This window comes from Rhinopithecus roxellana, chromosome 6 (genome assembly GCF_007565055.1).
Source record: "Rhinopithecus roxellana isolate Shanxi Qingling chromosome 6, ASM756505v1, whole genome shotgun sequence".
Taxonomy (NCBI): Eukaryota; Metazoa; Chordata; class Mammalia; order Primates; family Cercopithecidae; genus Rhinopithecus; species Rhinopithecus roxellana.
Genome location: NC_044554.1, coordinates 37,519,034 through 37,663,212, shown reverse-complemented (window position 1 = coordinate 37,663,212; position 144,179 = coordinate 37,519,034). Strand labels below are relative to the sequence as shown.

Here is a 144,179-nt window from a genome sequence, read left to right as displayed (position 1 = left end):
GGGCAGGCAGAAGCTGCCAGGAGGCCTGGGGTGACCCAGGGGCAGGCCAGCTGTGGAGGCTGGTGGTGCTCCAGAGGCCACAGTGCTCTGAGCTTAGAACAGCTGCACTGGGAGGCGGGCCCTGGGCGTGGGTCCAACTCTGCACCTTGGAGCTGGGAGACTCTGGACACACACCCCTTCATGGCCTTGGTGTCCTCCCTGTAGCTGGGATGGCTCTGAAAGGAGAGGGGAGAGAGGACTGGTTTGGGGGACCTCACCCAGGAGTGCTCATGATCTGTTCTGGACCTGCTACAGGGAGGGAGCCGAGTTGTGGGCCCAGGACATCCCATCTAGCTGGGAGGAAATGGTGGAGGGGCCTGCTGAGAGCCCTGATTTACAGCCCCAGTGCCTGCAGCCCCCCTCCTGCCCTGACAGTTCTTGTTGCAGCCTCCAGGGAGGAGGTGTTGGTGGGGCTGGGGCCGGGGTGGGTTTCCAGGTCCCCTTGACCCCTCCTGGGCTTAGTCCTGTGAGCTGAGTGGGTGAGCCTCATCTGCAGGGCCAGGACTCTGAGTGTGGGCTTCTGAGGAGTGGCCCCGGGCCCCTGTGAGTATCGGTTGTCCAGTCTGTGGAGTGGGGTGGTCTTGTTCTCTGATGTTGGCCAAGGGGGCTTCCTACAGTGTGGGGGCTGTGGCCTCCATGGGTCCACCTGCTCATCTGTCTGGCCAGACTGCCCTGCCGGAGGACTCAGTGCCTGAGGCCGGCTTCCCTGGTCACCAAAGGGAGAACAGAGCCACGCCTCCCTCCCAGCCCTGAGCAGGGCCTGTGTGGGAAGGTCCAGCTCCCCTGGCCTGGAGTCATCTCCCTGTCCCAGCCTGGCTGGAGGTGAGTGGGGTGCAGGGGTCCCCAGGGCAGGTGCCACCTGGTGAGGAGGGTGGCTTCTCCAAGGTTGCAGCGAAGGATGACCAGGTCTGGAGAGGATGTGGCCTGGCCAGTCCCAACACTGGAGGTGAGGTGGAGAGGGCTGGAGGTAACTCCTACTGGGAGGCTACCCCAGGACGGGGGCCTGGGCTGTGTGTGTTGGGCCTGGCCCACTCTCTGTGACCAGATGACACCCACCCCCACATCTGCTCAGAGCAGAGGGCAGGCCAACAGCTCATGCCAGGGTGGGCAAGGACTGCAGCCCTCAGGTCCTGCAGCAGGACAGGAGAGCATACCCAGTCCACCATTTCCCATGGATCCCTAGAGCCCCAGGACCCTCGAGATAGTCCCCAGACCTCAGTCCCCACTCCCTCCCCAGACACACACACACAGAGAGACACACACAGAGAGACACACACAGACACACACACACACAGACACACACACAGACACACACATACACAGAACTCTTGTTGTCCAGTCTAAGCCAGCTGACCCGGTGGGAGCACATTCCTGCAGGCCCCGAGAGAAGCCGGGTGTTTGAGGATTGTGTGCAGAGGGTTCCAGAAGAAGACCCGACAAGAGGCGGAGAGGGCGGGGCTGCACTTGTGGGGGGTGGGCACAGCCGTCCTGGGAGCAGGGGGCTTGGCTGAGATCCCTGGGCCCTTCCGATTTGAGCTGTGGGTCTGAGGGACCTCCATGCAGGGCTGACCCTGGGAACTGTGGTCACTTGAAGCCCACTCCTCCTGCTGATGTCCACCCAGGAACAGGTTGCCTCCAGCAGCTGGGCCTCAGTGAGACAGCCGTGTGCCCAGAACCACAAGCCATGTGCTTCTGCCCTATATAGCCTTCATGAGAGACCGGGGTCTCCCTAGTCAGGGCACCAACAAGCTCCCAGACCCATTCCTGGCCCTCATGTTCATAAAATCCTTGTAGCTTGAAACATTTTTCAGACTTTAGTAGTGGTGGTTGCTGGAAAGGGTCTCTCTGGCCAGCTTCCTGCTGCAATGATCCCTGAACCCTCTCCCCAAGCTCTCCAGGCCTGGACTGACAGTGTCACCCACAGGGGCACCCCCTTGAACTTAAGAGCAGGCTGCAGGCCAGGTGGGGTGGCTCATGTCTGTAATCCTAGCACTTTGGAAGGCCAAGGCAGGTGGATCACCTGAGGTCGGGAGTCTGAGACCAGCTTGGCCAACCTGGTGAAACCTTGTCTCTACTAAAAATACAAAACTTAGCCAGGCCTGATGTTAGGTGCCTGTAATCTCAGTTACTTGGGAGACTGAAGCAGGAGAATCTTGAACCCAGGAGGTGGAGGTTGCAGTGAGCCAAGATCGTGCCACTGCATTCCAGTCTGGGCAACAGAGCGAGACTCTGTCAAAAAAAAAAAAAAGAAAGAAACAGGCTGCAGAGGGCCCTGGGTTGGAAAGAGGGGACATGTGGTGGCCCCTGCAGGGGGAGACATCCTTGCGGGGGTGACATCTGCCTCCAAGGGAATAAGACCCTGAAGCAGGCAGGCAGGTAGGAGCGGGGGAGAGGCCTCACAGGCCTGGGAGCAAAGGCTCCAATCCCAGCCACTGAGGCGCTGGTCTGACGTCTGCCATGTATCAATTGGTGAACTTGGGCCTGCCTCAGTTTCCCCATCTATGTAGCCCTCCTCCTGCCTGGACCTTGTTGAGATTAGCCAAGTTGATACCTGACAAACACCTGGCCACACTCAGTGGAGTGAATCGTCAACAAATGGGACTCCACAGCCCACCATACTGTGGGTGTTTCCATCTTTGCTTTGCCCACCGGGAAGCTCTGTGAGGAGTGTGACCTGCCCTGGCACTGGACTGCCTCTCTTTAGGGTTCTGGGCACTCTCTGAACTTTGTAATTTCTTTGGCATTTTTTCTTTCCTTGTTTGTTTGTTATTAATTTTTTCATATTTTTTTTTCTTAGACATAATTCACATAAGATTCACCATTTAAAAATGTACAGCTCAATGATTTTAGCACACCCACTAAATGTACTGGAATTGTGTAACCATTATCACAATAGATTTTATTTCATTTTAAATTTTTGTGGATACATAGTAGGTATATATATTTAGGAAGCACATGAGATGTTTTGATGCCGGCATGCAGTGCGAACTAAGAATGATCCGTTTGAGAACATTTTACCACCTCCCAAAAGAAATCACATAACCTTTAACTATCGTTTCCGGAACCTCCCACTCCTGATTCACCCAGCCCTAGACAAACACCAATCTGTTTTCTGTCTCTACGGGTTTGTCTATTCGAGACATTTCACATCAATGGAATCACACGATGTGGAGCCTTTTGTTTCTGGCTTCTCCCACTGAACTCATGTTTTTAAGGTTCATCCATCCAGTAGCAAGGGTCAGAATCTCATTCCTCTGTGAGGCTACTGTTCCACTGCATGGGTGAACTACCCCATCTATCCATTCAATTGTTGGTGGATGTTTGGGTAGCTTTCACTTTTTTTTTTTTTTTTTTTTTTTTTTTGGCTATTGTGAATAGTCCTATGAATATCCCTATACACATTTGTGTGTGGACATATATTTTCAGTTATATTAGGTAGATGGCTAGGAATGGAATTGCCAGGTCATGTGCTAATTCAAGGTTCCAACTTTTGAGGAACTATTAGTTTTCCAAACCGGCTGCCTCATTCTCCATTCCTACTAGCAGTGCATAAGGACTTGTTTCTCCACATCCTCACCAACACCTACGTCCTAGTTTTCCTGACAATAAGCATCCTCATGGGTGTGACGCAACCTCTCATTGTGGCTTTGATTTGGGTTTCCCGGGTGGCTGGTGACACGGAGCATCTTTTTATGTGCTTGTTGGCCACGGGTGTATCTTCTTTGAGAAATGTCTGTTTCAATCCTTTGCTATTTTAAATTAGGTGATTTGTCTTTTTATTGATTTTTTTTTTCTTTTTTCTTTTTTTGAGACAGAGTTTCACTCTTGTCATCCAGGCTGGAGTGCAATGGAGCCATCTCAGCTCACTGCAACCTCTGCCTCCCAGGTTCAAGAGATTCTCCTGCTTCAGTCTCCCGAGTACCTGGGATTACAGGCATGCACCCCCACACCCGGCTAATTTTCATATTTTTAGTAGAGAAGTAGAGATATGGTTTCGCCATGTTCGAACTCCTGACCTCAGGCGATGCACCCGCCTCAGTCTCCCAAAGTGCTGGGATGACAGATGTGAGTCACCACAACTGGCTTTTATTGTTGAGTTGTAAGTGCTCTTTATGTGTTATGGATATTATATATACCCTTATCAGATAAATGACTGGCAAATATTCCCCTCATTTGGTGGGTTGTCTTTTTACTTTCTTGATGGTGGCCTGTGGGGCACAAAAAGTCTTTAACTTCAAAGAAATCCAAGTATCTCTTTATATTTTGTGTTGTCTTTTGTTGTTTTCGGTGTCCTTATTTATTTAATTTTTTTTTTTTTTTTTTTTTTGAGACAAGGTCTCCCTTTGTCACTCCCCCAGCTAGAGTGCAGTGGTGTTATCACCGCTCCCTGCAGCCCCGACCTCCCTGGGCTCAGCCATCCTCCTGCCCCAGCCAACTGGGTAGTCAGAGCTCCAGATGTATGCCACCACACCCAGCTAATGTTTGTATTTCTTGTAGTGATGTGGTCTTGCTATGTTGCCAAGGTTGGTCTCAAACTTCTGGCTTCAAACAACGCTGCCTTGGCCTCCCAAAGTGCTGGAATTACCAGCGTGAGCCACCGTGTCTGGCCTTTATTCATTTTTATGTGGCTAAACACATTTTGCAAGGAGCCCAGGTATTGGGGACCGTCCCGGGGGTGGTGGAGAATGACAGACACAAGAGACAAAGACAAACAGAGAACATGGCGGCCGCGCCTAGAGCCTCCGCCTCACTTTATTTATACTCCATAAATCCCACGTCAGCAAAAATAACACAATGCAAAACAAACTTTCTGCACCCAGATATAACCTTCTGCTTAGTTCCTTGTCTCTAAGTTCTTTCTTATTTTGTCTGCCTTCTTGGCGCCTACTAGAGTTCATTAAAAGTTCAACTAGAGATACTGTCCTTGACTACTGGAGTTCATTGAAAGTGCAACTTGCTAGAGATACTGTCCTTGAGCCTTATCTATTCTTAGCATATTATTTTCAATGACCCCTGCATTTCCCCCTTTTTGTTTTGCCTCAATCTTAGAAAGGTAGCCCATACTTGTTCCTGTTTTTTTCTTTGTTTTTGGATGCGATGGAGGGAGCATCGGATTACCATGAGAAGTAGACTCAATCCAAGTGCCCAAAGCAATATACTTCCAGAGATTGTAGAAATCCATGTTTTCATCTGGGTCCATGGATTAAGAGCAGCAAGGCATTGACCCAGCTCCTGCATAGTAGCTGCTCCGGACAATACATGTAATTGTTGTTGAAATGCTCCAGAAATGTTTTGAGTGAGTTCTTGGATGTCCAAACTAATATTTTTATGGCCTATTAATAATCTTTGGATTTCGGTCCAATTCTGAGAAACATTAAAAGGCACAGGTGTTACGCAAAATTAAGTGGAGTTCCAATCACATTGCAATGTTATTCGAGTACTGAGAACAGTGAGCTGATCTCCAAGCCACGTTAAGGCTTGTTCCACGTTGTCCAATCTTTCAGCAAGTTGGGAGTCAATGTTCCATTGTTGCAACCACAACCGGTGAGATTGTTCGAGCCAATGCTGTACAAATTCAGCATTTTGTATGCTTTGATGTAGCGCGAGCCCTGCCACAGCCACAGTGGAGGCAATGGCAACAAGGCTCATCACCAAGGCAATTATAAGTCCAAGGGCACGACGGGTCCGCTGAAGGGAAGTCCAAATATAAGTCTCAAGAGGTGATGCCCCCCACGGTCACGTAAGGTTGACAGGTAGCCAAATTTCCTTATGAGCCCTGAGGATATAAATATCCCCTGTAAAACTGCGCCACCAGGAATGATTGAGGCAAGACAAAAATGTACACGTATCTTTACAATTAACAATCCCCGTATCATTATCCCATGTTAAATGTCCTGCTAACAATAGGTAAGGCTTTCGGACACAAGCAATAATATATCGGGAGACATTCCGATGTAATTGAATATGAAAGAGGTTATTCGGGTTAGAAAGATTAAGGGACATATTCCCCACAAAAGTACTAATGGCATCATCTGGAGCTAATAACTTCCAAAGATGACTTTGTACTTGTAAAGAGTATCTAAGATGAGGCATAGGTGGCGACAAGCCTCCTTCATGCCATACCAAAGTTTCATTACCGTCAGCAGCAATACTTTTATTTACCCAGTGCCATTTCAAAGGTATGTGACTAAATTTTGTTTGAAAATCACCGTGCACACTCCAATCAATTACTTGCAGCCCATTATATTCTAATAAAATCCAGGGCTTAGTTCCCCAACAATGTTACCACTCCAATACCTCAATATTAGGGGAAACTTCTGGAATTGGACAAAAAGGTAAAGAACTAGGGATAGTCTCATTAATATATACAGTATGATTATAATGAAAACTTCTAGTTACAATAATAACAGTATTGGCAGCCACATGGCTATGATTATAGCAAACAGCCCAAGTTTCATGCGATTTCTGGAGACAATGAGGACTATTTCCCATGCAAATTGGAAGTCCTTCCACTCCAAATTGGTATGTGCTGTTTATTATTCGCGTTTCCCGTTCTATGTTGTCCTTGTCCATATAGGGGGACGGCATCCAAGTAGTGTCATTGGTGAAAACCTTAACTTCCGCCTCCCCCCAGGCGACTCCCTGATACAAGGGTGGAAAGGGAATATAAGTCCAATATTCATACAAAGCCTCACTAAGGGAAATAAGTCCCCTGCTGAGGCACATCCAACAAAGGAAGAGATGCATGCTGAGTCCAGTTTTCTTTTCAACAGGGTTTCAATCGCCTTGTAGGAAACCACTCAGGTCTGCTCCCTGTAAGGACAAGAGCATAGCCCCGTCCCTGTTTTAGAACTTGCCCCTGTGCATACTTACCTTCTTCATTAGGATACCAAACCTTTAAATTGTCGGTGGGGACTATTGCCGAGGGAGGTGAGGAAAGATGAGTTACGGCAGCGGAGTCCTGCAATTGTCTCCATTGATTCAAAAAATTTAAGGTAAACAAAACCTTTAAAATCTGATTTCTGGGGGACTCATTTCCCCCTTTTTGTTTTAGCAGTTGAGTTTTAAGGTTAAATTTGCACACTCAATGATGGCTTGACCTTGACTGTTGCCCAGGATACCGGTGAGTTGTTGAATATTGTATTGCTGTAAGAAAACTTGTAACTTATGAGAAACATAGGCAGGGGCATTATCAGTTTTAAGTACTAGAGGAATGCCTATGATGGCGAAACAAGCTAAGAGATGAGTAATAACAGAATCAGCTTTTTCAGATGGCAAAGGAGTTGCCCATTGAAAATGAGAGAAAGTATCAATGGTATGATGAACAGACTTTAATCGTCCAAAAGAAGGGACGTGTGTGACGTCCATTTGCCAAATCTGATTAACTTGAGTACCTCGTGGATTAACCCCAGGATGGAAAGATGGAATGCTCAAAGGAGCACAAGAAGGACAAGCTCAAATAAGAGAACGAGCTTGTTTATGAGTTAAATGAAATCGTCGTTGAAGGCCAGAACTATTAGTGTGATGTAGAGCATGTTCTTTTTCTGCAGCCTGTAGGTGGCCGATTAAAAGCGAATCAATCTGAGCATTACCATGAACTAACGGTCCAGGAAGTTGAGAATAAGAACGAAGATGAGTGATGAATAAAGGAGCTCGACGTTGGCTCAAAGTAGAAGACAACAAAGAAAAGAGTTTTTGAAGAGAAGAAGTAGCACAAAGAGGTAAAGTGGCTTGAGAAATATAAGAAGTAACATAGACGGCGTATTGAGAATCACTAACAATGTTACAACTGGTGGAAGGGAAATCAAGTAAGACCATGAGAATAGCAAACAGTTCTCCCTGTTGCACCGGGGGATAAGGGTAAACTGTAACTCGAGATTGATGAACACTCCAATATCCAGCTTTACCATTGCTACTAGCATCAGTAAAAAAGGTAGGGCCTTGAACAGGAAATAAAGATATTGGTGACAAAGGCAACACAGAATGCTGTCTAAAAAATGAAAAGATCGGAGACTTAGGATATTGGGTAGAAAATTGTCCGACAAATGAGGCACAAGCAACTTGCCAAGAATCAGAAGTGACAAGAAGATAAGTAATCTGACTATGAGTGAATTGAGAGATAATGAAGGAAGGATCTCCTCCCCAGAGTTGTCGACAGCAATGCCGTCCTTTGATGATCAATTCAGCTAAATGATCGATATAAGCAGTCAAGCGTTTAGATGTTTTGTTGGATAAAAAAATCCATTCTAGGCACTGTCTCATTGCAGATACTACTTAGCTCAGGGCCTGGTGGCTAGACAGGTTCTATCCTTTCCAGTCGGAGGCCTCTGCCGCAAACATGCTCCGCCAGATCCTCAGTCAGGCCAAGAAGCAGCCGAGCTTGATCCCCCTCTTTGTATTTCTTGGAACTGGAGCTACTGGAGCAACACTGTATCTCTTGCGTCTGGCATTGTTCAATCCAGATGTTTGTTGGGACAGATATAACCCAGAGCCCTGGAACAAACTGGGTCCCAATGATCAATACAAGTTCTACTCAGTGAATGTGGATTACAGCAAACTGAAGAAGGAACATCCAGATTTCTAAATGAAATGTTTCACTATAATGCTGCTTTAGAATGAAGGTCTTCCAGAAGCCACATCCGCACAATTTTCCACTTAACCAGGAAGTATTTCTCCTCTAAATGCATGAAATCATGTTGGAGATCCTATTGTAATCTCTATTGGAGATTACACTGATTAATAAATAACTGAAACTTGAAAAAAAAAAATCCATTCTAACGGCCGATTTGTTTGATGAATCATACCTGTAGGAGAATGTAAAGTATGAAATAAACAAAAGGAAAGGGGCACGTCGGGAAGGATATAATGTAGATGGGCCTTTTGAAGTTGTTCTTCTACAAGCTGGAGTTCCTGTAAAGCCAAAGGAGTTAAATGACGTGAGCTGTCCAAGTGACTGTCTCTTTCTAGAATAGAAAAAATATGTTGTAACTGATACGTTGGTATTCCTAAAACAGGACGCATCCAATTAATATCTCCTAAAAGCTTTTGAAAGTCATTTAATGTTTTTAAATGATCGCGTCGAATTTGAATCTTTTGGGGTCGAATATTGTGCGCTCCCAAGATATAATCTAAATATTGAATAGGAAAATCTATTTGAATTTTTTCTGGGGCAATATTAAGTGAGTATAAAGAGAGCTGCGTTTGTAAGGATGTAAAAGCATCTTGCTGCTCTTTTTTGGTGGGTGCGGCAAGAAGAATGTCATCCATATAATGATATAAAAGAACAGAAGGATGACATTTTCGAACAGGATTCAGAGCTCGATGGACAAATTCTTGACACAAGGTAGGGCTGTTTAACATACCTTGAGGTAAAACCTTCCACTGATATCGAGAAAGTGGCTGAGAATTATTAAAAACAGGGACAGAGAAGGCAAAACGCTCACAATCTTTTTGATCCAAAGGAATAGAAAAAAAAATCTTTTAAATCAATAACCATAAGTAACCAATCTTGAGGAATCATAGAAGGGTTAGGAAGGCCAGGTTGTAAGGATCCCATGGGTTGAATACATGCATTAATAGCATGAAGATCTGTCAATAGTCTCCATTTACCGTTTTTTTTTTCTTAATCACAAAGACAGGGGAATTCCATGGAGAAGTACTAGGTTCTATATGACCTAGGGATAATTGTTCCTGAACTAAGTTTTCCAAGGCCTCAAGCTTCTCACGTGTTAAAGGCCACTGTTCAACATATACAGGAATATTAGTTTTCCATGTCAAGGGAAGGGCTTGAGGCTGCTGAACAGTGGCTACATGTTTAAAGATTTTTCAAGGGGATTGTAGCTCATGTGGAACATCATATTCTTGGCAGAATTAGAGACATGAGGAATAGAAACAAAAGCTCCAAATTGTTGCAATAAATCTCACCCCCATAAATTTAGGGCAATAGGAACAATATAAAACTGAACTTGGGCCACTTGACCATCTGGCCCTCGGCAATTTAAGGATTGAGAACTTTGATACACCTCAGAGGCGGAACCTAATCCTGTAAGAGAAACAGCAACAGGCTGTTTAGGCCACTGCAAAGGCCATTGATCAGAGGCAATAATGGAAACATCAGCTCCAGTGTCGACCAAGCCCTGAAAAATTTGTCCCTCTACTTCGAGGGGAAACAAGGGTTTTTATTGAGTTACTAAAGTTTCCCAAAAAATATGTTTACCCGTGCTTCCAAAACCTCCGGTTCTTTCTTGCCTCCATGAAGGAAACTGAAAATAGGGTAGTACAAGGAGTTGTGCAATTTGCTGCCCCACTTTCAGGGATATAGGTTTATCAGCCTGAGCCATAATTTGAATTTCCCCTTTATAATCAGAATCTATAACACCCAAATGAACTTGTAAACCCTGTAAAATGCTACTACTGCGTCCTATAAGCAATCCAACAGTATGTGGAGGTAATGGCCCAAAAACACCTGTAGCCAATTTAACAACTCCCATTTCTGGGGTGAGTTTAACAGCCTGTAAAATCACCACATCAGCAGCGGCGCTACCAGAAGTAGCAGAGAAAAGCTGAGCTAATGAAAATTGAGTGTTAACATTGGCTGACTGGCCTGCTGATGCTGGACCCCTGAGCTGACTGGAAATTGCAAATGAAGAGGGCTTGTATTGTTGTTGGGGCCCCAAGCTGAAGGGCCCCTCTGCAAGTTTCCCGATCCGGAGGTGAGAGAATTACCGTTTTTGTCCACTTTAGAGTGACATTCATTAGTCCAGTGTCGCCCTTTGCTGCAACGACGACAGGGCTCAGTAGGAAGCTTTTTAAATTCTACTTTGGAGGAGTCACTCCTATTAGATAACTTATGGCACTCCTTTTTAAAATGACTGGTCTTTCCACATTGGAAGCAAACTCCCTTTTTTCCCATGAATGCCTTAGATAAATCTCCAGCAAACAACTGAGCGTTGTAGGCAGCCCCTCCCACTCCTGCACAGGCTCTAATAAAATCTTCTATTTGTAAGTTTCCAGCAGCCTTGAGAGGATACAACAACCTCTGACATTCCTGATTAGCATTCTCAAAAGCTAGTGTGCTTACCAGGATTTGGCTTGCAGCCCCACTACCTACAGTCTTTATTACAGCATCTTGGAGCTGAGCCACAAAGTCAGGATAAGGTTCGTTTGCGCCCTGCAAAATCTTAACAAAAGACAAGGCAGTTTTTCCTGATGGTTCTACTTTACACCAAGCCTTTAAAAAAAGTGCTTTAACTTGTGATAATGCCACGTCCTCAAGTCCAGATTGAGCCGCTACGGTAGCAAACTGACCAGTGCCTGTTAATTGCTCCTCTGTAGGTCCTGGAGGATTTCTAGCGGCATTGCGGCGGGCCTGCTCTTTGGCATCTTCCAGCCACCAACTGTGTAGCTGAAGCCACTGAGAGTGGTCCAAAACAGCCTTCCCCAAAGTCTCCCAATCAAGAGGCAAAAACAAATTCTCAGAGGAGAAAGAATCTAGAAGTCCCATGACAAAAGGAGATTGAGGGCCATAATTAGCAACAGCTGCCTTCATTTCTTTAAGAAATTTAAATTGAAGAACATTATACTGCACATTTATACCCCCTTGAGGAAATTGGTCATTAGGACCAAAAGTTGCCTAATAATGGGGAACAATTGTAGAGGATCCTCATCCTCTTGAGAATCCAATACCTTAATTACAGCTTTGGCAGTAGAAGCGGGAACAGCAAAAACTGTGCCTGAATGAGGCAGCATTTCCACCGGCGGTGGCGGTGGCGGTGGCGGTGGGGGAAAACTGTCCTCCTCCTCCACCTGAGGTACTGATGGGGGTGGATGAACCACAGGAAAAGTAAAAATAGGAGTGGGTGGAGGAGAAGGTTGAGGGGGAGATAACTGCAATTGTAAAATTTGTTGTAACAATTGAACAACCGGCTGAAGCTCCTTTTGAATTTCTGATTCCTTTTCATGAGACACATTATCACACAAAGGACCTTCTCCTTCAGTTACAGAATTATCTAAAGGAGGGGAAATGGCTATCGGAGACTTCAAAGACTCCTCATCCCCGCCTTCCCCCTTTTCAGAGTCTGTCTCTAAGAGATCCAAAGCCTGAGTAATAGAGGCACAAAGGGCCCACAAAGGTGCCGACATTACATCGCCGCGCTGATGCGCTTGACGAAGGGTCTTAACAACCTGTTGCCACTCTCGCTTATTTAATTGTACTTCAGTTTGATATCGAAACCAAGAGCAATGTTGTTCCACATGAGCAAACAATTTCTGCAAAGTTCTCTCTTTTGCATCAACCCCAATCGAAAGTAAAAGCTCTTGTAATAATCTTAAATATTCTGAGGCCAAGGAACTGGAATTCCCCATAATGAAAGCTTAAGAAGGTTCCCCTTAACAATTCCCGGGTTTTACCCGCTCCTAGGGGGTTCCCCTTCTTTTTCCCCACTACTCACCCTGTGCACCCTGCTCGCTGCGCCACTTATTGGAGACCATGCTGGGGGTGGTGGAGAATGACAGACACAAGAGACAAAGACAAACAGAGAACATGGCGGCCGCGCCTAGAGCCTCCGCCTCACTTTATTTATACTCCATAAATCCCACGTCAGCAAAAATAACACAATGCAAAACAAACTTTCTGCACCCAGATATAACCTTCTGCTTAGTTCCTTGTCTCTAAGTTCTTTCTTATTTTGTCTGCCTTCTTGGCGCCTACTAGAGTTCATTAAAAGTTCAACTAGAGATACTGTCCTTGACTACTGGAGTTCATTGAAAGTGCAACTTGCTAGAGATACTGTCCTTGAGCCTTATCTATTCTTAGCATATGATTTTCAATGGCCCCTGCACCCAGGCCCTTGGTGAGCTGGGTGGACGCAGACACACATGTGTGGATGTGGGCATGGGCAGGCACAGGTGTGTTGGGGAGAGCCTGCCCAGCGTTAGGTGTCAGGGGAGCTCAGAAAGATTGAGGCAGTCAGGGAGGACTTCCTGATGGAGGAGGCTGGTCCTTTGAAATGCTGGGTGGGGACCTAGCCCCCTTCAGTCTGGTTCGGGGGTGGGGCCCCACAGCCCCCCCTCACATTGGGGGTGTGTTCCCCTCCTCCTTTTGGAGCCCAGCCCCAGCCTGTAGGAACCATGACCCACGAGACCACAGGGCTGGAAGTACAGAGAATAATTAATTTTGACTTAGAGGAGCTGTCTTAAATTGGATAGAAACTGGCGAAAATAGGAATAAGAGGGAAGCTGAGCCAAGAGCAAACAGAAGGAAAACTCCCCAAGAGCCAGGCTCCTGGCGGGGCTCTTGGAGCAGCTGAGTGGGAAGAGGCGCAGGACATTGCTGGGCGATCATGTCATGTCCCAAGGCGGCCTCCCCGTGCTACCCCACGGGAGCGGCGGCCGCGCTGGTGGGGAAGATGGGAACGTGGCACTCTGACCTCCCTGCAACTGGCTTATCTGCGCTGAGCTCACTCGATTCCAAGGATTAATTTGAAAATAATTAAAATTCTGTGCAAAACAAGCAGTGGGCTGGGCTGGCCAGCAGGCTGGTACGCACGGAGCCCTTTCATCACCAGTGCAGAAATCTAATTAGTGCCGGATTAAGTAAGCCACAAATCAGCCAGTCAGGAAGGCTCCGCCAAGGGCAGATGAATTATTAATTAATTATATATTAATTGTATAATTAATTATATATTAATAAATAAATAAATTATTTTAGAGTTGGCATTTGGCTCTGTTGTCTAGACTGGAGGGCAGTGGTGTGATCATGGCTCACTGTGGCCTCGATCTCCTAGACATAAGCAATCCTCCCACCTCAACTTCCCCAGTCCTTTTGTTTTATTTCAAAAAAGGACCCTTCTGGCTGCTGAGCTAAAAATAGACTCTAGGCCGGGTGTGATGGCTCAGGCCTGTAATCCCAGCACTTTGGGAGGCCGAGGTGGGCAGATCACAAGGTCAGGATATCGAGACCACGCATCTACTGCACAGCCAAGCTGCGCACGTGCACGCTGAGCGAAGAGCGCGGCCAGGTGGCTCCTGACTGTGCGTCCCTGACCAAACTGAGAACTGGCTGAGCGCCGCGGCGGGAGCAGGCGAGAACGGGCACTGCGCGTCCCAGCGCGCGGTCGTAGAGCACCAGCAGAGCAGCGCGGCGGCAACTGGCGGTGGAGCGCGGGAGCCGAGGGGCGGCGCGGGAGTCGCCAACGGGCAGGGGGCAGGGCCAGTGGCAGCTGAGTCAGGGGCGCTGACCGCCTCCAGGTCCCGGGCTCCTGGGCTCCGGCGGCCGCCTGTCTCACGCCAGCTCACGCTCTGTGGAGTTCTTCAGGTGGCACCGGCGCCGGGCGCACAACAGCTGTGCCACCGCAAGGTGCGGCGCGAGAAGCACTTCACTTTAGTGCTGGCCGTGGTCATGGGCGTGTTTGTGCTCTGCTGGTTCCTCTTCTTCTTCAGCTACAGCCTGTACTGCATCAGCTGCCAGGCCTGCCAGGTGCCCGACCCGCTCTTCAAGTTCTTCTTCTGGAACGGCTACTGCAACAGCTCGCTCAGCCAGGTCATCTACACTGTATTCAGCCAGGGCATCCAGCGATCCTTCAAGCACACCCTCTTCTGACAGAGGAGAAGGGGCTTCAGGCAGTGACTCGCGCCCACCTGGGGATCCTGGACAGCTCCGCCCTGGGGCTGGGCAGAAGGGGTGGCCCGGACAGGGGAGCTTTCCTAGAGACCCGGGATGGATTGGCCTCCAAGGTGCAGGGGAGAGTGTGTCAGGGCAGGAGCTTGGCAGAGAGACAGCTGGGCTTTGGGGAGTGGGGAGAAGAGAGGCTGACACCCCTTCGGCTTCCCACCTCAGCAAGGGGCTGCTTCTGGGACTCCCTGCCTGAATCCAGCTCTGGGGGCCCTGCCGAGGTGTGGCTGTGAGGACGGGGTTTTAGAGAGCAGTAGCCCCCTAAATGGGCCGGCAAGGAACCGCCCCAAACACACCACCACTCCCCATCCCCTCTGACCAAGAGCTGACTTCTCCAGGACCTAGTCAGGGGGGTGGCTGCCAGGGGGCAAGGAGAAAGCACTGACGATCTTTGATTACTGAAAGTATTTCAATGTTTGCCAAAACCAACAGCCAAAACGAACTAGTTTTTAAATAAACCTTCATAATCTAAAAACAAAAAAAAAAAGAAGAAGATAATAGAGAAGACCATTTTCATGACCAAAGAGGAAAGGATTTCTTGTCATAAAAAGTACTAATTATTAATTTAAAGGTGGATAATACGAACTACATTAAAATTGAGGGTGTTTATGTAATAGAAATCATCATAAGGAGAATAAAAAAGTGAGCCTAAGTAGGCCAATATAGTGAAATCCCGTCTCTACTAAAAATACAAAAGAATTAGCTGAGTGTGAGGGCAGGCACCTGTAATCCCAGCTACTTGGGAGGCTGAGGCAGAAGAATCGCTTGAACTCAGGAGGCAGAGGTTGAAGTGAGCCAAGATCTTGCCACTGCACTGCAGCCTGGGCGACAGTGCAGACTCCATCTCAAAAAAAAAGAAAAGAAAAAAAGAAAAAAAGGGACTTACCTGTGAAAGAGATCAAATGAAATAATGAAATCCACAGGCAGACAGCCCGGGCGGCGCCTTGAGCCTAGCTAAAAGTTGACCCTAAAGGCAGACAGCCCGGGCGGCGCCTTGAGCCTAGTTAACAAGTTGACCCCGGACCCACCCGATAATGTTATCTATAGATTTCAGATGTTGTATAGGCAAGCATTGTGAAAGTCCCTGTCTTGTTCTTTTTCTGTTCTAAATTACTAGTGCTTGCCATATATCTCTCAAACTTCCTGAGCCCAGTATAAACATATCCCTCCATATATCTCTCAACTTACTGGGCTCATCCCACTACATGTCTCCCCACCATATATCTCTCAATTCAAAGACTACCATATATCTCAACTTTAGAAAGACACCACCTGGAAAGTCCCCGATAAGAGCACAGTCGTTTGTGAGAGCACGGGAACCAATAAAAAAACTGCTAAATGTATAGACTTAAAATGTTAACCAATTGTAATGCTGTAACCTAGAGAATTCCCTCGTTCCTCTGCAACTTTACAAGTCCTGTTTACATTAGGCTATAAAAGGCAAGCGCACGCATTGTTCAGGGCCCTCTTGTATGTTGTAAAACGGAGGGACCAAGTTCGAACTTGCATTAAAGATCCTTGCCGCTTGGCTTTGACTCTGGTCTCTGGTGGTCTTTTTCGGGGAATAAAAGGTCTGGGCATAACATCTGGGGGCTCGTCCGGGATTCCCCCAAGCCCACCAGACCCCCGGTCAACGGATCGACTAGAATCGATCTGCTGATAGGTGAGCCGGCTCGTCTATGTTTGTCTGTCTGTGTCCTGTCTGAATTCGCAGCTCTCTAAGTCCGCCTGAGGCTGTTAGCCTGTCTGAATTCACGGCTCTCTAAGTCCGCTCTGAATCAATCTGTGACTCGCGAGGTCTGAAGCTGAAAGCTGGCCTAGGTCCTGGTGGACGCGCTATAGGACAGCCAGCGGAGACCGGTGGGAGACGTCCCCTGGCTCTCATCTGGTTCTTGCCTGAACTCTGACCCAGATTTCTGGTGCGCGCCTGCGACTGACGTACACTTGCTGTTGATATTCCAGCAACTCACTTTTCCCTTGCAGGACCTGTTCCAGCAACTCACTTTTCCCTTGCAGGACCTGTTCCAGGCGCCACTCTGGGCGCTACTGTTCAAGATGGGTAATACCCAGAGCACTCCCCTATCTCTCCTTACAAGTAATTTCAAGGATGTTAGGGCAAGGGGCCATGATCTTGGTATGGACATCAGGAAGGGAAAGCTAATTACTCTGTGCTGCTCCGAGTGGCCCGCCCTTAACGTAGGGTGGCCACCCGAAGGGACATTCCGTCCCCCTGTCATCACTAAAGTAAAGTCCAAAGTTTTCCAGCCTGGGCGTGATAACCACCCGGATCATATCCCATATATCCTCATATGGCAGGATATAGCCAGGAACCCGCCCCCTTGGCTGTCCCCTTTCCAATTAGCCTCTGAACCCTGTAAGGCACTGGTTGCTCGGCCACTAAAATCCAAGCAACCGACTGCCCCCCCCATCCTGTTCTACCGGATAGCGAGGACCTTCTGTCCACAGAACCCCCTCCATACCCCTCCAGTCCTCGGGTCCCCGCCCCCCGGGAGGAACCGCAGGAGGGAGCAGGCGAACAGGAAGCGGCCGGTGTGCCTATACCCGCTGAAAGTGAAAGCAACTCCGAGGGGCCGGCGGGGCGGACGCGAGGGCGTACTTTGCGGGTTCCCCCTCCCCAGCTGCCCGACTCCACAGCGGCATTACCCCTTCGGGAGATAGGGCCCCCAGATGACACAGGAAGTCCTAGGCTCCAGTACTGGCCATTCTCCACCAGTGATCTATATAATTGGAAGACTCAGAGTGCTCGGTTTTCAGACAATCCCAAAGATTTAATGGCTTTACTGGATAGTATTATGTTCACCCACCAGCCCACTTGGGATGATTGTCAGCAGCTCCTCCGAATCTTGTTCACAACGGAGGAGCGAGAGAGAATACAGGTAGAAGCGAGAAAGCTGGTTCCGGGGGACGACGGTCAACCGACTGCCAACCCCGACCTTATAAATGCGACTTTTCTTCTCTCCAGACCGGCGTGGGACTACAACACGGCAGAAGGTAGGGGACGGCTACACCTTTATCGCCAGACTCTAATGGCAGGTCTCCGGGCGGCTGCTCGCAAGCCCACCAATTTGGCTAAAGTATACTCTGTTCTGCAGGGAAAGACAGAAAGCCCGGCTAGCTACTTAGAAAGATTAATGGAGGCCTTTAGGCAATATACCCCTATGAACCCAGAGGCCCCGGGAAGCCAAGCAGCTGTTGTAATGTCTTTTGTAAATCAGGCAACCCCAGATATTAGAAAGAAGCTCCAGAAATTAGAGGGCTTAGAGGGAAAACAGCTTCAGGACCTTCTTCAGATAGCCCAGTGGGTTTATAATAATAGAGATACTCCAGATGAAAAAATGACTAAAGTCCTGGCAGCGGTTGTACAAAAAGAGCATCTACAGCCAGAGAACACCCAACCTAAGCGGTCCCCCAGATATAACAACCTGAACAAAGACCAATGTGCCTACTGTAAAAAAGCTGGCCACTGGGCAAGAGACTGCCCCAAAAAGAAACAACAAGGACGGGGACCACCCCCTAGGTCTACACCCATACTAGTCACTCAAAACGAGGACTAGGGAAGACGGGGTTCGGTCCCCCTCCCCGAACCCAGGGTATCCTTGCAAGTGGAGGGGTCCCCAGTTCAGTTCTTGGTCGATATGGGAGCACAGCACTCAGTCCTAGTTGAAACTGAAGGAAAATTATCCCCCAAGTCCTCGTGGGTACAAGGGGCCACAGGAATTAAAAAGTACCCCTGGATGACACAAAGAACAGTAAATCTCAGAGCCAAGAATGTAACCCACTCCTTCTTGGTTATCCCTGAGAGCCCCTGTCCTCTACTGGGGAGAGACCTGCTGACTAAAATGGGAGCACAGATCCATTTCCTCCCTGAGGGGCCCATCATGACCGATTCCCAAAATCAGCCCGTGCCCGTCCTGACCATAACCTTAGAAGATGAGTACCGGCTCCACCAAGAGCAGGCGGCCCCTGACCAGGACATAGCAACCTGGCTTCAACAATATCCAGGAGCCTGGGCAGAAACGGGAGGTTTAGGACTAGCAAAGCACCATCCTGCCTTGTTTGTCGAACTCAAGCCTGGGGCAGACCCCGTTCGGGTGCGTCAATACCCAATGCCCCTAGAGGCCAAGGAAGGAATTACGCCCCACATCCGTCGGCTCCTCGACCAAGGGGTCTTTCGGCCCTGCCACTCACCCTGGAACACTCCCCTGTTGCCGATATGGAAACCTAATAGCGGGGAGTACAGACCTGTACAAGACTTAAGAGAAGTCAATAAGAGGGTTATGGACATACATCCAAATGTGCCTAACCCGTATACCCTCCTGAGTACTCTAAACCCTAAACACCAATGGTACACTGTTTTAGATTTGAAGGATGCCTTCTTCAGTCTGCCTTTAGCCCCTCAGAGCCAAAAGCTTTTCGCCTTCGAGTGGACTGACCCTGAAAGGGGCATAAGCGGCCAACTGACATGGACCAGACTGCCGCAGGGATTCAAAAACCCTCCTACCCTGTTCGATGAGGCCCTCCATGAAGACCTGGGTGAGTACCGACACAAACACCCTAACATAACCTTACTACAGTATGTTGATGACCTCCTGATTGCTGCCGAGACCTGAGAAGCTTGCCTCCAAGGGACCAAGAGTCTCTTACAAGCTCCAGGGAGTCTAGGCTATTGAGCCTCGGCAAAGAAAGCTCAAATCTGTAAACCAGAAGTAACATATTTGGGATACCTGCTAAAAGGAGGGCAGCGCTGGTTAACAGATGCCCTGGAAGCAAACAGTTCTGCAGATCCCCAGGCCACAATCCACCCGACAAGTAACGGAATTCCTGGGGTCAGCAGGATTCTGTAGACTATGGATACCTGGGTTTGCAGAGCTGGCTAAGCCCCTATATCAGGCAACACGGGGACAGCAGCCGTTTAATTGGACAGAAGAAGCCGAGTCGGCTTTCCAACAGATTAAAACCGCCCTACTCTCTGCGCCTGCACTGGGACTGCCTGACGTCACTAAGCCCTTCCACTTATACGTGGATGAGAGTAAGGGCGTTGCCAAGGTGGTGTTAACTCAGAACTTAGGCCCCTGGCAGAGGCCAGTCACCTACCTGTCAAAAGAGTTAGACCCAGTGGCTGCCGGGTGGCCCCCCTGCCTCCGAGTGATCGCAGCCACGGCCCTAATGGTACAAGATGCTGATAAACTTGTCTTGGGACAAGAATTACGGGTTGTTACCTCACACGCCATCGAAGGTGTACTCAAACAGCCGCCTAACCGATGGATAAGCAACGCCTGGCTTACCCACTACCAAGGACTACTATTAAATCCCCTTAGAATAACTTTCCTGCCCCCAACAACCTTAAACCCTGCCTCGCTGTTGCCCAACCCGGACCTGGACACGCCGCTCCATAATTGCACCAAGATATTAGCTCAGGTGCACTGGAGTTCGAGAGGACCTGCAGGACCGCCCACTTCCTGACACCGACCTCGTTTGGTTCACTGATGGGAGTAGCTTCGTACACCAAGGCCAGAGATATGCTGGAGCAGCGGTGACTTCAGAGACTGAGGTAATCTGGGCGGAACCCCTGCCCCCGGGGACATCGGCCCAGAAGGCCGAACTGATAGCACTCACCCAAGCTCTTACCTTGGGGGCAGGGAGGAAACTGACAGTATACACAGACAGCTGATACGCTTTTGCTACGGCACACATACATGGGGCCATTTACAGGGAGCGAGGGTTGCTAACGGCTAAAGAAAAAGAAATAAAAAATAAGCAAGAGATCCTAGCCCTGCTAACAGCCCTGTGGAAACCAGAAAAGTTGGCTATTGTACATTGCCCAGGGCACCAGAAGCCAACCACTCCAACTGCTCAAGGCAACTTTCTGGCAGACCAAACTGCAAGGAGTGTAGCGAAGGCTCCCAGTCAACTCCTTGCACTCCAGCTCCCTGATCCGGGCCCCCGGGACCTGCCGTATCACCCTGATTATTCAGAACAAGATCTCCAGTGGATCGACAAGCTTCCCCTGAAACAGATCCAGAATGGGTGGTGGACTGATACTAATGATCAAATTATCCTACCAGAAAAATTAGGACAGAAAGTGTTAGAACACATCCACCGATCCACCCATCTGGGTGCCCGGCGGATGATAGACCTGATCAGACGCTCCAAGCTCAAGACCAGACGCATAGCGGAGACGGCCAGCAACATCGTGATGAGTTGCAAAGTCTGCCAGCTTAGCAACGCCTATCCCCAACCCCAGGCTGCTGTGGGTACAAGGCTCAGGGGAACCAGGCCCGGTATCTACTGGGAAGTAGATTTCACTGAGGTAAAGCCAGGAAAATACGGATATCGGTACTTACTTGTCTTTGCAGATACCTTTTCAGGGTGGACTGAAGCATTTCCAACCAAAAGAGAAACTGCTCAGGTTGTAGCAAAGAAAATTCTGGAAGACATCCTCCCCAAGTATGGCTTTCCCATCCAGATAGGGTCAGATAATGGGCCGGCCTTCGTTGCTAAGGTGAGTCAGGATTTGGCTTCCATTCTTGGGGCTAATTGGAAATTACATTGCGCTTACAGGCCCCAGAGTTCAGGACAGGTAGAGAGGATGAATCGGACCTTAAAGGAGACCTTAACTAAATTAACTATGGAGACTGGCGCTAATTGGGTGGTCCTTCTCCCCTACGCTCTGTTCCGGGCCCGTAATACCCCCTACAGACTGGGCCTTACCCCTTATGAAATCATGTATGGCAGACCCCCACCCCTAGTTCCCAGCCTAAAAGATGATCTGCTCAAATCTGAAACAGAAAATGTCTCTGAACTCTTGTTTTCCCTACAAGCCTTGCAGAAAATTCATCAGGAGATCTGGCCTAAGCTGCAGGAATTATATGAGACCGGACCTCCACCGACACCCCACCCGTACCAGCCGGGAGACTGGGTCCTGGTCAAGCAACACCGGCAAGAGACCTTAGAGCCCCGGTGGAAAGGACCACTTCAAGTACTCCTAACCACACCCACTGCCCTGAAGGTAGAAGGCATCGCGTCGTGGATCCACTACACCCACGTCAAGCCGGTGGACCCAGCCTCCGACCTTCTCGGACCCGTCACAATAGCGACTGAAGCACCAACCACGTGGACTGTGGACAAAGCTAAGAACAACCCCTTAAAACTCACCCTGCGCCGGCAGCCTAGCTCACTGCAAACATGCAGCTAGGTAGTCTAACCCTAATGTTAGTCGCCCTAGTGGCCTTGGGGGCAAACACAAAACCAGTTTCTAATCCCTTTGTCTGGAGATTCTGGCTTTATGAAAACCGAACCCACCCTGGGCAACCTCATAAGCCTGGGAAATTATTGGCCAGTGCTGATTGTCCCTCCTCAGGGTGCAGCGCCCCAATTTTGCTGAATTTTACTGGTTTTCAGATAGCCAAACCAGTGGCACCAATGATATGTTTTGAGTTTGATCAGACTAAGTACAATTGTAAACACTATTGGTGGCACCAAAACGCAGGCTGCCCCTACAATTACTGTAAAATGCACTCAGTCAGAGGGTGGAACGAGCAATCCGGGTGGAACTTCTACCAGCAGGGTAGAGGCGATATCTATACTTGGATAGTTAAGGACCCTTGGGACCCCTGCTGGACCACGCCTCAACATGGGGCTGTATACTATTCCGCTTCCTCCACGTGGCCTAGTAGTCACCTCTATCTGTGGCGTGGCCTAGTTCAAGTACTGCCCCTGGTCCATGGGGATATCTGGCGACAGGAAGACAGACTAGCACAAGAATTATGCCCTTTCTCCTGGCTAGAAGTATTACAAGAAGGATTAGAACTTGCCAACCTTACAGGACTTCACAGCTTGTCTGGCTGCTTTCTGTGTGCCACCCTAGGGCATCCACCACTAACCGCTGTCCCTCTGCCCTGGGAATCCTCCACCCAAGCTAGGGACTTTCAGAATCTCACGGACGCCCCCATTCTTAATGTGCCACTGTACCTGAACCCTAGTCAGGAAAAGTTTCCCTACTGTTTTTCAGGCACTAACTCCAGCCTCTGTAGCATCACTGTAACACCCCCTAGTACCTCCCTAAGAGCCCCGCCGGGCATATTCTTTTGGTGCAATGGAACATTATCTAAGCATTTACCTGGCCCCTCTGTTACCAACCTACTGTGTCTTCCTGTCACATTAGTTCCCCGGCTAACTCTACTAACTGCTGGCGAGTTCCTGGGGTACACCGGTAACTGGACTAGTACTGCCAGTCACCCAGCCCCTGGACCGAGACTTACACGAGCAATATTTCTCCCCCTCATTGCGGGAATTTCCCTCACATCATCCCTTATTGCGGTCGGACTGGCAGGGGGAGCCCTAGGTCACACCCTCATAGAAAGTAACAAATTGTACCAACAATTTGCCGTAGCAATGGAGGAGTCAGCTGAGTCCCTTGCCTCCCTTCAATGACAGCTCACATCCCTAGCTCAGGTGACCTTGCAGAACCGAAGGGCCCTAGACCTACTCACTGCTGAAAAAGGTGGTACATGTATGTTCCTGAAAGAGGATTGTTGCTTCTATGTAAATGAATCAGGGATTGTAGAAAACCGGGTCCAACAGCTACGCAAGTTAAGCACAGAAATGAGAAAACAGCAGTTTGCCTCAGCTGCTAATCAATGGTGGAATTCCTATATGTTCTCTCTGCTGGCCCCCTTCCTTGGACCCCTACTAAGTCTGCTATTTCTGTTTACCGTAGGACCTTGTGTTGTTAACAGAATTTTGCAATTTGTCAGGGAAAGGTTTGACACCATACAGCTCATGGTCCTCAGAGCCCAATACCAACCTGTAGATGCTGAAACAGAATCAGACTTATAAGACCCAAGATTGGCTCCAGAGGTACTTGAGAAAGGGAGGAATGAAAGAGATCAAATGAAATAATGAAATCCACAGGCAGACAGCCCGGGCGGCGCCTTGAGCCTAGCTAAAAGTTGACCCTAAAGGCAGACAGCCCGGGCGGCGCCTTGAGCCTAGTTAACAAGTTGACCCCGGACCCACCCGATAATGTTATCTATAGATTTCAGATGTTGTATAGGCAAGCATTGTGAAAGTCCCTGTCTTGTTCTTTTTCTGTTCCAAATTACTAGTGCTTGCCATATATCTCTCAAACTTCCTGAGCCCAGTATAAACATATCCCTCCATATATCTCTCAACTTACTGGGCTCATCCCACTACATGTCTCCCCACCATATATCTCTCAATTCAAAGACTACCATATATCTCAACTTTAGAAAGACACCACCTGGAAAGTCCCCGATAAGAGCACAGTCGTTTGTGAGAGCGCGGGAACCAATAAAAAAAACTGCTAAATGTATAGACTTAAAATGTTAACCAATTGTAATGCTGTAACCTAGAGAATTCCCTCGTTCCTCTGCAACTTTACAAGTCCTGTTTACATTAGGCTATAAAAGGCAAGCGCACGCATTGTTCAGGGCCCTCTTGTATGTTGTAAAACGGAGGGACCAAGTTCGAACTTGCATTAAAGATCCTTGCCGCTTGGCTTTGACTCTGGTCTCTGGTGGTCTTTTTCGGGGAATAAAAGGTCTGGGCATAACACCTGTAGAATATAGATCATTCCTAATCATAAGAAAAATATTATTTTTAATTGGGCAAAAAGCCTGAGCAACATAGAAATACCCTATCTCTATCAAAAAAATTAGCTGTGCGGGGCCAGGCACCATGGCTTACACCTGTAATCCCAGCCCTTTGGGAGGCTGAGGCAGGCGGATCACTTCAGGTGAGGAGTTCAAGACCAGCCTGGCAAACATGGCAAAACCCTGTCTCTAAAAACAAATACCAAAAAATTTAGCTAGGCATGGCGACCTACACCTGAAATCCCAGCTGCTCCCAAGGCTGAGTCAGGAGAATATCTTGAACCTGGGAGGCAGAGGTTGCAGTGAAGTGAGACTGCACCACTGCACTCCAGCCTGGGTGACAGAGCAAGACTCCATCTCAAAACAAAAAAAAAAAAAAAAAAACAATCTGGGTGTGGTGGCATACTTGAGAAGTTGAGGCAGGAAGATCCGTTGAGCCCAGGCAGTGACCTGTGATTGTGTCACTGCACTCCAGCCTGGGTTACAGAGGGAAACCTTGTCTATTAAAAAATACAAAAAAATCATGCAGAAGCGCATGCACACATACACACACACACACACACACATACACAGAAAAGGGCCTATAAGGTCTTCAGTTTAACTTCTAATGAGAGTGAGCTGAAACTCATAGAACCTTCAGATTCAATAATTAGCTAGAATGGTTCATAAAACTCGGGAAAGTGCAGTACTTAACAATGATAGTTTTATAAAGGATGCAGATCAAGGACCAGTCATAAGATAGAAGTGGGCCCAGGAGGGTCATGAATGCAGAGCTTCTGTGCCTCCTCCCTATGAAATCAGGGCATGTCAGCCTTCCAGCACACCCATGTGTTCACCAACCTGGAAGTGTCACTGAACTTCCACACCCAGCGTTTTTATTGGGGTTTATTTATGCAGGCAAAATTGATCAAATCATTGGTCATGTGTTAGAACTCAATCTCCAGACAACCTCCCCTCCCCAGAGTTGAGGCGGGCTCCAAGTCCCAGCCCCCTGATCCCATGGTTGGTCTTTGTGGTGAGCAACCCCATCCTGAGTCATCTCATACCATAAACCCAGATGTGATCCAAGGGCCTCAGAAATAACAAAGACACTCTTATTACTCAGGGAATTCCAAGGATTCGGCATTTCCCTCCCAGGAGCCAGGGGGAAAGGCCAGTCAGATTCTTGAGCATACCACAGTAGTGTACTGAGTTCATCTGAAAGTGAACAGAGCCTGCGGGCCACCCCTGGTGTTTCAGTGGGGGCAGTCACTTCTCGTGCTGACCAACTTTAAGGACATTAAGACATTTTTTCTTTCCTTCAACAGACTGAGCAAGTGGAGTAGCAGAACCAGGAGCCTCTTCCATACATGAGGTGAGGGTTGGGGGACATTACTGGTTCTTTTTGTTTGCCACTCGGGCTCTTGCAGGAGGCTGGGTGGCTGAGGTGGAGAGCACAGCTCTGGAATCTGTCTGCCCGGGGTTGGAATCCTGGCTCTTCCCTTTCTGTGTGGCAGCAAGTGCATTACTTCACCTCTCTGTCTTCATTTATTCATCTGTAAAATGAGGATGATATTAACAAGAGCATGCTGGTGAGAATTAATCATCATCCAAGAGCCTGGCTGATAATAAGCGCACAATAGTTTTGTTATTTTCATTATAAACCGTGAAATATTTCAGCTGAAAGGGACCTGGAGGCCATCAATCCAACTCCCTGTTTGCTGATAAGAAAGCTGGTCCCAGAGGGAGCAGGTTGTTTGTCAAGACCATAGTCCAGAGACAGGGAAACCCAGAAAGCAGGAGTGACTGCTTACTTCTGGTTACCTGTTCAGCCAGGACCCCAGCTGCCCACCCCACCTCCAAAGGCTTTCTCTGTATGCTGGACTTGAAGATGTTTTTCCACTACTGCAATTTTTTTGTTTGTTTCTTGGTTGTTTTACCAAGTTTACCCTTGCTTGTTTTAATGTATTATGGATGGCTTATGTGAGTAACCAACATTGTCTCTTTGAACTAAGTGCTACATTGTGGACAAGGCCAGCCCTTACTTCTAAGCCCTTTTTCTGAGTATGTGGCCCTCATCAGGCACATGTCCGGGGATACCAGCTTATAGGTTTCTGAGCCCAGATCTTCAGATGCAGCTGCTCAGAGCTCATACCCTTCTCCCAGACTTTCAGTCTCTGCTTATCGACCCAAACTTTTTTAACATCAGTTTTGCTCCAAATGATATGGCAAAGCCTTTGATCAGCTGGAACTTGAACAGCCTTTTGAAAAAATCTGATATTGGCTGGGCGCAGTGGCTCATGCCTGTAATCCCAGCACTTTGGGAGGGTGAGGTGAGCAGATTACAAGGTCAGTAGTTCGAGACCAGCCTGGCCAACATGGTGAAACCCCGTTTCTACCAAAAATACAAAAATTAGCTGGGCATGGTGGCAGGGGCCTGTAATCCCAGCTACTCCAGAGGCTGAGACAGGAGACTCACTTGGTCCTGGGAGATGGAGGTTGCAGTGAGCCAAGATTGTGCCATTGCACTCTAGCCTGGGTGACAAAAGCAAGACTTCATCTGAAAAACAGAGCAAAACAAAAATACAAAAATTAGCTGGGCATGGTGGTGGGCACCTATAGTCCCAGCTACTTGAGAGGCTGAGGCAGGAGAATCACTTGAACCCAGGAGGCAGAGAGGTTTCAGTGAGCCGAGACTATGCCACTGCACTCCAGCCTAGGCGACAGAGCAAGACTTCGTCTCAAAAAAAAAAAAAAAAGTTTGATATTGTGGTTTTTTCTCATACTTGCTGATGTTTGTTTTTATTTTTACTTTATATAATAATGACGTATTGTGCATACTTCATACCAGGCATAAAATACCAAGCATTTTATTTGTATATATATAAGATGATAATTATATATACATCTATATATAAAATTGTATTCAGTTCTCAAACCACTCTAGCAAGCTGGTAGTATTCCTGTTTCACTAGTGAGAAAACAGGTTGAATGTGACTTGCAGTGCATTGATGGATTATGGACATAAGAAGCACATGGACACTGCTCTGTCATGTCAAAATCCCAGATGGCAGCAAGCTGCTAATATTGACAGGTTATAGGATTCAGGTTTCTTTTTTGCTGAGGAGCAAATGCTGAATATTAGACTTATGCCTTGTGGGTCTGCATATTTAACAGCAGTTATCAGGGCTTGGCTGATTTTGTTTATACAAAATGCTTTCCTATTTCATAGGTAATCTTCCTGCCCACCCCACCAAACACACACAAGACCTCATTTCTTGACCAGCGTGTTGTAGGATGGACCGCGTTGGCAGCTGCCTCCACAGCATTTCACCTTTGCTTGTGTGTGGAGGCCGAGAGGGGCCCACCTGTGGTGAGGAGGACTCTGGAGAACTGGGGACACAGCAAAGCCTTAGGACGGATACTATCTTATCTTTTGAGTCCCTTTGGCATTTCAATAACAGGCACTGTGTTCTCTGGAGCTTCCTTTAAAGAACCTTAGGACCCATTTCTTCACATGAGGAGGAATCAGGGTGTTGACCCCTGGACACCTGATGCCTCAACAGTGCCCCCACAGTAGGATCAATAACAGACGACAGTCACAGTCATTTAGACATGGGCAGGAGCAGCCCTGGCTTTGGCCACCATCTGCTTGTTTTGCTCCCAGCAGCTACTTGCATGCATCTGAAAGCACCAGTGAGCGTGTGTGTGCCTCTGAGGCAGCCCTCCTGAGGCACCTATTCTCAACATCCATCCTCCTGGCCCCTAACCTGCAGGAGCCTCCCATCCACCTGGCTTGTCCAGGTCCACAGCTGGGAAGGGAAAGGAGGAGGTGAAGGTGCAGGGAGAACACACCGGGACTCCACACCCATAACCACGTTCTGTTTGTTCGCTCTCGGAAAGACTGTTGCCATTTCTGCGGAAGGGAAATTCCTAGGACTGGCTGTCCCCTGCCAAGCTCGGTGGAGCATCTGCACCTTGGCTGTGTCTCCTCTGCTTTTGCCAGTTTCCTCTCACTGAGAGGATGGAGGTGCCCGCACAGCTTTGAGCCTCATGAGGGATCTGCCTCCTGAGCAAAGAGCTCTTGATCCTGATTCCATGCACAGCCCTGCAGTAAGGAGCCCAGAAGGAACATGTGTTTCTTGTTAAAACTGCTCTTGTCCTCTTTTCTTACCAGATTATGAAGTTTGTTTCCAAGGGGAGGGTTTAAAAATGGGATCCTGTAAGCAGACTGGGGCAGGCTCCTTTTGAAATAGGTTGTCTGTATATATTCTAATGTTTTGTACAACACATGTGCCTGTTTAAGTATATTTATGTGGATAATATTAAATATCTTGATTAATTCTTTGTATTGTTTCTGAGAAGTTGGGAAATTACCATTATATATTTACAACTTAATGACTTTTGTATTTTGTTTTTCAAAATAAAAGCTTTCAATGTGAAGCATTCTGGTAGTTACATGTTTACATTAATGTGATTTCAGAGAAGAACAGACCTTGTCAGATGGTGATGTGATAAACCAATGTTTCCTTGGTTGGCTGTATTGTAGATACTCCCCTGGAGCCATCACCTTTTGGGGGTATGGTGGATAGAGACAGGGTCTCGCTACATTCCCCAGCCTGGACTCAAATGATCATTCTGCCTCAGACTCCCAAAGTGCTGGGATTACAGGCTTGAGTCACTGCACCTGCCTTTGCTTTTTGTCTGATAGGCTCCTTCTCAATTCTCTGGTCTCAGTAAGCCTTGCTTCCTCAGAGAGATTTTTCCTAGCCTCTTAAACTAAAAGGTAACTTGCCTGATGCCTGCCTTCTTCATGGGACTTAACACACTTTGCAGTGTTTTATCTGTTGCCTTTTTTATTATCTGTCTCCTTCACCAGCCGGTAAGTTCCTGGAGTACCAAGACTATGTTTTTTCTTTTTTTTTTTTTTCTTTTTTTGAGGCGGAGTCTCGCTCTGTCGCCCAGGCTGGAGTGCAGTGGCTGGATCTCTGCTCACTGCAAACTCCGCCTCCTGGGTTCACGCCATTCTCCTGCCTCAGCCTCCCGAGTAGCTGGGACTACAGGTGCCCGCCACCTCGTCCGGCTAGTTTTTTGTATTTTTTAGTAGAGACGGGGTTTCACTGTGTTAGCCAGGATGGTTTCAATCTCCTGACCTCGTGATCCGCCCGTCTTGGCCTCCCAAAGTGCTGGGATTACAGGCTTGAGCCACCGCGCCCGGCCGTTTTTTCTTGTCTGTTGTACTTTTGGCACCTAGCAAACTGTCTGGCACTTTCTAGAAACCAAGTAAAATACTTGGTGAGTGACTGATTAATCCTCCAAACAGCCTTCTGACAAACATACTGTTTTACAGATCAGGAAACAGGCTCGGCCAGGTCAGGTCACTTACACAAGACCCCCAGCTACTGCCATGGGTGACCTGGCATCCAGCTGGGCCCAGGCACAAGCCTGACTCTAATGTTCTCTCCACTCCACTCCCCTAGCCCTGTCCCATTCCATTTAAATGAATATGTCTAGCCTGGGCAACATAGAGAGACCCTGTCTCTACAATAAAATTTTTTTAATTAGCCAGGCATGGTGGTGTGCACCTGTAATCCTAGTTACTTGGGAGGGTGAGGCAAGACAACTGCTTGAACTTAGGTAGTGGAGGTTGCAATGAGCCAAGATTGCGGCACTATATTCCAGCTTGGAGGACAGAGGGAGACTCAAAAAAATTTAAAATTAAAAGAATGCTGCTGTCAGACAAATCTTGTGTTTAACACTTGTTGTTAAGTTACTCGTTCGCTCCAAAACCTTTAATTTCCAAAACACCTCTTTTTCAAAGAGTGGATTTTATTTTCAAACCTGGGAAAAGAGGTGTTCAGGGTGGGAAGGAGATGGAAGCAGGAGGATGGCTTTAGATCAGGAGTTCAAGACGAGCCTGGTCAATATAGTGAGATCTTGTCTCTAGAAAATTTTTTTTTTTTACTTAGCTGGAAGTGGTGGTGCATGCCTGTGGTCCCAGATTCTCTCACATTAATCAATTTACTGTGAAATTTATCATGTGACCTCTATTTTCAGTGGGTTCTTATTTAAAATAAAATATTTTATATCTTTAATTCTTTATGCACAAAATGATAGAAAAGAAAATGGAAACTGAATTTCTAGGTTTCTGGTGCTATTGACACAATACTATACTCGGTGTCTAAGGAGCATAGTTTTTAAAAAATTGGAAAGAAAAAATTGATGTGAATATAATCAGTTTTCAAAGAAATTTCACTTCCACTGTGACTCTCATCTAGAGTTGTAATAACTGAATTGAAATACAAAGATAGAAAAACTGCTGAAAGATCAAGAGCTTATATATAGAATTTTAAATTTATTTATAATCAACTTTAGATGTTTAAGTAATCATTGAGCACATACTATTATAACACCAGTATGTTAAGATGTAATCTGAAGATTTAACAAAGGAAAACAGAATAAATTTTTTATATTTTTAAATAACAATGACTTTCTCTAGTGATATCTGGGAAGCTCAAATACTAATTCCATTTTCCCTAAGTACACGGGAATTATGATGTTTCTATTATTAGCAGCAGCCTTGCTAAACTCTTAAACTTCATTACTATTATAGATCAGGGTATCCTTCTTTTATTTGGCTTATGGCCTATTTGTTCTTTCCATTTAACCTAATGAATCAGAAAACAGTTTTCAGTAGAGTATTTAGGGAAGAGCTGGCAGGTACCAAAACCGCTTTGAGTATGAAAAACAGGCACCGTCTTATCTCCTGGTGGGAGTAGAAAGGTGTGTGACTTTTCTGGAAAGTCACTGAGGATTGATAACATCATCCATTTTGTTTGACCCAGGAATGTCAACACTGTACTGGAAATTCATGCTTACTAAATGTGTCAGTGTTCATTTCAGATATTTTTGTGACCTGAGAAAAATGGAAACAAGCTAAATGCCCATCAAGAGTACAAAGAAAGTGATGGCTTAGCTTTATTATTATGCAACTATTTAGGCTATGGCCAATATAAGTATTTAACAGCATAAATAGGTGTTCAAGTGATAAATAATGATACTTGGTATATAGATTATGATAACTTTTTTTCTAGTTTGTAGCTTTTTTCTAGGTAGTAGAGATAAAGAAAAATACAACAAGATTTAAATGGTAAATGTCTTCAGGTTGGGATTATATTCTTTTGTCATTATATGTATACATTATCCTTTATATTTACATGTTTCCTTAATCTTTACTATTAAAAATCAATATGTTGGTTTATTTCAGAAAGCCGTTTGAGGCTTAAGAATGGAATCTTCAACATAATTGTGATATTTAACTTCATAAATGACATAGACATCACTAAACATACTATGATGATTTCTTCATGGTTAAAGGAAAATCAGAAAATTTTCCACAAAATTGTTTTGTAAATAATATTTTAGCTTTTACAAAATGTTGTTTTAAAGATCTATTGATTAATTGTCACTGCTTTGGTGGATATAAGTTACATCTTTCTAAATTGTGGATGGTTTTTGAAGAATGAATTCAGAATTTTCTTGGTATTCTTTATTTTGTCCAGGAAGATATGCTTAAATTTGTTAGATTATTTCAGTTCAGTTTTTCCCTTTTACTAATTCTGAATAGGAACAATTTTATACTAACCTGTTTAATGAAAAAAGTTCAGGGGATGAGTTTAAAATATTAGAAAAACAACTGTCCTTTTGTGCATGCTGAGAAATTTACTGTATGCCTGTTGAATTTTTATAATATTGTTTAATTCAAATATCACCTACTTTAAGAGGTTTTTAACTGATATTTAAACTGATATTTTCAACTGGGCATGATCACTTTCTCTCTTTTTCAAAAATGACAACTTTAGTTTGTATTTATTGCAGCATTTTCCATGGTTTATCTTATAGTACTTACTTGAGGAATAGCTCTAGACTTCAGCAGATGGTAACTTTTAGTGTATGATCCATTCTTTCTTAGTAATTTTTGCCTCTTTCATCCTTTCCTGGGTTTTTGAATATTGTATATATTAATATTGTCTGTCTGTTGGCAGACTCTCGTGAATTAGTATTAGTCCATTTTCATGCTGCTAATAAAGATATACCTGATACTGGGTAATTTATAAAAGAAAGAAGTTAATGGATGCACCGTTCCACATGAACAGGGAGGCCTCACCATCATGACGGAAGGCTAATGAGAAGCAAACGCACATCTTACATGGCAGCAGGCAAGATGCCCAAGTTAATTCCACATTTTTGGGTGTCTTTATAGCAGCGTCCCACTCCCAGTACCAATTTACTGTATTAGTCCATTCTCTAATGAAGACACACCTGACACTGCAATTGATAAAGGAAAGAGGTTTAATGGATTCGCAGTTCCACATGGCTGGGAAGGCCTCACAATCATGGCAGAAGGCAAAGAAAGAGCAAAGGCACGTCTTATATGGCAGCAGGCAAGAGGGCATGTGCAGAGGAACTTCCCTTTAGAAAACCATCAGATCTCATGAGACTTACTCTCATAAGAACAGCATGTGATTAAAAAAACCCACTCCCATGATTCAATCACCTCCCACTGGGTCCCTCCCACAATACATAAGGATTATTATAAATCAAGGTTAGATTTGGGTGGGGACACAGGGACAAGCCGTATCACCTGGGTGTTTTTTGTTATTTCTGTTGTTTTTCATTTTTTATTCAATATAAGTGTCTTAGTGACTCTATAATTTAGATGGAAATTCAAGACCACTAAACCTGCAGAATGGCAAAGTTTACTGGCTGGTGATTTTGTCTGCTCCAAAAGATATTTTATCTAAAGCACATTTTGAGTTGCCTTTAATTTGTGACAAATGTATCATATATGGATCCAAAGGTAAAAATCTCTCTCAAATACAAATTAAAAGGCTTTATTCTGATCACATTCTTTATAATTTTACAGAGTATTTACCACCTCAGTCTGATATTTCCAGGATGAAAACCCTTAATCTTTTAAATTAGTTATCATATGACAGATACTTGAGCTTTTTATTCTTCTGAAATACAGCTACACTATCATATCTTTCCTAAGTTTTCAGGACCAAAAACATACCCGTTCTCTAGGTTTGAATGAAACATAAATAACTAGATTTATTTCTGATTTGCTTTTATCCTATATGTTTAGAAGCCAAGAGAACTGTTAGGCTTTTGAGATAGAGCAATTCATTAAAATGTGGCCTCAATTTTACCTAAGTAAAATTAAAAATACAGTTTCTTAATCATACTAGCCAGATTTCAAGGGTTCAAAAGTCACATGTGGTCATTGACTAACTTTTTGGATAGTGTAGATATGGAATGTTTCAGTGTAGATATGGAATGTTTCCACCGTCATAGAAAATTCTTTGGAACAACAGCAACAGTAGTTTACAGTTTATCTTTTATTTTACAGCAGCTTTCATAGATAGACACTTTACATGAGCTCCATCCAAACTTCTAAATTAAAAACAAAGAGACATTTTGCTTGCACTGAAAAATTCATTTTCCCATGTCATTTTTTAGTTCTAACATTTCTTTGACTGTTATAAAAAATTTTTGTGCCAAAATGTAGGTATTTTTTCCAATGCCTGACAGCTCCCTAATTTTTCTTTTTATTACTGGTTTTCAGTAATTTTATTATAATGTGTCTGGTGTGGTTTTATATATATCTATTCTGATTGAGGTTCATTGACATTCTTGGATCTGTGGGATTATCATTTTTATCAAATTTGGAATATTTTGACCATTAATTTTCTTGAATATTTTTCTACTAGCTCCACTGGGATTCCACATTTATATATGTTTAACAGCTTGACAGAGTTAAATATTAACTACTGAGGCTCTGTATATTTTCTCGATGTTATCTCTATACTACATTTTACATATTCTCTATTTCTGCAACTTCAAATTCACAAATTTGTTATTCTGCAGTTTCATCACCAGTGAGTTTTTAAAAAGTTTTAATATATTATAGTTTTTATCTTTAAAAGTTCCATTTTTAATATCTTTAATGTCTCTTCTGGTCATAGGTCATATTTTAATTCTTAAGATCTGTAGGAGTTTTTGATTGGATGGTGAAAATAGAGTATTTTATGTGATTGAATGTCTTGAGTTCTACTTTTTCTTTTTTTGAGATGGAGCCTCACTTTGTCACTAGAGGGCAGTGAGGTGCTTTCTGCTCACTGCAACCTCTGATTCCCAACTTCAAGTGATTCTCCTGTCTCAGCCTTCCAAGTAGCTGGGATTACAGGTGTGTGCCACCATGCCTGGCTAATTTTTTTGTATTTTTAGTAGAGACAGGGTTCATCATGTTGGCCAGACTGGTCTCAAACTCCTGACCTCAATCCATCCGCCCACCTCAGCCTCCCAAAGTGTAGGGATTACAAGCGTGAACTACCATACCTGGCCTAATTAGTGTTTTTAAAGAAGTGTTACACTTTTCTTTGATAGACAACTGGGTTGTTTCTGGTTTAGTCTGATCATCTTAAACCACGTTTTCAACTTTTGCTAGGGTGGTCACAGAATACCTTTACCTATAGGAATCCTTAATCCCCATTACTAAGGCCCACCCTTCTGATGCCTAAATTTAATTCTGCAGGTAGTCAATTTGGATTTTCCACTGCTGCAGGTAGGAACTTAAAGGATTCTTGGCCTTTTGCAGTTCTTGGAATCATTCAGTTCACAGCTTTGCAATAACTTTTTGCCCAGCCTCATTAAACTGTACCCTTTGCATACATGACTTAGATATCAGCATGGGCTCGAAGGATTTTAAAGCAGATTTCTAGAGTTCTTTTTCTGCATAGCTCTCTTGTCTCAAGAAACCTGTCACACAAATTCCAACTGCCCCAGATGCTCTGAACTCTTATCTGTATCTCCTCAACTCAGTAGGGTCACTGTCTCAGTTTGCAATATCCTCCCCACTTCACTGACACTGCTGTAGACCTAAAATATGTTTTCCAGGCAGAAAGCTCGGCTCTCCTAGGTTGCACTTTGTCTGTTCTCTCTCAGATGTAATGGCTCTGTACTGCCTGCAGTTTAATGTCTGAAAAACAGTTGTTTCATCTATGTTTCCCTGGTTTTCTATTTCTTCGAGTCAGGTGGGTTAATTCAGTCACTGTTACTCCATCATGGCTGAAAGTGGAAGTCTTTCTTCAACTGATTTAAAAGTTTATGCAATCGAAAATCTATTAAACTATAAATTGAGGCATAACTTTTAGAGAATGTTGAAATGACAGAATACAATACCACAACAAAACTTACTCTTATAAACAATGATAGAAACTGGCAAGTCAGTGCTTGTGGAAAAAATTAGATACATAGATACGTATAGATTTTAAGGTAAGTAAGAATTATTAATTAGAATTACACAGTTGTCAGTTTGGAGGTACCGGTATGAGTGTCATCCACATAGAGTAAAAGAACAGAGTCCAAGATAGCATGTCGATATTCACAGTGAGGATTCAAAGTACAGCTGTACCCTCAAATTAAATTTGATCAAGGGCTACTATCAACGGCAGACCACTGGGATCTGTGAACTACAGGTCTAATCTAATCTAGCAATTCTTGTGTTGCATTTCAACAAATGCATATCTGTCCAGGAAATAAAATGTCAACCATAATAATTGTTTACCCTTGAAAATAACTCTATAGTGTTTCTAAAAATATGTGTCATATGAGAGCACAAACAAAATAGTATGCTTTCTATGGATTGTATTACTGATGTTGGCCTGAAATGGTAAGAAACTGACTATAGATTACCTACCTTGATTTTTCTTGTTTCAATTAATTCTCAGATCATTTGTCTTGAGATATGCAATAGCTCAAATGGCAAGATTAAAAAATATATATATCAACTTTTCTTTCTTCAGTCCTACTTTGAATAATTCATAAAGGAACCACTTAAATTTAGCTAATCTGAATCAATACAAGGCAGTATTATGATCTTTCTAATGATGTTTTACTCTCAATTTTTACGTAAATAACTGAATGTTTTATTTATGAAATTGATCTTTATTATAAGGAGATATGTATAATGTTGGCTGTCTAATATGAAGTAAAGCTTTAAAAATCCCAGATGTAACATTGAACAACTTAATTTGAAACATTGAATGTTACTTGATTACTCTTGATTTCAGGAGTACTTGGTTTAAATGCATAATAAGTACATTTTCAAGCATATCCAATTTACATGCCTTAAAGACTTCCACCACCTTAATGCTTAATTTAGAAATGTCACTTTAAATGATTCTTAAAAATCAGATGCACTTATTTTTATAGCTGTAATATTTCAAGAGAGCCTTCATATAAAAATATAGTTGTCACTGACAAACGGTATCAATTAGCTAATGTTCAACAATGATCATCAATGTCAGAGACTGTAACCTTGTTGAAATTGCAGTTTAGCCATAATGGTGTCGATAAATTAATAGGTACTATAGATGATGCTTGACCAAAAATAGGTTGTTATTAATGTTGTGGAAGGAAGGAAGGAGTTTTCAAGGCCTTAAAAATAAATCTGTACGTGCTAGAATATTAGAAATAAAAGTTTTGTTGAGTTTAATTAAACACAAGTATTCTACCAAGCTCACAAAATGATTTTGAAAAATGCAATTGTCAGGCAACATAGCAGCCTTTAGCTAAGTGAATTAGAAAGTGAGGTTAAGAATAACATTTCAACAGTTACCTAATCTCCTAATTTGCTGATCATTGATAAACACTGGCTCATATGTTTTGTTTTGTGTTTTTATGAAACTGACATGTGCTGTTGGTTCAAATAAATAGCATATATAGTATTCTGGCTAAGTCGCTTATTTTTAAAATTGTGGTTTTCTTATGTTAAATTTTCAAATTGAATTTCTAATACCATTTTTTCTCTTCCACAGCCTTTAATGGAACAAATTGTTAGTTTCTGACAGAAGGGTTCTGATACTGAAATAGACAATGTGTCTACCTATTATAGAAATATAGAAATAAAAATGCATGTACTTAAACAGGAAATGGAGGTTACATTTCTATATTCCATCTATTATCAGACCTTAGCCATGTTGGATTTTTGGTTGCTGTTGATAGAATAAGTCAGATTTTCCTCAAACTTTCTTTTACAAAATAGATTTAATATAAAAACAACTACAAAATGTTCAGTCATTATTCAGAGCTGAATATTGAATAAACAAATCAAGAAGCTTTGTAACTGTATGTTAAGTGATTGTAAGTTTTTTCTATTGCATTTAGCAATGCAATGCTTACCTTTTATATTACTAAATATATTCATTTTCTTCTCAAGAAAATCATTAATACTTAGGGATTAGAGGTTTCCTGAGTGTGATATTGAAAAACTGTTAAAAAGCCAGTGATACCCATTCAATCTAATGATTTACCTTTTGATTATTTGTTTTGTTTGTTTGTTTGTTTAAGGATTAAAGCACGGAGAGCCAAACATGACTGACAAAACACAGACTGGCAATGTCACCATTAAGAATGACCCCAAGTCCATCAATTCCTGTGTTTTCATTGGCAATCTAAATATGGCAATTGTCAAGAAAGTTGATGTTGAAGCCATTTTTCCAAAGTATGGAAAAATAGTTGGATGCTCTGTTCACAAAGGTTATGCATTTGTATAGTACATGAGTGAGCAACATGCAAGCGCTGCAGCAGCTGGAGAAAATGCCAGAGTCATTGCCAACCAACCACTTGGTAAGTCATGCTCAGACATGGATCTCGTGTTATTGTTCATATATCGGAAATTGTTTTATTTCTCAAAACCCAACACCACTGTTGTTTCTACCTCTTCTTTAACCAATTAGAGTGATTGTATATTTATAATTTATATTTTTTCATCCTCATATTGTTTTATATATAGGTATCTTATTTTCTCTACAAATTTATAAATTTGAGATCAAGGCTACTTTGCAATACTTATTACCTCCACCAATCCTAACACAGCCAGGCAAATAATAAATATTCATCAGATTTGTCTTTATTTGACTGAGATAGCATATATCTTCCAGGAAACACTATCCTATGCAAAAAATAACTTCGCTTGTTATAGCACTTGATCTGAGAGCCTAATGCATTTTCCTCATTTCCTGTGGAGGAAAAGGGGTAGAAAATAGCAAAAGAAAGTAAATTTTTAGAACTGGGAAAGGAATACAATTCACATTTTAAAAAATCTAGTTAAGGATTTTGTATATTATGCCTATATAATCATGCATAATAATCAGATTACTGTCTAATGTTCAAGAAATAATATAGAATTTTTTCAAAGAAAGGAAAACAATGCAGTCTGAAATAAAATTCAAAGACTTGGAAAAATATTTTATAATTAATGTGTAGATAATAATAAAAATTAGATAATTATTTAGATGTTTTTCTACCTTAGGGAAAAAATACAATCAATATATTAATGATTCCTCAATTTGTGTTTCTTGTTCTGTCTAGATTCATATATCAAACTCATTGTACAGCATCTTCTCCTGGATACTCAAAAGGCATTTCAGCCTCATATGCCCAGAACAATACCCATGATTTTCCACACTCTCAACCTTCTCCACTCCCAAGGTTCCTCATCACAATAAAGGGAACCTCCATTTTATCCAGTTTTTTTTTTTTAAAGCTTTGATTCTTAACTTCCCTCATCATCAAGCTTGCTTGTCAATATATTGCAAATATATTCCAAACCCAATCTCCTTTTAAATGTGTGCTGAAGGCCATCTCATACAGCCCACGATTGTATTGCAGGGGCACTGAAATAACTCTGTAGTTAGTCTGCTTCTTTTTACCCTTGCCAGAGTGTTTTTTAAAAACATAGATCAGATTACATTCTTAACCTGCTTTTAAACCTCTAATGCCTTTCTCATACAGAATAAGATTCACATTCTATACCACACCTACAATGTCCTACACTTTCACATCTTCAATTCTGTCTCCTTATTCTCTCTCCCTTCTTTAATCACTCTAGTAATGCTGGCTGCCTTGCTAATGCCTCAAACATTCCAAGATTGTTCCTACTTCAGAGACTTTGTATTTGCTATTCCCTCTGCTCAGATGACAGGTCTTTGCTAATTATTTGCTCCCTGCTTTATTGAGTGTGCTGTGCTCAAAATTTACCTCTAATGAGAGGCTTTTACTGACCAGCCTATCTAAAATAGAATAATCATCTTCCTCCATCTTTCAGTATCTATTCCTTTACTCTGTGTTAATTTTTTTTCATAGCACCTATCAGCATCTGGATTACATACTTTAATTTATAATCTTACCTGTTTCATGACCACAAAGATAAAGCTGAAGAAGCACACAAAATAAGCAAGTTAAAAGTATAGAGAAATCAAGCTAGAAGAGTGTTAAGTATATTGTGAATATTATCAAGTGATACAACACAATTAAAACTATTTGGGAAGGTATGGAATTCATTAAAATGTAGGAGAAGTCAGAGGTAATAGTCTTGAGGGAAAAAAGCAAAAGATGTTTTGCGTAAGTGCCTGCTATTTAACTACAAAAAATAACTATCAGATAGGAATATAATTTTTATTTACATTGGTCCCATCCAACTTTCTATATTTTAAAGAAAAGAAGTGCTTTCCAACAGACATTGGTATATTTTCCACTTGTCTTTTTGTTTTCCTTAATGCCTCCATTCTGCTTGCCCACTTTGATATGGGAATTTTCTGACATTTTTGTTTTCCTTTTTAAGTTGAAAATCTTAATTCAGGGCCATATCCCAGAAGATTGCCGGGCAAGCTCTGTTTACTGTCTGTATCCTGATTGTTGGGAAACTAACAAATACTTGAGGAAATGCATTTAATTATTTTTGTTGTTTGAAAAGATTAATTATCAGTTTAAGATCAATTAAAAGCCTGATTCACTTTTTAATGAGCTGTTTGAAAAGATTAATTATCAATTTAAGATCAATTAAAAGCCTGATTCACTTTTTAATGAGCTACAGCTAATTTTCTGGAGTTGTTTCCAATCACTACTCAATTGATGGCTGTCTTTTTGAGAAGAATGCAATGAGCAAAGATAAATATCCACACTAATAATGTAGTGCCTTACCTGCACAAACCCAAGGAAGAAAATGACACCAAATTGTTTTGCTTTGAGAGGCACAACATTAAATTGTGCCTCTTCTAAGATACCATTTCTCATTCTCAGTCATTCCTCTTAGATCCTCTCTTAGTTTTGTCCTCAGGTAAATCTTTAGAGCATATGTCCTAATCATCTATAATCACACTTTGTGCCCGAAACCAAGTCTTAGACTTTACCTCTTTAGTTCAAATCTTGTCTTTCACTACTTCTGTCCAAGCTGAATGACTTCATACAAAGCAAGTACGTTACAATTTATCTAACAACTTTGCTTTTTAGGTCAAGTGCTTGAATAGATCCACCTTTTTTTTTTTAACCTATGTTGCTAGAAACTCAGGCAAAGGCATGTCTTCCAATTGTTCCCCAAAGAAGTTAGTTCCTCCATCATGTCCTGAAGAAGACCCTTAGTTTCTAGGATGTATACACATTTCTAGCTTTAGTATTATACCTTTGTTTTTGATGATTTGAGCAAAACTTAGGTTCAAGTGTATTAATCACTTGCTTCTCGAGTTTTTTGTTTCCAAATAAACTTTCTAATCTCTGCCCCAACAAACCCCAGCAAGTTCCTAATATGAAGCACATTTTTATGGATGAAATAATAGGCCATTATTATATGAAATTATTATTAGTGTCAGGTACCACAACCTATCCAAGCATTCTCCTTTAAGAGTGAGAAGGAAATTAATATTGATTAGATCTTGCACTGGATTAGTACTTTACCTATATTATCTTATTTGATCCCAAATAATGGATATTTGTATATCATTTTCTGGAAAGGAACAATCTTTTATTTACTATGTTTAAAATGTTTATATATAATTTAGAGATTAAAAATTAAACATCAGTAGTACCAGGAAAAATTAAACATCCTAATGTGAGTTCTTAAAGTTGAAGATTGGAGATAACTTGGCCATAATTTAATTTACTTCCTTATACATTTCCAGTTGTTTGGCACATGTTTTGCACCATGATAGAGAATATCCATTTTTATTCTTAGCTTCCTGTCTTTGATATCTAACAGAAGATTGCAAACCCTCTGTGAAAAAAAAAAAGATTGCATTTTGACTCATATTACTTGGAGATTCCTAAAAAGTCAGAATCTATCTATGAAATTATTCAGAACTTGTTTTTAATCACAATTCCTATAATGTAAAAGTCCTCATAAAAATGTATGTCTATATTTGGTTATTTAATTGATTTTAATACAATTTAAATATAAGCAGGTGAAATTTAACATATCCTCTTAATCTTTAATTGAGTTTGAACTCTAAGTTTGTTAATAGTGTAAATATTTATTGAATTTTTCAATCTAAGTGTAGTCATTAGAACTTTTAACTTCAAACACATTATATGCGAGATAAAAACTTTTTGAATGCTTAATGGAGACAATTTTTATGAGTAGTTACACACAAAGTGTCCTTTTACACAAAATGTTATGCAGAAGTTAGAGACTTAGACTAGACAGTGCCAATTTTATGTATCTACTGATTACACTGGATTCATTACAAACATGCGATAAACAAACATTTGCAATGTCTTTCTTTATATTCAGATTATTTTACTGTTACAATGCTTGTGAAAGATACAATTTATGAACTTGAGAAGTCAGCTGTTGATAGTAGGAGGAACCAAACACTGAAAAATAATTTATCTAGAGCAATCATTTTTGTTCTGAAACCCATATGCAGGCCCCTGTCCTTAAGAAGCAAAATTTGCTTTGGGAAAAGAATACATAAAGCAGAGAATTAAATTAATTTTATCACATTGTAAGTGTCTTGCAAATGCAGAAAGAATTCAAAGTGGGAACATGATGAATAGGGATTGTAAGTTTTAAAGTAAATATGGTGAATATACTTAACTAGATCCTGAAGGAAGTAATGGAATTGTGTAGTAGAGAGGAAGATGTTGGAGATAAATTGTGAGTAAGAACAAAGAAGAGAACATTCAAATGCTTGTAACAATTCCTGTCAAACATGTGCTGAGAACAATGGATTTCAAACGTCTTTTTATCCCCAACTGTTTTGCATCCAGAGTGATCTTTTCATAATGCAAATCTAATCATGTCACTGTCTTTTAAAACTTTCAGGGATTTCTCATTGTTCTCAGAAAAAAGACTGAAACCTTTGCTGTGGGCTACAAGTTTCCACCTCATTTGTTTCTTTGTCATCTGCAGACTCACATCATAGTCCTGTCCGCCTTTCTCAGAGCTCCAGCTAAATAGATTTCTTTCAGTTCTTTGAACAACTTGTGTTCTATTGCTCAGGAGGGCCTTTGCACATGCTATCTAAACTGCCCAGAATGTTCTTCCTTATGAAGCTCTGCACCACCTCACCCTACTTCCCCACTTTATTCCCTTTACTGGCTAATCATTCTTCAGCTCTCAAATCAAATGTCATTACTTTAGTGAAACCTACTTGTGTCCCTCAAAGCTAGTTGGAGTGTTTCACCACACTTTCTAGCAAGTATCTTCTTTTCAATTGTATTTTTATATTTATTATTTTGTAATTGATATCTGTCCCTTCTCCCTCTAAGCTGTAAGTTTCTTAGGGTATGGACTATATATGTTTTTACTCAACTTCTTAGCACCTAACAAAATGCTAACACTTCCATGGCAAATCCTCAGTGAGGACGTGCTGGATGAATGGCTGAATAGATGGTTAGTTTAAGGAATGGATGGGCTTGGCTAAAGGGGTCCCTCATATTGAAAAGAGCACCACAGGAAGAAGACAAAGAAGCAGGAGGAGGAATAAGAAGAGAACAGGGAGAAGAAGGAAGGAGAAAGGGCAATTCCAAGTTCCCCAGAAAGTGAGACGATGCAGTTGGGGTTGCTGTTAAGTGAAGGCAATGTGGTGGTGATCAGCCTGCTAAGGAGACTAGGTATTTAATCTTGAAATTATTCAACAGACATTCCAAAGGTAATTGTTCCATAGGCCTGATTTTGGTTTTTTATAAATATCATCCAATCTTTAATAAGCATAAAATATTAACACATATATACTTTACTCAAAGGTTAGAGTGAACGATATATTGGTTTGAAGAAAGATTTCTATTCATGAAAATCTTCCTACACATGCCTTAAAATGTCATCCTTTCATAGTTTTCTCTTATTAATAGCTGGATATTTGCATGGCACTTCATCATGGTCAAAGTTCTTTCATGCAAATATTATCTTCTTTGATTTTCACAACAACGCCAAGAAGTAATATTAGTATTTATGCCCATTCTGCTGGCTAGGAGCCAAAGCACAGAGAAATGAACTTAGTCTATGTCACACTAATGGTGGTACAAGATTTCTGGCTCACATTTTCTGACCCTAATTATTTTTACTATTTCTCTTTCCAGAAATTTATTCCATTTCAGCAGAGTGATCATAAACTCTGTCATCCAGACAATAATACTTTTGAGAGTGAAAAGGTTACTCTCATTGACTTTGCTTTGTTTGTGGGGCCTGTCCTGTGCATGGGAGGATGTTAGTAGCATCCCTGACTTCTACTTGCAAGATTCCTATAGTACCCCTTCCAAATAGTGACAGCCAAAAATTGTCTCCATGTTACCAAATGTCTCCTGGGAGGCAAAATCACTCCAGTTAAGAATTACTATTTTAGGGTAATCATACCAAAATAAACTTTATTAATTTTCAGAAATGTTCTAATGGTCTTAGGATAAACTACATTAAAACAATTCTTTGAGTTATTTTGACAGTAACTCATAATTTATAAAAAGAATATCTTTTCCAATTGCTGAGAAAATAAAACTTGCTAAGTACATTTCAGGGCAATTTTAATTTATTCATGACCATAGCTTACCCACTTATATCACCAGTTTGTTATAAAGTCCTTTGTCTCTTCACACCTTTAATACACTGCCTTTTAGAGGTGTTATTTTTCTCCATTAGATCCCTCCATTCAAACATGTCTAATCGCCACTAGAAATGATGAAGAAAAAGCAAGCATCATGGAAGTGTTAAGTGAAAAATACGGAGTACCAAGATTACTCAGAGGCTCAGGATGATCTTCAGATATATGTTATTCAACAACAACACTAAAACCTTGTTAAGATAAAGAAAGAATTGCAGCATCCTTAGTTGATGTTGTCTCTAACAAATACATTAGTTTTATCAAGTATCCATCCTGTTCCATTTGGTAAGTTTTATTCTTCTGCATATGCCTCCAGCTTCAAATTAGATGGAGTATCTGAGCATCTAGCAAGGACAGATTGACAGAGAACCTGGGGTGAAATAAGAGTATGGATAATTTTTGACAAAGTAGTCTATCGCAGAACCCCTAAAGAAGCACATGACCTTCTGAGTTATGAAAAAATCTTGTAGAAAACATCTAAAGAATGCTGTAGGTAATAAATAGGACTTTCAGCAAGGCACCATGATACAATTCTATTACCATTTGGACTGAGAAAAAAGAAGACAATTTTTAGCTTTTGCCTCAGTTCCTAAAGAAGATATTGTCATCATAATTTCTTAACTTGATAGGTTAAGAAAACTTCCACTTCCGAAGATACAAATCAAAAGTTAGTGCTTCAGCTACTTTAAATGTTAGCTGCAATAAGCATACAAAAATATTTGAATATGTAAATCTTGGAATTTTTTCTTAACAACCTTTGAAACTATTCACCATTCTAACTTTCTTTTTCCACTAACGAAACATTCAACTCATTCCTATAAACATCTAATTTTCCTAACAGATTTTATGTTATACAGATATGCAAAGTAGTTCATCAATTGCAGAATGCTATGTAGAGATGAATACTATATTTGTTTTAAAAACTCTATTCATGGGCAGTGGCTCACACCTATAATCTCAGCACTTTGGGAGGCTGAGGCAAGCAGATCACTTGAGCCCAGCAGTTTCAGACCTGCTCGGGTTCTGTGCTTCCTTTTAAGGGACTTTTATATTGGTTTTACTGTTCCCATTTAGACTTTAATACCTCTGGAATTGAATTTTTTGGTATGGCATTTGGTAGTGAAAAAGATTCACTCATTTCCATATGAATATCAAGTAATTCCACAGGATTTGTTGAAGAGACTCTTGTTTTCTAACTGCCTTGAAATGTCCCTCTGAACATATATTAAGTGATCAAATATATATATATGTGTGTGTGTGTGTGTGTGTGTGTGTATACATATATGTGCATGCACGGACACACACACGCACATTTTAATTTACATGGATTTAAATATATCCTGTAAATATTATATTGTAAATAATACTGATAAATACTGTAAATGATAACATTTTGGACATATTTCCTAATTGTTTATTCCTGGTCTATTTACTGATGTACTTATGACCTTCTAAAATCACTTATTAATTTTAAGCTTACTCTAGATTTTTAAACCAGTGTATGTGTACAACAATGTCTCTTGCAAAAAATGAGTTTCATTTATTATCTTCCAATACGTACACATTTCTTTCCTTGCTTATTCATAGGGTAGCACCTCCAGAATAATACTGAAGAGCAATCATGATGGTAGGTATCTTTATCTTATTACATGAGAAACCTGTCAATATTTTGATATTATTATCATGGGATTGTTTGTGTGTGTGTAAACTCTATATTAAATTAAGGATGTTATCTTCTATTTCTAGTTGGCTAACAATTTTTAGCAGGAAATCATGATGAATTTTATCAAGTATATTTCATGCACACATTAAAATGAATTTTTATTTTCCCTTTTACTTTGTTAGTGTGATGAACTAACAACAATTGATTTTTGATTGTGAAATCAGTCACACACTTCTGGAATCAACCCAACATGATTTTAAAAAGTGTTATCTTGTGTTTTTCTTTAACCTCTATATTCATGATAAAAGACTGGCTTATAAATTTTTTTCTTGTTACGTCCATGTCATTTTTACTGTCGAGTAGATGCTGGCATCATAGAACAAACTAGGGAGTATTCCCACTTTTCCTGGTATCTGGAAGAATCTGCATCTGGCTGGTAATATTTCGTAACATTTGTATAATCCATCAATGTGCCAATTGGGTCTGGAATATTTTTTGGAAATATCTTTAATACAGATCTAATTGCCTTCATTGAAAAGTACTATTGAGATTTTTAAAATACTTTCTTGTGTCAGTTATGGAAAGATAAGTTTTCAAAAACAGTGTTCATTTGATACACATTATCAAATATATTAGCATAAGATTGTTAAGAACTTTAAGTTATGTCTTTTCATTTTTTAATCTGAAGAGTGATCATTTTTTCCTTAACTCTTTCATTTTAAGTAAGATTAGTCATATATTCAAGTACTCAAATTATGGCTTTGTGTATTTTCTCTATGGCATGTTCGGTTTTACTTCATTACTCTGGAATAATATCCTTTTTTTTTTTCTTCTACTCTTTTTGGGTTTCATTTGCCACTCTTTTCCTAATTTCATGAATGAAGACATGGATAATTGATTTTTAGCTTCTCATGTTTTCTAAAACAGCATATAAGTCTGTAATTCTCTCTGAGCACAGCCTCAGCCTCATCCCACATGTTCTAGTATGTCATATTTTCAGAAACATTTAGTTAAAAAATACTTTCTAATTCATGTAGATATTTCTTCTTTGATCATGCATTATTGAGGTTACTGAAATTATAATTTTAAAAATTGATTTTAGCTTAATTTCACTGTAACCAGAGAATAATAAATAATAAAATTATTTAAAATTCAATGAGAACTTCTAAATAGCCCTACATATGGTCAGTTTGAGTTAATGTTCTATATGCAGCTGACATACAGTATACATATTCTATTGTTCTGGGCAGCATTCTTTATGTGTCATACAGGCAAAAATCACTAACTGAATTACACTGACCTTCTGCATCATTATTGATTTTTGTCTTCTTTTCCATCAGTTATTAATAGATGTGAATTATGGTTATAGATCTTTCTGTTTATCTTCTTAGTTCTTTATTTTGCTTTACATATTTGAAGCAATATTATTTAGTAAATACAAACTTGGAATTAGTGTATCTTCCTAATGTAGTCATCCTTTTATATAGTATATATATATATATCTATATCTTTAGCAATTATTTCTGTCTTAGGGAAAAGCTTTAATCTTAATATTCCTTAACTCATTTCCTCTCGATTTGTGTTTGTATGGTATATCGTTTTTCATCCATTTTAATTTCAGTGATTCTGTCTTAATAATTAAAGTGTTCTTGTAAGAAACACAGAATCTTCCAAATACAGTATGACAGCCTTTGTTTTTTTTTTTTTTTTGAGACGGAGTCTCGCTCTAGTCGCCCAGGCTGGAGTGCAGTGGCCGGATCTCAGCTCACTGCAAGCTCCGCCTCCCGGGTTTACGCCATTCTCCTGCCTCAGCCTCCCGAGTAGCTGGGACTACAGGCGCCAGCCGGGACTACAGGCGCCAGCCACCTCGCCCGGCTAGCTTTTTTTGTAGTTTTTTTAGTAGAGACGGGGTTTCACCGTGTTAGCCAGGATAGTCTCGAACTCCTGACCTCGTGATCCGCCCGTCTCGGCCTCCCAAAGTGCTGGGATTACAGGCTTGAGCCACCGCGCCCGGCCAGCCTTTGTTTTTTAATTCTAATAATCTGTTCACATTTAGGTATGGTTATATTTGAATTTATGTCTACAAGTTTGCTATTTTTTAAATTTGTTCCATGTACTGCATGTTAATTTGTGGCCATTTTTAGATTAATCTTTCTTTTATTGTTTTGCTGTTTAATTTGTTAGCTCCTAATTTCTATATACTTTACTGTTCTTGTGGTATTAACTTAGAGATTGCAACAGGTATCTTTGATTTATTAGTTTAATGTAAATTATACTTCATACTACTTCCCAGATAATCTTAAATCCACAGAACACTTCGAGTTCATTTTTCCACCTCCCACCTTTTATGTTATCGTTGTGATGAATTTTAATTTTACATACATTTTGCTTTAACTTTATTTTGGAGATTTTCAAACATACATAAAATTGGAGAGACCGTATGATGAACTAGGTGTACACACGACTCCATCTTATCAGCATATACCATTTTACTTTTTTTGTACATCATCCGTTTCCTCCTCAGTACCTGGATTGTTTCGAAGCAAATTCCAAATTTCAGATTACATCATTTAATCTGCAAATATTTCAGCATGCATGTGTGTATATGTATAATATATATTTCAGCATTTATGTATATATGTAAATATATAAATCATAATTTCTTAAATAACCACAATATTATTATCTGATAGGATTTGACTGTGTCCCCACCCAAATCTCATCTTGAATTGTAGTTCACATAATCCCCACGTGTTGTGGGAGAGATCATTTGGGAGGTAACTGAATCATGGGGGCAGTTACCCTCATTATGTTCTCGTGATAGTGAGTGAGTTCTCACAAGATCTGATGGTTTTGTAAGGGGCTTTTCCCCCTTTTGCTTGGCGCTTCTCCTTGCTGCCACCATGGGTCAAAGGCTGGGTTTGCTTTTCCTTCTGCCATGATTGTAAGTTTCCTGAGGTTTCCCCAGCCCTGAAGAACTGTGAATCAATTAAACCTCTTTCCTTTATAAATTACCCAGTCTTGGATATTTCTTCATAGCAGCATGAGAGTGGACTAATACATTATCTTACTGAATATAATTGCTGTAATTCCTTAGTGTAAATCTAGTACCAATCCTGTTTTCAATGAGAGTTCCTTCTCATAACTGTTTGTTTGAATTGAAATTCATAAAAGATACAGAGATTGAGACTGACACATCCCTTAAGTCCCTTAATTTTTAAGCTCTCCTAATGTATCGCCACATCCCCTTGTTTTATGTTGAAATGCATTTTGACTCTATTGAAGGAACAAAATCATTTGTCGTATGTAATTGTACAGGTGTGCAGTTTGATTATTGCATCCTTCTGGTATCATTTAACTTGCATCTCTTTTTCCTGTACTTCCTGGAAATTATTAGTTATATCTAGAGGCTTGATTAGATTCAGGTGGGTTTTTTTTAAAAAAGATTTATTCCTAGTGACTGTGAAATTCCATCAGAAGGTACATGTCTGATTTTCTCTCCTTTTGTGGTGCCAACAGCCAGTTAATATAAAATTCACTCCTATCTTTTTTATTTTTTTGATGGAATTATTCTAAAAAGAGAAACATTTTCATCACATATTACCATAAATTATGATTGTATAGAAAAATAGGGTAACTTACTATTTCCCCTTTACAGTAGTACTCAAAATAGTAAAGTGGTGGTGTATCACTTTACAAAATCTCACAAATCACCACTAAATAACTTATTTATGTAACCAAATACCACCTGTTCCCCAAAAATCTATGGAAATAAAAAATTTTAAAAAACAAGTTAGTAAAGTGGTTTCCTACTATTTTCTAAAGACTAAAAATGAGTTTTAAAATATTCTTAATAATTTTATGAGCTCAGGGATTAAACATAGTAGATATATTTCAGTTCCTTGCCATTATCTCAATTAATGGTCAAATTATTATGACTTTGGCTTCAGCACCATATTCATGTTGGTTTCTGGGTCATTTTGACATAACTCTAAGAGTCTTTGATAGTTTCCTTTATTTCTGATATGACAAAATGTTCCTGAATCATAATTTCCTGCCCCATGTTGGGAATCAACCAGTTCTCTAAAAAACTCTGGTATCATTTAGTGGGGAATACTATTTAGATCCAGTATTCTGGGTGCTAAGAAAGCTCATTAACCTCATCAATCTTACAGTGACATCTTCTATCAGCATTGTCAGAAATCTCACTTCTGAATGACAGTATTATGACTTCTCATTTAATTTATCCCACAATATACATATACATCTCAGAAAAACAGTACCACCAGCACCAACATCATTATGATGTCTGGAAGAGTTTAATAGTTTCTTATTTGAGGGCTGCATTTTTTCCATAGAGAATATTCTATTAGGTAAGAACAACAAAATTACTATGTTTTAAAATCACTTGAAGTGGTTCTTCTCTGTGAGATTATATCACCAAGTAAATACACATTTATAATGTTTGATTATTATACTTTAATTTTTTACAACCATGTATAATACACGATTCCAAAATCAAATTAAAAATATATATATTCAAAGAAATTTACCTTATTTTTTCCTCTACTCTCCTCTCTTCCCACTTGTAATTTTATTTTTTGAAAAATCTAATCTATTTTTCTGTCTACATACTCTCCATTTTTGATAGATCAAGATGTGTTAAACATACCTTTATCCATGTCAGAATTTTTGTCTATTCTTGTAAAAAATTCATATGTTTTTGAGATATTCTTTTTATCATTGCATAGTATTCTATTATGTAGATGCTCCATGTGCCATAGTTTATTAAACCAGATTACTGAGGTGATTACTGACATTCAAATGTTTCCAGTCTTTTCTTATCATTAGTTATACTGCAAAAAATAACCTGATGAATATGCTGTTTCATATTTTACATAGGGTACACTGAGATAGAGTCCTAGAAATGAATGTGGGATTAAATAGTAAGAACATACTACATTTTGCCAGATATTTTCAACTATCTATCATATTATTCAACTTCACATTTTATTTCACAATTTTTGGCAGCATCTGTTTTGCACATATTCCATATAACCATATATTTGGAATATATTTTGCAACATAAAATACATGTTTTAAGCTTGAATTTTTCCCCATCTGATGGATGATAAGTAGTATCTCATATAGTTTTAATTTGTATTTATCTTATTACAAGTGAAATCGGTTGTATTTTTCTTACACATTATTTTTGTTTTTATTTTGCTTGTGGCAATTAAGAAAACATTTAAATTCATTAACCTTTTCACTGTTGCTCCTTGAATCATATTTCTGAAAAAATTTCCCACTTCTAACATCTATTAAAAACTTGCTTTTTTTTCCTTCTCATGCAGTTTATGTCTCTTATCCATGTGGAATTTACCCTGATATGCAATATAAGAAATTGGTCAATTTTTTACCATATCCATACAGTTATCCAGCTACACCATCATCACTTATTTTAAAATCCATCTTTTCCTCTGTAGTTTAAAATCCCGCCTGTGTGGTATTTTAAATTTCCATAAGTAATTGATTCTATTTTTGGATTTTTCTGTTCCATTGATCTCTCTAACCCAAAACCTGTCAATACTAAATGGTTTTCATTGGAGAAGAGTAGTTTTATCATCTAACTGGACAGTCCTCTTCATGCTCTTCTCTTTCAAAACTGTCCTCTCTATACCTACTAGATTTTTCTTTTAAATAAAATTTTTATTCAAAATTTTTAGATACAGAACAATACTATATTCTAATTGGGCTTGCTTTAAATTTATAAATAAACATGGAGGACTGACAACTTTGTGATATTGGAACTCTGTAACTAAGTACATAATATGTATTTGTTTGTCCAGATCTACTTTTGTGTCTTTTGGAAGTATTTTATGGTTTACTTCATGTATGACCCTCATGTATATTTATTATGTTTCTGTTTTAATACATTCTTTTAAATTTGTTAGTGTAAATGGAGTCTTTTCTCACATTATATAATTTTTCTTTATATAACTGATTTTGTTTTCATATATGAATGCTACTGAGCTTTTGAGGAGTAATGTTATAATGATGTACTTTACGTATTATCTCTTTATTAAGTGGTCCTGTTAACATTTTCTGCTTGTCAAACTGTATAGTCATATCTGCAAATAAAGATATCTTACATTTTATTATCAAGTTATTACATTTTTCCTTGTCCAACTGTATTAACTCACAGCTCCAAAGGAACTTTGGTATTAGTAACAATGGTGAACATTTTTGTGTTGCTCCTGATTTTGCAGTAAATTTTCTAACATTTCCACATTAAGATTCTGACTTGGGAACTGAGTTTATGTGTGTGTGCTGTGTGTGAGAAGGAGGAAGTGGCAGGGCGGGATGAGACAGTGGAGAGAGAGAGAAAGAGAGAAGAAAAAAAGAATTTTTTTTTTTTTTTTTTTTAACAAGGTCTCACTCTGTTGCCCATGCTGGAGTGCAGTGACAAAATCTCCGCTCACTGCAGCCTCAACCTCCCAGGCTCAAGTGATCCTCCTACCTCAACCTCTGGAGTAGCTGTGACTACAGGCACATGCCACCACGCCCAGCTAATTTTGTACTTTTAATAGAGATAGGATTTTGCTATGTTGTCCATGCTGGTCTCAAACTCCTAGGCTCAACTGATCTGCCTAACCTTAGCCTCCCAAGATGTTGGGATTACAGACGTGAGCAACCATGCTCAGCCAAGAAAGAAGTCTTAATGTAAATATGTACTTATGTACTGAATTTTGTCAAACATCTTTTTAGCATCATGGAGATGACCACCTGACTTTTCTCCACAACTCTAACAATTTGATAGATGACTGTGAATTAATTAATTATTATTATTATTATTATTTTTTTTTTGAGACGGAGTCTCGCTCTGTCGCCCGGGCTGGAGTGCAGTGGCCGGATCTCAGCTCACTGCAAGCTCCGCCTCCCGGGTTTACGCCATTCTCCTGCCTCAGCCTCCCAAAGTAGCTGGGACTACAGGCGCCCGCCACCTCACCCGGCTAGTTTTTTTTGTATTTTTTAGTAGAGACGGGGTTTCACCGTGTAGGCCAGGATAGTCTCGATCTCCTGACCTCGTGATCCATCCGTCTCGGCCTCCCAAAGTGCTGGGATTACAGGCTTGAACCACCGCGCCCGGCCCAAATTAATGAATTTCTTAATAATAAATGCCACTTAGCTGTGATGTATTTGTTATCATGTCGCTGAATTCTGTTAGATAAATTTTAGAATTTAGAATTTGTGTTTATAAGTGAGTTGATTAGTTGTTTACTTTTTTGGAGAAATCTTATACTCTGGCACAATATGAATTCTGAACATTTCTTCTTTTACTGTGCTTGGGTTATCTGATCTTTAAAGATTTGATAGGATTCCCCTGGATAACCAAGTGTATCTAGGCATTTTAGCGGTGGGTAGGGCTCTTGAATAACTTTATTTCTTCAATAATAATTGTGCTTTCTTACTCTCCTCTCCCCCTTATTATTTTGGTTAGGATAGACAGTACTTTGTCTATTTTGTTGGAGTTGTCAAATAATAAGCTATTAGATTTATTTCCTAGTTCTAGTTTTATTTTAAATATTTTTTTTTATTTTGCTTTAAGTTCTGGGATACATGTGCAGAATGCATAGGTTTGTTCCAAAGGTATACCTGTGCCATGGTGGTTTGCTGCACCCATTAACCTGTCATCTAGGTTTTAAGCCCTATATGCATTACGTATTTGTCCTAATGCTCTCCCTCCTTTTGCCCCCGCAACAAGCCCCGGCGTGTGATATTCCCCACCCCCACCCCCCCCCCCCCCCCCGTATTCTCATTGTTCAACTCCCACTTATCCCACTTATTTTTAAACACTTTTTCCATCTTTTAAAGTGGGTGTTACTTTCTAAATTTGTATTTTCAAATTAACATAGGCATTTAGCATTATTTCTGGCATTTGATATATTATGCTATATTTTTTCTAAAATTCTGTAGTTTTATTTTTAGTTATTCTTTGAACCAAGAACTGTTTGTTTTTTCTGTTTCTTTTTTTTTTTTTTTTTTTTTTTTTTTTGAGACGGAGTCTCGCTCTGTTGCCAGGCTGGAGTACAGTGGCATGATCTTGGCTCACTGCAACCTCCACCTCCTGGGTTCAAGTGATTCTCCTGCCTCAGCCTCCCAAGTAGCTGGGACTACAGGCACGTGCCACCACTCCCAGATAATTTTTTATATTTTTAGTAGAGATGGGGCTTCATCATGTTGGCCAGGATGGCCTTGATCTCCTGACCTCATGATCCGCCCACCTTGGCCTCCCAAAGTGCTGGGATTACAGGTGTGAGCCACCGTGCCCGGCCAAGTTTTTTCTTTTCATCTCTAGGAATATCTTTTTATTGTCATTAATTTATTGTATTATTGAAGTTTTCTTTGTGGGATAATATGCTACAATTTGATGAATATTCATGTGAATGATATGGTACGTATCTAAAAGTTGGTATCATTTTTGAGAGTTGAGTTCTCTAGTAAATGTTTATCATGGTTCCTTACCCAGGTTTCCAGTGGTTTTCATTGTCTGAAGCTTGGCTTTTAGTATATTCCCCAGAAAGGTTAATGGGAATATTCCCTGAGTTACTGCTTTTATCCTCAAAGCTGTAGTCTTTATCCTTGAAGGTCACTTTCACTTGTTAGCTGTTCGGGGTCAATTTACTCAGGTTAAAAATGTGTTCCTTTAGTATATATTTTCAAATTAGATTTTTTTTCAGGAAAGTGTTCTCAACTTATAATTTATAGTAGTAAATTTATATCATTTAACATTTCTTTGCTAACTTCTATGTTTATCACTTTTTCTCAAATCCTTTTTATCTTTTTAAAGTTTATTTTTGATCTTTAAAATTTACCTCCTTTCCATCTCATATTTCTCTTAAGCATGATTTTCTGTTTTTTTCACATGTCTCTTTAGCATAGGCTTTTCTTTATGAAATTATTTTCTGTCATTTTCAAGTATTTCCTGAGTTCTATCACAAGTTTACAGATACCCTTTTCTCTACTCATGTCATTATAGGGATTTTCTTATTCTAATTGCTATACTTATTTAATAGTTACTACCATTTCCTTAAAAGTTTTAGCACATGTTGAAATTGTTACCATTTTGTTGTTTTGTGGACACGTATTTTCAGTGTTTTGTCATCTGTATGGATGTATTTCTAGTTCTTACTTTCATTTTCTCTTAAAACCTATAGATCACTTGAATGTGATCTATTCCTGTTGCACATCTTAAAAGGAAATTCACTTTTCAATGTTTTCAGAAGGGATAAAGTAAGGCAGAATAGGTTTTCTAGCTTTACATCATTAGAATTCTCACTTTTGTTGTTTTCTAAAGTGATTTTAAAACATGTCCTTTTATAACTTGAGTTCTTTTTATTGCTTTCTTTCTCAATTTTATTTGAGCTATTTCTTTTTTTCTTTTTCTTTTTGGACCTAATTTGCTTTCTGTTCAACTTGGAGTTTATTCTATGCAGTTTCTTTTCACTGCGATGTTTGGCTTTGCTTGGAAGGAAATTACTGGTTGTTAATTGAGAGTTTAAAAGTCAAAACCTCTCTAGCATGAAGAACCTTCCTCAAAATAGACTCTTTTTATGTACTCACAAACTGGATCATGAGAGCCCTCTCCAAGTTTTGGATGCTGTTTCTGTATGCATCTACTACATCCAAAGGGAGTAGCTGCTTGAACTGTCCTGTTCTCAGAGAGGCTGAGTTATTTTTATTCCTTTCTCCCACACAGATAACAGCTATGCTATGTAGATCTTGCAGCAGGTCATAATTTCTCTCCATGTACTTACTCATCTTTGAGGGTTCATGGCATATTTTTCTCAGGATCTCAGCTAAGCTGGAGAAAGTAGCCAAGTAAAATAAGCCAAAATGAAGATAAGAGTCAACCCTTTAATCACTTACTGTGATAGTGTGAGCTAGAAACGAAATGGAGGAACACAATGCCACCCTCTTCCAATCCATTTTCCCCATGGATTAGTGTGATGGTTGAGGTTAAGGTGGATCAAAACAGACTTGAGGGTCATCTTACTGCCGACAGAACTCTGAACAAAATGAGTTTGCCGTTTTATGGACCCAGAAGCTGGGAGAAGACAAGGGGCTAGGGCTAGAAGTGGAAAAATGGTGAGTACTGAGTCTGAACGGAGAAAACTGCCTTCAAAATGTCTTGCCTCTCCCCTGATAAGGAGGTCTTTGCAGAAGCTCTGAGGAAGACCTCTGGGAAACAGCTCAAATAAACAAACTACTGAATGGAAATACTTGGTCTAGAAATGCAGATATGCATAAGAGTATGACAGGCCGGGGAGCCTGTCTTTAACACTGCAACTCCCTTCAGAGACTGCAGTGCCCTGGCTGTGTATCCAGTCTAGGGTAGGGAGGGCAGCTTTCCCCCATGAGGCCTTTCTGTAAAGCTTTTGTAATTGCCCATGTTTGAGCCTAAAAAATTCACACATAGATTTTTTTCATCAGGAGTTAAACTCCTCAATCTTGTCACCAATATTTGTTGTATATATTGGGTTTGGATTTTTTTGATTTCATCATTGTAATTGTGGTATCTGTTTTTATGGGGAACATGTGTGGAGTACTGCCACCACAACCTATCCAGAACACTCTCTACATACACTTTAGCAACATGAGACCATATTGTCATTGTTTGGTGGGGCCAATACTCATTAACATTTCTCCAGATAGCTACCCTTTCTGCTACTCATTGTTCTTTCCTTCATTTCCATGTTTCTTCCCAAAGAACTTTTTAGTATTTCTTTAACATTGAGAGCAAACATTTCTCTCAATTTTGTGTTAATCTGGGTCTCTCTCTCTTTCTCCTTCTGTCTCCCCTGCTTTCTCCTTTTCCTTTAGCTTCACTTTCAACATTATCTTCACAAGTTATAAAAACTAGATTGGCAGTTATTTTCTTTCAGAATTTTAAAGATATCAAATAAGTTGCTACAATTAATAATAAAGATATTTTCTAAGAATTGAACAGCCTTGCTAACATAGTAGTTGAAATTTAATCAACACATGTGAGCAAACTTATGTCCCTCTCATATTGAAAATATTTATAAGTTCTAGACTTCAAATAGTACATTTTTTTAACTACTACTAATTAAAAGTGAAGCTGAAAAATTACCCACAGACTTAGTTAAAATGTTTAATAAAATATTAGATATTTGATTTATTATACACCTTTTAATCTTATTTTATAAAAGCAAAAGTAGGCTTATAACAGAAATATGTTTGTCCTTCACAAACTTATGACAGTCTCTTTATTTCAGAAATTATGAACGTGGTTTCTATAAATACTATTATTCTGACAGTTTTCTCCAATGTTGAAAGTAAATTAAGGCTCATTATAAAAAATAAAGGTTTTCCAAGTTTCTTTGTGAATTTTTACTTTTGATCACTATCTATAAAATAATCATAAAATCACCATGGAAAGAGAAACTGTTGTTTCAATATTAAGAAAACAACTATTTCATTGCAACAAAATTCACGTCTATGTCCATTACCCAAGGCATAAATATAAACTTATATTAAATAGAGAAACGAAGAACATGAAGCACAAAAAAGATTTATTTATTTATTTAGAGACAGAGTCTTCCTCTGTTGCCCAGGCTGGAGTACGGTGGCGCAATCTTGGATCACTGCAAGCTTCGCCTCCCGGGTTCACGCCATTCTCCTGCCTCAGCCTCTTGAGTAGCTGGGACTACAGGTGCCCGTCACCATGCCCAGCTAATTTTTTGTATTTTTAGTAGAGACAGGGTTTCACCATGTTAGCCAGGATGGTCTCGATCTCCTGACCTCGTGATCCACCCGCCTTGGCCTCCCAAAGTGCTAGGATTATAGGCGTGAGCCACTGCGACCAGTCACAAACAAGTTTTTTTTTTGAGGGTAATCACATTTACACACAAACTAAGGAGGCACCAGAAAAGAATATTGCAGGTTTTTTTCTATTTTTCCACTAAATAACTCTAGTTTTTAAAAATAGAATTTTTAGTGGTATTACATTTATTACATTGTAATTTTCTGTTTTATGTTGAAATTTAAATTTCTACCAGATAAAGGCTAGAGAAGAATATAAATGGTCAATATAAAAAATCAATCTTTTAAAGTAATTATAATGATTATGTCAAGTTTTTTTAACAACATTTCACTGTTTCCATTAACATGCATTTATTTTAAAATGATTTATTGACCAACATAATTGTTTCTGGTTTGAAGATGAGAATTGTATGACATAATTTCTAACTCAGAATCATTTAAATTCAAATCTGGCTACAGTCCTGTACAGTATACAAATTATTCCATATATATGTGCTAGATGAAGATGGTATAAATAAGAGAGGAAGTTTAAATGGAGTTAATTAGGTCAGGCTTTTCCTCTCTAAAAGATGACTTTTGAGTTGAAATATCAAGTAATTAGAGACTTGATAGAGTTGATAGGTAAGCACATTCTAGTTAAGAGGAATAGCTTGATTTAAAAAAAAAACTGAGGAAAGAAAGTCAGAAGTGGATAATAATATAAAGAGATATTTAATGGCAGTGAGGGATTATATTGGAGAGCAACAAAAGATAATTCTAGAAAGACAGTGGGAGTACATTGGGGGCAGAGAGCCACATATAATTTATTCTTTGCTGTATTTGTATCTCCTAGGCTGGTGCATGGTGCTGAATAAATATTCATTGAAATAAAGCTATACCGTTTTTACCCTGGTTTGGATGAAGTGAGTAACTGTACAAATGAAAAGGAATCATTTAATCATTCATTTATCCTAGACTGTGCTCTGAATGCCTATTGCAAAGGGAATAAAACATTGCCCCGGTATACAAATCCTTCCATTTTTCCAAAGGCTAAAGAATAACATGAAGAAGAAATACACATACATGTGCACATATACACACACACGGCGAGAGAGAGAGAGAGTTCAGCACATTTTGATAAGTTCAAAAGTAGAGTGATGAATAAAGTGGATGGAGTAACTCTGTCAGAAACTTTTAGGAGAGAAAGTTTTATTTTTTTGACTATCAGATTCAGAAAATGAAAAAGGAAACAGTGACAGGAAAGTTTTAAAATCTCCCCAAAGTTGTGCAGAACTGGGAGAAATACGGTTTCAGAAAAGTGTTGAGAAAATACAAATAAGATGATTATATTTCCAACTTTTCCAATTAAATTTAGCATTTTCTGTTTTACCTATTGTGCAAACTACAGTAGGATTTTTTTTTTTTTTTTTTTTTTTTTTTGAGAAAGCAGAGACAGCAAAGGTAGCTATGTCAAACTGCTGTCATTGTTGGTGATTAACTGGATGACTCTGTCTCCAAGATGAACTCACCTATATACACACTTTTTGCTTACAAGATAAGGCAAGCAAACCTGCCCAATTTTACAGAGGAGGACAGTTTCACTTATAAACTAAAGTTAACTGTCCTGATTCTCTTGGTCTGTGGTGATCCGATATTTGTCCCACCCTTCATGATTTGACCCCACTTGGTCTTAGACTCTTTGCTATTGATCTAACCTGGTACTCTGATTTTGGCTCTTTGACTTGAGGTTTTCTAATTAGACCCCCTTTGTTCTTCACATCCCAAAGTTTGATTTCTTGTTGCAACTTCATCTAATGTATGTTTATGTAAATTAAATTCACCAGTCTCATGTTTAAAATATCTCCATCAAATTTTTATAATAAGTAACATTCAAAGTGAGCAAATTATTATATTTAAAGAGTCCTCAACATAAGACAACATGATAAACAAAGAAGCGATTAGTCAATAACATGATTAAAGATCCTGGGGTAGGGGCTGAATGGGTGCAAGGAAGGAAAACTTCACTCACATACATACATAAATGAACTAGATGAGGGATAAAAGGAAATCTTATGTAATTATTTGGAAAAATATTTAAATATTGTATGTATACAAATTTTAAACTACTTTGAATTTACATAAAATAAAAACAATCAAATCTTTATCTTAAACAATTTGCTTAGGAAAGACTCCACTTCTTTTTCTTTTTCTTTCCTTTTTTTTTTTTTTAATAGAGACAGCATCTTGCTCTGTTGCCCAGGGGCCGGAGCAAAGTGGCATGATCATAGCTCACTGTAACCTCTAATTCCTAGGCTCAAAAGATCTTCCTGCTCCAACCTCCCAAGTAGCTTGGACTACAGGCACACATTGCCATGCCCAGCTAATTTTTAAATTCTTGGTAGGGATTGGGGTCTCATGATGTTGCCCAGGCAGGTCTCTTGGCCTTAGGTGATCCTCCCATCTCAGCCTCCCAAAGTGCAGGGATTACAGGTGTGAGCCACTGAGCCTGGCCAAGACGCCTCTTCTTATTGACAAGAGTGGAGGAAAGGTCAATGGCATGTACTGGTGCCGAGGAAATTGTTTCTTGCAGATTCCATCTGCCAGGCTCACAACACCCCTCAAATGAGACATGTGTTGGGGACTGAGATTTGTACCTCAAATTGTTTGTTTCGAGGTAAAAGCAGCACAATTAAGAATTGGAAGGCCGGGTGCGGTGGCTCATGCCTGTAATCCCAGCATTTTGGGAGGCCGAGGCGGGCAGATCGCATTTTGGGAGGCCGAGGCGGGCAGATCACAAGGTCAGGAGATTGAGACCATCCTGTCTAACATAGTGAAACCCTGTCTCTACTAAAAACACAAAAAAATTAGCCGGGTGTGGTGGCACACGCCTGTAGTCCCAGTTACTCGGGAGGCTGAGGGAGGAGAATCAGTTGAATCTGGGAGGCAGAGGTTGCAGTGAGCCAAGATTGCACCACTGCACTCCAACCTGGGTGACAGAGGGAGAATTTGTCTCAAAAAAAAAAAATCTCAAACAACCTAACTTTACTGCTCAAAAACAAACAAAAAAAAAACCCAAAAAAACAAAAATTAGCAGAAGGAAAGAAATAACAAAGATTGGAGCATAAGTAAATGAAATAGAGAATAAAATTTTTTTTAATCAGCTGGGCACAGTGGCTCACACCTGTAATCCCAGCGGTTCTCTTGAGGTCAAGAGTTTGAGACCAGCCTGGCCCACATGGTGAAACACTGTCTCTACTAAAAATACAAAAATTAGCTAGGCATGGTGGCACGCTCCTGTAATCCCAGCTACTCAGGAGGCTGAAGCAGGAGAATCGCTTGAACCTGGGAGATGGAGATTGCAGTAAGCCGAGATCATGCCACTATACTCCAGTCTGGGCAACAGAGTGAGACTCTGTCTCAAAAGAAAAAAAAAAAAAAAAATTAATCCATGAAGCTAAGAGTTGATATGGAAAAAAAAAATCAAAATCAAAGCCATTACCTAGACTAAGAACAAAAAGAGAATATGTTAATAGAGTAAGAAATTAAAGAGAAGACATTACAACTTATTACAGAAGTTTATTTCTTACAGAAATAAACAGAATTATAAGTAATTATTATGAACAATTATACATTAACCAATTTGACAGCTTAGAAGAAATGGTGAAATTACTAGAAATATGTAACCTACCAACACTGAATGGAGAATAAATAGAGAGCTTAAAGAAACCGATAACAAATAGAGAAACTAAAGCAGCAATTTTTCAAAACTCCAAAATATAGCCTAGGACCAGATTACTTCATGGGTAAATTCTACCAAACTTTAAAAGGAAATTTAATATAAAACATCCTCAAATTCTTTGAAAAAACAGCGAAAGGAGGTAACTCCTTTAGAGTCATTTTATGAGGCAAGCATCCCCTGATATCAAAGCTAGAAAATATACTTCCGAGAAGAAAATTATAACCCAATATCCTTGAAGAACATGGTGTATGAATTAAATCTAAATAAATCTGTTTACAAAGAATCAATTATCAGAAGTTTTCAAAATAAAAAAAATTCACACTGGATTCAGATAAAAACTCATTTATAGCCTCTTTGTCAGATATTGTTACTGAAACTTACATTAATTGAGAAGTTTGCATGAGCAGTAGTTTCTTCATCTGTTGGGAACTGATATATCTGGATGCCACTGTTAATTCACACATTTTCTTACTCTTAAACGTCTGTAAATCATTTTTAGAAATTGTGTCTGCTTTGGCAATCAGCAGTATAATGTTCACCTATTAAGAAAAAGACAAAATCTCAGTATCAAGGATTCATTGTTCATCCTATAGTTTTTATAGTAAAGCCTTTGCAATCTCTGACAACAAACTGTGTAACTAGATAATCACTGTCATGCCTTTCTTAAAAATTAATTTCCAAAATTATCAATACTTTTGAAGATTCATCTTTTATCCAAATTCAGGTTTAGAAGTCTCAACCTTGTTTCTCTTTTAAAAATCACTTACACTTCTACACATATGAAGTCAGTAAAATGTAAATAGTAGGACAATGTAAATTATTTATTTTCAATTTTATTTCATATTAAGCTGAGTGATAAAAGACAAATTGAATGACCTTTCATCAAAATTGTGGAAGAGATTTTGTCTTTCTACTTTTTACATCACTTTTTCCGTCAATCAATCTTAATTAATGTCCCATTTTCATACACTCTTGCCCCACCTAGATGTGTTTGCAGATAGACTTGATTTTGTTTTCCGAAGACCACCTAAAAAGAATTTTTTATTTTTTTTGAGACGGAGTCTCACTCTGTTACCCAGGCTGGAGTGTAAAGGCGAAATCTAGGCTCACTGCACCATCCACCTCCCAGGTTCAAGCGAGTCTCTGCCTCAGCCTCCCAAGTAGCTGGGATTACAGGGGCACGCCACCACACCCGGTTGATTTTTGTATTTTTGGTAGAGACGGGGTTTCTCCATGTTGGCCAGGCTGGTCTCGAACTCCTGACCTCAGATGATCCGCCCACCTCAGCCTCCCAAAGTGCTGGGATTACGGCGTAGCCACCGCACCCAGCATTGTTACCATAGTCTAATGGTCATGTGTGTGTGTAAGAGCACCTTGCAAACAAATATGTTCATTATTCTTTTGTAAAAAGACACTATTTCCACATTGAAAGTTGAACAGTTGCATATTTGAGGTTGAATTTTTACCCACAATGTTTTTTCCGAGTGCTTCAATATGATCACTCCTGTGTTTTACATTTGTACTTAAACTCTTTAGAAAATAACAATATACAAAATTATAAAATGTTTTATTGCTGTTAAAATATCTTATTAAATTACAGTTCCACAAAATCAATATCTGTAATACAGTTGAAATACATAATATAAATTTTAGGCAGACTGCTTTTTAGATTGCTCAAAGCACATTTTTCAAAAATTCCATGGACAGGCCAGGCGCAGTGGCTCACGCCTGTACTCCCAGCACTTTGGCAGCCCAAGGCAGGTGGATCCCCTGAGGTCAGGAGTTTGAGACCAGCTTTGCCAACATGGTGAAGTCCTGTTTCTACTAAAAATGCGAAAATTAGCTGGGCATGGTAGTGGGCATCTGTAGTCCCAGCTACTCAGGACATTGAGGCAGGAGAATGCTTAAACACGGCAGGTGGAGGTTGCAGTGAGCCAAGATCATGCCATTGCACTCCAGCCTGGGCAACAAGAGCAAAACTCCATCTATAAAAAAGAAAAAATTAGCCAGGTGTAGTGGCAGCACCTGTAGCCCCAGGTGGCTAAGGTGGGAGGATCACTTGAACCCAGGAAGTCGAGGCTGCAGTGAGCCATGATCTGATAAAAAACAAAAACAAACAAAAACCAAACAACAACAAAAACTCCATAACCTGACCTCCTTGCTATGAATAAAGCTAGACAGGACACCTCTTTTCTCCCACTGTGCATCACCAGGACTGCCACAGCACTCTGTAAGCTCCCTCATAAATGCTTTGGACTGATCACCCTGGCATTTTAGTACTTCATCCTGTGGAATTCAAACCAGCCCCATCTCAGGACCATTTGCGGCACTCCTTTGTGGGAATTCCCCTGCAGCACTTTTGGGGCAGCTTCAGCCAGTCTTGAATTTGACATGACATAACATAGTGATGATAAATCATTAACATAAAGAAATGGAAACTTTCAGCTGGCCGAGGTGGCTCAGGCCTGTAATCCCAAGACTTTGGGAGGCTGAGGTGGGCGGATCACCTGAGGTCATGAGTTTGAGACCAGCCTGGCCAACATGGTGAAACCCCATCTCTACTAAAAATTCAAAAATTAGCCAGGCATGGTGGTGGGTGCCTGTAATCCTAGTTACTCGGGAGACTGAGGGAGGAGAATCGCTTGAACCAAGAGGTGGAGGTGGCAGTGAGCCAAGATCGTGCCACTGCTCTCCAGCCTAGGCCACAGAGTGAGACTCCGTCTTGGAAAAAAAAAAAAGAGAGAGAGAGAGAGAGAGAAAGAGAGAGAGAGAGAAACAGAAACTTTCTATGTAAATAATTCCTCAGGTGTTCAGATTGAAGGGGAAAGACATTCAATGCAAGGAGAACTGACCAACTTGAAAAAGAAGACAAGCAGGGCATGGTGGCTCACACCTGTAATCCCAGCACTTTGGGAGGCTGAGACCAGCAGATTGCTTGAGCCCAGGAGTTCCAGACCCATCTGGACAATATGGCAAGACCCCCGTCTCTACAAAAAATTAAAAATTAGCCAGGCATGTGGGCACACACCTGTGGTCCCAGCTACTTGAGGCTGAGGTGGGAGAATCCCTTGAGCCTGGAAGCTTGGGGCTGCGGTGAACCTGGTTCATGTCACTGCACTCCTGCCTGGGCAACGGAGTGAGATCTTGTCTCAAAGAAAGAGAAAAGAAAAAGACAGCAGGCATATACTCTTGCCTATCCCTTTATATAATGGTTTTGTGAAAATTAGAGATTTTATATTCTGGAAAAATGGCTTGATGATAACAGGTGAACATGAAATTAAAAGTGTGTAGCCAGCTGGGTGTGGTGGCTCACGCCTGTAATCCCAGCACTTTGGGAGGCTGAGGTGGGCAGGTCACCTGAGTTCAGGCGCTTAAGATCAGCATGACCAACATGGAGAAACCCCATCTCTACTAAAAATAAAAAATTAGCCGGGTGTGGTGGTACATGCCTGTGTCCCAGCTTCTTGGGAGGCTGAGGCAGGCCAGGCGTGGTGGCACATACCTGTAATTCCAGCTACTTGGGAGGCTGAGGCAGGAGAATCACTTGAACCTGCGAGGTGGAGGTTGCAGTGAGCCAAGACTGTGCCATTACCCTCCAGCCTGGGCAACAAAAGCAAAACTCCATCTCAAAAAAAGAAAAAAAAAAAAAAAAAAAGAGTGTGTATTCCTGGCTATTGAATGTATTACTAATTAAAAACTTGAAGTAGCTCTCAATTTAACTAGAAATCTAATTTATTTCAACTACTTAATGACATCTGAGATTAAGTACAAGTCTCTTCTCAGTTTGAACAATACATAGTAAAAGTGGAGACACCTTGAATAAAGGGAACCCAACTTAGAACTTTTGCTCTCTTCAACTAAATAAAGTTGAAGACTAAAGTTTTCTTCAACTAAGTAAAGTTGAAGACAGCATGTTTTATTAGGGCTGAGTGCAGAAAAGACTCTCATAATATGACAATTTCCCTTATATGTATATTGGCCTTCTGTTTTGGAAAAAGAAGATATACTTTTAACCTTTTTTTCTTTTATTTGAGAGAGGGTCTTGCTCTGTGGCCCTGTCTGCAGTGTGGTAGCATGATCATGGCTCACTGCAGCCTCAGCCTCCTGGGTTGAAGCGATCCTCCCACCTCAGCCTTCTGAGTGGCTAGAACTACAGGCACATGCTGCCATGCCTGGCTATTTTTTTTTTTTTTTTTTTGGTAGAGAAAGGGTCTCACTATATTGTTCAAGCTGGTCTCAAACTCCCAGGCTCAGGTTATCCTTCCTCCTCAGCCTCCCAAAGTGCTGGGATGTGAGCCAGTATGTCTGGCCCCTCTAAATTTTTTTATGAAAAATAACTTTAGACTTATGGAAGAGTTGCATGAATATTACAGAGAAAGAAATTGAGGCATCATAATTTTCCCAAAGCTGCACAGCAACAAGTAATAGGGTTAGGTTTGTGAAAGCAGGTAGCTTGAACCCACTACCCATGCTTTTTTTTTTTTTTTTTTTTTTTTTTTGAGACGGAGTTTCACTCTTGTTGCCCAGGCTGGGGTGCAATGGCACGATCTCGACTCACTGCAACCTCTACCTCCCAGGTTCAACCAATTCTTCGCCTCAGCCTCCTGAGTAGCTGGGATTATAGGCATGTGCCACCATGCCCGGCTAATTTTGTATTTTTAAGTAAAGATGGGGTTTCACCCTGTTGGCCAGGCTATTCTCGAACTCCTGACCTCAAGTGATCAACCCACCTCGGCCTTCCTATGTGCTGTGATTTCAGGCGTGAGCCATGGCTCCTGGCCCTTCCCATGCCTTTAATCACAGAAAGCACTAGACATTTTTCCCAAAGTCACAGAGACCTAGCAAGTGATAAAGCAAATATTCAAAAGCTGCTTCCGTTGACAAGTCCTGTGACCTTTATATATTCAAAAATTAAAATTCCTTCTGTATGGATAAAATTCCTTCTGTATGGATATTGCATGTTTGGGGTTTCATAAACATTCAACAGACTGATTTTCTGTACAATAAAACTGAACTACAAAAAACTGCTGAATAATTAGAAAAATTAATCAAATGAACAGAATCTCATATCAATTTTGAGCCATGGGGCTTAAGCAGCCTATTGAAAGGAAGTCCTCATGTGTTCCAGGATTTTACTGGAAAGAATTATGCTTTTCTTAGCTGTTTCTATATAAAAAGCAGTAGCTGCCTGCAAGCTCTTGTATTCTGAATCCTCTCTGATAGGATCTGTAGCCAGGATCACAAAAGCTTTCTGTTTCACACCATCGGTGGTACTAGTCAAACATCAGTGGGATTATTTTATAGTATTATATAGTAAACTTTATTTTAAAAATATGGGCATCCCCCATTATCCAGTTTCTCGTTTTCTTTCTTTCCTTTTTCCTTGCTTCATTCTTTCCTTCCTTCCTCCCTCTCTTTTCCTTTCTTTCTTTTCTTTCTTTTTTTTTTTTTTTTTTGAGATAAAGTTTTGCTCTTGTTGTCCAGGTTGAAGCGCAACGGCATGATCTTGGCTCACGGCAAACTCTGCCTCCCAGATTCAAGCAATTCTCCTGCCTCAGCTTCCAGAGTAGCTAGGATTACAAGCATACACCACCATGTCCGGCTAATTTTGTATTTTATGTAGAGATGTGGTCTTTCTTTTCTTTCGATAGGGACTTGCTCTATTTCCCAGGCTGGAATTGCAGTGACATGATCTTGGCTCACAGCAGCCACGAACTACTGGGCTCCAGCGATTCTCCCATCTCAGCCTTCCAAGTAGCTGGGACTACAGGTGCACACCATCATGTCTGGCTAATTTTTGTATTTTTTTTGTAGACATGGGGTCTCACTATGTTGCCCAGGCTGGTCTTGAACTCCTGAGCTCAAGCGATCCTACTGCCTCAGCCTCCCAAAGTACTGAGATTACAGGCATAAGCCACAGAGCCCAGCCCAGTTTCACTTTCCACAATTTCCCATAATTGACAGCAGTCCAAAAATATTAAATGACAACTTCTAGAAATACACAATGTACAAGTTTTAAATTGCATGCTATTCTAAATACTGTCATTAAATGTCATGTTGACCCACTCCATCTCACCCTGGAAATGAATTATCTCACTGTTCACCTCATTTTATCTTAACATGTAGGCATTGTATTATCTCACATTATTATACAAAGGGTGAGTACAGTACAATAAAATATTTTGAGGCAGTACTTATGATAAAGTTTTATTTATAAATGAGATGTAGTTCTCTTTTATTATTAGTTACTATTGTTAGTTTCTTAGATACAGACTGAAGCTAACAATAGTAGCTAATAATAAAATAGAACAATTATAACAATAGACTGTACTAAAAGTTATGTGAATGTTGTCTGTGTCTCTCAAAATATATATATATAGTATATCTATATATGTATATATACATATATATTTTTTGTATATCTATATATGTATATTATATATTTTTTATATATATACAATATATATACATATATAGATATACAAAATATATATATATCTCTTTTGAGGGCATGGTGGCTCACACCTGTAATCCCAGTACTTTGGGAGGCCGAGGCAGGTGGATCACCTGAGGTTAGGAGTTTGAGACCAGGCTGGCCAACATTGCGAAACTCCGTCTCTACTAAAAATATAAAAAAGCCAAGCGTGGTAGCGGGTGCCTGTAATCCCAGATACTCGGGAGGCTGAGGCAGGAGAATCGCTTGAACCCGGGAGACAGAGGTTGCAGTGAGCCAAGATCGCACCACTGCGCTCCATCCTGGACAACAAGAGCAACACTCCATCTCAGAAAAATAAAAAATAAAAAATAAAAAATAAAAAATATATATATATATATATAAATTTTTTTTGAGAGACACAGACAACATTCACATAACTTTTAGTACAGTCTATTGTTATAATTGTTCTATTTTATTATTAGCTACTATTGTTAGCTTCAGTCTGTAAGAAACAATAGTAACTAATAATAAAAGAGAACATCTCATTTATAAATAAAACTTTATAAGTACGTATGCATAGAAAAAACATAGTATATATAGGGCTCTGTACTATGCATACTTTCAGGCATCCACTGGGGGATCTTGGAACTTACCCCCAAGGGTGCTACTCTGTAGGCAAATGGCCATGATCTGGAAGGTAAATCAAGATTGAAATCTATCAAATGTGAATTGTCTTCCCCAGCAACCAAAAAAATTGTATGTTGAAGCCCTAACCCCCAGTACATCAGAATGTGATTTTAACAGAGATATAGCCTTCAAAGAGGTGATTAAAAAGTGAGACTGAGCTGGACACAGTGGCTCATGCCTGTAATCCCAACACTTTGGGAGGCCGAGGTCAATGGATCACCTGAGGTTAAGAGTTTGAGACCAGCCTGGCCAACATGGTGGAATCTCGTCTCTACTAAAACTACAAAAATTAGCCAGATGTAGTGGTACATGCTTGTAATCCCAGCTACTCAGGGGGCTGAGGCAGGAAAATCACTTGAACCTGAGAGGCAGAGGTGGCAGTGAGCCAAGATCACGCCACGGAACTCCAGCCTCCGCATTTTAAAAAAAAAAAAAAAATTGAGACAGTTATAGCGGGGCCCAATCCAAACTGACTGGCACCCTTATAAGAAGATAAAGTGTGGGGCTGGATGCAGTGGCTCATGCCTATAATCCCAGCACTTTGGAAGGCCGAGGCGGGCGGATCACCTGAGGTCAGGAGTTTGAGACCAGCCTGGCCAACATGGTGAAATCCCATCTCTACTAAAACTACAAAAAATTATCCAGGCGTAGTGGCACATGCCTATAATCCCAGCTATTCAGGAGGCTGAGATAGGAGAACTGCTTGAACCCAGGAGGCAGAGGTTGCAGTGAGCTGAGATTTCAGCACTGTACTCCAGCCTGGGCAAGAAAAGCAAAACTCCTTCTTAAAAAAAAAAAAAAAAAAAAAAGATAAAATGTGGACACCCAGGAGACACCAGGGAAAATACCATGTGAGAAAACAGAGATAAGTTGGTCATTTTCCAGGCAAGGACAGAGATTTCCCAAGAAAGCACATCTTTCTCAAGAAAGTACAAGTGATACCTTGATCTTGGACTTCTAGCCTCCAAGACTGTAGGAAAATAAATTTTCATTGTTTAAACCACCCAGTCTATGGCATTTTGCTATCCTAGCCCTAACACTCTAATGCAAACGCCTTAACAATTAACAGAAAAAAAAATTAGGATATATACCTATAGTACAAAATAACAGGTACAGTCATGCACTGCATAATGGCATTTCAATAAATGATTGGCCACATATATGACGGTGGTCCCATAATATAATACTGTACCTTTGCTTTTCGTTGTTATCATTTATTTATTTATACATGTATTTATTTATTTAGAGACTGAGTCTTTCTCTGTCACCCAGGCTGGAGTACAGTGGCACGATCTCGGCTCACTGCAACCTCCGCCTCCCAGGTTCAAGCAATTCTCCTGCATCAGCCTCCTGAGTACCTGGGATTACAGGCCCCGCTAATTTTTATATTTTCAGTAGAGACGGAATTTCCTCATGTTGGCCAGGGTGGTCTCAAACTCCTGACCTCAGGTGATCTGCCCGCCTCGGCCTCCCAAAGTGCCAGGATTACAGGTGTGAGCCTCTGCGCCCAGCTATTTATACATCTATCTATGTAATTTCTGGATTCAGGGGATATATGTGCAGGTTTTTTACTTAGATATATTGCATACTAGCGAGGGTTTGGCTTCTAGTGTGCCCATCACTCAAAGAGTGAGAATTGTACCCAATAGGTAATTTTTCAAATCTCAACCTCCTCCTACCCTTCCCTTCAAAGGGCCTAATGTCTATTATTTCTGTCTAATACTGTACCTTTTTTTATGTTTAGATTCACAGATACGGCCAGGCACAGTGGTTCATGTTTTGGGAGGTCGAGGCGGGCAGACCACTCGAGGTCAGGAGTTTGAGACCAGCCAGGCCAATGTGGCAAAACTCCATCTCCATTAAACATACAAAAATTAGCTGGGCCTGGTGGCACAGGCCTGTAGTCCCAGCTACTCAGGAGACTGAGGCAGGAAAATCACTTGAACCCGGGAGGCGGAGGTGGCAGTGAGCCGAGATCACGCCACTGCACTCCAGCCTGGGAGACAGTAAGACTCCGTCTCAAATAAAATAAAATAAAATAAAATAAATAAAATAAAATAAAATAAAATAAAATAAAATAAAATAAAATAAATAAAATAAATAAAATAAATAAAATAAAATAATAAAATATAAAATAAAATAAAATAAAATAATAAAATAAAATAAATAAAATAAAATAAAATAAAATAAAATAAAATAAAATAAAATAAGATACACAGATACTTGCCGTTGTGTTATAATTCTACAGTATTCCATGCTGTCCAGGTTTGTAGCCTAGGAGCAATAAGCCATACCATCAAAGACTATCGTCTAGGTATGTAGTAGGCTAGATCATGTAAGTATGTGTAGGTATACTCTATGATGTTTGCATCATGATGAAATCACCTAAAGATAGGTAACTACACTTGCATGCATGTGCCTTCAAGAGGTGTTATTATCTCAAAATTAATATTACATCATGAAAGGTTGGGACCAGGAACAATGGCTCACGCTTATAATCCCAACACTCTGGGAGGGCAAGGTGGGTGGATCACTTGAGCCCAGAAGTTTGAGTTCATCCTTGGCAACATAGTGAAACCCTGTTTCTACAAAAAATACAAAAATTAGCAGAGCTTGGTAGCAAGCTTCTGTAATCCCAGTTACTCAGATGGCTGAGGTGGGAAGATTGCTTGAGCCCAGGAGATTGAGGATGCAGTGAGCTATGATGGTGCCAATGTACTCCAGCCTGGGTGACAGAGCAAGATCCTGTCTCAAATACAAAAAAACAAACAAACAAACAAACAAACAAAAAAAATTTGGTGGATTTACCAAACATACCTTACTGTCAAGGTTCTTCATTGTTAATAGATCAAGAGACTTCAGGGAATGTCCTGTAGGTGAAATGAAGAAAGAACACATGTGGATATGAGAATCATGGTACTCAAACAAGGAACATTTAATCTTCAATTATTCTTGAAGATAGGCCTTAAATTGGGCATCTATGTAGGCAACTATTGGTTGGTAGCTAAAAAAACTTTATACATTTAGCATAGCAGTTTAATAAAATCTAAAGCCTGCCTTTTTTGACCACTTAACAGTTAACATGTATGCTAAGCAGTTTTCTATAGTGATAAAGAAAAGGTTCATAACATGTCCATACAAAGATATTAATTCCAAACCAATAATAAGGCTCATGCTTTACTCTATGGTAATGTAAAATGTAAACATAGAGGAAAGCTGGGTGCATCCGACAGAGGACTAGTATCCAGAATATACAAAGAACGCAAGCAACTGAACAATAACAGCAACAACAAATACTTACATTAAAAAGTGGGCAAAGGACATGAATAGACATTTTTCAGAACACCAAAATACAAAGTAAAACCACAATGAGATATCATCTTACCTCAATCAGGATGGCTACTGTTAAAAAGATAAAAAAAATAACAGGCCAGGTACAGTGTTGCATGTCTGTAATCCCAGCACTTTGGAAGGCCAATGTGGTAGGATCACTTGAGGCCAGGAGTTTGATACCAGCCTGGGCAACATAGCAAGACCCCATCTATACAATTTTAAAAATTAGCCAGGCATGGTGGCATATGCCTATAGTCCCATTTACTCAAGAGGCTGAGGTGGAAGGATCAGTTGAGCCTGGCAGGTCGAAGCTGCAGTAAGCCAAGATTGTGCCACTGCACTCCAGCCTGGGTGACAGACCAAAAATAATAAAAATAAGTAAATAACATAATTTGGCAAGGATACAGAGAAATGGGAACCATTATAAACTGTTGGTGGGAATGTAAATTAGTACAACCTCTATGGAAGATTTGTACAAATAAAGTTAAATAAAGAAATAAGGAAGCCAGGCACAGTGGCTCATGCCTGTAATCCCAGAATTTTGGGAGGCCAAGGCGGGTGGATCACCTGGGGTCAGGAGTTCGAGACCAGCCTGGCCAACATGGTGAAACCCTGTCTCTACTAAAAACACAAAAATTAGCCGGGTGTGGTGGCAGGTGCCTGTCATCCCAGCTACTCGGGAGGCTGAGGAAGGAGAATCACTTGAACCCGGGAGGCAGAGACTGCAGTGAGCCGAGATTGTGCCATTGAACTCCAGCCTAGGGGACAAGAGTGAAACTTCATCTCAAAAAAAAAAAAAAAAAAAGAAAAAGAAATAAGGAAATAAGCTAAAACTAATAGAAGCTATATTTAAATTTTTTTGCTATAACTGTTTAAATTAAAATCTTGTAAAAAATCAATTATATACAAAAGTATTAATCTTACAAGAAAAGAACATTACTTAGGAAAATAATAAAATCTGGAAGAAAGGGTAATACTTATAAAATTAGTCTATGGCAAAGGAAGGCAAATTCCTTGAAATAAGAAAATCTTTTTTAATTTAAATAAGAAAACACTAACCTGGCTTCTGTGTCTGTTTGATCACCATATCCCACTGTCTCCACAACAGTCAACTTCAACTGAACATTGCTTTCCTGAAGTTCGTATGTCTGTATTTGAAGTCCAACATTTGAGTAAAAATGTGAGGATTTGTCATCTTTCAAGTTAGTATTAAACAATGTGTCAATCAGTGCTGATTTTCCAATTCTAGTTTCCCCGTAATAGGCATAGATTCATTGTCATAGGGGTATAAAGGGGCTGAGAAGAAGCAACACTTTGAATTCCTACAGTGGTTTTTAAAATCTTAGAAAGTTGAACTCATAGAAGTAGAGAGTAGAATACTGGCTACCAGAGGCTGTGGGAGCAGGGAGAAAGGAAAGGTGGAGTTGTTGGTCAAAGGGTACAAAGTTTCTTTTTTTTTTCACTTTTATTTTAGGTTCAGGGGTACACGTGCAGGTTTTTTACATAAACTCATGTCATGAGGGTTTGTTGTACAGATTATTTCATCACCCAGGTACTAAGCATGGTACCCAATAGTTATTTTATCTGATCCTCTCCCTCCTCCAAACCTCCACCCTCAAGCAGACACCAGAGTCTGTTATTCCCCTTCTTGTGCCCATGTGTTAGCATCATTTAGCTCCCATTTGTAAGTGAGAACATGGTACATGTTCTCAGCCATAAAAAAGGAAGAGATCATGTCCTTTGCAGGAACATGGATGGAGCTGGAGGCCATCATCCTTAGCATACCAACAGAGCTCACTGCAGCACTGTTTACAATAACAAAGACATGGAATCAACCTAAATGCTCATCAATGATAGACTGGATAAATAAAATGTGGTATGCTATGGAATACTACACAACCATGAAAAAGAATGAGATCATGTCCTTTGCAGGAACATGGATGGAGGTAGAGGCCATCATTCTTAGCAAACTAACAGTTTCAAACAGAGAGGAGAAAGAAGTTTTGAGATCTACTGCACAGCAGAGTGACTATAGTCAGTGTATTCTATATTTCAAAATAAGAGAGTTAATTTAAAATGTCTCTTCATAAAAAAAGATTGGCAAGCCAGGTAACAGATATGTTAATTCACTTGATTGAATCATTCCACATTGTAAACATTTATCAAAACCTCACATTGTATCCATACATGTAAATAACTATGATTTTTCAATTAAGAATAATATTAATTTAAAATAAATAATGGGTCTCAAATACTTCAAGGACTGGGATGGCCTTGAAAGTATACATGCTAGCCCTGATTCTCTTAGTCATTAACATAATACAGAAAGAAAGTATACACTAAGCTACATCCGACTTTTAAGAGGACAGGAACGTTTCAATTGTTAACAATCATTACAGGTCGAGTGTGGTGTCTCATGCCTGTAATCCCAGCACTTTGGGAAGCTGAGGTGGGTGGATTGCTTGAGCCCAGGCAGCTGAGGCTACAGTGAGACTATCACACCACTGCACTTCAGCCTGGGCAACAGAGTGAGAATCTATCTCAAAAAATAAAAGGATTACATAATATGGCTGAGAATCATTGCAAACATGAGGATATATTTGAATTAATAGCATCAATGTTACACTGCTTAAGATAAGTTGAAATGAACATTGGGAAAAATGAAGGAATAATTCAAATGAGGTGTTTGACACTTACCCACACAGAGGATATTAAAAATGAATCCTTGTCGGATAGATCTGTTCACTAACTGATTGGGCAAACATTCAAAACCAAAATGACCAATCATATTTAAACAACAAATATTATTTTCTTTTTGCTTAAATAAAATACAAATTTAGAGTTTTGTGTTAGAATAGAAAATGAAGTCATTTGAAAGGAAAATGATTATAGTACATCAAAGAAATTAGAATTGATTATCATTTGATTATCATACCTCAGATGAGATGCAAATATATTAAGTACACTTTGTGAAAATAAAGGTCTGCGTTCAAACACATAGATTTGTCTCTTATATTTATAAATAAAGTGAATCTATCTCTCAGCACACTCAAAGAGTCTCTGTTTCTAAATTTTAAAAGAAATAGGTGACAAACACAGTGGCTCACACCTGTAATCCCAGCACTTTGGGAGGCTGAAGCAGGCAGATCATGAGGTCAGGAGTTCAAGACCAGCCTGGCCAACATTGTGAAACCCCATCTCCACTAAAAATACAAAATTAGCTGGGTGTGGTGGTGCACACTTGTAATCCCAACTACTCAGAAGGCTGAGGCAGGAGAATCACTTGAACCTGGGAGGCGGAGGTTGCAGCGAGGTAAGATCGCACCACTGTACTCCAACCCGGGCGAAAGACCGAAAATCTATCTCAATAATTAAATAAATAAATAAATAAATAAAGGAATTAAGGAAATACTATAAGAAATTCTAATGTATTACTGTAACATAACAAATTATTTCTTCCACAAGAAAAAAGAAAAAAATTTTAACATCCTTTCATTCTGCTGCAGCGTGTAAATATATTGAGAAAATCCCACACATGTTAATCCAGATGCTTCTCAACTTATGAGGCTATGTCCCAAGAAACCCTAGATGCTTCTCAACTTATGAGGCTATGTCCCAAGAAACCCATCATAAATTGAATATATTGTAAGTCAAAAATTCCTTTAATACACCTAACAAAACTGAACATTATAGCTCAGCCTTGCCTGCCTTAAACATGCTCAGAACACTTACATTAGCCTACATTTAGGCAAAATCAACTAACACAAAGCTCATGTTATAATAAATTATTGAATATCTCATGTAATTTATTGAATAAAGTGAAAAACGGCACTATCATAGAGTCAACAATTTTAGTTCAATGATTGTTGATCCTCTACATATGTGAGAAACCAAAATCAATTTGAAATTTTTAAAAAATCAAATGATTTTAACTTCAAATTTGTTATATACCCTCTGAGGACTTGTGTTATATCAAAGAAATCTACTACTAATAACACCATTCTAGAAAATTAGAAATCCATCAATATTATACACAAAGTTACCAACTGATCATTTTTAAAAGGTTAAAAGGTAATTCATTGTTTAATTTCTAAGCGCTTTTATTTTAAAAATGAGACTTATATAACCCCCTCCACACCTATAAACACATTAAATACCACTTTGCAATGACAGCTCAGCATTGCAAACTGCTTGAGCTGCTTGAGCCCAAAGCTCAGCATACTTGAGCCCAAAAGTTTGAGGCTGCAGTGAGCTATGATCGTGCCAAGGCAGGTGGATTACCTGAGGTCAGGAGTTCGAGACCAGCCTGGCCAACATGGTGAAACCATGTCTCTACCGAAAATACAAAAATTAGCTGGGCATGGTGGCACATGACTGTAATACCAGCTACTTGGGAGGCTGAGGCAGAAGAATCACTTGAACCCAGGATATGGAGGTTGCAGTGAGCTGAGACTGTGTCACTGCATTCCAGCCTGGATGACAGAGCAGGACTGTGTGTCAATAAATAGATAAATAAAATATTTAAATTATGTTCTTAGCTGGGCATGGTGGTGTGCACCTGTGGTTCTGGCTACTTGGGGGCCTGAGGCAGGAGGATGGTTTGAGCCTGGGAGATAGAGGCTGCAGTGAGCTATGATCATACCACTACACTTCCGCCTGGGTGACAGAGCAAGACCTTGTATCAAAAAAAATAAAAAATTATTTTCCTCTCAGTCCCAGGTATTCTAACAAGCCTTGATGGCCCCCATTTTGAGATTATAGCCTGTGGCAAGGGCCTGGCAAACAGGTTCTCTGTGCAGAATTGAGGTCGTTGTGGAGTAACATTTTCTTGGGCTGCATCAGCCTGTGGGTGAAAGTAAAGTTGGGTGCGGTGGCTCTCCCCTGGATTCCTTGATGCTTTTAATATCCTGAGTCCTCTACCCCACTCTGCACGAGCCACATTGACACTCGTGCACCAAGGTATGTGGTGTGGCCCCAGTGCCCACAGGATCGCTTGTGAGAACTGCTCCTTCAGCCCCACCTGTGGCCTCTCCTCCCGGGTGAAGTCTGGTTCCTGATGTTCATGCCACGCTCCTTCTCACCAGGGTGCACAGGCATCACCGCCTCCAAAACACCTGATTGAAACCTGTTCCTGGTGGGGCCACCTCACCTCTCCAGGATGGCTTTCTCTGAAGCCAGTTCTTCCATCACAGTGGAAGTAAAGAAAATTATGAAAACTAGCAGGGAACAGTGGTTCACACCTGCAATCCCAGCACTTTGGGAGGCTGAGGAGGGCAGATCACTCAAGGTCAGGAGTTCGAGACCAGCCTGGCCAACATGGCAAAACCTGATCTCTACTAAAAATACAAAATATTAGCTGGGCATAGTGGCGTGCACCTGTAATCCTAGTTACTCAGGAGGCTGAGGCATAAGAATTGCTTGAACCCAGAGGTGGAGGTTGCAGTGAGCCGAGATCATGTCACTGCACTCCAGCCTGGGCGACAGAGCAAGACTCTTTCTCAAAACGAATAAATAAAATTATGAAAACTCTCTTGAATATATGGGCACCTCCTGAACAGGAGGTGGTTGAGGGGAGGTCCTGGCAGGTGGGACACAGTATCCTGGCAGGGCAGGAACTGGGACTTCAGTGTATTGTGTTTGGACCTCAATGGTGCCCTTGTCACAAGTATCCATCTGCATCCACTGACTTATATGGGGGAACCTGGGGAAAAACCAATGATATGGTTTGATTGTTTCCCAACCAAATCTCATCTTGAATTTTAGCTCCCATAATCCCCACATGTTGTGGGAGGGACCCAGTAGGAGGTAATTGAATCGTGGGAGTGGGTTTTTCCACTGCTTTTCTCTTGGTAGTGAATTAGTGAATAAGTATCATGAGATCTGATGGTTTTACACAAGGGCAGTTCCCCTGCACACGCTTTCTTGCATGCTGCCATGTAGGATGTGCCTTTGGTCTTCTTCTGTCTTCCATCACGATTGTGAAGCCTTCCCAGTCATGCTGAACAGAGTCCATTTGTAATATTATAAATTACCTAGTCTCAGGGATGTCTTTATTAGCAGCATGAAAATGGATGAATACAACCAAGCTCAATAGCTTAAGTGGGTCCAGCCATCACTCCAGAAGATACAGGATCATAAACCACGGCAGCATCCACACAGTGCTAACTCAGCACACGTGCGGAGTATATGAGCTGTAGGGCTATGGTGGCCTCTGCCTAGATTTTTATAGTACAGACAAGATTTCACCACACTGGTCAGGCTGGTCTCAACTTCCGGACCTCATGATCCACCTGCCTCAGCCTCCCAAAGTGCTGGGATTATAGGCGTGAGCCACCGTGCCAGGCCAAAAATGCAGATTTATGAGTGCCTCCCAGTGCTCTGAATCTAAATTTCTGGATGTCTAAATCTCTGTATATCTAACTTTTAACAACTTTGCTCTCTATGTCTAATATCATTTTAACCTGGAAAATATGCCCTCACCAACCCTTCAATCAATATTATTACCTGACTTCTCCTGATCATAAAGGTCACTAGAGGGCTTGAAAAAATATACATTCTTGGGCCGGGTGTAGTGGCTCATGCCTGTAATCCCAGCACTTTGAGAGGCTGAGGCGGGTGGAGCATGAGGTCAGGAGATCGAGACCATCCTGGTCAACAAGCTGAAACCCCACCTTTACTAAAAATACAAGAAAGAAGGAAGGAAAGGAAGGAAGGAAGGAAAGGAGGGAAGGGGAGGGGAGGGGAGGGGGGGAGGGGAGGGAGGGGAGGGGAGGGAAGGGAAGGGAGGAAGAAGGAAAGAAGGAAAGGAAAGGAAAGGAAAAAGGAAAGGAAAAAAAAAGGAAAGGAAAAGGAAAGGAAAGGAAAAAGGAAAGGAAAAAGGAAGGAAAAAGGAAAAAAAAGGAAAGGAAAAAGGAAAGGAAAAGGAAAGGAAAAAAGGAAAAAAAAGGAAAGGAAAAAGGAAAGGAAAGGAAAGGAAAGGAAAGGAAAAGGAAAGGAAAAAGGAAAGGAAGGAAAGGAAAGGAAAGGAAGGAGAGAAAGAGAGTTACCTGGGTATGGTGGTACGTGCCTGTAATTCCAGCTACTTGGGAGGCTGAGGCAGGAGAATCGCTTGAACCCAAAAGGCGGAGGTTGCAGTGAGCCAAGATCGTGCCTCTGCATTCCAGCCTGGTGACAGAGCAAGACCCTGTCTCAAAACAAAACAAAACAAAAATCAAACACATTCTTAGGTCTCTCTGCTGGTGGGGATCATGTATAAAACAAAGCCCAAGAATCTACATTTATTTATTTATTTTTTAAGTTTTTTGCTTTTTTTGAGATGGAGTCTCACTCTGTCGCCCTGGCTGGAGTGCAGAGGCATGATCTCAGCTCACTGCAACCTCTACCACCTGGGTTCAAGCGATTCTCTAGCCTCAGCCTCCTGAGTAGGTGGGATTACAGGTGCCCGAAAATATGCCTGGTTAATTTTTGTATTTTTAGTAGAGACAGGGTTTTACCATGTTGGCCAGGTTGGTCTCGAACTCCTGACCTCAGGAGATGCACTCACCTTGGCTTCCCAAAGTTCTGGTATTAGAGGTGTGAGTCACCATGCCCAGCCAAGAATCTACATCTAAATGTAGTTGTTAAATGTTCTTATAAGTAACTACACACATTTATCTGTTTTGTGGAATTACCGGAATATAGATCAGTTAAATTTTGGATAGCCTTAACCCAATACTGATAATTTTAGTTTTTGAATAGCAGTTTATTTTAAGCCATTGCTTCTGGAAGAATTTAATCTGATCCAGTGTTGCATTTTTCTCTCACCGATAGATACAAGAATGAAGATAATAGCTATAGCATTTAATGAGCATTAACTATGTGCCCGCCACCATGTAACTGAACCTCCTCAAACCCTCTGAGGCATGGACCACTGTACTACTGCCATCACCATTTTATGGAGAAGATACTGAGGCAAAGCAGGGTTACGTATCTTGCTAGGCCAGGCAGTTATTAACATGGTAGAGTTGGGATTCCAAACTATTCTTGTAACCAACACAACACTGCATCTCTGCACTTAATCCAGACCAATTTCTCTGATGCTCAAAATTTGCCTGCTTTTTTTTTTTTTTTTTTTTTTTTTTTTGAGAGAGAGTTTCACTCTTGTAGCCCAAGCTGGAGTGCAATGGTGTGATCTTGGCTCACTGCAACCTCCGCCTCCTGGGTTCAAGAAATTCTCCTGCTTCACCCTTCCCGAGTAGCTGGGATTACAGGCATGTGCCACCATACCCGGCTAATTTTGTATTTTTAGTAGAGACAGGATTTCTCCTTGTTGGTCAGGCTGGTCTCAAACTCCCAACCTCAGGTGATCCATCTGCCTCGGTCTCCCAAAGTGCTAGGATTACAGGTGTGAGCCCCCGCGCCTGGCCAATTTGCCTGGCCAATTTGCCTGCATTAAATGTGCTTTTGTGAAATATAGATAGATAGATAGATAGATAGATAGATAGATAGATAGATAGATAGATATAGATATAAATATATAGATATTTGAGACGGAGTATCTCTCTGTCACCCAGGCTGGAGTGCAATGGTGCAATCTTGGCACACTACAACCTCTGCCTTCCAGGTTCAAGCGATTCTCCTGCCTCAGCCTCCTGAGTAGCTGCAATTACAGGCACCCACCACCATGCTAATTTTTGTATTTTTAGTAGAGATGGGTTTTCACCATGTTGGCCAAGCTGGTCTCGAAACCCTGACCTCAGGTGATCTGCCTGCCTCAGCCTCCCATATTGCTGGGATTACAGGCAGGAGCCATTGTACCCAGTCAAAATATATTTCTAATATAAAAGGTTCCAGCGATTCTCCTCACTCAGCCTTCCGGGTATCTCAGATTACAGGTGCCCAACACCATGCCTGGCTACTTTTTTAGTATTTTTAAGTACTAAAAACAACATAGCTTTCACCGTGTTGGTCAAACTCCTGACCTCAAGTGATCCACCCGCCTCAGCCTCCCACAGTGCTGGGATTACAGGCATGAACCACCGTGCCTGGCCTAATTTTTATATTTTGAATAGAGACGGTGTTTCACCACGTTGGTCAGGCTGGTCTCTAACTCCTGACCTCGTGATCCACCCACCTTGGCCTCCCAGAGTGCTAGGATTACAGGTGTTAGCCACCACGCCCGGCCCTATATGTGTTTTCCTAAATGCACTTAGAAATCAATGGGTAGGGCTTGGTGCCTTTAGGAAACCATTATAGAACTCTACTCTTCCATGGACCCAGAAAACCACAAGACGAGGACAAACAAGGAAAGTTTAGGTTTTCCCTGGAGAAAGAGGAAAGGCGGAAACAGGCAGGACCAGACAACTGGCCAGACAAGACCACGTGTAAGTGCCAAAAGAACCACACAAGCTATGCCTTTAATTCCAGCACTTTGGGAGGCCAAGGTAGAAAATCACTTGAGGCCAGGAGCTTGAGAACAGCCTGGGCAACATAGCAAGACCCCATCTCTACAAATTTTTTTTTTTTTTTTTTTTGAGACGGAGTCTCGCTGTCTCCCAGGCTGAAGTGCAGTGGCTGAATTTTGGCTCACGGCAAGCTCCGCCTCCCGGGTTCACACCATTCTCCTGCCTCAGCCTCCCGAGTAGCTGGGACTACAGGCACCCGCCACCATGCCAGGCTAATTTTTTGTATTTTTAGTAGAGACGGGGTTTCACGGGGTAAAGGTCAAGGCGGGTGGATCAACTGAGGTGAGGAGTTTCAGACCAGCGTGGCCAACATGACAAAACCGGGCTCTATTAAACGTACAAAAATTAGCCGGGGGCCTGCAATCCCAGCTACTCAGGAGCCTGAGGCAGGAAAATCACTTGAATCCGGGAGGCGGAGGTTGCAGTGAGCGGAGATCGCGCCAGTGCATTCCAGCCTAGGCGACAAGAGCAAGGCTCCGTCTCAAAAAAAAAAAAAAAAAAAAAAAAGACAAACTAGGCACTTGAACCTCTTTCCAACTGCTGACACTAGCATTAGCTTCAATGAGATTGGCCAGGTGCAGTGGCTCACACTTGTAGTAATTCCAGCACGCTGGGAGGCTGAGACAGCAGGATCGCTTGAGCCCAGGAGTTTGAGACCAGCCTGAGGAACATAGCGAGATTCCTTCTCTAACAACAACAACAACAAAAAAAAAATTGGTAGGGCATGGTGGTGCATGCCTTTGGTCACAGATACTCAAGAGCCTGAGGTAGTAGGATGGCTTGAGCCCAGGAGTTCAAGGGTGCAGTGAGCCGAGATCAGGCCACAGCACTCCAGCCTGGGTGACAGAGTGAGACCCTGTCTCAAAAAAAAGCAAGACCATCAGCCTTGAGTTTGAAAGGAAATGTACATTTCCTCCACTAAAAGTTAGAACTGATTTACACATCCCCAGCTGACCACTAGGCCTGATTTACAGCTCAGAATTGTTGACACCCGCTTCCTGAAAGAAACAAGTGTTTTTGGCTTTTTTTTTTAAGAGAAAAGGTGTCATTCTGTCGTCCACACTGGTGTGCCAATGGTGCAATCATAGCTCTCTATAGCCTCAACCTCCTGGGCTGAAGGGATCCTCCCGCCTCAGCCTCCTGAGTAGCTGAGACTATAGGCACGCACCACCGCGCCCAGCCACGTTATTATTATTTTTGTAGAGATGAGGACTCACTGTGTTACCCAGGCTCGTCTTGAATTCCTGGCCTCAAATGATCCTCCCACCTCAGTCTCCCCAAGTGCTGGGATTATAAACGTGAGCCACCATACTGGCCAAAATAGAGTATTAGAGACACACTTTACATTGAATTTACTTGGAAAGCTGATTCTTTTTTCACCCCCTCGCTAGGAGAGCGAGCTGGATTTTAGGACTTTAACGCTGAGCATGAAATGGTCAGGCCAGGGGAGATGGCCTTCACCCGTTGGGTTACAAGAGTATCAACTCCCTCCCTGCTTGATTGAGCAGCTGAGCAAACTCGACCACAGCTGCTTTTAGCTCTTCCCATCCTGCTCTGCAAAATGCTGTACCTCCCTGTACACTTCTGATTTCCTCCTTTTTATTTTTTATTTGTTTTGAGACAGGGTCCCCCTCTGTCGCCCAGGCTGGAGTGTAGTGATGTGATCTTGGCTCACTGCAACCTCCGCCTCCTAAGTGCAAGCAGTTCTCCTACCTCCCGAGTACCTGGGATTGCAGGCGCTTTCCACTGTGCCTGGCTCATTCTTTTGTATTTTTAGTAGAGATGGGGTTTCACCATGTTGGCCAGGCTGGTCTCAGACTCCTGACCGCAAGTGATCCACCTGCCAAAGTGCAGGAATGACAGGTGTGAGCCACCATGCCTGGCCAATTTCCTCCTCTTTTCACTGTCTCCACCAGGAGTGACTCACAATACATGCGTATTTAAAATTCTCGTGGCTATAGGGGAAAAAATCTGCTAAGTTCAGTTGCTTCAAAGTAAATTGTGTATATCAGAATTCCACACACACAAAAATCATTGCCGGAGAATGGACTCTGGATTCTTCATATTTGGCTCTAACAGGGAGGGAGAGGGCAGGGCCAGGGGTAGAAGACATGCCAGTGGGAAGGTCTATTCTCAGATTCTCAGACACAGCAGCTCCCAGGCCCCATCCAGACCACTGCCTTCTGCAGCTCAGAACAGAACTTCTGCCTGGCTGGCCCCAGTTACTTCATCTGGGGCAAGCAAAGGACCAACTGATTTAAAAAAAAAAAACGCCACCGCTAACAAGGCCTTTTTGCCCCTACTTCCAAAGCACAAAAGCAAGTTTTCCTGCAGGGCCAGCCTTTGAAGGCCTGATTTTAGATAAGAGGAAAAAAGTTCCTTGCTCAAACAAATGCTTTCCCAACTTCTCAATCTCTGTATCCTTCAAGAGGCTTCTAAGATCACCTTGCTTCCTTCACCTTTTCTTAGCACTGACCTCTTACGTGTAAGAAAAAAATAAAAGCCAGTACAGAGGTTGTGAAGGTCACGCATAGTTGTGAGAACCAAGTTTACTTGCTTTGGTAGTAGGGATAAATTTGTTCAGGCCCCCAGGCATTGAAAGAGTACACAGTAGATTCTGAAAAGGTTCTGAATCAGAGAAGAGTCAAAGAGGCTCCATGACAAGGGCTGGGGTCCCCAGCCCATGTAATTATAGTATATTTTATTTTATCTTTTATTTTGAGATGGAGTCTTGCTCTGTCACCCAGGCTGGAGTGCAGTGGTACGGTCTCAGCTCACTGCAATCTCTGCCTTCCGGATTCAAGCAATTCTCATGCCTCAGCCTCCGGAATAGCTGGGATCAGAAGCGTGAGCCACCACACCTGGATAATTTTTGTACTTTTAGTAGAGATAGGGTTTTGCCATGTTGGCTGGGCCGGTCTCAAACTCCTGACCTCAGGTGATCTGCCCACCTCGGCTTCCCAAAATGCTGGGATAACAGGTGCGAGCCACCACACTAGGCCCGCAGTTTCTTGTAAAGTTAAACATATACTTACCATAATACCCAGCAAGGCTGGGCGCAGTGGCTCATGCCTGTAATCCAGTTCTTTGAGAGGCTGAGGCAGGCAGATCACCTGAGTTCAGGAGTTAGAAACCAGCCTGACCAACATGGTGAAACCCCATCTCTACTAAAAATACAAAATGAGCCGGGCTTGGTGGCGCATGCCTGTAATCCCAGCTACTAGAGAGACTGAGGCAGGAGAATTGCTTGAATCCGGAAGGCGGAGGTTGCAGCGGGCCAAGATTGAGCCATTGCACTCCAGCCTAGGCGACAGGAGTGAAACTCCGTCTCAAAAAAAAAAAAAAAAAGACCCAGCAATGCCAATCTTGGAGTTTTATCCAAGAGAAATGAAAACATATTCATAGCAGCTTTATTTGTGACTACCCAACACTAGAAAAAAAACAAATATTCATCAACAAATAGCTAAACAAATTGTGGTATATCCCTACAATGGAACACTACTCAGTAAAATGAATTACTGACACATGCTACAACATGGATAAGTATTTTCAAAATTATACCGATGGGTGCAGTGGCTAACACCTGTAATCCCAGCACTTTGGGAGGCCTAAGTGGGCAGATCATGAGGTCAGGAGTTGAAAAGCAGTGTGGCCAACATGGCAAAACCCTGTCTCTACTAAAAATACAAAAATTAGCTGGGCGTGGTGGCACATGCCTGTAATCCTAGCTACTTGGGAGGCTGAGGCAGGAGAATCACTTGAACCCTGGAGACGGAGGTTGCAGTGAGGCAAGATCACACCACTGCACTCCAGCCTGGGAAAACTTGTTGCAGTCACCTTGGAAAATAGAATATGCCACAAAGGGCAAGTAAAAAGAACGTCAGAGTTTAAGGTTTCAGAAATCTAGCCCTCCAAAAGGATCACCAGAGCCGTACCTGTGGTGGCTTCAGGGGAGTGGAAGCAAAGGTCATCAGAGCTGAGGAAGACGTGGGATGGTGAGTCAGGCAAATTGCATGCTCATCCATGTGGATGTTGACATCCTCAGGAAAGCAGAAGGATTTCAGAGAACAGAGGGCAAAGCACGATTTCATTCATGATTTTTTCAGACAGGGTCTTTCTTTGTCTCCCAGGCTGGAGTGCAGTGGCGCAATCATAGCTCACTGTAGACTTGAATTCCTGGGCTAAAGCAATCCTTCTGTCTTGGCCTTCTGAATAGCTAAGGCTACACTGTGTGCCACCACGCCTGGCTAATTTTGTATTTTTATTTTGTGTAGAGAAGGGGTCTTGCTATGTTGCCCAGGCTGGTTTGTAACTCCTAACCTCAATTTATCCTCCCACATTGGCCTTCCAAAACATTGGGATTACAGGCATGGGCCACCGTGCTCCACCACAAAACACTTTTTTTTTTTTTGAGATGGAGTTTCACTCTTGTTGCCCAGGCTGAAGTGCAATGGCACGATCTTGGCTCACCACAAACTCCACCTACTGGGTTCAAGCGATTCTCCTGCCTCAGCCTTCTGAGTAGCTGGGATTACAGGCATGCACCACCATGCCTGGCTAATTTTGTATTTTTAGTAGAGATGGGGGTTTCTCCATGTTGCTCAGGCTTCCTGACCTCAGGTGATCCACCCGCCTTGGCCTCCCAAAATGCTGGGATTACAGGCATAAGCCACCGTGCTTGGTCCACAAAACACTCTTTTAAAAGTTTTTGTCTTTTTTTTCTGGAGTGGTGAAATAATTAATCTCTGTGGTGATGACTTCCTTTTTATTTGGGAAAAGATATTTGCTGTAGGCCTATTGTTTGTACAAAGATGCTAATAGCTAACTTTTTTTGAGTGTCCATTCGTTCACTCATTCAAAATACACATACTGGGGCCAGGCGTGATGGCTTATGCCTGTAATCCCAGCACTTTGGGAGGCAGAGGCAGGTGGATCACTTGAGGTCAGGAGTTTGAGACCAGCCTGGCCAACATGGTAAAACACCGTCTCTACTAAAAATACAAAAATTAGCCGGGTGTGGTGGCGTGCACCTGTAGTCCCAGCTACTCGGAAGGCTGAGGCAGGAGAATCACTGGAACCCAGTAAGTGGAGGTTGCAGTGAGCCGAGATTGCACCATTGCACTCCAGCCTGGGCAACAAGAGTGAAACTCTGCCTCAAAAAAAATTAAAAGCCACACAGAGGGGTGGAGAGGGAATACTCGCATCAGATGCACCTGGGTGATAACTGAAGCTCTACCTTTTACAGTAATTGGGCAAATTACTCAACCCTCTGAGATTGACTTTTCTACGTGAAGTAGCTGTTCCTGCAGATGGTTTAAGGGGAGTGAAAGTAAAGGTCAGCAGAGTTGATGGATGACTCAACTCAGAGTTGAGGATGAAAAGTGGGGATTCGGAGCTTGCAGTGAGCTGAGATCCGGCCACTGCACTCCAGCTCGGGTGACAGAGCAAGACTCCGTCTCAAAAAAAAAAAAAAAATCAGCACTTTGGGAGGCCGAGACGGGTGGATCACGAGGTCAGGAGATCGAGACCATCCTGTCTAACACAGTGAACCCCGTCTCTACTAAAAATACAAAAAACTAGCCAGACGAGGTGGCGGGCGCCTGTAGTCCCAGCTACTCCGGAGGCTGAGGCTGGAGAATGGCGTAAACCTGGGAGGCGGAGCTTGCAGTGAGCTGAGATCCGGCCACTGCACTCCAGCTCGGGCGACAGAGCAAGACTCCGTCTCAAAAAAAAAAAAAAAAGAAAAGTGGGGATAATAGCACCTGCCTGTATCCTGGTACAGATCCTATGATGCTGATTTATTTATTTGTGGAGTCAGGGTCTCGTTCTGTTGCCCAGGCTGGAGTGCAGTGGCATTATCATGGCTCACTGTAGCCTTGAACTCCTGGATGTAGTTGTGCACACCTGTAGTCCCAGCTACTCGGGAGGCTGAGGCAGGAGAATCGCTCTGAAAGAGATCAAATGAAATAATGAAATCCACAGGCAGACAGCCCGGGCGGCGCCTTGAGCCTAGCTAAAAGTTGACCCTAAAGGCAGACAGCCCGGGCGGCGCCTTGAGCCTAGTTAACAAGTTGACCCCAGACCCACCCGATAACGTTATCTATAGATTTCAGATGTTGTATAGGCAAGCATTGTGAAAGTCCCTGTCTTGTTCTTTTTCTGTTCTAAATTACTAGTGCTTGCCATATATCTCTCAAACTTCCTGAGCCCAGTATAAACATATCCCTCCATATGTCTCTCAACTTACTGGGCTCATCCCACTACATGTCTCCCCACCATATATCTCTCAATTCAAAGACTACCATATATCTCAACTTTAGAAAGACACCACCTGGAAAGTCCCCGATAAGAGCACAGTCGTTTGTGAGAGCGCGGGAACCAATAAAAAAACTGCTAAATGTATAGACTTAAAATGTTAACCAATTGTAATGCTGTAACCTAGAGAATTCCCTCGTTCCTCTGCAACTTTACAAGTCCTGTTTACATTAGGCTATAAAAGGCAAGCGCACGCATTGTTCAGGGCCCTCTTGTATGTTGTAAAACGGAGGGACCAAGTTCGAATTTGCATTAAAGATCCTTGCCGCTTGGCTTTGACTCTGGTCTCTGGTGGTCTTTTTCGGGGAATAAAAGGTCTGGGCATAACAGCTTGAACCCAGGAGGCAGAGGTTGCAGTGTCCCGAGATCACACCACTGCACTCCAGCCTGGCGACAAAGCAAGACTCCATCTCAGGGGAAAAAAAAAAAAACTTAAAAAGTTATAGGATCCAAAATGAGCAAAATCGCTGGGCACGGTGATGACAGTTGTAATCCCAGCACTTTGGGATGCCCAGGCGGGCGGACCATCTGAAGTCAGGGCTTTGAGACATGCCTGCAGTGAGCCGAGATTGCACCACTGCACTCCAGCCTGGGAGACACAGTGAGACTCCATTTCAAAAAAAAAAAATTAGCCAAGCATGGTAGCACGCACCTGTAGTCCTAGCCACCGGGGAGGCTGATGGGGAGGGATTCCTTGAGCCCGGAGGTCAACGCTGCAGTGAGCCATGATTTCACCATCTCACTCCAGCCTGGGCAACAGAGCAAGACCTTGTCTCAAAAAAGAAAACACACACATACACACACACAAACAGAAAACAAAACAGAATAGCATCATTTCCTTATCATTAGCTTGAAGGAAGTGAATTGCCTGTAAAAGTTTCCATTTTCAAAAAAAGCATTAAAATACAGTGTAATCCCAGCACTTTGGGAGGCTGAAAAGGATTGCCTGAGCCCAGGAGGTGCAGCCTCGACCTCCTGGGCTCAAGCGATCCTCCCACCTCAGCCCCGCAAGCAGCGGGGACTACAAGCGCGTGCCATCATGCCCAGCTAATTTTTTGTATTTTTGTAGAGACAGGGTTTCACCACGTTGCCCAAGCTAGTCTGGAACCCCTGAGCTCAAGCGATCCACCGCCTCGGCCTCCCAAAGTATGGGATTACGGGCGTGAGCCACTGGGCCTGGCCCAGTTGCTTTCTTCAGTCTGAGCATGAGTGCTGGAAGAAAAGCTCTCACTTGTATGTAAGTTTTTAGAGACAGTGTATCCCTCTGTCACACAGGCTGGAGTGCAATGGCGCAATCTCGTCTGACTGTAACCTCAACCTCCCGTGCTTGATCGTTTATATAATCTGGGCTCACTGTAATCTCAACCTCCCGGGCTTGATCGCATACTCGCATGCATATACACACATACACATACATACATACACACACACACACACACACTTGTTTAGACAAAGTCTCGGTCTGTCGCCCAGGATGGAGTGCAGTGGTGCGATCTCGGCACACTTCAACCTCCGCCTCCCGAGTTCAAACAATTCTCTGCCTCAGCCTCCCGAGTAACTGCGATTACAGGCGCCCGCCATCACGCCCGGCTAATTTTTGTATTTTTAGTAGAGACGGGGTTTCACCACGCTGGCCAGGCTGGTCTTGAACTCCTAACCTCGTGATCCACCCGCCTCGACCTCCCAAAGTGCTGGGATTACAGGCGTGGGCCACCGCGCCCGACGGATCGCTTATATTTTTAAAAAGATGTTTTCTTCTTTTTCTAGCCCCTTTTACACCGCTACAAAGTTTAAAAGGCTTAATGCGATTACAACGGCCCCTGAGAGGTCGAGCTCGGCGGCGCAGCTCCCTAATGCGGGGCAACCTCAGAGGGGGCCTACCTTGCCCAGGATGAGCCGCGCCAGGTGGCGGGGGACGCGCCCAGGGGTCCTCGGGCCCTGGCTGGAGGAGGTGTTGTGGGACGCACGTACCCAGGATCAGGTGAGGCGAGTGCAGGGCCGGGACTGCAGCTGCCGCTGGCCATTGAGGAGCTTCTCCGCAATGGGCCCGCCAGGAGCCGGCCGGTTGGGGCGCAGCGCCTGCTCGTGACGCGTCTGGCCCTTGCTACACCCGGCCCTGCAGGCGGGGAAGTCGTAAAGCTCCTCCCGGTAGCTTATGGGCGGCGGCAGCCGGGCCAAAGCTTGCGGACACAATTGGCCAGCTCAGCTGCCGGTTACATCCCCTCGGCCGCCTGTGGCCAGCAGTCCGCGCATGAACGCTCCTGGAAGACGTGCAGCCCCGCCGCGAGTTCCGATTGGCTCCGCGTGAGGAACGGGCCTCCGCGACGTCACAAGCGCGCGCCTTCGGTGACGTCACAAGCGCGCGCCTTCGGTGACGTCACAAGCGCGCGCCTTCGGTGACGTCACAAGGGTGGGCCTTGGGGCGACGTCACGGGCGTTCGGCTGCGTCACGGTGGTGGTAGTGTCGGGAGCTGAGCAGTCTTCTGAGAGTGGACCCTGGTAACCGCGACCTCCCTTCCAGGTCCTGTGTGTTGCTGGAGAAGGGTAGTTGACAAACTCAGACCCAGCGCAGTGTTTATGTCGGTCAAAAATACAAAAATATGGCCAGGCGCGACCAAGGCGGGAGGATCCCTTCAGACCAAGAGCAGTCTAGCAACATGGCGCGACCCTATCTCAGTAGCCCTATCTCAGCCCCTCAGCTACTTGAACCCCAAGGTTCAAGGCTCCAATGAGCTATGGTCCCACCACAGCATTCCAGCCTGCGAGACTGAGGTAAACCCTGTCTAAAAAAGTAAATAAAACCTAAGTGTGCAACAGGGAGGGACTGCTAAATAAAACTGCAATCCCAGTACTTTGGGAGGCCGAGGCGGGAGGATGGATGGCTTGGGCTCAGGAGTTCTAGACCAGCCTGGGCAACATGACGAGACCCCGTATCTACAAAAGATACAAAAACGGGCCGGGCGCGGTGCTCACCTGGCCTAGTTTTTGTAATTTTTGTAGAGATGGGGGTCTCGCTATGTTGCCCAGGCCAGTTTCGAGCTCCTGGGTTCAAGCGGTCTTCTCACCTTGGCCATCAGAGTCGTCAGGATTACAGGCGTGAGGGACTGTGCCCCGCCTGGGTTAGGCTGTTTAATAACAAGAAAGTACTCTGCCAGGTGCGGTGGCTCAAGCCTGTAATCCCAGCACTTTGAGAGGCTGAGGTGGGTGGATCACCTGAGGTCAAGAGTTCGAGACCAGCCTGGCCATGGTGAAACTAAGTCTCTACAAAAATTAGCCTGGTATGGTGGCGCATTCCTGTAGTCCCAGCCACTCCTTGAACCCAGAAGGCGGAGGTTACAGTGAGCCGAAATTGCACCACTGCACCCCAGCCTAGGCAACACAGTGAGACTCCAAAGTATGACATCAGCCTGGGCAATGTAGTGAAACCCTGTCTCTACAAAACAAAAAACCCAGGTGTAACTGTGTCCACCTGTGGCCCAGGCTACTTAGGAGGCTGAGGCAGGAAGACCACTTGAGGCCAGGAGCTCTGATCATCCCACTGCTCTGCATCCTGAGCAACAGAATGAAAGCATGTCTCTAGATAACTAGCTAGCTAGATACGTAGTTTTCGATTTTTTTCCTTAGATTTGAACGTGTTTTTCTAAAGTAGCATTCAACACATCAGCATTTTACAGTGTTATTAGTTGTTAATATGATTCTGTTTTTCTGAAATACAGTATCCTTTACAAAAGCAGTTTTGTCTTTCAAAGCACATACATAGGTCCTCAAGTGAATTTCTCTGATGTTGGCGACCTTGGTACCATTTTGTCCACTTGATTGGAAAAGTCAGTCAATAATTACAGGTCACTGTTGGCCTTAGAAGAAGAGCCCAAAGGCAACAAGCAAATGTGCTGGTGTCCAATCGCCTTCTAGAAACATTTTCACTTTCCCATAAGCTTTCCCTTGATGAACATAGAAGTAGTGTATGTAGAACTGACCCAGTGCTGCTGTGGCAACTTTGTATATTAGGCCAAATTTACATTTCTTATCTTTATGAGAGGCACCCTGGTAGGCTAGAGGAGTTACACACGAAGTCTGATCTCAGCTGCACTGTCCAGAGGTGCAACACGGTCCAATCAAATAACATTCTCTGAGCCTGTTTCTTAAGCTGTAAAATAAGAATAACAATTATACTCATCTGAAAAGACAACTTATTGTATTTGAGTGGTCTTTTATTTTCTACAAAGCTGTGTTTAACACAGTAATTATTTTTATTTCCATACCACATTTGTGTTTTGTTTTGTTTTTGTTTTTGTTTTGAAATGGAGTCTGTTTTTGTTTTTGTTTTTTTTGAGATGGAGTTTTGCTGTTTTCTCCCAGGCTGGAGTGCAGTGGCAAGATCTCTGCTCACTGCAACCTCCGCCTCCCAGGGTCAAGCGATTCTCCTGCCTCAGCCTCCTGAGAAGCTGGAATTACAAGTGCCCACCACCATACCCTGCTAATTTTTTTTTAATGTATACTTAGTAGAGATGGGGTTACATCATGTTGCCCAGGCTTGTCTCAAACTACTGATGTCAAGTGATCCACCTGCCTCTGCTTCCCAAAGTGCTGGGATTATAGGCGTGAGCCACCGCACCTGGCCTGTTTTTAAATAAGGGTTTCTTGGCCAGGTGCGCTGGCTCACCCTTGTAATCCCAGCACTTTGGGAGGCCAAGGTGGGTGGATCACCTGAGGTCGGGAGTTCAAGACCAGCCTGACCAACATGGAGAAACCCTGTCTCTACTAAAACTACAAAATTAGCCGGACATGGTGGTGCATGCCTGCTATCCCAGCTACTCGGGAAGCTGAGACAGGAGAATTGTTTGAACCCAGGAAGTGGAGTTTGCAGTGAGCCGAGATCACATCGTTGCACTCCAGCCTGGGCAACAAGCGCAAAAGTCCCGTCTCAAAAAAAAAAAGATTTTTTAAAATGATATTTTCAGTATTTTATAGATATGTGAGCAGCGATCCTAATAGGACGTTACCTGACACTTTGCGGGACTAGACGATGACAGTGGCAGCTGATTTGATCCAGATGTCTAATTTATTTTTTCTTTTCTTTCTTTTTTTTTTTTTTGGAGACAGTCTTGCTCTGTCACCGAGGCTGGAGTGCAGTGGCACGATGTTGGCTCACTGCTACCTCCACCTCACAGGTTCAAGCGATTTTTCTCCCTCAGGATCCCGAGTAGCTGGGATTACAGGCACGTGCCACCAGGCCAGGCTAATATTTGTATTTTTGATAGAGACAGCATTTCACCATGTTGGCCAGGCTGGTCTCAAACTCCTGACCTCAGGTGATCTACCTGCCTCAGCCTCCCAAAGTGTTGGGATTACAGGCATGAGCCACTGTGCCTGGCCCAGATGTCTCTAATTTTAACGAGATGTATTGCAGTATCATAGCAGATTGAGTTGCTTGTGTATCCAGAAGAAAGTAAGCATGGAACTCTCAGGACAGCTGTCCTGAGTAGTGTGTGTGTGCTGTGCTTGAATATCTCACTGCTCATTTATACACAGGCTTTCTTGTGACCGAGTCAACAGTATCTGTTTCATAAATAATGTAGCTTGCTTGCTTTCTTGCTTTCTTTCTCTCTTTCTCTCTCTCTTTTTTTTTCTTAGACAGGGTTTTGCTCTGTTACCCAGGCTGAAGTGCAGTGGTGTGATCGCAGCTCACCGCAACTTCAGCCTCCCAGGTTCGAGCAATTCTCCTGCCTCAGCCTCCCAAGTAGCTGGGATTACATGTGCCACCACTCTTGGCTACTTTTTGTTTTCTTTTTTTTTTTGAGACGGAGTTTCACTCTTGTTGCCCAGGCTGGAGTGCAATGGCGCGATCTTGGCTCACCGCAACCTTTGCCTTTCGGGTTCAAGCGATTCTCCTGCCTTAGCCTCCCAAGTAGCTGGGTTTACAGGCATGAGTCACCATGCCCAGGTAATGTTGTATTTTTAGTAGAGACAAGGTTTCTCTGTGTTGGTCAGGCTGGTCTCAAGCTCCTGACCTCAGGTGATGTACCCGCCTTGGCCTCTCAAAGTGCTAGGATCACAGGTGTGAGCCACCGCTCCTGGCCTAATTTTTGTATTTTTGGTACAGATGGGGTTTCACCATGTTGGCAAGGCTGGTCTCGAATTCCTGACCTCAAGTAATCGGCCTGCCTCAGCCTCCCAAAGTGTTGGAATTATAGGTGTGAACCACCATGCCTGGCCAGCCCTATTTCTTTAAGCCTCCACATTTTGCACTTGTTAAAAGTATTTGAACATACAATTACCCAGCTTTCCTTGTTTATGTGTGCTTGAATTTTGTACAATCTTAAATATTTTTTTCCAATCTAAGCTTTATTTGATCCCATTTCTTCTATATTTGTATAACTTTAGGTGGCTATCTTCATTGAAAGTTTTTTCTCAAATTTGAAAGCTATTTGAGGAGAAGGGGAGACTTACGATGATTCAAATGATGCAAACTAAAAAGTAATGAAGCAAGACGGAGGAAAAAGCAGTATTCACTTGCGCACATCCCGAAAGAGTAACATTTCAAATATAACTAGAAAAAAGTATGCTGAAGTTCATAATACAGAAATAATTATTAATACTCAAAATAGTTTTAAAGCCCTGCTCAGATTTTGAATGTTGGGAATTGACCCGGAGGTGGCTGTAACCTAAGATGGTTCCTTCAGTAATGAGCATATGTTCTTTTTCAAGATGATGATGATTCTCCACCTTCTAAGAGACCAAAGACCATTGAGACACCCAGCCACCAGTCCCGTAACCTGCCAATGCTGGGCAACAGAAAGTGAGGGAGTTCAACTCTGGTAAGTTCTCAGCGAAATCCACTACCTTTTCCTTCATCTTCTGGACTCTCACTGTGATGAAAGTTACAACATTCTCTACAGGGGAAAATGTTTTAGCATGTATTACTACATTTTAATCACATCTTTGTAAAGCTAGGAGCATTTTGAAAGTCACATTACAGACATTGTTTAAATATAGTTTGTATTTACCAAAACATAGGACACTGTGTCATCTCATGTTAATACTAATTAACTATATTATATTAATACTAATTAACTATATTAATTATAGTCATCTTATATTAATACTAATTAACTAACCATAGTTGGCTCAAAATTAGTGCTAATGACTTAGTAATTCAATGATTTCTCTTAGCTTTAAAACCTTTTTTATTTCAGAACTGTTTCACCTCTTGGTTTTCATTTTTGCTATGTGTCACTGCCTGCCAGCTGCTAATTTATTAACTCCCAGTGGATCATGTGTCCTCTGAAGGGACTGAATGAGATGTTAGTGGCAAATTATGTTGATGATTTGTATTTTGAATAGTTTGAATAAATAGAACATTAAGCTTGTATAGATTTTGAAAATAGTATTTTAATATTCTACTGTCATCATAGTCACAACGATTGGATATATATTGAATTTATATGTACTTTAGGATGTCTTTTGAATTTGTATGTATATCTGTTAAGTTTTTTTTTTTCTCCACGAAAATTAGACTCTGATTTATTGAGGTATCTGTTTGATGCCACGTTAGGCGGCCCAGGCTCTGTGTAGGGGGTGAGGTTAAAGCAAGAAGAAGGGTGGTGAGAGGCAGGGGTGCCAGGATTAGGTTGGAATACCTGGGGGTACTCTGAGGCTCCCCAAGTTTCCCTGGTCCTGGCTGGCTATGCTGCTGGCCTGAGCATCTGATTAGCCTACAAGGGTAACTCCCAAGAGGTGAGTGGTCCAGGTAGGGCAGGGACTTTCGAGTCATGCTGTTTGTTGGCTTTGAATCCAGACTCCTACACTTGGTAGCTGTGAACTCTCCATGCCTCAGGGACCTGCAGAACTGAGCTGTGTCTGAGCCAGGTTCCATCCAGGCACTGCAGATCCATCCAGAGGGAAACCGCCCCAAGTTGCTCGCTATCCACTGCCTTCTCAAGCAGACCCTTGTCTCACAATCCAGTGGAGGAGACGAAACTCATGTGCCTCTGTCCCTCTGGGCATACCTCATGCCAGGTGCATCTGTGGACATGGGCCATGCTCCTGGGCTTCCGAAGTTGGAGAAAGCTGCCAGGCTCAGGTGGGTACATCAGAGCAGCTGCTGCCCTCTGGACACAGTGACAAAAGAACACTGTGGGTCTGGAGCCCTGGTCTGGGGCATTGGGCAAGGCTCTTGCACTTCTCTGAGCCCATTTCCCCATCTGGATAGTGTGCTGATTCTATCTCCCTGTGGGCACTGAGGGCTCAGTGTTAGAGAGTCAGCATCTGGGGTTTGGGCTGTAATTCCCCTTCAGCCCCATAGCTGGGGGGAGCCAGGGACTTTGTCGGGATTAACCTAGGTGTCATTCTAGCTTCCTGTCCCTGGCTTGGGCTCAGCATCTGAAGTAGTCTAGGCGGCAGGTGGTCCTGGTGAGGGTTGGGGCTTTTCCCCACTCTGAGGTCACACCCAGAGCCAGAAATGTTGGTGCCTGCTCTGGGCAAAGGTGCCAGCATGTGCGAGAAGAGCGAAACTCCGTCTCAGAAAAAAAACAAAAAATACTTCCACCATTTCAAGGGGCTCACATCTCCCTAAGGGCCTGATAATTGGCCTGATCTGGCCTGCACTTGGCCCCAGGGTGCAGGTAACACCCCACCTTACCTGGCTTCTTTCTGCCAGGGCCAATCTTCAGACCTCAGGACTTTCCAGCCTATCCCACCTCCCTCTCTGGCCAGCCTTGAGCCCTTATGGGTCCAGCACATTTTCCAGGCTGTCTCCTGGTTGTCCTTCTGCCTCAAGGCCTGGTTCATGCTGCTCCCCCTCCCACTCACCAAGACCCACAAGGACCACTCCACACCCAGCTCAGCCCCATCCCCTCGGATAGTCCTTTCTTTTTCCTCAGGTGGCCAGGTGCATATCTTGGTGTCAGGACCTTCACTGCACCTGGGAATGCCTACTGGTCACCTCGGTGACAGAGACCAAGGCATTTACTTGATATGACTGCCCTGGTTCACTGTCTACATGGCCAGGGAAGAAGTCAGTAATAGGCTTTTGACTTGCTGCAAGGACCAGTTCTCCTGGCCCCATGGTCTAGGGATGGAGGATGCTGCAGGAGATGCACCCCTCACTTCCCAGCTGAGGACTGTGGGTCATCTCAGGGCAATTTAACAGTCCCCACGTGCCCGACCCCCTCAGCTCTGCAAATACCAAGCAGCACAGCCTGCCTAGGGGACAGTGGGCTCAGGGGTGCCCAGGTAGTCCCCAGAATGGCCTTGGCAGGCCCCTCACCTAGGTGCTCCCACAGCTCTGTAGCAAGAGTTCTAACCTTTTTTGACTGTGGAGCCTGCTGAGAATAAGCTGTGGACTGTTTTCCAGAAAGGCATGTACATGCTTTGCATGCAAAACCTTGCATTGTGGCCAACCGCAGTGGCTCACGCCTGTAATCCCAGAACTTTGGGAGGCTGAGCCGGTCGGATCACCTGAGGTCGGGAGTTCAAGACCAGCATGCCCAACATGGCGAAACCCCATCTCTACTAAAAATGCAAAAAATTAGGCGTGTTGGCGGCCACCTGTAATCCTGTCTATTCTGGAGGCTGAGGCAGGAGATTCACTTGAACCCGGGAGGTGGAGGTTGCAGTGAGGTGAGATTGCACCACTGCACTCCAGCCTTGGCGTCAAGAGCGAAACTCCATCTCCAAAAAAAAAAAAAAAAGCAAAAAACCTTGCGTCCTTTCAGGGGGCTCACACCTCCCTAAGGGCCTGGTAGTTTGACCCCTCGGACCTGAGGGTGAGAAACCTTGCTTCAGTTCTTCCCTGGGTGATCAGCCCACGGTAAAGAAGGAGAAGCCAAAAAGGAGGACCCATGAGAAGGGCCCCCTCCTGGAGTTTGAGGCCCACTCCCTCCTCCCCTGCCTGTCCTCTGTCCAGGACTCCTCCCTGCTGTGCCCCACTCCTGGGGCCATAACCATTTGGAGCTGTGTTTTTCTACAGGCTCCTATAGGCACAAAGTGGGCAGGCTCACCTGGAGGGCATCAGAATAACATGGAAGGAAATGAGGGGGAAAGCTGCCCTGGAACTGCATCTCTCTGCCCCCTCATGTCACTGGGGTGCACTCCTCCCTCACCTCACTCAGGCAGCGACATGGGTTCCATGTGAGTGCTGTCCTGCTTCCTCTGCTGCCTCTTTTTTTCCTTAGGGCTATCATAAAATTTTCTCTTTCCCAGCTCTGCCAATCTGGTGGGACATTGGGCTTCCCTCTCACAGGGTCCTGGGGACAGGCCCATCCTGTATCATACCTGCAGAGAGACCCTGTTTTTCTCCAGGGCCTGGGGAGCAGCCAGGTTCCATGAGTGAAACAGATCTGAACCATACCAAGCTGGGGTTGGGGTCCACACTCTCCTCTACTGAGAAGGCGCTAGGGATTCCAGCTAGGTGAGAGGGAGAGTGGGCAGAGCCAGACCAGACCAGGACTGATCCCCTGGAAAAAGCCTGCCATCAAAGGCCTTGGCGAGTGCTGGGTGCGGTGGCTCACTCCTGTAATCCCAGCAGTTTGGGAGGCTGAGATGGATCACTTGAGGTAAGGCGTTCAAGTCTAGCCTGGGCAACATGGCAAAACCCCATCTCTACTAAAAATACAAAAATTAGCTAGGCGTGCTATGTTCCTGTAATTCCACCTACTCAGGAGGCTGAGGCAGGAGAATTGCTTAAACTGGGGAGGCAGAGGTCGAAGTGAGCTGACATTGTGCCACTGCACTCCAGTCTGGGAGACAGAGTGAAACTGTGTCTCAAAAAAACAAAAACAAAAACAAAAAACACCATAATATGGCTTTGGCAGAGAGCCTGGCCCGGCAGTGCCTTCCTTTGGGTTTCTCCTGGGTAGATCTCTGCCATGAGGAGGTGCTTCGTTTTGCCTGTCCGTGGCCCACAGCAATGGAATGTCTGCTTCTGGGGGTTGGGTGGGGGACTGCTGGCAGAACTGGAAACTTCTTCAGGTGGGTTTTTTGGTTTGTTTTGTTTTTGTTTTCGAGATGGAGCCTCACTCTGTCACCCAGGCGGGAGTGCAGTGGTGCAATCTCAGCTCATTGCGGCCTCCACCCCCCCACCCCGGGTGCAAACAATTCTCATGTCTCAGCCTCCTGAGTAGCTGAGATTACAGGTATGTGCCACCATGCCCGGCTAATTTTTGTATTTTTTGTAGAGATGGCATTTCACCATGTTGGCCAGGCTGGTCTCGAACTCCTGACCTCAAGTGATCTGCCCTCCTCGGCCTCCCAAAGTGCTGGGATTACAGACATGAGCCACTGAGCCCAGCCCCTTCAGATTGGTTTTGAGGCTTCACTACAATACTAGTTTCCTGTGGCTGCTGCAACAAATTACCACACACTTAGTGACTTAAAACAACACAAATGTATTCCCTTACAGTTCTGAAGACCAGAATTCTAAAGTAAGTCCCACTGAGGTAAGGTGGGAGCAGGGTTGTTGCCTTCCGAGGCTCTGCGGGTGAATCTGTCTCCTGGCCCTGGAGGCGGCCTGCACTTCTCAGCTTGTGCTGCACGTCCTGAATGACTGGAGTTTCTTGCTTCCATCACTACACCTCCTACCCTCTCCATCACCTTCTCTGCTCTTATAAGGATCCAGGTGAGTACATCAACCCTGCCAGTACAAGCCAGCCAAAGACCCTTAACTTCATTATATCTGCAGAGCCCCATTTGCCATATAAGGTCATGTTCAGCAGTTCCCGCGTTTAGGACATGGGCATCTTGGGGGCATCAGCCTGCTACAGCTAGGCTGCAAAACTGTTACACCCTCCTGGTGTTTCAAAGATTGAGAGAAAAAGGGTTGACATTTTTTTGCTTAGGGGTCCCTCTTAAACTTGTACCTTTAAGGTCTGGGGTCTCTTTTAACCTTATGTTTTTGTTTTTGTTTTTTTCTTTTTTGAGGTGGAGTGTTGCTCTGTCGTCCAGGCTGGCAGTGGCATGGTCTCGGCTCACTGCAACGTCTGCGTCCTGGGTTCAAGTGATTCTGCTGCCTCAGCCTCCTGAGTAGATGGGACTATAGGCACCCACCACCATGCCTGGCTGTTTTGTATTTTTGGTAGAGATGGGTGGGGGTGGGGGTGGGGGTGGGGGTGGGGAGGGGGGTTTTTGGCTATGTTACCCTGAGCTCAAAGCCATCCGCCTGCCTCTGCTGCCAAAGTGCTAGGATTACAGGCCTGCACCACCACACCCGGCTGCTGTAAAGTCTTATTTCGACACAGCTGAGACGTGTTTTAGGAAGCTTGCTAAAAGACCCCTGGAGACCTCCACATTGTGGCCTCCCTGTTACCGTGTTTAATTTGATTGAACTTTTCTGCCCTCCTGCTTTTCAACTTCTCTAATAGTCTCTCATTAAACCAATTCTAAGAACCACCAAAGAAGGGAAAATTTTTTTTGAAAGCGGTAAAATGATGTGGACTGTTAGAATGTAAAATATATGAAATAAGTTCTTATATGTTAGTGCTGCTCTGACATAGGGACGTATTATTGAGAATCAGCTTTTGCTCAGTTTTCAGAGAAATGGAATAATCGTATTGCTGATCTACATAAACAAGTTGAAGAATTGTCTGAAAGAAAATATGGTATGTCTAAACTGGAAAAGTCCTGTAATCCTGTGTTCATGAGCATTTACACAGTGGAGTTGCTCTTCATCATGGGGGTACCATGGACAGGCCCAGGGCGCCGGTGAGTCATGCCTCCTTACACATTTCTCCTTGTCAGGTGCTTTGTAGCATCTAAATATTGGAAACGTTCTCTATTTCTAAATTGCTGCAAAGCTAAGGAAAAGTTGTATTTCTTTAATTATGAGCATTTCTTTTAAACTTTCAGTATGGAGATTGGGAATTTATTTACATATTTATTGCAAAGCCGTGGATCTTAGGGATTTCACTGAATTATTATTATTATTTTTTGAGACAGAGCCTCACTCTGTCGCCCAGGCTGGAGTGCAGTGGTGTGATCTCTGCTCACTGCAACCTCTGCCTCCCGGGTTCAAGCAGTTCTCTGCTTCAGCCTCCTGAGCAGCTGGGATTACAGGCGCCAGCCACCACGCCTGGCTGATTTTTGTATTTTTAATAGAGACGGTATCATGATCTTGGCCAGGCTGGTCTTGAACTCCTGATCCACCTCCCTCGGCCTCCCAAAGTGCTGGGATTACAGGTGTGAGCCACCATGCCTGGCCAAATATTATTTTCTTAAATGAATTGTTTCTCTTAGTCTGCTTCGTTAAATTTGGAATTTGTCTGGGCGTGGTGGCTCACGCCTGTAATCCCAGCACTTTGAGAGGTCGAGACAGGCAGATACTTGAGGTCGGGAGTTCAAGACCAGCCTGACCAACATGGAGAAACCCGGTCTCTACTAAAAATATAAAATTAGATGGGCACATGTCTGTAATCCCAGCTACTTGGGAGGCTGAGGCAGGAGGATCGCTTGAACCCGTGAGGCAGAGTTTGTGGTGAGCCGAGATTACACCATTGCACGCTAGCTTGGGCAAAAGGAGCAAAACTCCATCTCAAAATAAATAAATAAGTAAATAAAAATTCAGTACTCACCAAGGTGCCCTTATTGTCTCTACTTTTATCTTGATGCATCACTGAGTTGACATTAGATTTCAAATTCGTCATTGCACTTATACTATTCTATCCTGAAGCCACCTTTATATAATGATGAAAGAAATTAGCAATTTGTTATTATTCTCTGTTGGTATATATCAAGTGCTTACCTAAAAAGAACAATAACCAGTGGAAAACATCATGTGTTTTACTGTTTTTATTTGGATGACTATTTACTTGTAACCTACCAGCAAACTATAAAATTGTATGAGATGCAGAATTTTAACTGAATTGCTTTAAGTGAACGTTTAAACATGATAAACCTTATTGATGGTATTTATATTAATATACTTAAAGTGAACATTTTATTCTTCATCATGAGTAATATAACCTACTCCTCCATGAAAATCTAGAATTAAATTTGCTAATGAATTCAGTAACATTTCCATAATATTTTTAGTTACGTGCTTAAGGTTCTCTTAGTGTTTCTCCCACTTTTTAATAGCTTATGCCTTTTTTGCCTTTGTTTTTTTTTGGTTCATTTTAAAGTAAAAATCTCACAACATGTGATACCTAGAAGCAGTGTAACGGTCTCACCTGGTGGTAAGACCATAGGCTCTGGGGACACAGGCTGGCCATGTCTCTTCTCCTGTCTCAGCTTTAGCGTCCTCTTTTGTGGTCATGAGAACTGAAGATCTATCCTGAAGATTTGATAAGACAGTAAAGTGCTTCATATAATACCAGGCATATACATGCACAGTAAATGCTTCCTCCTTACATTTTTACTGATTGATTGAGACAGAATCTTGCTGTTTCGCCCAGGCTGGAATGCAGTGGTGTGATCGTGGTTTCTGCAACATCCGCCTCCTGGGTTCAGGCAATTCTCCTGCCTCAGCCTCCAGAGTAGCTGGGATTACAGGTGCCTGCCACCATGCCTGGTTAATGTTTGTATTTTTAGTAGAGACAGGGTTTCACCATGTTGGCCAGGCTGGCCTCGAACTCCTGACCTCGTGATCTGCCTGCCTCAGCCTTCCAAAGTGCTGGGATTAAAGGCGTCAGCCGCCGTGCCCAGCCTGTCTTTTCTTATCACAACCACCCTTGGTGATGAAATGTTAAATATGTACTAGTGGATATTATTTTGCTTAATGTTGCCTAGTGAATATTAAGTATTCTTACCTTTCAGACATGAACTTGTAAATTCAACAGGTGAAGATTTACAACTTGATTAAACAGCTTCAGGAGGTAGGTCTTCAGTGTTAAGTCAGATTAGAAGATTATGTGAAATAATTATTTAAGGTTTAACATTGAATTCTTTTAATGGTACCCTCCACATGAAATAATATGCCTCTAAGTATTAATTATGTGCCAGGACAAGAGAATTCATGTTGTCAAAATTCTCATACTCTCTAGAATAATGAACTCATTTTCTTTTTATTAACCCGTTAGAAATACATGTAAATATTGCATTTACTGGTAGACAGAACTGGAAGAACAGTATTTGTCCTACTTTTGAGATGCAAGATTTATCTGGCGTAATGCATTGAACAGATTATTATTGAAGTCTACACCGGTCAACCGAACAAGCATTCGTCAAATGTCCATGATACGTAGGACAGAAGGTTTTCTTTTAGAGTATGGAGCCACGCATATTATCTTTCAATTAGATTTAGTTAGATATGTTTTTAAAGAAATAGAAATATAATTGACTTTCTTGTTTTGGCTCTGGAGTGGGGACGAAACAGAATGGAATGACACTTTAGATTTACTAAAATGGAAGGATAGCCAGTGAGATCATATCCCATCTCCCTGGACCTTTGGCTTTTACAGGTTGAGCTATAAGAACAATTAGAAAAAGGGATATCTTTTAAACACAGTATGTAGAAAAGAATAATTTCTACATATTGTGAATAATTGCACCTGCTAGCAGTTCTTTTTTTTTTTTTTAGATGGAGTTTTGTTTTGTTGCCCTTGCAGTGCAGTAGTGTGATCTCAGCTCATGGCAAGCTCCACCTTCTGGGTTAAAGCAATTCTACCTGCCTCAGCCTCCCAAGTAGCTGGGATTACAGGCACCTGCCACCATGCCTTCCTAATTTTTGTAATCATAGTAGGGTTGAGGTTTCACCATGTTGGCCAGGCTGGTCTTGAACTCCTGACCTCATGTGATTTATCCACATTGGCCTCACAAAGCACTGGGATTACAGGCATGAGCCACTGGGCTTGGCCATAATTTTTTAATAATGTTGTTTTATTTTAGGAAGGTAAATACAATGAGTAGGACTTAGCTCCAGTTTTCTCTTACTGTTTTTTGTTTGTTTGTTTTGTTTTGTTTTGTTTTGTTTTGAGATAGAGTTTAGCTCTTGTTGCCTGGGCTGGAGTGCAATTCCGTGATCTTGGCTCACTGCAGCCTCCGCCTCCTGGGTTCAAACAATTCTCCTTCTTCAGCCTCCTGAGTAGCTGGGATTACAGGCGCCCTCCCCAATGTCTGGCTACTTTTTGTATTTTCAGTAGAGATGGGGTTTCACTGTGTTGGCCAGGCTGGTCTCGAACTCCTGACCTCAGGTGATTCACCTGCCTTGGCCTCTTAAACTGCTGGGATTACGGGTGTGAGTCACTACAACCGTCTTTAATGGGGTATTTCACTGCAGACTTTGATAAACAGAATATTAGCATTTTTGGTGCTGTTTTTATTTCACTCATGCTCTTTTTCTTTAGACTCAATTATATTAACAGAATTATATTAACAGTAAAGATAAAAGTATAAAAGTTAAAGACCAGTACAGATTTAATAGTTACTCTATTCTACATATTGTGTTTAAATGATGTCCCTTTTTCTTTTTGTCCTTATAACTCAAGCTGTAAAAGCCAAAGGTCCAGTGATGATCCCATACCCTTTTTTCCAGTGTCATGTTGAAGATCTTTATGTAGAAGGCCGTTCCAAAGGAACTTTTTTTTTGTGGTGGGGGATGGGGTTTTCATTCTTCTTGCTCAGGCTGGAGTGCAATGGCGTGATCTTGGCTCACTGCAACCTCTGCCTCTTGGGTTCATGTGATTCTCCTACCTCAGCCTCTCGAGTAGGTGGGATTACAGGCGCCCACCATCATGCCAGCCTGATTTTTGTATTTTTAGTAGAGACGGCGTTTCACTATGTTGGCCAGGCTGGTCTTGAACTCCTGACCTCAGATGATCCTCCTGCCTCAGCCTCCCAAAGTGCTGGGATTACAGATGTGAACCACTATGCCCAGCCAGGAATTTTTTTTAAGAAGGCTGTCTACTAATGGAATTCCTGGCCTGGAGAGGATATTGCTGTCAAAGGAATGGATTCATTTTTTTATTAAAAGATAAGACTCTTGGATTCTTATTGGACTCTCCTCTCTGTTGTGAGTAATAAATTTTTTTTATTGTTGACAAATATTTATTCACCACCAGGGTTATATTTAATTAAGTCTGAGTTATTTTATGGTTTTGTTTTGTTTTTTTGAGATGGAGTTTTGCTGTCCTTGCCCAGGCTGGAATGCAATGGTGCGATCTCGACTCAATGCAATATCCGCCTCCTAGGTTCAAGCGACTCTCCTGCCTCAACTTCCTGAGGAGCTGGGATTACAGGCATGTGCCACTATGCCTGTCTAATTTTGTATTTTTAGTAGAGTTGGGGTTTGTCTATGTTTGTCAGACTGGTCTCGAACTCCCGACCTCGGGTGATCTGCCTGCCTCGGCTTCCCAAAGTGCTGGGATTACAGGTGTGAGCCACTGCACCTGGCCTATTTTAGGTATTTTTATCTTCCACTTTTTAATTTATCTGGGTCCAGCATTGAGTAAGTCATGCCAATGTTAGCTTTTAAAACGTGAAGACTGCCCTCACCTGACTGGCACGCAATTGAGGTTTTCTTTCACAATTTTCTGCTACTTTTGCTAAAGAAAATAGTATCCATGTCTTGTTTTTAAGCCTGAGATTTTAAAGCCTATGTGGGAATAAATGATTGTTTTTATAGATGTGTAGAGGAAGATAGTCTTGAATTCAATGTGATATTAAAGGATCCCATTTAAGATTATTGTAATATGTTTCAAAGACCTGTGGGTTGCAAAGTTATCAGTTTACTTGTGAGGACACATCCTCCACGAAGTACCTGATGAGACCATTTGCAATTATTATTTTGTTTGGTTACTGTATAGAAACCTCAAATGAAGATTTAGTTGTGCTCAAGCATCCCGATTGTCTTGTCTTTTCTTAATTAATTAATTAATTAATTAATTAATTAATTTTTTCCCTCCTGAGATGGAGACTTGATCTTTCACTTAGGCTTAGAGTACAGTGGCATGATGTTGGCTCCCTGCAATCTCTGCCTCCTGGGTTCAGACAATTCTCCTGCCTCAGCCTCCTGAGTAGCTGGGATTACAGGCACCTGCCACCACACTTGGCTAATTTTTGTATTTTTAGTAGAGACGGGGTTTCACCATGTTGGTCAGGCTGGTCTCGAACTCCTGACCTCAAGATCTGCCTACCTCGGCCCCCCAAAGTGCTGGGATTACAGGCGTGAGCCACTGTGCCCAGTCTGTCTTTTCTTTTCACACCCACCCTTGGTGATGAAATGTTAAATATGTACTAGTGGATATTACTTTGCTGAATATTGCCTAGTGAATAGTAAGTATTTATTCTTACTTTTCAGAGATGAACTTATGAATTCAACAGGTGAAGATTTACAACTTGATAAATCAGCTTCGTGAGGTAGGTCTTCAGTCTTAAGTCAGGTTAGAAGATTATGTGAAGTAACGTTTAACATTAATTTCTTTTAATGGTAGCTTCCACATGAAATAATACGCCTCTAAGTATTAATTATGTGCCAGGACAGGAAAATTCATGTTTTCAAAATTTTCATACTCTCTAGAACAAACTCATTTTCTTTTTATTAAGCCATTTTTAAATACATATAAATACTACATTTTGGGTAGACAAAACTGAAAGAACAATATTTGTCCTACTTTTGAGGTGCAAGATTAATGTGGCATAATGCATCGAACAGGTTATTATTGAAATCTACACCAGTCAACTGAACAAGCATTCATCAAATGTCCATGATATTCAGGCCATAAGAAGTTTTTTTTAATAGTATGGAGCTGTGCATATTTTCTTTTAATTAGGTGATTTAGTTAGATATGTTTTTAAATAAATAGAAATATAATGGATTTTCTTGTTTTGGCTCTGGAGTGGAGTGGGGACACAACAGAATGGAATCACACTGTTTGCAATTACTAAAATGGAAGGATTGCAGCAAGATCATATCCCTAGTCTCCCCATAGCAAATGTCACATGCTAGCTGTTTTTTTTGTTTGCTTGTTTTTTTAAGATGGAGTTTTGTTCTGTCGCCCATGCTGGAGTGCAGTGGTGTGATCTCAGCTCATGGCAAGCTCACCTCCTGGGTTCAAGCAATTCTCCCTGCCTTAGCCTCCTGAGTAGCTGGGATTATAGGCCCCTGCCACCACGCCTGCCTAATTTTTGTATTTGTAGTAGAGTTGGGGTTTCACCATGTTGACCAGGCTGGCCTCAAACTCCTGACCTCAGGAGATTCACCTGCCTCAGCCTCCCAAAGTGCTGGGATTATGGGTGTGAGTCACTGCACTTGGATTTAATGGGATATTTCACTGCAGACTTTGATAAACAGAATATTAGTGTTTATGGTGTTCTTTTTATTTTACTCATACTAGTTTTCTTTGGACTCAATTACAATAACAGAATTAAAGATCAAAGTATAAAAGTTAAAGACCAATACAGATTCAGTAATTATTCTTTTCTACATATTGTGTTTAAATGACATCCTTTTTCCTTTTTGTTCTTATAGCTCCAACTGTAAAAGCCAAAGGTCTGGGGATGATCCCATACCATTTTTTCCAGTCTCATGTTGAAGATTTTTATGTAAAAGTTCTTCCCAAAGGAATTTTTTTTTTTTTTTTTGAGACAGAGTTTTCACTCCTGTCGCCCAGGCTGGAGTGCAATGGCGCGACCTTGGCTCACTGCAACCTCTGCCTCCTGGGTTCAAGCAATTCTTCTGCCTTAGCCTCCCGAGTTGCAGAGAATGAGAAAAAGGCTGTGAACAAGCTTGCTGGTCTCTCCCTGTCCTACAAAAGAGCATACCTCATCTGAAGACCCTTTTGATGAGTCAAGGCTGGGAAGGCTGAGATGAAGGGGTGTGTGTGTGTGTGTGTGTGTGTGTGTGTGTGCGCGCGCGCGCGCCACACCCAGCTCATTTTCTAATTTTTTTGTAGAGATGAGGTTTCACTGTGTTGCCCAGGCTGGTCTTGAACTCCTGGCCTCATGGGATCCTCCTGCCTTTGTCTCCCGGCGGCTGGGATTATAGGTATGAGCCACCTCACCTGACCTGCAATGTTTTTTCAACAGTATACATTCTGTTTTACAGAGCCACCTAAGCTAAAGATTCCCTTGAGAACAAGTACTGTCCTGTGGTTTCATGGCCTTTCTTCCATTTGTGGTTCTTGCCAAGTGAAATTTAAATCACATCTTATCAAGATGGATAAACCCAAGTTTCCCAGTGCTGGAATATAGAAAATGGATGGACAAGTAAGTCGCACTCAGCACCCGTAGCCCAGGCATGGGGACCTCAACACACCTGAGCTCCAGACGTCACCTTTCATTGTGAGTAGCTCTGAGATGACACTTCTGGTTGGTAAGTGCCTACTGGCAATAGTTTATATAACAGCAAGTGAAGGAATAAATAGTCACCAAAACATTTTCTGTCCCCAATTCCAGCATTAATTGGATTAGATAGTTATTTTATGAAGAATTTTCCTATGCCACAGTCCTGACCATGTCTTCCAGTAAACAGAAAAATTCTATTAAAAAGTGAACCTTCTGTCTCACTCTGTTGCCCAGACTGGACTGCAGTGGTGCAATTATGGCTCACTGCAGCCTCAATCTCCTGGGCTCAAGCAATCCTCCTGCCTCAGCCTCACAAGTAGCTGGGACTACAGGTGCTTGTCACCACACCTCACTAATTTTCCCATTTTTTTAATATGTGGATTCCACAGGACTGACTTCAGAAACTTGAGTATGCATGGATTTTGGTATACACAGAAATGGGGGAGCTGGAACTAATCCCCCCATATACCAAGGGACAAATTGTATCTGTTTTTACAATTATACTGTAGGATACATTATGTTCCATGACAATGGTAATTTTTAATGACAATTTTTAATTGTGTGAAATTACCATAAAAATAATTTACTGAGCTGTTACTAGGTGTCTGTAAGTACCGTAGATTTTTTGAATTCCCCATATCTCTTCCTTATTTCACTTAATCACTCTATCTTAAATTATTCATGCTTGCTTCAGTAGCACATGTACTTAAGTTGGAACAATAGAGAGATTGGCATGGCCTCTGTGCAAGAATGACATGCAAATTTGTGAAGCATTCCATATTTTTTAAAAAACGAGAAAAAAATTACTCCCAGATTTTCACTGTATTTGTGCATATGACCTTTTGTTTGGGTTGAATTATATCCAAAGATGATATTTCCGAAAGTGAGATTACTGTGAGTGACAGGGTATTAGCATTCTTATTATCCTTGATGTAAATTGCCGAGCTTTCAGGCATGGTGACTGTCAGCCTATAATTCCAGCACTTTGGGAGGCTGAGGTGGGAGGATTGCTTGAGGCCAGGAGTTGGAGGAGGCAGTAAAATGAGTCACTGTCTGTATTATTTTAAAAAAATTTCCAAGCTTTATCCTGGAAGGCTTACATACAATTTAAACACCACTGATACTACAAGAGAATGACCATTGCATTGCACCTTCAGTGGCACAGGTGTTATAATTTAACAAGTTATTTTCTGTGTGATAAATAAAAGACTTCATATTAGTCCCTTTTTTTTTTTTTTTTTTTTTTTTTTTTGAGACACAGTCTTGCTCTGTCGCCCAGGCTGTAGTGCAGTGGTATGATCTTGGCTCACTGCAACCTCTGCGTCCCAGGTTCAAGCAGTTCTGCCTCAGCCTCCTGAGTAGCTGGGATTACAGGCTCACACCACCATGCCTGGCTAATTTTTGTATTTTTAGTAGAGATGGGGTTTCACCGTATTGATCAGGCTGGTCTCAAACTCCTGACCTCGTGATCTACCTGCCTCGGCCTCCCCAAGTGCTGGATTACAGGCGTGAGCCACACACCCGGCCTATTTGTCACATGTTTTAACTTTCCTTATGATAGCTTATTAACTTTATTTCTTTATTGTCCTTTTTTTTTTTTCTTTTTTTGAAATGAAGTCTCGCTCTGTCTCCCAGGCTTGAGTGTAGTGGCACAGTCTCAACTCACTGCAGTCTTGACCTCCTGGTCTCAGGTGATCCTTCCACCTCAGTAGGTGGGTCTATAGGCACATGCCACTATGCCTGGCCAATTTTTTAAAAATTTTTAGTAGAGACGAGGTCTTGCTTTGTTTCTTAGGCTGGTCTGGGACTCCTGGCCTCAAGCGATCCCCCCACCACACCCTCCCAAAATACTAGTATTATAAGCGTGAGCCACCATGCCTGGGCTGTCTATGTCTTTTCCATTTATTTATAGAATTAATCTTTTACTAATGTGATGATCTGTTTCATCTTTTATTAAATTATAAAAATAGTAAATACTTTTAAATGAATAAGTGAAAAATTTCCTTCACTCTTTAGACCCATAATCTTATCTCAGGAAATAATTGCTATTGAGAAAATGGGCCATATCCTTCAAGATACATACATGATGATTGAACATCACTTCACATTTTCATATTTCGGGGACATTTGTACCAATACCTATTGATCTATCTTAATCCCTTTCATGGTAGCATAATATTTTATATATAGATGTATCACAATGTACCCATCAGCTGCTGTAGGCATTTAGGCTCCTTCTAATATTTGCTTTGAGTTCTTTATATAATTAAAAATTAACCCCCTCAGCCAGGTGTGAGGTCACACCTGTGTGGGATTACAGGCAGGTCACACCTGTAATCCCAGCACTTTGGAAGGTTGAGGTGGGAGAACTGCCTGAGTGTGGAAGATCACCACCAGCCTGGTCAACATAGCGACACTTTGTCTCTACTAAAAATTAAAAAAATATATATATATACATTGCACGTACACCTGTAGTCCCAGCTACTGGGGAGGCTGAGACTGGAGGATCACTTGAGCCTAGAAGGTTGAGGCTGCAGTAAACTATGATCAAACCACTGCACTTTAGCTTTGGTAAGAGCAAGACTGCGTTTCTTAAATAAAATAAAAATTAGATGGGAATATTGCTCGAGCCCTGGAGGTTGAGGCTTCAGTTAACTGTGATTGTCCCACTGCAGCCCAGCCTAGGTGATAGAGCAAGACCCTTTTTCTAAAAATAAAATAAAATAAAAAGTAACCTTCTGTTATATTTCCCAGTAACACCTTCCCTCCTACGTTTCTGCTGGAAGCCCTTGCATTTTGTTTGTTTTTCACATATCATTTAAAAACTTTTAAGTACTGATGTCTACCTGTGTCATCCCTCTTTTTTCTTTTCTTTTTTTTTTTTTTTTAAAGAATGTATTTTTGTCACTTCCAGCTGGATCTACCATGAAAGACTTCAGAGTCCAGGAAGAGAGACTGACTGGGCAACATGTTATTTAGGTACAAAAAGACTTGGACTATAACTCAGAAATGATCAAATAATAGTGCATGCATCAAGTGCAATGGGAAGCTCTTCTGGAGGGTGAGAGAAACTTCCAGTTAAGGTGACATTGAAGCCAGGCCCTAAAAGATGAGGAAGAGTTGTATGAGAGTGGGGAGGGAAGGGGGAGGTGGAGGGATGAGGAATGGGCTGGGATGGGATGGAGTGAGCAGCCCAGGCAGGGAAACCAGCACTGTACAGACCTGGACAGTGAAGATGGCACATGTTGTTCAGGGAATGGTGAATTAAGTGTGGCAGGAATGCTTTGTAGAGACAGTAATTTGCTTGTATGGAATTTTGCCCGAGACCTCATTACAAAGTTTTTGATGTTATCATGCATCACTGTGCTTGTCAAACAGTATGATGATCACTGTAACATCAAGCATAGTATTTCATTAATTCTCACAAAAACAGGTAGGTGTCACAGTTATCCCCATTTTATGCACGAAATGATGAAGACTTGGAGTTAATGAGCGATTTGCCCAAGCTCACCTGGATATTAAGACTGAGTCAAATGTTAGGTCTGGTCTGACTTTAATGCTTGCCTTGTTCATGAACACCATACATTGTCTCTCCTATGCAGTTAAGCAGGTAGACAGGTGAGAGAAGAACTCATGTTTTTCTCTACTCACACACTTCTAACCAAATGTGTGTGTGGAGTTTCTACACCAGTTCTCCAACTCTCTGGATACCAACTGCGTATTCCACAATTCCATTCCGACACTACCTGGGGTTAGTGCAGACCTCACAGGTTAGGGGCTCAGTCCCACGAGACCACCCTCACTTCAGATGCCAATTGCAAGTCCTAGGTTGTCACCTGTATTTCAACCAACCAGTTAGAAATCAGGGTTTCCCATGACTCTCTTCTTGAGTTTAGTTATTTGCTAGAACAACTCACAGAACTTAAAAAAACAGGTTTTTCCTTTTCTTTCTTTCTTTCTTTTTTTTTTTTTTTTAAGAGACAGGGCCTCGCTCTGTTGTCCAGGCTGGCGTGCAGTGGTGCAGTCGTAGCTCATTGAAGCCTCAACCTCCAGGGCTCAAGTGATTCTCCTGCCTCAGCCTCTCAAGTAGCTGGAATTACAGGGTTCCCACCACCACATCTGGCTAATTTCTTTTATTTTTTGTATAGATGGGGTCTTGTTATGTTGCCCAAGCTCCTCTCAAATTCCTAGACTCAAGTGATTTCCCCCCACCTCTGCCTCCCAAAGTGCTAGGATTACAGGCATGAGCCACCTCATCTGGCCAGCTTATTTTCTGTTACTGGCTCAATGTAAAGTCTCCATCTCAGGAACAGCCAGTGAAAGAGATGCACAGGGCAAGGTAAGTGGGGAGGGGCACAGAGCTTCCACGCCCTCTGTTGGGCACGCTACCCTCCCAGCACCTCCTTGTGTTCAGCGACACAGAAGTTCTCCAAACCCTGTTGTTTGGGTTTTTATGGAGGCATGATTGATTGACTATTGGTAGCTAAGTCAATCTCCAGTCCCTTTTGCCTCCTGGAATTCGGCAGGTGAGGCTGAAAGTTCCAAGCCTCAACAAATGTGGTTGGGGCTAGGCACAGTGGCTCATGCCTGTAATCCTAGCACTTTGGAAGGCCGAGGCAGTGCGGATCACTTGAGGTCAGGATTTTGAAACCAGCCTGACCAACATGGTGAAACCCCATCTCTACTAAAAAAAAAAAATTAGCTGGGTGTTGTGGCACATCCCTATAATTCCAGCTACTCAGGAGGCCGAGGTAGGAGAATTGCTTGAACCTGGGAGGCGGAGGTTGCAGTGAGCTGAGATTGTGCCATTGCACTCCAGCCTGGACTACAAGAGCCAAGCTCCATTTAAAAAAATAAATGTGGTTGGTTCCTCTGGCAGCCAGCCCTCCTCCTGAAGCAGTCTGGGAGCTTGCAGCCACTCTGTCAGCTCAACAGCATCCCACATGCATTCTTACCATGCTGCAGATCTGAAAGACCTTAGGGACCCTTGTGTCAGGAAACTGGGACTAAGACTAAATATTAAAACAGAAAATGCTCCTATTACCTCCATCACTAAGGACTTTATAAGAGCTTTAGAAGTTCTATGCCAGGAACCAGGGGCAGAGACCAAATGTATATTTCTTTTCTTGTGTTTGAGACAGAGTCTCACTCTGCCACTGAGGCTGGAGTGCAGTGATGTGATCATAGCTCACTGCAGCCTTGACCTCCTAGGCTAACGCGATCCTCCACCTTAGCCTCTCCAGTAGCTGGAACTACAGGCGTGCATCACCATGTCCAGCTGATTTTAATTTTAATTTTATAAAGGCGGGGTCTTCCTATGTTCCCCAGGCTGGTCTCAAACTCTTGGCCTCAAGCATTCCTTCCTCTTTGGCCTCCTGAAGTGTTGGGATTACAGATGGGAGCCCCCATGCCCAACAATCAAGGATCTTTATAAGAGAAAGGAGGCGGTAAGAGAGTCAGAATTAGAGGAGATGTGGTGATGGAAGAAGAGGTCAGAGAGGGAGATTTGAAGATGCTGCACTTCTGGCCTTGAATATGGAGTCAGGGGCCATCTTCAAGGTGAGTCAAGGAATGGAGGTGGCTTCTAGAAGCTGGAAAAGGCAAGGGAGCACATTCTAGAGCCTCCAGAAGGAATGCAGCCCCTCTGACACCTGACTTCAGCCTTAATAGACCTAGTTGGGCTTTTGGACCCCAGAACTGTAAGGTGGTAGATTTGTGGTGTTTCAAGCCACTAAATATAGGGTAGTTTGTTGTAGCAGCAAGAAAAAATGAACATAAAGCTGGGGCTTTATGTTACAGTTGCTCATGCCTGTAATCCCAGCACTTTGGGAGGCTGAGGTAGGAGGATCGCTTGAGCCCAGGAGCTTAAGACCAGCCTGGACAACATAATGAGACCTCACGTCTAAAAAAGTTTTTTTTACGGGAGGCTGAGGCAGGAGAATGGCGTGAACCCGGGAGGCAGAGCTTGCAGTGAGCTGAGATCTGGCCAGTGCACTCCAGCTTGGGTGACAGAGTGAGACTCCGTCTCAAAAAAAAAAAAAAAAAAAAAAAAAAAAAAATTTTTTTTGAAAAAGGCTGGGTGCGGTGGCTCAGATTTGTGATCCCAGCACTTTTAGGAGGCTGAGGGGGTTGGATCATGAGGTCAGAAGTTCAAGATCAGCCTGGCCAAGATGGTGAAACCCCATCTCTACTAAAAATACAAAAATTAGCCAGGTGTGGTGCCTGTAATCCCAGCTACTCGGGAAGCTGAAGCAGAGAATCACTTGAACCTGAAAGGCAGACTTTGCAGCGAGCTGAGATCACGTTGTTACACTTCAGCCTGGATGACTGAGACTCTGTCTCAAAAAAAAAAAAAAAAAAAATAGCCCGGCATTGTGGCATGGAGTCTCATTGTGGCATGAGACTACATTGTGGCATGTAGTCTCAGTTCCTAGGGAGGCTGAGGCAGGAGGATTGTTTAAGCCTGGGAGGTTGAGGTTGCTGTGAGCTATGATTGTACCACTGTACTCCAGCCTGGGCAATAGAGCAAGACCTTGTTTCAAAAAGAAAGAAAGAAATGAGCATGGTGGGAATGGGGACAAATGGTAATGTTGAGTAGAGTGGTCAGGGTTGGCCTCATAAGTGAATATCGAGCAAAAGTTTGAAGCAGATGATGGAGCTGGCCAAGGTGCTGAGGGAAGAGCATTGTAGGCTGAGTCAACAGGATAAAGGCATGGGGAGGAAACTCCCTGGTGTGTCTGAGGCTCTGGAAGAAGGCCAGTGGAGCAAAGAGAGAGAGGGAGCGAAGTTGGCGAGGAGACCAGGGAGTTGCTGGGCTGGGATTGGTACAGATTGTGTAAGCCCGGGGACGCTATTCCGGGGGCTTTGGCTTTTACTCTGACTAAAATGGGAACCACCGAGGGGTTCTGAGCAGAGAGGTGACATGATCTGTCTCCTGATTTAAAGCATGCCCTGGCTGCTAAGTTGAGAAAGACTCTGGGAAGATTTGTGTAGTAGCATGGGGGCCAAGCTGTGGCAACATCCCAGTGGGAGATGATAGTGGTCCTGACCTGGTGCACAGTGGTGGTGAGAGATGGTCAGAGCCTGGATACATGTTGAAGTCAGTCAATAGGATTTCCTGACAGGCTGGATGTGAGCTGTGAGAGAAGGCAGGGGTCAAGGTTGAGTTTGATTCCAATTGAATTATTAAGTAATTAAAAAAAAACCCTACTGCCTTTCCCAATCCTACCAAGTAAAGGATGCTAGATAAAAAAAATCCCAAGTCAGGCCAGGGGCAGTAGCTCACACCTATAGTTTCAACAGTTTGAGAGGCAGAGATGGGAGTATGTTTTAAGGCCATGAGTTTGAAAGCAGCCTGGGCAACATAGTAAGACCTCCTCTCTACAAAAATAAAAGAAAGAAATTTAATAAAATAAATATAGCCGGGCATGGTGGTGTGTACCTACTCAGGAGGCTAAGGTGGACAGATCTCTTGAGGCTAGGAGTTTGAGCCAGCTTGGGCCACATATTAAGACTTCTCTCTCTAAAAAAATCAATAATAATTTTAAAAAGCCTGACATGCTGGTACTTGCCAGTATTTCCAGGTATTGGGGCAGCTGAAGTAGGAGCATGTCTTGAGCCCAGTTGGTCAAGACTGCAGTGAGCTATGATTATACCACTGGACTCCATCCTGGGTGACACAGTGGGACCCTGTCTCAAAATACAATTACAAATGAAATGAAATCTCAAGTCAGACCAGTCCCTTCTAGGCTATGTAGGCCTTGCAACCACATAGCTGCATGATCGGGTTTGTGTGGCTGCGGATGAGGAGACCCCTGTGCGATTGTTGTTGGCTTTATAATCAGTTTATTTTTCAGTATAGTAATCAAATATATTTCATCATACTTGATGGTCTCAAATATGTGTGGGTTTTGGAATTCCCCTTGGAACAGGTTGTAACATCTTATTTGCTCCATCATTCCATAATTTTTAAAATCTGATCAGTGTTTAATAAGATCGGAATTGCTATTAGACTACCTAGTCAGTTTTGATTATTGAGAAAATGAAATTGTGTTGTTTGCACTTTATCCAAGATTGGTGTCATACTGGGTAAATCGAATCAATACTTGAACAAATGCAAAATTAGAGCTTTATCATGAAAAACTATGTCATTCTTGAAGAAGATGCCATTTTTTTTTTCTTTTTTTTGTTTAAGATAGAGTCTTGCTCTTGTCGCCCAGGCTGGAGTGCAGTGGTGCAATTTTAGCTCACTGTAACCCTTGCCTTCTGGGTTCAAGCAGTTCTCCTGCCTCAGCCTCCCGAGTAGCTGGGATTATGGGTGCCCGCCACCACACCCAGCTAATTTTTGTATTTTTAGTAGAGACAGGGTTTCACCATGTTGGCCAGGCTCATGTTGGACTCCTGACCTCAGGTGATCTGCCTGCCTCAGCCTCCCAAAGTGCAGGGATTACAGACGTGAGCCGCCACGCCTGGCCTCCATTTCTTTTTCATAGTCTTTAATAAATAGCTGGTATTGTTGCAGACTTGCTATTTCGGCACTTAGGAATTTTTCACTAGAAGGCATGTAAAGAAAGACCATGGGCATTTGTAACGAATTTAGCATTCATTCTTTGCATAACTGTTCCCAGAGCTGTAACTTGACTAGTGAATTCTTTAGAAACCACTTAGCTAGCAATCCAGCCTAACCAGCCACTCACCCTCCTTATTCAGTGCTCTTTTGTTCTTGTCTGTTTCTCCTCCAACTTGGCTACACTCACAAAGTGATACAAACTTGCATTTGTTTTCTTTCCTTTTTAGAGACAGGGTCTTGCTCTGTTGCTCAGGCTGCAGTACAATGACATGGTCATGGTTCACTGTAGCCTCAAACTCCTGGGCTCAAGCAGTTGTCCCACTTCAGTCTCCCAAGTAGCTGGGACTACAGACGTGTGCCAATTTTTTCATTTTTTATCATAGAGATGGGATCTTGCCAGGTTGCTCAGACTGGGCTCAAAACTCCTGACCTCAAGTGATCCTCCTGCCTCAACCTCCCAGAGTGCTGGGATTACAGGCAGGCATGACCACCTGTGCCCAGCCCCCTATTATTATTATTTTAAATAATAGCTTTATTAAAATATTATTCACATGCCATTCACTTTATTTATTGAAATCTGCAATTCAGTAGGTTTTAGAATATTCAGAGAGCTGTGCATCAATCACCAGTCACTTTTAGAACCTTTTATTACCCTATAGAGAAATCCATACCCCTTAGCCACTACCTCCTACTCCCCCCACCTGCCTTGGCCCCCAGCCTTAGGCAACCATTGATTCATTGTTTTGTCACTATAGATTTGCCTAATCTGGACAAATAGAATTGTACAATATGTGATCTTTTTTGTGGCTCTTCTTCCCTCTTAGCACAATGTTTTCAAAGTTCCTTTATGTCATAGTGTGTATCAATATTTCATCATCCTATTGCTGAGTAATATTCCGTGGTAGAGACACGCTGCATTTTGTTTATCTGTTCATCAGTTGGTGGGCATTTGGGTTGTCTTCATGTTTTGGCCATTATGAATAATGCTGTTATGAAGATTGTTGTACAATGTATATTTGTGTGGATATATATTTTTGTTTCTCTGGGATATATGCCTAGGAGTGAAGTTGTTGCATTATATGATGACTGTACATTTTGAGAAACTGCCAGACTATTTTCTTAAGTGGCTACACCAGTTGGGTGTGATGGCTCACACCTGTAATCCCAGCTACTCAGGAGGCTCCGATGGGAGGAATTGAGCCCATGAATTCAAGACCAGCCTAGGCAAGATAAGAAACCCTGTCTTGATTAAAAACAAAAAAAAAATCCAATTAAAATGATAGGAAAAGAAATACCCAAGCAAAGTGTTTACATGATTTTATGTTCCCACCAGTAATGTATGTGGGTTGCAATTCCTCCACATCTTCACTGACATTATTTTTTTTTCTAGATAGGGGCTGCTCTATCTCTCAGGCTGCAGCCCAATGACACCATCACAGTCACTGCAGCCTTGACCTCCCAGGCACAAGTGATTCTCTCATCTCAATGCCTGGCTAATTTTTATATATTTTTGGAGTGATCGGATTTTACCGTGTCGCCCAGGCTGGTCTCATACTCCTGGCCTTGAGTGATCTGCCCACCTCAGCCTCCCAAAGTTCTGGAATTACAGGCTGAGCCACCATGCCTGGCCTTCACCAACACTTGTCATTATGTTTTGTTTTTTCTTTTATATCTTAAAGCAGTGTAAGAACAAGTGTCTTCAATTATAGGAAACAATATAATCCCAGGGCATTGGGAGGCTAAGACAGGAAGATGCGTTGATGCCAGGAGTTTGTTTTCTGTTTTCTTTTCAGACAGAGTCTCACTCTGTTGCTCAGAGTGGAGTGCAGTGGTGCAATCTTGGCCCACTGCAACCTCCGCCTCCCAGGTTCAAGTGATTCTCCTGACTCAGCCTCCCAAGTAGCTGAGACTACAAGTACACACCACTACTGCCCGGCTAATTTTGTATTTTTAGTAGAGTCAGAGTTTCATCATGTTGGCCAGGCTGGTCTCAAACTCCTGACTTCAGGTGATTTGCCTGCCTCAGCCTCCCAAAGTGCTGGGATTACAAGCATGAGCCACCATGCCCAGCCTGATGCCAGGAGTTTTAGACCAGCCTGGGCAACCTAGCAAGATCTTGTCTCTACAGAATATTTAAAAATTAGCCAAATGTGGTGGTGCCTGCCTATAGTCTCTCTCTCTCTCTCTCTCTCTCTCTTTTTTTTTTTTTTTTTTTTTAACTTTTTGAGACATGGTCTGGCTCTGTCTGAAACTCCTGGGATCAAGTGATCAGTCCTCCCACCTCATCCTACCAAGTAATAGGGACCACAGGTGCATGCCACCCAGGTCTTGCTATGTTGCCCAGGCTGGTCTTGAGCTTCTGGCCTCAAGCAATCCTCTCACCTTGGCCTCCCACGGTGCAAGATTAAAGGTCCCTACCCTGCCTATTGAGAACCAAAAGAAGGATCCAAATTCTCCTTAGCTCGACTCGAGCTATTTCCTGATTGCATCATCAGCAAGGAGCTGGTTATTGGGCTGTCCAGACCTCCCAAGTGGCACAGAAATGAAGTGAGGGAGTTTTCCTGCTGCTCCACTCTGTGAGGAGTTAGAAGATGATGTTTACTCATTTGCAGAGAGAGATGCCTTGTAGGCACCTTAGGATGGAGGGGACCATGATTCCAATGTCGTTTTTTTCTTTAGAAACAGGACCTTGCCCTGTCACTCAGGATGGAGTTCAGTGGTCCAATCACGGCTCACTGTAGCCTCAAACTCCCAGGCTCAAGCAATCCTGCCACATCAGCTTTCTCAGTAGCTGGGACCACAGGTGAGCACCATGACACTCAGTGAATTTTGTTTTTATTTTTTTGTAGAGATGGGGCCTCAACTGTGTTGCCAGGGCTGACCTTGAACTCCTGCACTCAAGGGATTTTCCTGCCTTGGCCTCCCAAAGTATTGGTATTACAGGCATGAGCCATTGTGCCCACTGTCTCTGGTTCTTAACCTTCTGCCTCCCTCTTCCACTTTTAAAGAATGCTTGTAATTACATGGGCTCTTCTAGATATTCCAGGATAATCTTGTTTTAAGGTCAGCTGATTTTCAACATTAATTTTATCTGCACTCTTAATTCTCCCTTCCTATGCAATCGTGCTGTGTAACATAGGACATGAGCAATTGGTGGGGGTGGGGGTTATTACTTTGGCTACCACAGTAACTGTTTTGTGCTAGGTACTGAGCTAAGCACTGGTGAATTAAGCATGAATAACACACTCTCCCTAATCTCCATGCATTCATGGGAGGAGCACCTCACCTGCCATGCTCCTGAGAATCGGGGGAGTCAAGGAAGTCTCCCGTGAGGAGGTGATGCCAAAGCAGACAAGTGACAGAGGAGCCGAAGCTAGCCAGGAAGAGAGTAGAGGTTTTAAGGGGAAGCGTATTATAAGCAGAGGGTATCACCCACTTCAGAGACTCCCAGAGGAGAAAGAGTGTGCATTCAGGGGACAGATGAGGCTCAGTTGGACTCCATAGCAGGTGAAATGGAGAGGGGCAAGCAGTGAGGCTGCCTTGCAAGGCAGGGCAGAGCAGGGGCTGTTAAGGAGTCTGGACTTAATCCCCGAGGCAAGGAGAAGTGATGTAAATGGGGGAGTAACGTGATGAGATTCATGGATTAGAGACATGGCCGAGGCTGCTATAGAGAAGGCACCGGGGGAGCAGATGGCTCAGTGGGTGTACAGGAGACCTCTCACTGAGTTTAGGAAGAGGTTTTTAAAATAGAAGAAGTTTGAGTAATTTAAATGATGGTGGGAAGGAGCTAAAAGTGGGAGATAGGTTAAAGATACAGGAAAGTGGGAGGAAGAACTGGCAAGTGAGGTTCCTGAGAGGGCAGGAGAAGAGGAGATTCCCATAGGGGGATTAACACTTTCTTTTCTTTTTCTTTCTAAGACAGGGTCTTACTCTGTCACCTAGGCTGGAGTTCAGTGGCATGATCTTGGCTCACTGTAGTGTAGACTTCCCAGGCTCAAGGGATCCTCCCACCCCAGACTCCCAAGTAGCTGGAACTACAGGTGTGCACCACCACCACACCTGGCTAATATTTTTCTTTTTTTTTGGTAGACACAGAGTCTCACTATGTTGCTCTGACTGGTCTCCAACTCCTGGCCTCAAGCGATCCTGCTGCCTAGGCTTCTGATATTGCCGGGATTACAGGCATGAGCCATAATGCCTGACCTCTGCTAGTTCTGTATTCTCTAGAGATATCTTTACTTTGTGCTAGTGTGTCCCTCATTATGCTGATCCTCTGTTAAAATTAATACCTTTTTTTCTTTTGAGATGGAGTTTCACTCTTGTTGCCCAGGCTGGAGTGCAATGGCGCTATCTTGACTCACCGCAACCTCCGCCTGCCGGGTTCAAGTGATTCTTCTGCCTCAGGAGATACACAGATACACCCCCTCCTGAGTAACTGGGATGACAGCCATGTGCCACCATGCCCAGCTAATTTTGTATTTTTGGTAGAGACGGGGTTTCTCCGCGTTGGTCAGGGTGGTCTCGAACTCCTGACCTCAGGTGATCCACCTGTCTTGGCCTCCCGAAGTGCTGGGATTACAGGCATGAGCCATTGTGCCTGGCCAAAATTAATACTTTTTATATTAAATTTACACGTATGTATTTTTTTCTTTTTGATACTGGGTCTCATGCTGTCACCCAGGCTGGAGTGCAGTGGCACAACCTCTGCTCACCGCAGCCTCCACCTGCCAGGCTCAAGCAATTCTCCTGCCTCAGCCTCCCACGTTGCTGGGATTACAGGTAAGTGCCACCACACAGCTAATTTTTGTGTTTTTTGTAGAGATCGGATTTCGCCATGTTTCCTAGACTGGTCTCAAACTCCTGAGCTCAAGGCAATCCACCCACCTTGGCCTCCCAAAGTGCTGAGATTACAGGTGTGATCCACCTTGCTCATTCTAGTTTAAACTTTTGAGTTGTTTGTGTCTCCTGATTAGACTCCTACAAATACAGAATTGATGCTAGGAAGGGTACCAGGAGATAAACCCACACAGATAGGATTTGGGAATAGGTTTGGTTATCCAAGAAGCAGTGCTGAACTCCTTCCTAATGGGATATAGGATGCTGGTGATTTCCAGGAAGTGACCTCACAATGACTCAAGCTACCACTTACTGTTGATTGTGGTGAAATGCCAGGTGAAGCATATGCCCTGCGAACTTAGGGGTGCTACAGTTGACCACTGCTGCAGTAAATATGACTCTGAAGAATGGCATGGGATGGATCCTTTCGAATGCACTTGAGCAGCCGTCTCCATCCACAGGGCCATAGAACCGGAGGTGAGCAGCAGGCAAGTGAGGGGAATCTTCATCTGTATTTCTAGCCCCTCCTATCGCTTGTATGACCACCTGAGCTGCATGTCCTGTCAGATGAGCAGCAGCATTCGATTCTCATAGAAGCACGAACCCTGTTGTGAAGTGTGCATGCGAGAGATCTAGGTTGTGCACTCCTTATGAGAATCTAATGCCTGATGTTCTATCACTATCTCCCATCACCCTAGATGGACAGTGTCGTTGCAGGAAAACAAGCTCAGAGATCCCACTGAGTCTACGTTATAGTGAGTTGTAGAATTATTTCATTATATATTACAATGTAGTAATAATAGAAATAAAGTGCATAGTATATGTAATGCATTTGAATCATCCTGAAATTATTCCCTCCACTCCCAGTCCGTGGAAAAATTGTCTTCCACACATTCACTCTGTTTTTTGGTAGAGGCAGGGTCTTAATATATTGCTCAGGCTGATCTCAAAGTCCTGGCCTCAAGTAATATACCTCTCGGCCTCCCAAAGTGCTGAGATTACATGCATAAGCCACCACCCTCAACCAAGACTTGTTTCTTAAACCAAATAAAAATTAAGTGAGATTACTTGAGCCCAGGTGGTCGAGGCTGCAGCGAGCCCTGGTTGCACCACTGCATTCCAGCCTAGGTGACAGAAAATAAAAAATAAAAATAATGTCTCAAAAAATAAAATAAAATACAAATTAACCCTTTATGACATTCCCAATAACTTTCCCTCCTAAGTGTTCCTCACAAGTCTTTGAATTTTAATTTTCACATACCATTTAAGACGTTTAAGAACTTAGGTCTGTCTGTGTCATCCCTTTATTTCAAAAGAATGTCTTTTTGTCACTTCCAGCTGGATCTACCATGAAAGACTTCTAAATCCAAGAAGAGAGACTGACTGGGCAACATGTTATTCAGGTACAAAAAGACTTGGACTGTAACTCAAAAATGATCAAATAATAGTGCATGCATCAAGTGCAGTGGGAAGCTCTTTTGGACAGTGAGAGAAGCTTCCAATTAAGGTGACCCTTGAAGCCAAGTCCTGAAAGATGAGGAAGAGTTGTATGAGAGTGGGGACGGAAGAGGGGAGGTGGAGGGATGAAGAATGGGCTGGGAGGGATGAAGTGAGCTGCTCAGGCAGGGAAACCAGCACTGTACAGACCTGGACAAAGAAGATGGCACATGTTGTTCAGGGAATGGTGAATTAAGTGTGGCAGGAATGCTTTGTAGAGACAGTATGCTTGTATGGAATTTTGCTTGTATGGAATTTTGCTTGAGAGACCTGACTACAGTTTCTAATTTTTTGATGTTATCATCCATCACAGTCCTTGTCAGATAGTTTGGAATAGGTATAATGATCACAATAACACCAAGCATAATATTTCAGTAATTCTCACAGAATCACAGGTAGGTGCCACTTCCCCATTTTATGAATGAAGTGATGAATACGTAGGAATAATAAGTGATTTGCTCAAGCTCACCTGGATATTAAAACTGAGTCAAATGTTGGGTCTGGTCTGACCTTAATGCTTGCTTTGTTCATGAGCACCACGTATTGCCTCTCCTATGCAGTTAAGCAGGTAGACAGGTGACAGAAAAGCCCATGTTTGTCTCTACTCACACACTTCCAACTGAATGTATGTATGGAGTTCCTACACCAAATTCTCCAATGCTCTGGATATTAACTGGGTATCCCACGATTTTATTCGGATACTACCTGGACTTAGCACAGACTCCACAAGTTAGGGGCTCAGTCCTACGAGACTGTCCTCACTTCAGATGCCAGTGGCAAGTCCTAGGTTGTCACCTGTACTTTTGACCAACCTGTTACAAATCAGGGGTTCCCGTAATTCTCTTCTTGGGTTTAATAATTTGCTAGAACAGTTTACAGAACTCAGAGAACAGTTTATTTTCTTTTTTTCTGAGAGAGACTGTCTTATTTTGTTGCCAAGGCTGGTGTGCTATATTTCTTTTCTTTTTTTTGAGACAGAATCTCCCTGTGTCATCCAGGCTGGAGTGCAATGATGTATCATAGCTTATTATAGCTTTGACCTCCTGAGATCAAGCGATCCTCCCACCTCAGCCTCCCAAGTAGCTGGGACTACACATGCATGTCACCCATGCCCAGCTCATTTTTGTAGTTGGTGTTTCACCATGTTGGCCAGGTTGGCCATGTTGGCCAGATGGGGTCTTGTTGTGTTGCCCAGGCTGGCCACAAATTCCTGGGCTCAAGTGATCCTCCCACCTTATCCTTGTAGAGATGGGATTTAGTTTATGTCGCCCAGGCTGACCTCAAACTCCTGGGCTAAATCGATTGTCTCACCTCAGCCTATCAAGTAGCTGGGACTACAGGCACACAACACCACGTCGGGCTAATATTTATTTTTATTTTTTTCTAGAGGTGGGTCTCACTATGTTGTTCATGTTAGTTTCAAACTTCGGGCCTCAAGTGTTCCTCCTTCCTTGACCTCCCAAAGTGTTGGGATTATGGGTGGTAGCCACTATGCCCAGCAATCACAGGGTCTTTATAAAAGAAAGAGCGTAGGAGATTCAGAAGTGGAGCAGGAGATGTGGTGATGGAAGCAGAGGTAAGAGAGGGAGATTTGAAGATGCTTCACTTCTGGCTTTGAAGATGGAGTTAGGGGCCATGATCCAAGGAATGGGAGTGGCTTCTAGAAGCTGGAAAAGCCAAGGTAACACTTTAGAGTCTCCAGAAGGAATGCAGCCCTGCTGACACCTTGATTTTAGCCTTAATAGACCTAGTTCGTGTTTCTGGCCCCCAGAACTGTAAGATGGTATATTTGTGGTGGTTTAAGCCACTGAATGCAGAAAACTGTAAACTATGTTGCAGCAGCAAGAAGAAATGAACATGAAGCCAGGCATGATGGCTCATGCCAGTAATCCCAGCACTTTAGGAATTTAGGCAGGAGGATTACTTGAGGCCAGAAGTTCAAGACCAGCCTGGGCAACATAGTAAGACCTTGTCTCTACAAAAAATGAAAAAATTGGCCAGGCATGGTGGCTCACACCTGTAATTCCAGCACTTTGGGAGACCGAAGTGGGCAGATCACCTGAGGTCAGGAGTTCGAGAGCAGCCTGGCCACATTGTGAAACCCCGTCTCTACTAAAAATACACAAATTAGCTGGGCATGGTGGCATGCACCTGTAATCCCAGCTACTTGGGAGGCTGAGGCAGGAGAATCACTTGAATCTGGGAGGTGGAGGTGGCAGTGAGCCGGGATTACACCATTGCACTCCAGCCTGGGCAAGAAGAGTGAAACTCTGTCTCAAAATAAAATAAAATAAAATACTAAAAATTTAGCCAGTCATGATGGCATGAACCTGTAGTCCCAGCTACTTGGGAGGCTGAGGTGGGAGGATTGCTTGAGCCTGGAAATTTGAGGTTGCAGTGAGCTGTGATTGTGTCACTGCACTCCAACCTTGGTGACAGATCTTGAAAAAAAGAAAGAAGGCAGAAAGTAAAGAAGAAATGAGCATGGTGGGCATGGTGGACAGATGGCAATATTAAATAGAATGGTCAGGGGTGGCCTTCTAAGTGAAAATTGAGCAAAGACTTGAAGGAGGGGAAGGAGCTGGCCAAGGTGCTGAGGGAAGAGGATTGTAGGCAGAAACAACAGAATAAAGTGTCCGAGGTGTGTCTGAGGCTCTGGAAGGAGGCCAGTGGAGCAGAAGGAGAGAGGGAGAGAATTAGGGGAGGGGGCCAGGGATTTGCTGGGTGGGGATCAGTACAGATCATGTAAGCCCTGGGAGGTTATTGCTGGGGCTTTGGCTTTGACTCTGACTCAGATGGGAACTGCAGGAAGGTTCTAAGCAGAGAGGCAACATGATCTGTCTCCCGGTTTAAAAGCATTCTCTGGCTGCTGAGTTGAGAAAGACTGTGGGAAGATTTGGGTAGAAGCATGGGGGCCAAGTTATGTCAACATCCAGGTGGGAGATGATTTTGGTCCTGACCAGGGTCATGGTGGTGTTGAGAGATAGTCAGAGGGGAGAAGTAGTGGAGGAGGCCAGGGAGTTGCTGGGTGGGGATCTTTAGTATGTGTTGAAGACAGTCGACAGGATTTCCTGACAGACTGGATATGAGAGAAGGCAGAGGTCAAGGTTGAGTTTGATTCTTACTGAATTGTTAAGTAATTTAAAAAAACACTGCTGCCTTTCCCAATCCTAGCAAGTATGGGATGCTAGATTAAAGAAGTCTTTTCAAGTTTATTGCAGTGTCTCATGTCTGTAGTTCCAGCTGTTTGGGAAGCAGAGATGGGAGTATCTTTTAAGGGCCAGAGTTCAAGACCAGCCTGGGCAACACAGCAAGATCTACTCTTTACAAAAATATTTTTCAAAATTAAACAAATGTAGCTAGGCATGGTGATGTGTACTTGTAGTTTCAGCTACTCAGGAGGCAGAGGTGGGCAGATCTCTTGAGGTCAGGAGTTTGAGGCCAACTTGGGCAACATAGCAAGACCCCTCACTCTACAAAAAAATTAAAAAAATAGCCAGGCGGCCGGGCGTGGTGGCTCAAGTCTGTAATCCCAGCACTTTGGGAGGCCGAGACGGGTGGATCACGAGGTCAGGAGATCGAGACCATCCTGGCTAACACGGTGAAACCCCGTCTCTACTAAAAAATACAAAAAACTAGCCGGGTGAGTTGGCGGGTGCCTGTAGTCCCAAGCTGCTTGGGAGGCTGAGGCAGGAGAATGGCGTGAACCCGGGAGGCGGAGCTTGCAGTGAGCTGAGATCCAGCCACTACACTCCAGCCTGGGTGACAGAGCAAGACTCTGTCTCAAAAAAAAAAAAAAAAAAAAAAAATAGCCAGGCATGGTGGCACTCAACTGTAGTACCAGCTGCTGGGGAGCTGAGGCAGGAAGATGGCTTGAACCCAGGAGGTTGAGGCTGCAGTGAGCTGTAAGTGCACAGCTGCACTCTAGTCTGGGTGACAGAGCAGAACCTGTCTCACAATACAAATAAAATAATGAAATCTCAAGTCAGAGCCTTTGAGCTCTGCAGCCCTTGCAAACCCTGAGCTGTGCAGTAGGGTTTGCGTCGCTAGGAATGAGGAGACCCCTGCCCAGTGTTATTGCATGACTAATCAGTGTTTTAAGCATATATTAATCAGGGTGGGCACGGTGGCTCACGCCTGTAATCCCAGCACTTCAGGAGACCCAGGCAGGTGGATCACCTGAGGTCAGGAGTTCAAGACCAGCCTTGCCAACATGGCTAAACCCTATCTCTACTAACAAAATACAATAATTAGCCGGGCATGGTAGTGGGCGCCTGTAATCCCAGCTACTTGGGAGGCTGAGGTAGGACAGTCGCTTGAACCCGGGAGGCGGAGGTTGCAGTGAGCTGAGATTACGCCACTTCACTCCAGCCTGGGCGAAAGAGCGAGTATTATATCAACATGTAATGGTTTTATTATTAATATGTAATGAATGTTAAATATTTTAAGGATCTTGTATTACTTATATCAACATGTAATGGCTTTGTTAATATGTGATGAATAGTATTTTAAAAATTTTGTCTTATTTTCTAGTTTTAATATAATTATTTATATAAAGAAATAGTCTTAGAGATCTTTAATAAAGTTAAAAAATGTAAAGGCATCCTAGACCCCAAAAGATTGAGAACTTCTAGTTTAGAAATATTCAGAATAAGCCACATACAACTTGCTACTTGAACTATTTTTTTTCTTTGTTTTTTATTTTAGGAGATGAGGTCTCACCCTGTCACCCAGGGTGGAGTATAGTGGTGCTATCATAGCTCACTGCAGTCTTGAACTCCTGGGCTAAGGATCCTCTTGCCTGAGCCTCCTGAGTAGCTGGGACTGTAGCTATACATGACGATACTTGGCTAATTTTTAAATTGTTTTGTGGACATGGGGTCTCACTTTGTTGGCCTGGCTGGTGTCAAACTCCTGGCCTCAAGTAACCCTTTCACCCCTGCCTCCCATCCTAGAGGTATGAGCTGCCACAACGAGCACTTGCTCAATTTTCTAAGAAAATAAAACATTTCTAAAGTAAGGCTATAGGATGATGGCAGGAAGATAAAAATAGAAAAACAGAAGAATAAGTTCAAATGACTTACACATATTCTTTTGACAGCAAGAACTTTTAGTATATACATTTCTTGTAAACAAACATAAGGCAAATAAACAATGTTTGTATAGGAACGTCAACACACACCGTACAATATTCCCACTTTGCTGACATGAGTTATGGAAATTTCGTGGTTTACTTGAGTATAGCTATCAGTATTTTGCTTCTCTGATCATTTTTATGAACTTCCTCATCTGTTAACTTCTCTCCAAGGTATGTCGTATCATGACATACTGCTGCTGCACAAACATGGCCAGTGTCTTCCTCTTAAACATGTTGAATGCTTTCCTAATTTCTTTTACCCTCTGTCTCTGTGTTTTGCATTTTTCTTACCTTTATTGTCAGAAACTCCAGAAAGTCAATCATACTAATGTATCGCCATTTGCTTTATTAATTTATATTTTGCTTATATGGAATTTTGCCCAACAGGCCTCATTGCAATTTCTAACCTGTTTTGTTTTATTTTGTTTGTTTCTGAGACAGAGTCTCGTTCTGTTGTCCAGTCTGGAGTGTAGTAGTGTTATCACAGCTGACTGCAGCCTCAACCTCCCAGGCTCAAGCAGTCCTCCCGTCTCAGCCTCCCATGTGTCTGAGACTATAGGTGCTTGCCACTATGCCCAACTCATATTTGGAATTTTCCTATACATGGGTTCCAGAGGGGTGACAGCGAAACGTGAGTCAGCATGGATTTTGGTATATGCAGAGATGGGGGGCTGGAACTAATTCTGTCTGTATACCGAGGGACGACTGTATATGTTTTTACAATTATGCTGTAGGACACATACTGTTGCATAACATTGAAAATAATAATTTTTAACTGAATGGAATAATAATATTGATAAAAGTAGCAGCTGGCCAGGTCTGGTGGCTTACACCAGTAATCACAACACTTTGGGAGGCTGAGGCAGGAGGATGGCTTGAGGCCAAGAGTTTGAGACAGGCCTTGGAAACAAAGGGAGTCACCATCCCTACAGAAAAATACATGAATTAGCCTAGTGTGGTGGCATGTTCCTGTAGTCCCAGCTACTTGGGAGGCTGAGGTAGGAGGATCGCTTGAGCTCAGGGAGGCTGAGAATGCAGTGAGTCATGATCAGGCCTCTGCACTCCAGCCTGGGTGACAGAGTGAGACACTGTCTCAAAACAACAAAAAAGTAGCAGCTAGGCCGGGCGCGGTGGCTCAAGCCTGTAATCCCAGCATTTTGGGAGGCCGAGACGGGTGGATCACGAGGTCAGGAGATCGAGACCATCCTGGCCAACACGGTGAAACCCCATCTCTACTAAATATACAAAAAATTAGCCGGGCGATGTGGCGGGCGTCTGTAGTCCCAGCTACTCGGGAGGCTGAGGCAGGAGAATGGCGTAAACCCGGGAGGCGGAGCTTGCAGTGAGCCAAGATCGCGCCACTGCATTCCAGCCTGGGCGACAGAGCAAAGACTCCGTCTCAATAAAAAAAAAAAAAAAAGTAGCAGCTGACATCAACTGACCTTTTACCAGTTGTCTGTTAATACCATGGTTTAATTTCTTATAACTGTTTCTTATTTCACTTAACCACTCTGTCTTCAGTTACTCCCAGATTTTTACTGTGTTTGTGCAGATGACCTTTTGTTTAGATTGAATTGTCTCCCCAAGGTATTTGCAGAAGTAAGATTACTGTGAGTCATGGTGAATGAACATTCTCATTACCCTTGATGTAAATTGACAGGGTTTTGGGTGCCTCCCAGCTGCAATCTCAGCACTTTGGGAGGCTAAGACAGGAGGATTGCTTGATGCCAAGAGTTGGAGGAGGCAGTTTGGCAGTATGGTGAGACCCTGTCTCTATTATTTTAAAAAATTGTCAAGCTTTACCCTGGAAGGCTTATATACAATTTAAACACCTCCCATAGTATAAGAAAGTGCCCATTTCACTGCATCTTTGCCAGCACAGGGTATTATAATTTAATGTCATTTTTTGTTCATTTTAAATTGGTAAAAGACCTCATATTACTTTACTTGTCACATTTCTACATCTTTCCTTAGCTTATTAGCTCTATTTCTTTTTTGTCTGTAAATGGTGGTGGTTGTTGTTTTGTTCTTTGAGACAGGGTCTTGCTCTGTCACCCAGGCTTGACTGTAGTGGCATAATCATGACTCACTGCAGCCTTGATCTCCCAGGCTCAAACTTCAGCTTCCTGAGTAGCTGAGACTACAAGTGTGCACCACCACTCCCAGCTAATTTTTTTCTTTTTTTGGATAGAGACAGGGTCTCACTGTGTTGTCCAGACGGGTCTCTAGCTCCTGGCCTTAAGCAGTCCTCCTGTGTTAGCTTTTCAAATTGCTGGAATTTTGGGTATGAGCCACCATGCCTGGCCTGGGCTAGTCCTGATTTCTCTAGAGTTCTCTTTACTTTGTGCTACCCAATCTCTCATTATGCTGTTCCCCTGTTACAATGAATAATTCTCTGGATTAAATTTTACCACTTTAAACTTTTGAGTGGTTTATGTCTCCTGATTGGACTCTGACTAATATGCTTGAAAGGGTCCCAGGAGATAAACCCACACAGATGGGATTTGGGCATAAGTTCGGTTTTCCAAGGGACAGTGCTGAGCTCCTTGCCAATGGGAAATGGGATGCTGGTGATTTCCGGTAAGTGACCTCACAGTGACTCAAGCTACCTCTTACTGTTGATTGTGATGAAATGCCAATTGAGGCACATGCCTTGGGAGCTAAGTGGTTGCTTCACTGGACCGCTGTGAAGACTGGTGTGGGAAGGGTCCTTTTGGATGCACGTGAGCCGGGGTCCCCAACCCCTGAGCCATGGAGCTGTAAGGAGCCACACAACAGGAGGCGAGTGGTGTTGAGTGAGGGAAGCTTCATCTGTATTTACAGCCACTCCCCTTTGCTCACATTCCCACCTGAGCTCCACCTTCTCTCAGGTCAGCAGCAGCATTAGATTCTCATAGGAGCATGCACCCTGTTGTGAACCGTGCATGTGAGGGATCTAGGTTGTGCTGTCCCTATGAGACTGTAATGCCTAATCTGTCACTTTCTCCCATCACACTCAGATGGGACCATCTAGTCGCAGGAAAACAAGCTTAACATGCCCACTGAGTCTACATTATGGTGAGTTCTATAATTACTTTACTATATATCACAATTTAATAATGGAAATAAAGTACCTAATAAATGTCACATGCTTGAATCTTTTGGCCCAGGTCTTTCCTCTCGACAGCCTCTGCAACCTCTCCAGGCCCCAAACTTTCTCCAGTCGGCCTCTACAGACCAAGCTCATGACTCACAATGGTCTATTTAGGCCCATATCCTACCTCACAGCAGTCTCCGTGGATGAGGCTGCTGCCTCACAACAGCCTCCACAGGCCCAGTTCCATCGTTACAACGGCCTCTTTAGACCCAGCTCCTGCCTCCCAGTCTTCTCTCCAGGCCCAGAACTTTCTCAAGTCGACCTCACCAGACCCAGCTCCTGCCTCTCATTGCCCTCCCAAGGGCCAGCTTTTGCCTCACGGCCACCTTCCAAGACCCAGCTCCTGTTTTACAGTGGCCTCATGAGGCCCATCTTCTGACTCCCGGCAGCCTGTACAGGCCAAGCTCCTGCCTTACAGTGGCCTCTTTAGTCCCAGCTCCTGCCTCTTTGCAGGAGGCCCAAATGTCCTCAAGTCCAGGCCACAAAATCCAGGCCCAAAATGTCCACAAGTCGGCCTCTCAAGGCCCCGCTCCTGCCTTTCGTTGGCCTCTCCAGGCCCAGCTGCTGCCCCCAGGTGACCTCTACAGGCTGCGTTTTTACTTCTGGCTCTGCCTGGAGGCCCAACTCCTGCCTCAGAACAACTTCTTTTGGCTCAGCTCCTGCCCAGCTCCTGGTGGCCTTTGAAGGCCCAAAAGTGCCTCAAGTCAAGCTTTCCAGGCCCACCCTCTGCCTCCCAATGGCCTGGACAGGCCCAGCTCCTACGTGACAATGGCCTCTCCAGGCCCAGCTTTTGCTTCACGGACATGTTCCCCAAACAAGCTCGTACCTGCCTCCCGGCCACCTTGACGGGCCCAAATCCTGCCTCACACTAACTTCGTTAGGCCCAGCTCATGCCTCACTGTGGCCTGTCCAGGCCTAGGTTCTGCTCCCCGACAGGCTGTCCGTGCCCGAAACTTCCTCAAGTCAGCCTCTCCAGTCACAGCTCCTGCCCAACATTGGCCCCTTTAGGCACGGCTCATGCCTTGGTGGCCTCTCCAGGCCTCCCCAGTCCCAGCTTCTGCATCCTGGCAGCTTCTCTAGACCAAGAACTTTCTCAGGTCCGCCATCCCAGGCCCAACTCCTGCCTCCCGTCAGCCTCTATAGGCTCAACCTCTGCCTCACAGGAGACTTTCCTGGCCACCTAGGCCAAGCTCCTGCCTTTTAGCAGCCTCTACAGGCCCAGCTGCTGCCTCTCAATGACCTCTCTAGAGCAAGCTCATGCCTCACAGTGACCATTCTGGCTCAGCTTTTGCCTGTTGGCAGCATCTCCAGGCCCAGAATTTCCTCAAGTGGGCTTCTCCAGGCTCAGCTCTTCCTCCCAGCTGCATCTCCAGGCCTACATCCTACCTCACAACAACCTCTTTCAGCTCAGCTCTTGCCCAGCTCCTGGCAGCCTTTATAGGCCCAAAGCTTTCTCACATCACGTTCTCTAGCACAACCTGCCTCCCAGGAGCTTAAATAGGTCCAGCTCCTGCGTGACCATGGCCTCTCCAGGCTCAGCTCTTGCCTAACGGAGTTCGTCCTTGGCCAAGTTCCTGCCTGCCTCCCAGCAGACTCGAAAGGCCCAGCTCCTGCCCCCGACAGTCTCTCCAGGCCAAAATCTTCCTCAAGTCAGCCTCTACAGGCTGGTCTCTTGCCTCACACTGGCCTCTCCAGGCCCAGCTCTTGCCTCGTGGCAGCTGCCCCAGGCCAAGTTTCTGACTGCCTGCCAGCAGCCTCAACAGGCACAGCTCCTCCCTCACACTGGCCTGTTTAGGCCCAACTCATGACTGTCAGGCCCTATCCAGGCCCAGTGCCTGCCTGCTGACTGACTCTTGAAGCCCAAAACTTCCTCAAATCAGCCTTTTTAGGCCCACCTTCTGTCTACTGTCGGACTCTACAGACCAGCCTCTGCCTCACAGTGGACTCTCCAGACCCAGATCATGTCTTACTGTGGCATCCTCAGGTGAAGATCCTGCCTTTCGGCAGCTTCTACAGGGCCATCTCCTGCCTTGCAGTGGCCTCTTTAGGCCAAGCTCATGCCCCATGGCGACTTTTCCAGGCACAGATTTTGCCTTTTGCAGCCTGTCCAGGCCCAGAATGTCCTCAGCTCGGCATCTCTGGGACAAGCTCATTCTCCCGGCTGCATCTACAGGCCCATTTACTGCCTCAAAACAACTTCCTTTGGCCCAACTCCTGCCAAGCTGCTGGCAGCCTCTGTAGGCCACAGACTTCTTAAAGTAAAGCTTTCCAGGCCCACCTTTGGCCTCCCGGTAGCCTCAGCAATCAAACTATTCCCTCATGGCAGCTACAAAAAGCCAAGTTTCTTCCTGCCTCATGGCATCCTCCAAAAACAGCATTTGCCTCACAGCAGCCTCCCCAGGTCACAAATCTGCCTGTCTCCCAGCAGTCTTGACAAGTCCAGCTGCTGCTTCACAATGGCCCTTTTAGGCCCAGCTCATGCCAAAAGGTGGACTCTCCAAGCATAGCTCTTGCCTCCTGGCAGCCTCTGCAGGCCCCAATTCTCCAAAAGTTGGCCTCTCCCAACCCAGCTCCTACCTCACGTCAGCCTACACAGGCCCAAACTCTACCACACAGTGGCCCTTCCAGGCCCACCACTTGCTGATCATGGCCTCCTCAGGTGAAGCTCCTGCCTCACAATGGCCTCTGTAGGCCAAGCTCATGTCTCCCGGTGGCCTTTCCTAGCTTAACTTTTGCTTTTTGATGCATACTCCAGGCCCAAAACTTCCTCCATTCAGCCTGTTCAGGCCAAGATCTTCCTCCCAAAGGCCTCTGCAGGCCCAAATTGTCCTGAAGTCAGCCTCTGCAGGCTTAGGTCCTGCCTCCCAGTGCTGTGTAGGTCAAGCTAATGCCTCACAGCAGGCTTTCCAGGCCAAGCGTTTGCTTTTGTGCATCCTCTCTATGCCCTCAAATTACTCCAGTCGGTCTCTCCAGGCCCAGCTCTTCCTCCCAGCAGCCAAATTATCCTCAATTCGGCCTCTCTAGGACCAACTCTTGCCTTCTGGTGGCTTGTGCAGGCTAAAATCGACCTCACGTCAGCCTCTCTAGGCCCGGCTCTTGCCTCTAAGTAGACTCTCCAGGTGCACAACTGCCTCAAGTTAGCCTCTCCAGGCCCAACTCCTGCCTCCCAGTGGCCTCTTTAGAACCAGCTCATTCTACATGACGGATTTTACAGGCCCAGTTTTTCCCTGTTGATGGCTTCCCGAGGCCCAGAACGTCCCCAAATCGGACTCTCCAGACCCATTTGGTGCTGCATGGTGTTCTCTCCTGGCCCAGGTCTTCTTCCCGGCTGTGTTTATACACTCAATTCCAACCAGAAAACAACCTCTGTGGACGTACCTCTTGCCAAGATCCTGACAGCCTATATAGGCCCAAAACTTCCTTAACGCAAGCTCACCAGGCCAAACTCCGGCCACATGGGGGCCTCTGCAGGCCCAAACCATCCTGAAGTTGGCCCATCCAGGTCTAGCTACTGCCTCCCGACGACCTCTGCAGGCCCAGCCTCTGCCTCATGGCAACCTCCACAGGCCAAGGTCTTCCCCCGGCTGCATATACTGGCCCAACTCCTGCCTCTCAAAAAACAACTTTTGTCTCAGCTCTTGCACACATCCTGCCAGCGTCTGTAGGCCAGATACTGTCTCCAGTCAAGCTCTTTGGGCCTCTGCAGTACACAGCTGCTCCTGCCTTTTGGCAGCTTCGACAGGACCCGCTCCTGCCTCCCAGTGGCCGCTTTAGGCCCAGCTCATTACTTTCGGGGAACGGCCTTTCCAGGCCCCGTCTTTGCCTTCTGGCAGACTCTCCAGGCCCAGAATTCCCTCAGGCCGGCATGGGCCTCCCGGCCTCCTGTCCAGGCCCAGCACTTCCTCCTCCTGGCTGTGGCCGCAGGCCCAACTCCTACCTCACGACAACCTCTTTGGACTCAGCTGCGGCCTAGCTCCTGCTCAGTGGCCTTTGTAGTCCCCAAACGTCCTGAAGCCAGGCTCTCCAGGCCCGGCTCGGGCCTCACGGTGGCCTCTCCGGGCTCAGCTCCTGCCCTCCAACGACGTCTACAGGCCGCAGACTTCCTCCAGCCGGCTCGTCTAGGCCCAGCTCGGGCCTCCCGGTGGCCTCTGCAGGCCCAAGCCATCCCGGAGTCGGCCTCTCCAGGCCCGGCTGCGGCCTCCCGGCGGCCTCTCCAGGCGCGAAACGTCCTCAGGTGGGCCCCTCCAGGGCCAGCTCCCGCCTCCCATCGGCCTCCACAGGCCCAGCCTCTGCCTCCCTGGTGGCGGCCGCTCCAGGCCCAGCTCTTCCTCCCGTTTGTGGCCTCCACGGGCCCAACTTCTGCCTCGCAAGCAACAGCCTCTTTGGGCTCAGCTCCTGCCCAGCTCCTGCCAGCCTTTGTAGGCCCAAAAGTCTCCCGTCAAGCTCTTCGGGCCCATCTCCTGCCTCCCGCTGGCCTGCACAGACCCAACTCTGGCTTGAGAACAGCTTCTGCAGGCCACGCTCCTGCCTCCCCGGGGCCTCTCCAGGCCCAGCTCTCGCCTCACGACGCCTCCCCGGGGCCAGGTTCCTGCCTGGCTCCTGGCAGCCTCGACAGGCCCAGCTCCTCCCACCGCGGTGGCCTGTTTAGGCCCAACTCAGGCCTCTGGCTACCTGCCTCGCAGGTGTCAGCGCCTGCCTCACACTGATCTCTCTAGGCCGAGGTCCTCCCTCACGTGGGCCCGGTGAGGCCCAGCTCGTGCCTGCCATGGCCTCCCCAGGCCCAGCTCCTGCCTCTGGGCGGCCTCTCCAGGCCCAGCCTGTGCCTGACGGTGGGCCGTCCAGGCCCACCTCTTGCCAGGCCGTGGCCCCCTCGGGCCACGCTCCTGCCTTTCGGTGGCCTTTGCTGGCCCAGCTACAGCCTCCCGGTGGCCTCTGAAACAGGCCAGGCGTGTGCCCCAGGGCGGCTTTTCCGGGCCTGGCCTTTGCTGCTTGCACCCCCTCCAGGCCCTGAACTTGCTCCAGTCGGCCTCTCCAGACCCAGCTCTTCCTCCCGGCGGCCTCTGCAGGCCCACGCTGTCCTCGAGTCGGCCTCTCCAGGGATCGCACCTGCTCCCGGCGCCCCTACAGGCCCAACTCATCCTCCAGTCGGCCTCCACTGGCCCAGCTCCTGCCTCTCGGCGGCCTCTCCAGCTGCCAGACTTCCTCAGGTCAGTCTCTCCAGGTCCAGCTCCTCCTGCCTGCCACTGGCCTCCTCAGGCCGAGCCCCGCTCACGCCTCTGGGCGGCCTTCCTGGGCCCCGCTTCTGACTTGTGGAAGCCTCCTCAGGCCCAGGACTTGACCTCCAGTCGGCCTCTCCATACCCACCCTCCTGCGTCCCGAAGGCCCGCACAAGCCCAGCCTCTGCCTCACAGCCGACTCTCCACGCCCAGCTCTCTAACTGCGGCCTCCCCAGGCCAGAGCTCCTCCTGCCTTTCGGCAGCTCGGACAGGCCCCGCTCCTGCCGCCCCGTGGCCTCTTTAGGTCCAGCTGATTCGTCACGGGGAAGGGCCATTCCAGGCCCCATCTTTGCTTTTGGGCCACCTCTCCAGGCACAGATCTTCCTCAGGCCGGCCTCTCCAGGCACAGTCGCGGCCTCCCGGCTTCCTGTCCAGGCCCAGCTCCTCCTGTTCCCGGCTGCGGCTGCAAGCCCAGCTCCTCCCTCACAGCAACCTCTTTGGATTCGGCTGCGGCCCACCTCCTACTCAGCGGCCTTTATATGCCTCAATAGTCCTGAAGCCAGGCCCTCCAGGTCCTGCTCGGGCCTCACTGTGGCCTCTCCAGGCTCGGCTCCCGCCCTCCGACGACGGCTCCAGGCCCTAGACTTCCTCCGGCCGGCTTCTCTCGGCCCAGCTCGGGCTTACCGGTGTCCTCTGCAGGCCCACGCTGTCCCCGAGTCAGCCTCTCCAGGGATCGCTCCTGCTCCCGGCGGCCCCTGCAGGCCCAACTCGTCCTCCAGTCGGCCTCCGCCGACCCAGCTCCTGCCTCTCGGCGGCCTCTCCAGCTGCCAGACTTCCTCAGGTCAGCCTCTCCAGACCCAGCTCCTCCTGCCTGCCACTGGCCTCCTCAGGCCCAGCCCCACTCACGCTTCTCTGCAGCCTTCCCGGGCCCTGCTTCTGACTTCTGGCAGCCTCCCCGGGCCCAGGACTTGACCTCCAGTGGGCCTCTCCATGCCCAGCCTCCTGCCTCCCAAAGGCCCGCACAGGCCAAGCCCCTGCCTAATAGCGGACTCTCCAAGCACAGCTCTACCCTCACTGGGGCCTGCCCAGGCCAGAGCTCCTCCTGCCTTTCGGCACCTCCGACAGCCCAGCTCCTGCCTCACAGTGGCCTCTTTAGGCCCAGCTCATTTGACACGGGTCAGGGCCTTTCCAGGCCCCGTCTTTGCCTTTTCACAGCCTCTCCAGGCCCAGATCTTCCTCAGACCGGCTGTCCAGGCCCAGTCGCAGCCTCCCGGCCTCCTGTCCAGGCCCAGCTCCTCCTGCTCCCGACTGCGGCCGGAGGCCCAGCTCCTGCCTCACAGCAACCTCTTTGGACTCAGCTCCGGACCAACTCCTGCTCAGCGGCATTTAGAAGCCTCAAAAGTCCTGAAGTCAGGCCCTCCAGGCCCGACTCGGGCCTCACTGTGGCGTCTCCGGGCTCGGCTCCTGCCCTCCGACGGCGTCTCCAGGCCCCAGACTTCCTCCGGCCGGCTTCTCTCGGCCCAGCTCGGGCATACCGGCGTCCTCTACAGGCCCACGCTCTCCTCGAGTGGGCCTCTCCAGGGATCGCTCCTGCTCCCGGCGGCCCCTGCAGGCCCAACTCGTCCTCCGGTCGGCCTCCGCCGGCCCAGCTCCTGCCTCTCGGCGGCCTCTCCAGCTGCCAGACTTCCTCAGGTCAGCCTCTCCAGGCCCAGCTCCTCCTGCCTGCCACTGGCCTCTTCAACCCCAGCCCCGCTCACACCTCTGGGCGGCCTTCCCGGGCCCCGCTTCTGACTTCTGGCGGCCTCCCCTGGCCCAGGACTTGACCTCCAGTCGGCCTCTCCATGGCCAGCCTTCTGCCTCCCGAAGGCCCGCACAGGCCCAGCCACTGCCTCCCAGCGGACTCTCCACGCCCAACTCTCGCCTCACTGCGGCCTCTCCAGGCCAGAGCTCCTCCTGCCTTTCGGCACCTCCGACAGCCCCGCTCCTGCCTCCTAGTGGTCTCCTTAGGCCCAGCTCATTCGACACGGCGAAGGTCCTTTCCAGGCCCCATCTTTGCCTCTTTGCAGCCTCTCCAGGCCCAGATCTTCCTCAGACCGGCTCTCCAGGCCCAGTCGCGGCCTCCCGGCCTCCTGTCCAGGCCCAGCTGCTCCTGCTCCCGGCTGCGGCCGCAGGCCCAGCTCCTCCTGCGGCCCAGCTCCTGCCTGACATCAACATCTTTGGACTCGGCTCCGGTCCTACTCCTGCTCAGCGGCCTTTAGAGGCCTCAAAAGTCCTGAAGTCAGGCCCTCCAGTCCCAGCTCGGGCCTCACTGTGGCCTCTCCGGGCTCGGCTCCTGCCCTGCGACGGCATCTCCAGGCCCCAGACTTCCTCTGTCCGGCTTCTCTCGGCCCAGTTCGGGCATACCGGCATCCTCTGCAGGCCCACGCTCTCCTCGAGTGGGCCTCTCCAGGGATCGCTCCTGCTCCCGGCGGCCCCTTCATGCCCAACTCGTCCTCGGTTCGGCCTCCGCCGGCCCAGCTCCTGCCTCTCGGCGACCTCTCCAGCTGCCAGATTTCCTCAGGTCAGCCTCTCCAGGCCCTGCTCCTCCTGCCTGCCACTGGCCTCTTCATGCCCACCCCCGTTCACACTTCTGGGCGGCCTTCCCGGGCCCGCTTCTGACTTCTGGCGGCCTCCCTGGGCCCAGGACTTGACCTCCAGTCGGCCTCTCCATGGCCAGCCTCCTGCCTCCCAAAGGCCCACACAGGCCCAGCCTCTGCCTCCCCGCGGACTTTCCACGCCCAGCTCTCGCCTCACTGTGGCCTCCCCAGGCCAGAGCTCCTCCTGCCTTTCGGCACCTCCGACAGCCCCGCTCCTGCCTCCCAGTGACCTCTTTAGGCCCAACTCATTCCACACGGGGAAAGGCCTTTTTACAGGGGAACTAATTATCATAGGGCCAAATGAAACATTTTTAAAATGCATTTAAAATGTAGGTATCAGGTTACAGGGGAAAATACACAGATGTGACAAAAAGCTCACATTTGTTGTTGGTTATTCAGACCAAGGTTAATAGGCTGATTCGACTCTCAGATACTCTTTGAGAACCATTGAGTGTCTTTTATGCAAATATTTTTATGTTATTTTCACTGTCAGAAAGGAGTTTTAAACTTGTAAGTACCTTCCACCCAAAGTTAATTGAATGAATAAATACATAAGGAAAACATGTAGCAGCACATTTCAAGTATTTAAGAAACAAGAAGAGCTAAAACTAACTTTTGATCCTAGTTTAATATGGAATTTAAGCAGAATTTTTACTAATTTTTGATTTTTTTTTAAACAAATAGTCTATAATAAATGGACCTTTTAACATTGGGGCATGGAAAGAGTACTTTACTGTATGCTTAAGTTGTTTTATTTTTTGAGAGAGAGTCTTGTTGTTGTCGCCCAGGCTGGAGTGCAATGGCGCGATCTTGGCTCGCTGCAACCTCCGTCTCCAGGATTCAAGTGATTCTCCTGCCTCAGCCTCCCCAATAGGTGGGATTACAGACTCCCGCCATCATGCCAGGCTAATTTTTGTATTTTTAGTATAGAGGGGGTTTCTCCATGTTGGCCAGGCTGGTCTCAAACTCCTGACCTTGGTTGATCCGCCTGCCTCAGCCTCCCAAAGTGTGGGGTTACCGCGGTGAGCGACTGCGCCCGGCCTTAAGAATTTTAAGTTCTTAAAATTGCCGTTTCTTGGCTGGGCGCAGTGGCTCACGTGGCAATCCCAGCCCTCTGGGAGGCTGAGGCAGGTGGATCAACTGAGGTCAGAAGTTTGAGACAGGCCTGGCCAACATAGTGAAACCCCATCTCTACTACAAAATACAAAAATTAGCTGGGCGTGGTGGCGCATGTCTGTAGTCCCAGCTACTCGGTAGGCTAAGGCAGGAGAAGCTCTTGAACCCAGGAGTCAGAGGTTGCAGTGAGGCGGGATTGTGCCATTGCACTCCAGCCTGGGCGACAAGAGTGAGACTCCATCTCAAAAAAAAAAAAAAAGAACTTTTCTTTAAAAAAGAGTTTTGAACCATTTAATAAGCATACACTCTAAGTATTCTCATAGTTATATATCCTGCAAGAGCTCTGTGTTTGTGCACCATAAAACATCAAGTAGTATATTAGAAGTATATATAAGTACGTGTAAGACTAAAGGTAACTGGATCTCTTCATAGTTTTCAATGTGAATTTAATATGTTGTGACTGAAAGTGATGTTTCGTTGTATAGCTGTGGACATAAAATAGTTTAACTTAGATGCTTGCTAAAGGAGGATGGGTAAAAATAAGATACGCTAATAAGAAGAGTAAATAACTTATTTGCCATCTATACAGTGAAATTATTTTAAGAAATTTGTTCAATTTGATGAGCCTGTTTAGAAACTACTTGCAAAAATCAAGTAGTTTATAAACTAATCATTTAATAAATGAATTTACAAATCAACTTGTTTTTCAAGTAGTTTATAAACAGGCTGATCAAAATCACGTGTGTATATACATATATAATCACATGTATTTGTACATGTATAGACTCATTTTCTTTTGGAAGTGGGTAGACAAAATATTGAAAGTTTTTATTTTGTCAGGCTGAAAGAGACTTTAAATGAAAGCTGATTATTGGAGACCTCAAGTTAGTTTATTATGATAGTGATTGCCATGCAGCAGTACTATTCAAAATGTGACTGTTTTGGGAAAAGACAGTTTGAACCCAGAGGAAAGTTAACAGATGAAAAAGATTCCGAAGAAAGTATCTTCGAGGATCCAGAGTGAGCACGTCGTTTTGGATTGCTTAAACTCACTTTATTCTCGTTTCACAATCCCTAAATGTCTTAACCCAAACAGAATAAGGTAGAGATTAATGAGAGAATCTTGAGGGGCATCCGTGTGTAAAGTCCTCTATTACTCTGGGGAGACATAATGATGGGAAGTTCCAGACTTTTAGATTTCTAAAGAAATATTTTCCCCAAATTAGGAGGCTACAGTAGAAATGCTGATTTTTTAATTCTACCAGGTACAGCCAGTAAAAAGAGTAACACACCATCTCCTGTCACCATCGTTTCATTTAACAAAAGGATATTTCCATTCAAACAATTTGAAAGAACAGAATCTCTCAGAATAAAAGATCTTTAAATGGGGAATCATTTAGCTATATGGAAAAGTTGACTTTCAGACCAGCCTGGCCAACATGCTGAAAGCCCGTCTCTAGTAAAAATACAAAATTATCTAAGCATGGTGGCATACACCTGTAATCCCAGCTGCTCCAGAGGCTGAGGCAGGAGAATCACTGAAACCCTGGAGGCCGAAGTTGCAGTAAGCTGAGATGGCACCATTGCATGCCACCCTGCGTGACACAGCAAGACTCGGTTTCAAAAAAAAAAAAAGTTTACTTTCATGTTCTTACTATTTCCCATAAATCATTGAAAACACTGCTGCAAACCTGCACCAGCCTGCCAGCTAACATTAAGTTAGCACCCCCTGCCCCCTTGGTTTGGTACACTGAGCTCAAATCTAAGGAATCTGTGTGGGCTTCCAGCCCTCCCAGTTGTTAGACTTGTAGCCTTATCTTCATGATGCCTCAGTTTCTTGTCTTAACTAGGGATTTCAACATCTACTTAGGGCCTGGTGCAGTGGTTCACACCCATAATCCCAGCACTTTGGGAGGCTGACACCTGGCAGAGCTCTTGAGCTTAGGTTTCAGACCAGCCTGCACAACAGGGAAAAACCCTGCCTGTAAAAAAATACAAAAATTAGAGGGGGCGGAGCAAGATGGCCGAATAGGAACAGCTCCAGTCTCCAACTCCCAGCGCGAGTGACACAGAAGACCGGTGATTTCTGCATTTTCAACTGAGCGCAGCCCATCGCCAGCAACGGATCAAAGCTGGTCAGAGAATGACTTTGACGAGATGAGACAAGAAGGCTTCAGTCCAACAAACTTATCAGAGCTAAAGGAGGAGTTACGTACCCAGCTCAAAGAAACTAAAAATCTTGAAAAAAGAGTGCAAGAACTGACAGCTAGACTAATTAATGCAGAGAAGGTCATAAACGAAATGACAGAGATGAAAACCATGACACGAGAAATACGTGACAAATGCACAAGCTTCAGTAACCGACTCGATCAACTGGAAGAAAGAGTATCAGCGATTGAGGATCAAATGAATGAAATGAAACGAGAAGAGAAACCAAAAGAAAAAAGAAGAAAAAGAAATGAACAAAGCCTGCAAGAAATATGGGATTATGTAAAAAGACCAAATCTACGTCTGATTGGGGTGCCTGAAAGTGAGGGGGAAAATGGAACCAAGTTGGAAAACACTCTTCAGGATATCATCCAGGAGAACTTCCCCAACCTAGTAGGGCAGGCCAACATTCAAAGTCAGGAAATACAGAGAACGCCACAAAGATACTCCTCCAGAAGAGCAGCTCCAAGACACATAATTGCCAGATTCACCAAAGTTGAAATGAAGGAAAAAATCTTAAGGGCAGCCAGAGAGAAAGGTCGGGTTACCCACAACGGGAAGCCCATCAGACTTAACAGCAGATCTCTCGGCAGAAACTCTACAAGCCAGAAGAGAGTAGGGGCCAATATTCAATGTTCTTAAAGAAAAGAATTTTCAACCCAGAATTTCATATCCAGCCAAACTAAGTTTCATAAGTGAAGGAGAAATAAAATCCTTTACAGATAAGGAAATGCTTAGAGATTTTGTCACCACCAGGCCCGCCTTACAAGACACCCTGAAGGAAGCCCTAAACATGGAAAGGAACAACCGGTACCAGCCACTGCAAAAACATGCCAAAATGTAAAGACCATCGAGGCTAGGAAGAAACTGCATCAACTAACGAGCAAAATAACCAGTTAATATCATAATGGCAGGATCAAGTTCACACATAACAATATTAACCTTAAATGTAAATGGACTAAATGCTCCAATTAAAAGACACAGACTGGCAAACTGGATAAAGAGTCAAGACCCATCAGTCTGCTGTATTCAGGAGACCCATCTCACATGCAGAGACATACATAGGCTCAAAATAAAGGGATGGAGGAAGATCTACCAAGCAAATGGAGAACAAAAAAAAGCAGGGGTTGCAATCCTAGTCTCTGATAAAACAGACTTTAAACCATCAAAGATCAAAAGAGACAAAGAAGGCCATTACATAATGGTAAAGGGATCAATTCAACAGGAAGAGCTAACTCTCCTAAATATATATGCACCCAATACAGGAGCACCCAGATTCATAAAGCAAGTGCTTAGAGACTTACAAAGAGACTTAGACTCCCATACAATAATAATGGGAAACTTCAACACTCCACTGTCAACATTAGACAGATCAACGAGACAGAAAGTTAACAAGGATATCCAGGAATTGAACTCATCTCTGCACCAAGCGGACCTAATAGACATCTATAGAACTCTCCACCCCAAATCAACAGAATATACATTCTTCTCAGCACCACATCGCACTTATTCCAAAATTGACCAAATAATTGGAAGTAAAGCACTCCTCAGCAAATGTAAAAGAACAGAAATTATAACAAACTGTCTCTCAGACCACAGTGCAATCAAACTAGAACTCAGGACTAAGAAACTCAATCAAAACTGCTCAACTACATGGAAACTGAACAACCTGCTCCTTAATGACTACTGGGTACATAACGAAATGAAAGCGGAAATAAAGATGTTCTTTGAAACCAATGAGAACAAAGATACAACATACCAGAATCTCTGGGACACATTTAAAGCAGTGTGTAGAGGGAAATTTATAGCACTAAATGCCCACAAGAGAAAGCAGGAAAGATCTAAAATTGACACTCTAACATCACAATTAAAAGAACTAGAGAGGCAAGAGCAAACACATTCAAAAGCTAGCAG

General features: G+C 43.6%; 3 protein-coding genes and 1 pseudogene across 9 annotated transcripts; 3 read left to right on the top strand and 1 right to left on the bottom strand.

The window, feature by feature from the left end:
• The first annotated feature begins 8,325 nt into the window (after nucleotides 1–8,325).
• LOC115898341 (cytochrome c oxidase subunit NDUFA4-like) lies at nucleotides 8,326–8,807 on the top strand. The gene has a single exon (XM_030933038.1). It carries the CDS (start codon nucleotides 8,378–8,380, stop codon nucleotides 8,621–8,623), a length of 246 nt encoding a protein of 81 aa, XP_030788898.1. The 5' UTR covers nucleotides 8,326–8,377; the 3' UTR covers nucleotides 8,624–8,807.
• Nucleotides 8,808–44,301: 35,494 nt separating this feature from the next.
• LOC115892050 (septin-14-like) lies at nucleotides 44,302–89,971 on the bottom strand. Of its 7 annotated transcripts, none has more exons than XM_030933335.1 (5): nucleotides 78,989–79,051; nucleotides 73,002–73,090; nucleotides 71,427–71,479; nucleotides 61,868–62,025; nucleotides 44,302–44,326 (listed from the first exon to the last, which is right to left on the bottom strand). In XM_030933335.1, exons 2-5 carry the CDS (start codon nucleotides 73,027–73,029, stop codon nucleotides 44,317–44,319), a joined length of 249 nt encoding a protein of 82 aa, XP_030789195.1. In that variant the 5' UTR covers nucleotides 73,030–73,090; nucleotides 78,989–79,051; the 3' UTR covers nucleotides 44,302–44,316. The 7 variants fall into 7 exon arrangements, with proteins under 7 accessions (XP_030789195.1, XP_030789190.1, XP_030789192.1 ...); XM_030933330.1 differs by lacking the exons at nucleotides 44,302–44,326; nucleotides 78,989–79,051 and adding exons at nucleotides 44,536–44,628; nucleotides 89,582–89,971; XM_030933332.1 differs by lacking the exons at nucleotides 44,302–44,326; nucleotides 78,989–79,051 and adding exons at nucleotides 44,536–44,628; nucleotides 87,152–87,282.
• An 18,628-nt stretch (nucleotides 89,972–108,599) lies between these two features.
• LOC115898418 lies at nucleotides 108,600–108,699 on the top strand (annotated as a pseudogene).
• Nucleotides 108,700–137,273: 28,574 nt separating this feature from the next.
• LOC115898160 (putative uncharacterized protein FLJ46235) lies at nucleotides 137,274–138,725 on the top strand. Its single transcript, XM_030931976.1, is given in 3 exon segments — nucleotides 137,274–138,088; nucleotides 138,282–138,334; nucleotides 138,336–138,725. Coding segments are annotated over 3 exon segments (1,074 nt in total). The 5' UTR covers nucleotides 137,274–137,295; the 3' UTR covers nucleotides 138,564–138,725.
• The last annotated feature ends 5,454 nt before the right edge of the window (nucleotides 138,726–144,179 follow it).

What these genes read in the sequence shown, in the direction of transcription:
- LOC115898341 (XM_030933038.1), top strand. Translation starts at nt 8,378, where the DNA reads ATGCTCCGCCAGATCCTCAGTCAGGCCAAGAAGCAGCCGAGCTTGATC.
- LOC115892050 (XM_030933330.1), bottom strand. Translation starts at nt 73,029, where the DNA reads ATGGTGATCAAACAGACACAGAAGCCAG. An exon ending in CAAACAGACACAGAAGCCAG is followed by an intron (nt 71,480 to 73,001) that starts GTTAGTGTTTTC and finishes TTTCACCTACAG; the next exon opens with GACATTCCCTGAAGTCTCTT. An exon ending in ATGCAAACTTCTCAATTAAT is followed by an intron (nt 44,629 to 61,867) that starts GTAAGTTTCAGT and finishes ATTTCACCCCAG; the next exon opens with GTTCTCTGTCAATCTGTCCT.